General features: G+C 45.4%; 3 long non-coding RNA genes across 3 annotated transcripts; 1 reads left to right on the forward strand and 2 right to left on the reverse strand.

Annotated features, from left to right (window-relative positions):
- Positions 1 to 35,064: 35,064 nt before the first annotated feature.
- On the reverse strand, positions 35,065 to 39,576 carry Gm30649. Its single transcript, XR_386998.3, has 3 exons — positions 39,371 to 39,576; positions 39,164 to 39,241; positions 35,065 to 36,618 (listed from the first exon to the last, which is right to left on the reverse strand). It is a non-coding gene; the product is annotated as a predicted gene, 30649 (long non-coding RNA).
- On the forward strand, positions 36,195 to 68,819 carry Gm39528. The gene is made up of 3 exons (XR_878181.2): positions 36,195 to 36,544; positions 42,059 to 42,283; positions 68,683 to 68,819. It is a non-coding gene; the product is annotated as a predicted gene, 39528 (long non-coding RNA).
- A 9,302-nt stretch (positions 68,820 to 78,121) lies between these two features.
- Positions 78,122 to 82,686, reverse strand: Gm30704. Its single transcript, XR_386999.2, has 3 exons — positions 82,644 to 82,686; positions 81,910 to 82,045; positions 78,122 to 78,259 (listed from the first exon to the last, which is right to left on the reverse strand). It is a non-coding gene; the product is annotated as a predicted gene, 30704 (long non-coding RNA).
- Positions 82,687 to 144,179: the final 61,493 nt, after the last annotated feature.

A 144,179-nucleotide genomic window follows, 5' to 3' on the forward strand; every position in this document is an offset into this window, starting at 1 on the left:
AGCTATGCACCTGCTCCGTGTTTCAGCCACAGTAAGGTTGATAATGACCACATTGGTCATCTTACCTCCCCAGGGTTGCTAGGAAGGCAAATTTGGAACAGTGAAGGTTGCTTAGGAATGTGAGAAGAATAGTTGTAATTCTCGTACTATCAATCACTGGCTGGGATTCCTTGGGCCAGTCTCTTCCCCTCCTGAACCTTCAATTTCTATAACGGCACACTCTGAGTTTCCATTCTCCCTCACCGGAGTGAGGACATTGGCCCCTCACTGATTTTCCTGCCTCTGTCCCTACCTCCTAAAATGTACTCCTGACACAGAAGCAGCTAGGACCCTGTTAAAACATACAGTACCCTACCTCACGACTCTTCTCAAAACCATCTCTTTCTTGCTTCGCATAGACCACAGTAAGTGCCAGTGGCATGGCAATGATCTACAGTACACGATATCGTGGGTTTCTAAACAGGGCTGCTTCTAAAGAGTTTAAAGTGCTGATGTCTGACTCTCAAGCCCATGGTCTGTTTGATTGGATTTAGATGTAGCCTGGGTGTGCCAATTTTAAAAAGCATCCCAGGTGTATGTAGTGGTTTAATCTCCATTCTCAGCTGACTGGATTTAGAATCACCTAGGAGACACACCTTTGGATGTGTTTGTGTGTTTTCAAAGAGGTTTAACTGAGGAGGAAAGAGCTACCCTTAATGTGGATGACATCACCCCATTGACTGGGGATCCCAAACTGAATAAAAAGGATAAAAGAAGGAAGCCAATTGAGCACTAATCTCTCTCTCTCTCTCTCTCTCTCTCTCTCTCTCTCTCTCTCTCTCTCTGTCTCTGTCTCCTAGTCCTTCTCCTTCTCTGCTTTCCTGTCTGTGCACACAATGTGATCAGAAATTCATGCTATCAATTCTATGCTTCCAGTGCCACGACAGACTATATCCTCCCAAACCATGATTCAAAGCAAACCTTTCCTCAAGTCATGTTTGTCACGTGTTTGTTCATGGCAGTGAGAAAAGTTACTAATACAGAAACTTGATACTAAGAAGATGTATCAAATGCCACCTTTGATTTGTGGTTGTTAGGCCTTTGGAAGTAAGTTTGTAAGAAGACTGTTGGAGGAGTTTGGAGCTGTGGACTAGAGAATCTCCAAAGTGCAGTAAGAAGAGCGCTAGGAGCCATTCATTCCTTGGAGATCAGAACACCAAGGGAAACGGAGACAGTACAGACCATGCTCCTGAAGTTTCAGAAGGGTGCAAGGATTCTATCAGGAAGTGAGGTATTATAATCTAGAAAAGACTCTGACTATGTTCTGTGTGTGTTCTATGAACTTGAATGAGTCTGAATGGAAAACTAATAAAGCAATTTTCTTTGTGGAGGAAATTTCAAATAAAGTATCGATGTTGGGACATGGTTAGGGCTCACCTCATTTACTCAGATTTACAATAAAAGAGAGCAGAAAGGCATGCAAGATGTGCAGTTTGATGAGAAAAAGAAATTGGGCCCGATGAAAGTTGAAAAAGCAAGTACAGAGAAATTAGCTGTAATTGATAAAGGCATTAGCACCATTAAAAAGAAACCCCTCAACCTATACTGGGAGAATAAGAAAGGACACAATCGTGCCCATCAAAGACACTAGCTTGTAAAAATGACTATTTCTTTGAGTGGGGAGCCTGAACAGAGAATTCCACACAAGGGTTCCCTGATCAAAAATTGTTGTCTAGGGAAGTGTTTTCCCAGTTTTGGTGGCAAAGACACCCAGACACCATTGTAGCTATATCCCAGGTGTGTGTGGGGGGGGAAGGGGCAGGCTACATCTCAAGCTGGTAGCAGAACTTGGCATCATCCATATGGTTGATTCAGGGGTGGAAAGTTCTGGTTAAAAGTGATAGGTTTGGAGACTTGTGATGGTTAGTTTTCATTGGAAACTTGACCGGACTTGGAATCACCTAAGAGATACAACTATGGGCATGCTGCCTGTGAGGATATTTCAAGCGAAGTTTGATTGAGGGGAAAGACCCTGATGAAGTTCCCACACTAAAACAGCAAAGGGGAAGGAGCCAAATGAACACTAGCATTCATCTCTATGTTTCCTGGAGGTAGACAGTGTAGCAGGATTTCCCACAGCAGATAGAATGCAACTAGTTGCTTCATATGCCTGCCACCATGCTTCTGTGCCATGAGGGGTGGCTTATGTTCTATCAAAGTGTAAGCCAAAATAAAGCTGTCCCTCAGTAAGTTGATACTTGTGAGGTACTTGGTCAGAGCAATAAGAAAAGTGACACAGCAGTTGACACTCAGTGTAGCCCAACCTGAAAATAACTGTCCATAGGAGCTGTCTCCACTACTGCCCATAGCTCTTTGACTTCTACCACCCCTCCTCTTCTGACTTTGTGGCTCTCTCTCTCTCTCTCTCTCTCTCTCTCTCTCTTCCTCCATCCTCTCCCATTATTTGGTTTCCCCTACTTCTCTTGCTGCTCCTGAAACAAGGGACACCACCATTGCCTGAGTGCCTTTGGGTTTACTGTCCCCAGTGCGTGGGATGCTTTTACTCTTGCCATTAATATGTCTGCCACCTTCACTTCATTCAGTGACTGTTCAGATGTGACCTTCTCAAAGAACTGTTCCTAATAATCCAAGCTAAAGTAGTTCTGCCCGCCAAGTCCATTGCTCTCTGAGAATTACTCATTCATTTTCCTTAGAGTGCTTTAATTGCCAGGCACATTATTTATTCATGTATGTGATTATTTGCAACTCTCCACTAGGAGTTGAGCTTCATGAGGGAAGCTGGGTTTTTTCCCATTCTTTATCCCTAACATATATAATAGTGCCTGGCATATAATAGACAACTAATAAAGCTAAGTTAAATAAACAGACAGACAGGTGGACAGACAAATTCAATGGAAAAGGAGCTTGCGAATTAGTCCCATACAGATTGGAATTATGTTTTTAGATGTGTTTAATTTTCAGCAAAATGTAAATGTGCAAAGTACCCCCAAGGAAGCTCAGATGTTAGACTTACCAGATAAATAGGTTTGTAATATGATCGAATAAATAACAAAATAACTAAATAGCTATGGGAAAATTCCAACATATCACTAAATAGGGAATATAAGATGACAGATTACATAAAAGAACCAAATAGAGAATCCTGAAGTATAAAGCACAAAAGTGAAATGAAAAACGTACTACAGGAGGCTGAGAATGGGGATCAGTTGCTACTCTGTTTGCCTAGAATGCCTGAAGCATTAAGCTTAATGCTCAGCACCACTGGACGTGGTGGTGCATGAATGTAATCCTAGCACTTCAAAAGCAGAAGCAGAAAGATCTCTTTAGTTCAAGCTAAGTAGTCAGTTCAAGGTGATTCTGGGCTACACGACAGTCCGTGTCAAGAAACAAGAAAACTCTTTCAGGAAGTTAATGGCATATTGGAATTGGTTATGATAAAAGAAATAAAGAAATTTGAAGAGGATCCAGTAATATTATCTATCCAGAAGAACAGAAAGAGAAAACAATGAAGCAAAAAGTAAGTAGCCTCAGAGACTCATGGGAAACCAACAGCACACAAATTTACTCATGTTGAGAGTCCTGGATGATAGATGACACAGATAGGATCATAAAGGATATTTGAAGAAATAATGGCTGAAAACACCCTACATTTAATTAACAATAATCTACATATCTCAAAAGCTCAATGAATTGAAAGTTGGATAAATGTAAAGATCTGTTTATCTAGACATATTATAGTGAAGTAGTTATAGCAAACCCGAAGACAGAATCATGAGGGCAGCAGGAGAGAAATGATTCACCATATTAAAAGAATCCTGAATAAGATTGATAGTTGATGTGTAATTAGAAACAATAGAGGCCAGAGGAAAGCACAGTTACGTACTCAAAGCATTGCAAGAACTAAGGCTTTCAACTAAGAATTCTATATCCAGCCAAATGATATCCCTCAAAATTAAGGAAAAGACAGAATACTCCAATATAAACAAAAAATTAGAAAGGCTTCATGATCATCTGTCTAGCCTTATAGGAAATGTTAAAGGCAATAGTTGAGATGTGAATGAAAAGAGACTAGATAGTAACTTGGACCCATGTGGATAAAGAACTCCAATATTTTCCCAGTGCTTTTCTCTCATTATATTTTAAAGACAACTTAAAAGTGGAAATAAAAAACCCATGTTTATGAGCATCGAGTACATACAAATATTTTATCGTGGGAAAAGTAACTGAATGTGTAGTTCGGCACGAGACCATGGCTTATCATTCGTGAGGCCCTGAGCTCTACCCCCACCACCACCACCACCACCACCACAGCAAGAGCACAGAGAAATAGGGAACAAAGGGAGGTATATATAGTGCATACTATTGAAACTGTATTGGATCTCTAGGCAACCAATAAAGTAACGAATTTTAAAGGATAGTAAAAGGAACAACAAGAGGTAAAAATGGTATTTTAGAAAATATACATTTAAGAAAAATAGTGATGGAGAAACAGAGCAGAGTAGCAGATGGAAGTTCTATCATAGCAGGAACTATATGAAAGGATACACACTCTGTCATGTAGTTATTCTGTGTGCACAGCACACTTTTATTTGTGTAGTGGTGGGGGTCCTATGCACGGTGTTGTTCATTCATGCTAGATAAGTGCTTTTCCTCTGAATTAATATTCCCACTTAAACTTTTTTTTTTTTTAATTTTAAGACCAAGTCTTACTAAGTCACTGAAGTTGCCCTCAAACTTGTACAGACTTCTGAGTAGCTGGGATGGTAGCCATGCACAACAATACCCAGCAAGACTCATCTTAGATTCCAGCATCACTATGTTGAAAGTGAGAGCTAAGAGAAAGATAGCGTGCAAACAGAACCAAGAGAGGGCTGAAGAGGCTTGGCAAGTGTAACACAAATAGACTTTAAAAGCGAAACTTCTTCTAATAAAAAGGAGAGATACTGTATAATGCTGAAAGGGTCAATATTTCAAGACGACATAGCAATTATAAACATAGATGTGTCAAACAACAGAGCCCCCTGACCATGAATCCTTTTTGACAGATAAAATGGAAAATATAATAACAATGGAATAATTTAAAACATTACTCTCTGTAACAGATAAAATCCAATGAAAATGAACATACTTGTACTTGAACTGGTTGAGAACAATGGCGAGCACTTCTCATCTAAGCACTTAAGAGATCAAGGGAAGAAGGTCACAAAATTGAAGCTAGCTTGGCTTACATGCTCAGATCCTGTTCCCCCAAATATACTAGACTTGACAGACATCTATAGAGCACTGCCCATGGAGAGCTAGCACTCATTCTTCTCATGAGCAGATAAAATATTATCTAGATTGTATTCTAGGCCATAAAACACATATTAATAATGAATTTTAAATGACTGAAACAATGGAAAGTGTTTACTACAAACACAATAGAATGAAATTAGATATCCGTAACAGAAATCTGTTAATTTCACAGGTGTGGGCAAATCTAACAAGACAAGCCTAAGACGTAAAGGGTCAATGAGCTCCCAAGGGTGCTGAGAAAGTTGTTTGTGAGGAGTGAAAACAAGTGTCCAGGAACTTCAGGCAATGAAGTGCTTCAGCGTCTGCAGCTGCAAAGGCCAGTGGTCAGAACTGTAAGGGCTCCAATCAGGAATGTAGCTCTCCAGCATAAGGAAACTGGATAAAGTACAGGAGAACAGAAGGCACAGAATTCTAAACGATGGGCGGCAGTAAATAAAATAAGGAAATTTTAAAAAAACACACAAAAAAAAACCAATGATATTACAGAAGTTAAAACTTGGTACTTATGGAAAAGATCAGAAACATGTCCTAACCTTTATTTCGACTGAACAATCCAGGATGAAGTGCCTCAAATGAGCGACATTAAGAATGATAAAGAATACATTACTACTCACCTGATGAAAATGAAAACAAGCCCACAGTAATAGTATCAACAATTATATGCCAAGAAAGGAATGATCCTACATGACAAATTGGACAGATTTCTGTAAAGACACTAAGTTCTGAAACTGACTCTGGAAACTCAAGAAGGCCACAAAAAAAAAAGGAGAGCAATTAGACTTAGTAACTTACCTAACAGGATGGAAGATTACAGAGTGAATATAGTCTATATTTATGCCCTTCGCAGTGAAAAGCTAAAACTAGATCTAAGAAAACAGTTCCCCTAGCTGGCTGTGGCAGCGCAGTTTTAGACTTGCTGACAGAGGAGGCAGGCGGAGGCAGAAAGGTCACTGTGCCTGGAAGGTTGAGTCCAACCTGAGAACCATAGAGAGCCTACCCCTTCAACATCAAAACAACACTTAGTGGGGTTGGGGACACAAATGAGGAAAGAAAACAATTCTCTGTACAATAGTGTTTAAAAGAACGCAATGCTTAGAATATATGTGCAGTGTGCAGGACACAGCACAATAAAGCCTTGAATCAAATTAAATAAGACCTAACTAGAAAGCCAGGAACACAATACTGGTAAGACAGCAATACTCACAAAACTGGTTCACAGATTAAACTCAATCCCTATCAAAACCCAAGCGCCATTTTCTCCCTAGAAAGTGGCTAGGTGATTTTTCACATTCATATGGAAATGCAATAAAGAGGGATATTCAAAGCAATAAAAAAATTATAAAACAATTTGGTTCTTTGAAACTTTCTGATTTCAAAACTTGCACAAAGCTATGGAACTAGGCCTATGTGGTATTGGTGCAAAGGTAGAGGGAAGGACTAAAGAGTCCTGAATCTAGGAAGAAACTCATACTTGTATCAAATCTGTGGTAAGAGTGATCAGACTACCCAATGGGAAGCAAGTCTTTTTTTTTTTAAGACAGGGTTTCTCTGTGTAGCCCTGGCTGTCCTGGAACTCACTCTGTAGACCAGGCTGGCCTCCAAGTCAGAAATCTGCCTGCTTCTGCCTCCCAAGTGCTGGGACTAAAGGTGTGCGCCACCACGCCCAGCGGGAAACAAGTCTTTAATCGCATAGTACTGACTAATGGAAACACCAATAGGAATGGGGAGGGGATTTGGGTCTCTACCTCACACGATGAAGCAAAACCAGGCATATCTTAAGTTTAAGGCTATACAGTCAGATGCAGTCTCAAAGATAATTAACTCAAAATCATCAAAGACCAAAGATTTGAAAGACAAAATGAAAATTTTTATTCTTAGAAGAAATTATATTATATTATATTATATTATATTATATTATATTATATTATATTACTGTTTTGACCTTAGATTAGACAATGGTTTCTTAGGGATGACACCAAACAACAAGAAAAAAAAAGGTAAGTTGAACTTTCAAATAAAGATGCCTGTGCCTCCCAAGTGATGGAGTTACAGGCACATGCCCCTATATATCACTCATTGGCTTAATTTTTAAATGAGTAAATGACTCAACAGACATTTACCTAAGGAAGATGCAGGAATGGCCAGTAAGTACGTAAACAGTGCTCAGTATCGTTAATTGTCAAGTAGAAGTCAAATGATGACCTACCACTTACACCCACACCTTCCTTCAAAAAGTAAGATAATAACATATGTTGAAAAGACTATTGAACCATCATATTTTCTTGATGGGAGTGTAAAATGGCCCTGCTATTTCTCCAAATGCTAAACATAAATTACCATAGAATCAAACAACTTGATTCCTTGTGAGTATACCCAAGGGACCTAGAAATGTGTTTGTTCAAGCAAAGGCTTGTACATGCATGTTTGCAGGAGGATTATTCATAACGTCCCCAAATGGAAACAACCTTTGTGCCCATCAACTGACGAATGGATAAAGGTTCAATGTACGAGCACAATGAAATACCATTTAATCAAAAGTAATCAATTTAGCCAGACCTTGAAAACGTTATACTGAGTGAAAGACGTTAGTCAAGAGACCACAGATTGTATCGCTCCATTTATGTGAAAATGTTCAAAATGGAAAAAGCTACAGAGATGAAAAGCAGATTAGTGCTTTCCAGGTATTTGGGGAGAAATAGAGTGGAACTGCTAAGTGATAGAGTGAGTCTCTTTCTGGAATAGGGGAACTGTTCTTAGAATCGGATAGTGACCATATTTGTGCAGCACTGAATACACTAAATGTTGTATATTTGCAGGCTGAGTTTCTTGGGTAAGTGCCATTTCTCAACAAACAACAAACAAGAAATGAAAAGCACACAGGGAGCTTATACCTATCCTTTATTCAGGGTTCTCTGATCTTACAAACCATAGTAACATAGCAACTCCAGGAAACTGATATTGTTCCAGCGTGCAAACCATAGTTGGATGTCATTTTTATCACACATGGATTTGTATAAACACAACCACAATCAAGACAGGAAACTTTCCTCTACCAGAAAAATCCTCCTCATGGCACTCCCTGAGAGTCACAGCCCCCTTCACCCACTGTCCACAATCCATGGCAACCATTAATCTACTCCCCAGCGCTGCAATTGTGTCATTTAAAGAATGTATATAAATGAAATAATATGGCATGTGACCTTTGAAATTGGCTTTTATTGGGGGAGCAGAGTTCCCTGGAGATGCACTCATGTATGCATCAAGAGTTTGTTTCTTTTCATTGATAAGCAGCATCTCATAATATGACTGGACCAGTTTCTTCCACCACTTACCTGTTTAGGGTCATTTTGATGGTTTTCAGTCTTGAGCTATCACAAATAATTCTGTTATGAATAAGAAATCATGGACAGGTTTTCTGTGTGGATAATTTTTCATTTCTCTGGGATAAATGCCCAGGAGTGTAATTGATGGGTTGCGTGGTAAGTACATGTTTAGTTTCTAAAGAAACCACCATATTATTTCCCAGAGTAGCTGTAACATTATATATTTTCATACCAGCAATGTATGAGATTTAGCTTACCTTCATCCTTGCCAGCATTGTGTCTTTCGGAGGGGTTGGTTCATTTTGGCTATTAAGTGTGTGAGCATATGGCTGTGTTTGTATTATTCCTTTATTAGCATGCCCATGTCCATGTGATGTTTTAGTGACTCTCTCCATTTTCAGTTTTGATAATGCTTTATGTCTTCTCTTATCTAATGAGCCTGGATAGAGGCGTATCAATTTTGCTGACCTTGTTAAAAAAAAAAAAAAAAGAAAAGAACTTTTGGGTTTGTTGATTTGCTCTATTGATTTCACAATCATCTTCACTCACTTCATAAATCAATTCAATTGATTTTTGCTTTAATTTTATTTCTATTATTTTGTTTTCTTTTGAGTAAGGTATGGATGGTTGTGTTTTGATTTTCCCATCTAATATAGACATTCAGTGTTTATAAAATGCCTTATGAGCACCACTTTGGCTATATCTTACATTTTGATAAGCTTTCTTTCATCTTTATTTGTCTTAAAATATTTTGTAATGCTTCTGAGAGGTCTCTCTTTGCCTTATATGTTAAGAACACCATTTGACTTCCAAGTATTTTGGTGTTGAGCTCATTATCCTCATTATCCTCTTGCTTCTGCCTCTCAAAAACTAGGCTTCCAGGCATGTGCCATAATGCCAAGCCCTCTGCTATTTGTTCCCAGTTTAATTCTATTCTGGTTTGAGAACGGACACTGTGTCATTGCTATTATTTTTAAGAGAGTGATCTGATTTGTCATTGTCCATGTGAACTGGAGAAGAATAGATATTCCACTGTGGCTAAAGCAGTCTATCAAAGTCTATTATAATAGTTGGCTGATGTTGTTAAGTGCAACTATTCATAATGATTTGCTTCCTGGTAAATGCATCCAATTATGATGAGGGAGTATTGAAATCGCAAGCATAATAGTGAGTACATGCATTTATCCCTGAATTTCTATCAGATTTCACCTTCCATAGTTGACACTGTGTTCTCTGGTATAGACACATTAAGAATTGTTATGTCTTCTTGGAGAATTGTCCCTCCATTGTGATTTACATCTGGTTTGCCCCAACCAAAATCTGGGTTGAAATGTAATTGTCAATGGTATGGTATTGAGAAGTGAGGAGTTCTTTGAAAGGTAATTCCATCACAGAGGCTTCATTTAGCATGTAGAGATGAATATGATCGTCACAGAGGGGGCTAGTTATTTTGAGAACAGATTATTTTAAAATGAGCTTGACACCTCCCCTTACTCTCTCCTACAGATGCACTTCTACTGCGACTCGTTCGTGAGAGGGTGAGTATCTCATGTACTTCTAGACCCATGAGCTAACTAAATGGGGTTTCTTTATGAATTCCTCACTCGTAGATATTCTGCGAGATGCAGTCTTGTTATCTAATGCTCCTCATTACTCTCTGTGCCTCCTGGACATCAAGTGTGCACTTGTGCTGATGGCTCACAGGCATGTGCACTCAAACTGTTCAACTCTGTAGGGTAGGGAGAAGACACACACACTGGACCATTGAAGAGCAAGTATGTGGGTGGTTCTTGGGATCCAGCTCAGCTCTGAGAGCTCAAATCTGGATCACTTGCATAGCATGAACCATGAACCTGTTCCTAGGTTTGATTTTCAGCACAGCAAACATTCTTTGGAAGAATAGACACATATGAGTTTCCTGACCAAAATTTTAATCATTATTTTAAGGAAGCTCAGCTAGTTGCAGAAGGACAGAGGAAGACAATTCAATGGAATATAAGTCAAAAATGAAGAAACTAAAGAATTAAAATTTCTCTGGAGCTGACTCATACAACAGGTGGAATAAGAACTGCAGTATTCTCAGAATGGCAAGAGTGAACTTGATTGGATAGAAGAAGATCTTGGAACTTGAAATCTAGTCCATTGCAGTTAGCAGGTCTGAAGAAAAATTAGATCCAAGTGTGGCCAGTAAAATGGCTCAGATGGTATAAGTGCTGGCCTCACATCCCTGAAAATCCGAGTTTAACTCCGAAGAGCCTCCATTGAAGAGCTGCATGCTGGAACTACAGAGTGATGGGAGAGGCAGGAGAATAGGCCAAAAGTCCACATAGGCAGCGCTCAGGACAGAGATTGCAGTGGAGAACTTGTCTCAGAAACAGCATGGAAGGTGACACGCTACTCTGCGCAGCACTGCTGTGACCTCCTCAGAGGTAGAGTGGCGTTCTGAAGCCTGCATTTATACACATACACAAAATAGGTGAGTAGAAGTCTAAAATTAAATCAAAATCAAATGTCATGATTTGTGGGATGCCATGAAGAGACCTAAACATATTGTGACGAGAATCTAAGAAGAGAAGTAGAAGAGGGCATGAAGTTTAATGAACAGAATAATGACAGAAAACTTCCCAGATCTGGAAACAGATCTAGACATCCAGGTACATGAAGCTCAAAAGTCTCTGTCTCTAAATAAGTTCAATTTAAAGATCTCACCCAAACACTTTATAATAAAGCTGCCATAAACCAAAGGTAAGATAGTTGGGAGCAGCAAACAAGGTTTGTCACACACAAAGGAGCCATCATTAAGTTACCTCAGCAGGAACTTTGAAAGCTAAGAAAGAAACACATGATATACTCAAAGTACAAGAGAAACACACACACACACACACACACACACACACACACACACACACACACAAACCTACAAGCCAAGAATATTTTACCTGTCAAAGCGTTCCTGCAGGGATGAAGGGAAGTTAAAGACTTTCCCAGACAAACAAAAAGCTGAGTTCGTTGGTCATTACACCAGCCTGACAAGAAAAGCTTAAGGTAGTTTTTCAAGCTGAAACAAAAGGATCCTAATTAGTATGATAAAAATATAAGACTTACCAGAGAAAGGTGAAGACATAGACAACTTCAGAAGACTCTGATGCTGTTCTGGTAGCATATAAATCACTTTTAATTGTAGCGTAAAAGAAAAAGTGAGCGTTCAAAATAAGTTTTAGATTGGAAGAGTTGGTAAAGTGCCACACAATTGAGGAGTGAGTTTGGATCTCCAGCAACCAAAGAGAAAGCTGAGCACCCTGGTGCTCCCTTGCAATAGCAGCACTGGAAACAGAGAGACAGAGAGAGCATCCCCATGGTTTGCTGGCCAGGTTCGGTGGGAAACTGTCTCAGGAAATAAACTGGGGGAGTGATTGAGGAAGCATCAATTTCTGGCCTCCACACATACACAAACACAGAGTGCATATCCACATACATGGGCACATGTCCACAAACAAGTACCACATCTATGTACATGTACACACAAATACTATGATAATTTGTTAGCGTATCCCAAGTATGATAAGGAATTATGTTTATAGATGTGCCAAGTGGAGTGGCACACACCGGCAAGTCTAAAACTGAGAAGGCAGAGACATTCTCTTGATTGTGAGCTCAAGGTCAGTCTGAGCTACCTGGAGAGTTTCAAGTAAGACTAGGATCAATAGCAAGACTGTCTCAAACAAATACATCCACGAAGTAGCTAGATAACTAACAAAGGAAGTTAAAATGTATGTGGGAAGCTATGTTGCTATCAGCTTAAAAATAGACTCTTAGGTGTTATGGGCATCCCAGGATAATCATAGAGCAAAAATCTGTAGTGTATACACAAAAGATAAAGGAGAACGGAATGAAAACAAATTACTGCATAAAATACAAAGACCATTTCCAGGAAATGATAAAATGGCAGTAGTAAATCCTTACCTATCGATTTAATTTTATTTAATGGATTTAATAAGATTTAATTACTTTTAAAATCTCTAATGAAAAGACAACTAGTGGCTGAATTAATAAAAGTCAGGATACAACTATAGCTTACTTACAAAAATCCCATTTGGGTTTGAAGGGTACAGATATGCTGAAGATGAAAGGAGAGAAAAAGGTATTCCATTGAAATGCAAACAAAACAGAGCAGACAAAACAGGCTACACATTTAAAAAGCACGATAAGATAGGAAAAAGATATTTTATAATGCTAAAGAGGTCAGTTCAACAGGAGTATCTGATAATTATAAATTTGTGTGCAATCAATGTAAAAACACCTAAATAAGTAAATCAAATATGCAGAAATCAGAAGGGAGAAGTAGACAATACAATAGAGGCAGGACTTTGAAATGCTCTGCTTTCAATAGTGGATAAATCATCCATACAGAAAATGAGTGTGGAAGCATTGGGCTTGAACTCTACTTTGGAGCAAATGGATATAACAGACATACGCAGAACATTCCTCCCAACAGCAGCAGAATACATATTTTCTGAAGCTCACATAGGGCATTCTCCAGGGTAGATCATATGTTAGGCCACAAAACAAGCTTTAACAAATTTAAGAAGATTGAAATAATATCAAGTATCTTTTCCAACCACAGTGGTATGAAACTAGAAATCAATAACAGGGGGGGGGATGGAAAATGCACAAATATGTGAAAATTAAACACACTTTTGAACAACCAATGGGTCAAAGAAGAAATCAGAGGGGAAATAAGAAATATCTTGAGACAAACAAAGATGGGAACAGAATATACCAAACCTTACAGGATGCAGCAGCAGGGCCCTAAGATAGGATAAACACCAAGGAAAACTAATCTCAAATAAACTATCTAAATTTATACCTCAAGAAAATGGGATAAAAAAAGCTAAGCCAAAATTTAGCAGAACAAAGACCAGAGCAGAAGCAAATAAAATAGTTGAGGGACACAATAAAGCACAACTAAGGTTTAATTTACACAAGATAAACAGAAATGACAAATTTTTAACAACTAGAGATCCTAAATGAAAAGTGAAAATTCAAAATCAGTAGTGAAAGAGGAGACATTGAAACTGAGGACAAAGAAAAAACCTAAAGATCATATGCCACCACAATGGACAAGTACACACAAATAAGCTGGAGAGCACTGAACAAATGGCTGAGTTTCTGGGAACATATGACCTGCCAAGACTAAGGCAGAAAGAAATAGAAAGTCTGAACTAAGTAGTGATGAATAATGAGGCTCATCGATAATCAAAACTCCCAACAAAGCAAGTCCCACAAAGATGGCTTCACTGTTGAATTGCAACTGACATTTAAAGAAGAATTAATTCCAAGTCTCAAACTCTTACCAGAAATTGAATGCAGGAACATTTCTGAATTCATTATATGATGCTAGCATTGCCCTGATATGAAAGGCAGGGAAGGACACTGCACAAAAACACAATTCCCGACTTGTATACCTGATGAACACAGAAACAGACCTTCTCCTCAAGGCGCTGCCAAACCACAATCGTCAGCACATTGTAAGTCCACACAGTGATCAGGCTGGCTTTCTCCCTGAGATGTAGGGATGCCCAACATATAGAAATCAATAAACCTCCCACATTAATAAAGTGAAGGAGAAACATAATTGAATCATCTCAATAGATGGAGAGAAATTATTTGAAAAAAATCCAACATCTTGTCTTCATAAAACTCTCAACAACTCAGGTATAGACAGAATGTAGCACAAACTATTAAAGGGCATCTTTGAAAGTCCATGACAAACATCAAAGTCAATGGTAAAAATCTGAAAGGTTTTCATCTAATATAAGAGTAAGATAACAGATGCCCACTCTTGTCAGTTCTATTCAATATAGTACTGGAAGTTCTGTCCAGAGGAAATAGGCGAAAACCAGGAAGTAAATGGCGTCCAAACTGGGAAGGAAGAGGTTAACTTGACTCTGTTTTCAGGTAATATGGCTTTATAAAGAGAAAACCATAGAAGTCTCTACAAAATCAATTAAGTTTTTACACACTAACAACACCAAAATGATCCAAAACCCGAAGGCAATCTCACAGTAGCATCAAGAAGAATAGAGACTTAGAAATAAATGTAACCAAGGAAGTGAAAGAGCTATACAAGAAAAGTGTTAAACATCTCTTAACATTACTGCATGGAGAGATTAGATGCAAACATATACATTTGGAAGATTGGGATGGGGGCAAATATGCATGCTACAACAACGGGCCAAAGACCTACACGGACATTTTTTCTCTGGCAGAAAGGTATATGGGAATGTTCTCATTCAGTAGCATTGATTATGAGGAAACTACAAATTTAAAGCCACACTAATATCTTGCCTCTCACTTGCTAGGATAACTGCTATCAAAGCTTATTTTCTTTTCCTTTTGTTTTTTCTTTTATTGGATATTTTCTTTATTTCAAATGTTATCTCCTTTCCAGGTCTTTCCTCTGGAACCCCCTATCCCATTCCCCCTCCCCCTGCCTCTATGAGGGTGCTCTCCACTCCCACCTTCCTATCCTGGCATTCCCCCCTAGGGCATTGAACCCCCTCAGGCCAAAAGGGCCACTCCTCCCACTAATGTTTAACAAAGCCACCCTCTGCCACTTAAGCACCAGAGCCATGGATCCCTTCATGTGTACTCTTTGGTTGGTGGTCCAGTCCCTAGGGGCTCCAGAGGATCTGGCTGGTTGAAACTGTTGCTCCCCACATGGGGCTGCAAACCCCCTCAGCTCCTTCTAGACCCTTCTCCAACTCCTCCATTGGGAACCCAGAGCTCAGTCCAATGGTAGGCTGTGAGCATCTGCTTCTTTATTTGTCAGGCACTGGCAGAGCCTCTCAGGAGACAGCTATAACAGGCTCCTGTCAGCAAGCACTTCCCAGCATCCACAATAGTATCCAGGTTTGGTGGTTGTTTATGGGATAGATCCCCAGGTGGGGCAGTCTCTGGATGGCCTTTCCTTCAGTCTCTGTTCCACACTTTGTCTCCATATTTCCTCCTGTGAGTATTTTGTTCCCCCTTCTAAGAAGGATTGAAGCACCCACACTTTGGTCTTCCTTCTTCTTGAGCTTCATGTGGTCTGTAAATTGTATCTTGGTTATTCTGAGGTTTGGGGCTAATATCCACTTATCAGTGAGTGCATACCATATGTGTTCTTTTGTGATTGGGTTATCACATTCAGGACAATATTTTCTAGTTCCATCCATTTGCCTAAGAATTTCATGAGGTCACTGTTCTTCTTCTTCTTCTTCTTCTTCTTCTTCTTCTTCTTCTTCTTCTTCTTCTTCTTCTTCTTCTTCTTCTTCTTCTTCTTCTTCTTCTTCCTTCTCCTCCTTCTCCTTCTCCTTCTCCTTCTCCTTCTCCTTCTCCTTCTCCTTCTCCTTCTCCTTCTCCTTCTCCTTCTCCTTCTCCTTCTCCTTCTCCTTCTCCTTCTCCTTCTCCTTCTCCTTCTTCTTCTTCTTCTTCTTCTTCTTCTTCTTCTTCTTCTTCTTCTTCTTCTTCTTCTTCTTCTATGTTTTCTTTATTTACATTTCAAATGCTATCCCCTTTCCTAGCTTCCTCTCTGAAAATCCCCTTTACCGTCCCCCCTCTCCCTGCTCACCAACCCACCCACTCCTGCTTCCTGGCCCTGGCATTCCCCTACACTGGGGCATAGAGCCTGCACAGGACCAAGGGCCTCTCCTCCTATTGATGGCCAACTAGGCCATCCTCTGCTACATATGTAGCTAGAGACAGGAGCTCTGGGGATACTGGTTAGTTTATATTGTTGTTCCTCTTATAGGGCTGCAGCTGAGTAGTACTCCATTGTGTAAATGTACCACATTTTCTGTATCCATTCCTCTGTTGAGGGACATCTGGGTTCTTTCCAGCTTCTGGCTATTATAAATATGGCTGCTATGAACATAGTGGAGCAAGTTAGTAAGAAAACAGGAACCCTTGTGTACTGATCAATATGTGAATTGGAGTAGCTGTTACTGTGGAAAATCTTAGGAAGTTCTTCAGAAAATGAAAAATAGATCTGGTAGTTTCACTTCCAGCTTTCCATCATATATTACCTTGTATGGTGTCTACAGTCTTGGTTTATCACAGCACTGTTTATAATAGGCACAACATGGAAATCACCTAAGTGTCCCTGATGGATGAGTGAATATAAAAGGTGGTATGTATATGGTTATACAATGGACTACTATTTAGCCTTTAAAAAGAAGTTTTTCCATTGTAAATTCAATTAATCCAGAGGACATTATGCTAAGTGAAATGAGCCAAGCACAGAAAGAAAAAGAGCTGCATGATACTCCATAAACAGATGCCAAGCTGGTATAAACAAACAGTAGAATGGTGGTTACCAGGGGCTGGACGGTAGGGAAGTAGGGAGATGTTGATCATAAGTTATAAGAAAATGTAAGGACAGAGATTTATGGTGTTATACTTTGCAATGTATTCTTAGATATAACATCAAACCTACAGACAACAGAAAGCACTTAATCAAATTCTCATTTTTTGTGTTATTTTGGATGGTGGTTTGTAGTTTCCCTCTCTCTACTCCTCACAGTTCCTCCCAACTCCCCTCCCATCCAGATCCACTCTCATTCTGTCTCTCACTTGAAAATGACAGACCTCTGAGGGATAACAACCGAACGTGACAAAATAAACTATAATGCGATGCATTTTTCAACACTCTGTCAACTACAAGTCTGCATTCTCTACCTGAGTGTTGGTTCTCGTCATGTTTCTCCTTGTTCCTTTCTGCTCCAATAAAATGTGCTGCCTGTCTCTAATTTGGAACAGTAGCTTGTCCTGTGACATTCTCCTCCCCAGCCACTGCCAAGTATGGGATGGTGACTTATCTCCTTTTTTTCTGTTCACCTTTGAATTCATCTTGCTCTTTTTCTTCTAATGTATTACGATGTGGACTGTTTTGATATGCTTCCTCTTTTCTAATATAAGCATTCAGTGCTATAAATTTCCCTCTCAACACCGCTTTGACTGCACTACATGGATCGTTATTTGTTATATTTCATTCTCCTTCACTTCGTGTCCCTGTGTGCCAGAGTCAACATTTCCCCACTTCATGAGACACGTGAAAACCATATTTCTTTCAGGTCTCACTATACACCCCCTTTCTAAGACACATTCCCTCTACTTACATTGAGAGCTGTATTAGACGTTGTTATAATTTTGCATTGACTGTCGAATGTAATTCAAAATTTCAAGAAAAGGGAAGGAAAGTAGTTTTATCCAATTTTAAAACGTTTTTCCCAGCATACTTTCTTATTTCCTGATCTCTTGATATGCTTCCTCTTTTAATTTTATGACACTCCTGATCCTTTAGACACTCCTTTATCTGTAGGCCTATTGCTATCAAATACTCTTGGTATGTCTTCATCTGAAAATGCCATCGTTCCTGCATGACGTTTCCTCTCGACACAGTTCTTTCAGCCCTGAAAATATTATACCTGTTGCTTCTGGCATTCGTATTTCCAGATGAAACATATGCTGTAATTTGCATTGATTCCCCCATAAGTTTTATTTCTCTATTATTACTTTCATTAATTTTCTTTGGTTTAGATTGTAGAAATTTGACCAAATAGGTCTTGTTTTGTATTTGCTCAGCTTGTTGAGTCTGCAATGTTGTGTCTCTTGTTAAACTGCAGAATTTAGACGGACTTGTCTTCTAGTGTAGTTTATCTTTGAGGTTCACATTGGGTATCAATCCCGTGTCTTCAACTTCACTGACTCTTTCCGTGGTTTCCATCAATTTTTAAAAAAAATTTGTTTATCAGATTTTCATTTTATTCAGTGCATTTTCTCACTTTCCTTTTTAATTTTTGCTTTCTTTTATATATCTTCTATTTCTTTACCAACTTTCTGGGTCTCCGGTTTTTGTTTCATACATTTGTATTTCTGTTGTCATCTAATTTCCATATGTGTCAACTCAGTTTGGACATGCGTTGACTTGCTTTCTTTATTCAACTTAAAGTTGTCTTGGGGTTCTTGGTATGACATGTGATATTTTTAAACGTGAAATCTGGACATTTGGTATACTAACTTATGGGATTCTTGTTCTATATTAGAAGGATTCCCCTCTCACCGTGTTGGCATGGGAAGGAGGGTAACACTTCCTTACTGCCAGGTTGGGGTAAAAGTCCAGATTCCTGACTCTGCTTTTTATACATCATTGCTGTAGACATCATAGATAAATGTAGCATTTTAGACTTCCTACAGGACTTCTACAGACATAGGAATAGTGACTGCCTTGTTTCCACTAAGTGTGGAGGGTTCCTTGACCTTACGCCATTCAGTGGTGGGAATGTGACAAAATGAAATGGGCTGGGGAACCATATTGCAGTCTGATGAGGGTGAAAGGCCAAGTTCCCAACTCAGCGTGTATGCTCACGGGGTAGGTGGCCTTTTCTAAGTTCAACTGGAATGATGTGATAGTGTTTAATAGCTTTCTGTCTAGTCCTTTGGAAACAGGGAGCAGACTCTTGTAGGGACTAGAGGTTTTGTTTGTTTGGTTGGTTGGTTGGTTTGGGTTTGCAGGGTGGTCAGTCTGTTCTATTGGTGTTTCTGTTTGTAATGTTCTCCAACCCCAAGAAACTCACCACCATGTTGTTCCTTGAGTTCTGTGTTCCTTAGTTTTCGATCCACTTTTCAGTGACATGTACATATAGGTCAACATGTAGCTATATAGATGGATGTAGATGCAGATACAGATGGTGCAAAGTGTTTTGCAGTACTTAGCAGGATGAATTGAGAGAAGTACATTTTCTCCTTTCCATCTGGGACTATGAATTCTGTTATCCATTTTCCCATTAAAAAAAATCTCACTGAAAGAGGGAAAGACTGAAAATAATTCACAGTCCTCAAGTGTTTCCTTATAATTAGTGGGTGAAAAGTAGCTTGTAACACTCAACGTATCTGACTTGAAAAGGAGTCTTAAGAAAGGTTGGATGCTGGTACTCACCAAGGTGGAGGCTGTGGTAGATGAAGCAGAGATCAGTTCCTCTCTGCTTTCTAATGTTGATTCCAGCCTTTCCCACTGTGTTTCTGATTGATGAGTCTTAGAGCTCTATCTAAACCAGCTGCTACTTGTTTTTCTATGTCCCATTAATGGGACAGGCTATGAGATCTAGACCCAGTGGTTCCTTACCAGGCTTCTCTCCAGGGTTACTGCCAGAGGGCTTTTACCCTTATCAGGCTGAACCCTCGGAATCACAACCTTCTTCCCTCTACAACCTATCACTTTATGCTCAGCCCCTTCCCTGAGGATGCTCCTCAAACTCTAGGCCCTGTAATGGTTCAGAGAAACACATTCCCCACTTCTCCGGGCCGAGTCCAGTGTGGTGGCAGCTATTCAAGAATGCAGGTTGTGTTTGTGTGCATGTGGAGGGAGGATTGCCTGTTTGGTTGGCCTTGAGCCAGGGGTGGGGGTGATCCCCCAAAGGGCCACAGTCTTAAGGGCTGTCATGAGAGCTGGAAGCTGAGGCCAAAGACAGGGCAGCAGCATGCAAAGCCCTATCCCAAGAGGCATCAGTCTGGAGTGCGTACAATGAAGTCCTAGGATTGCTGAGACAACAGAGGTCCCCTTGGGAGAAGCTTACCAAATGCTTTGGAAGCCAATGCTGCCCTTGGTCTTTGGTTAACTAGGCATCTTGGGCTACCTGTTCACCTACACTGTGGCCTTGGTTTTCTATTTGAAATGGGACAACATTCTAGAAGCTTTCATGTCTTAGTTTTGGGACCATCTTTCAAGACTGTCTATTCTGTCCTGGCACATTCCCAAATCCAAAATTATCTAGTGACCTTTTCACTGGATAAATAACCATTATTGTGACTGCCGAAACACTGGCCATAGCTGAGTTTTTAAATTCACATTTGAATCTGCTGTGGGAATTAGAGTTCTAAAGACCCTAACACCCCACCACACATTCCTGTATGTCATAAATTTTGGACTTGCCCCCAAGTGACTGGAAGGCCCCAGAAGTCATTGCAATTCCTTGGACCACCCCTGGAGAGCCACTGTTCCAAATGGGCCAGTGAGACTAAGGTGGGACCTTAGTCTGAATGGGCCTTAGAGACTAAGGGGGGACCTCAGAGGTGGTTTTAGAGTCTTCCTGAGACAAGGAAGTTTTTCAGGATGGGATGAAACAGAATTCCAAAGGGGATGGGTAGACAAATGCTGTATAACTCTACTGGGAGACAAGGTGGCTAGTTCTGCACGGAGGCAGACCCTAGCTCAAAAAAGGCAGCAGTAGCAGGGCTAAGAATACTAGACTACCCTTTAAAGAAAGGATACTTGTAGAATTGGGCCTCATCCCACTGTCAGTCACTTGTCCAAATAGACACTCACCAGGTGGAGCTTCGAGAAGACCATAAAAAAAACCTGAGATGACTGTATCCTCTTACAGGGAAACTCACACCAGCTAGAGGGAACAGGTCATTCATTTACCAAAAGTTTCTCCATCACTGATCACATACTAGACAGTCCCATCTTTGGAGTATTCCCAATCTAACAGGGAAGACAAATCTGACCATGACAATCAATTTCATCAACATCTCAAATAGGCAGCCCAACCAAATGGCACATCAAGAAGACTTGCTGTAAGCATCAATGACTGAAGTAAAAACTGGAAGGTGAGAAGGTCTTATCTGGGGAAAGAGGTGCAGGAAGGAACAGGTGTCTGAGGAGGAACAAGCATGCACAAGGCCTTTAGCTTACAGCAAGCATGACCTACTCTGACATTACTGATGTGGTCCCTAGACTTAGGCCTGTCAAGCACTATAATAGCTTAGCCCCAGGCTTTGGGTCACCTTGTGCCAAGGATAGCATGGACCATACTCATCCATGACTGAAACCAACTCCTCAGAAGGGTGAAGCAGAGCCGGTCCCAGGAGCTTCTTGGAGGAAGCTTGGAAAGACAGTTTCAGAGAAATCAGGGCTAGATTATCTGAGAACTAGCCACAGTGCCTCTTGGCTGAGGAAGGTTGTGGCCAGAGCAATTGACAATCCCTGCCCTGACTCAGTACTGCCTGTGCCTGCTATGGTGTTTTACTCTGTCCAGGGGATGGACACATTGCCACTGTCTGTGAGCCTCACAGTGATCCAGTGGATATACCTAAAGCAAGACTTTCCACAACCAGACACAGAGAGCAGCATCCTCAATCGACAATGTCCAGATTACAGAGCCTCCAAGAGAAGGAGATGGCCAAGTCTTACCTACCCCAGCTTTCTCCAGCCTTTCACCGGACCATAGATTTGTGGAGTCAAGAAGTTTTTTTTTTTAAAGATTTATTTATTATTATATTTAAGTACACTGTAACTGTCTTCAGATGCACCAGAAGAGGGCGTCAGATCTCATTACAGATGGTTGTGAGCCACCATATGGTTGCTGGGATTTTGAACTCAGGACCTTCAGAAGAGCAGTCGGTGCTCTTACCCACTGAGCCATCTCTCCAGTCCAAGTCAAGAAATTTAAGGTAGCAGTTAGACATGGTGTGATCCCGAAGGAATGAGGAAAGACATTAGTTGCTTTCAGAAGTTGCAGAGAAGCATCTCTAAGCCTCACTTATGTGACAGTGGCCCAGTGGGCAGTAAGAGCTTAATCACAGATAACACCGAGGTAGTGACCAGTGCTCTCGAGCATCTTGGGTGAGAGGAGAACTGTGTGCTACAGAGGCAAGGTGGAGGTGGATACTGGGTAGGTTGAAGCAGAGTGCTTCCTTTCAGTTCTTGAGATGGTCTTCTCTTTGCTAGGTGACCTTGAGCCTCCATTTCCTATTTTGATGAATGGAGATAACAAATACAGCCCATATCCTATGGTAACGAAATCCAAGTCAATGGATGGGAACTAAGTAAGGAGTGAAAAAGGTGAGAGAAAGGTGGGAGGGCTAGCCTGGTGGGTATGAGAGCTACCACACTAGCTCCTCACTGGTCACCATCTCTACCTTTGGATCCCACCAAACAGGACACTTATAGAGTTTCAGTGGAGCAAAGATCATTCCTCTATCAAGCCTTTTTGGAGGAGCAATCATCAGGCTGAGCTCTGTAGCGTTGTGGCCATATTTGCACCTAGCACGATTACTAGGAAGAGATTCTAGAGAGGGACTCCGGGACACAGGATCATATCATCAGATTTCAGCCTCAGTTGCTTCCCAGCTACATGCCTTCTCAGCCTCAGCATCACTAAAACCTGAAATCAGGCTGGACTGACGTACGAGGGTGTGAATTGATGAGAAAGACAGAGCCCTGATGCATTACTAGGTGGCTTTTTCTTTATGTGAACATCACAGGGTATTCTTACACAAACTGAAATGATGTCGTATGAGACAATCACTTCAGTGCAGTCCAGAGATGAGCAAAAGTGCCGTGCATCTTTCCCAGTAGAGTGTAGCACACTGCCTCGTGGCCAACTTGTTTTATAAGTAGAATGATAGTCTAGAAACACAAAACAAATACACAGAATAGCAACATATAAACCAGCAGTACTGTTCCTTATGGGTATCAGGGATTGTGCATATCGTTGCATACATACACTGGCATGCAATTGGCATGTAACTGGCCAAGCAGTGGTTTGTTTACATCAGCATACCACAAACATGGGAGTGATGTGTTGTTCCATGCCTAACACCATGATGGCTCAAGGTATCAAGAGGTGATAGGAATTTTTCAACACTGGAATTTTTCAATCCTGGAGCACTTCCAATCTTTGGGGAGCGTCATTGTGTACGTGGGCTGCCATGGACCAGAACATTACACAGCACGTGACTGCAGTGATGGCCTCTGAGGATTACATAGAACTAGATCCTACAAACAGCTTGGTAAGTACTCTAGGTGGGGAAGCTCAGGGTGGAACTGGCTAGAACAGAATGGGAACTGGGTGTTGGTCCAGGGGATGCTGGGGCTCTGTACTCAAGTGCGGTGAGATTTGTGTTGTCTTATTCTCCTGCATGGACACACGTAGGAAGTCAGTTTCCTGGGCTATTGTTAGTGGTGCCACCCCTGAACGCTTCCTCTTGTCCTCTTCTCCCTCCACTCCATCACAGATTTATTTTCTCAGGAGCAGCCCTTGGGATGGGTGCCAGAGCTCTGACATGAAATATTACTTTGGCTTCAAAACCTCCACTCATCGTACTAGCCTCTGCCCACATTCCTCTCACTGCCTTGGACACTGGACTGTATTTTACACCTTAGCCTCCTCGGGAGGTGTCCTTTAGCCACCTGCTGTTTCAGTCATCTCTCTCTCCCACAGGCACAGTGTGCTTTGGGGCCAGGCCCACTAGAGAGGCATACTATCTAGTATAGTATAGAACATCTTCCTTCCATAGAACTAGTTCCCACCCTGTACTGATGGTTTCTTCCCATGGAGCCCAGAGCCCCTTAGCAGTGAAAGAATCTACGCTGATTTCAAAGGTAACCCCATTGTTTGGAAGAGACCTGGCTCCACAGTAAAACTACTACTATACTACTACTACTACTGCTGCTGCTGATAACCCCGCCAAGGACCTTATTGGCAACTGGCCCCCGTCACTGTTTCAAGGGTGGTTATTTTAGAATGTTAGTTCCCTGAAGACTGGGCATCAGCTGTCCCCACAAGACAACACTACCTTTGTAGCTGCAAACTGGCAGCCTGGTCCAAGTTGAAAAGAATGACTTGGCCTGATCTCTAGGACCTAATGTGACATAGGTAAGTGCCAGCTAGTTGGGCACATGTACTACTCAACACTTCAAAGCTGTCAGCTACAGTCAGCAGAACATGCATCATATAGAAAAAGCATCAATGTAGCAAATTCTAGTCATGCTCCACTCCCCAGCTTACTTGGCTGTACTAAATAGTACAGCCCCTAGAAGACTTGGCATGAGATCCTGTGTACAAAGTGCTTAGTGTTGACCCTGGTACATAATAGATGCCTCCATTTCCTCATATCCTCAGAGCAGAGGAACTGGAGGAAAGCTCTGCTCAGAGAGGAGATGCTCTAGGATTACAGGGGTCCATGACAGTTCCATGGTCCCCTGGTGGGTCAGGGGTCCAGTATATGGAAGTGCAGGCTGACTGGGCACTGGAATCAGGACATCAGCACAGGGAGTAGTGGATTATGGAAACAGAAAGGTCATAGCCAGGGGTAGAGAGGCCTGACTACCACCTTCAGGTTTCTGCGACTCCATCGATCCTTATCTAAAGTCCTTGGTTTGTTTCTGCTATGAAGATAGTACTAGAGTACCAACAGTCTCCAAGGTACCTCTCAGCCTGAACACTTAGCATGTATATGGAGTAGAAGCATTCAGCTTTGATGCTCTAGGAGGGGGCAATGCATGGGGCCTGGCCGTCTGAGGAACAGAGCAGTCACAGGGAACTTGCAGGTAAAAGGGTTATCAGAGCCGTATGGTGGTATCATGTCAACTTGACACAAGCTAGGCTTCATCTTGCAAGAGGGAACATCAATTGAGAGACTGTCTCATCTACATGAGAATCTGAATGACATTTCTTGACTAGTGATTGATGTGAGAGGGCCCAGCCCTATGGGAGGTACCACCCCAGACAGGTGGTCCTGGGTGATACAAGGAAGGAAGCTGAACAAGCCACGTGAAATAAGTCAGTAAGCAGTGTTCCTCCAGGGCCTCTGCTTCAGTTCCTGTCTCCAGATTTGTACTCTGAGCGCCCTGGCTTGTCTCTGCGAAAGACTATAAACTATAAGCTGAAATAAACCCTACCCTCAAGTTACTTGTGCTCTATCACATCAATAGAAAACAAACTAGGTAAGAAATGGGTTCATGGAGTATTGCTATGAGAGACCGCACCATGTTATTTACAGGAAGGATTGTGAAGCATTTGGAACTTTGGGCTGGAAAAGCTGTCCAGTGTTTAAAGAGTAATTGACTGTTCTGTAGGAGCTTTGAAGATAAGGACGCTGAAAGAAATGCAGGCAATGGTTTGTGAAGTTTCAGAGAGAAGCAAAGACTTTATTGAGACTATTCATATGATATCTTGTATTAAGAAATTGTGGTTTCTGGTCAACTAGGGCTGAAAATTAATGTGCAATTAACAAGAGGCCAGGATCGTTGAGTTGAAATTACCTGAGAAGTATTTCCTCCAGGTCAGCACACAGAGCTATCATCCAGAAGGTACAATACTGTTTCTCAAGCTGGGAGCTGAACTTGATGCAGGTGCTCCCCCATAGTTTACTTGTTTTGGGGCAGCATGAGAACCACAAGCTGAAGGGGTCACAGGGAGAAGCTGAGGTCTGGTATTGTAAGGGGCCAGAAGAAGCTACTGAAGAACGCATAGCCTCAGTTGCAATGGAAGTCCCAATATTGACAGGCTCATTCCGAGAAGCTTGGCACCATGAAACCGCGTCAGAGTTTCTCAAGAGCCTAGAAGAAGCTATTGAAGATGTTGCCTCAGTTGCAGGGGAGATCCCAGAGTATTGAAGATGCGAGGACTGTGGGATGGCCACGAAGAACTCCAGCATCTATGGAATGGAACTGATCTAGGGGACAAGCTGCAGGTGCTGCATATGGCTGAGATGAATAGGTGAAGCTGTCTGTCTAAGTTCCCTGAAGTCCAAAAGATCATGAAGGAGTCCCAGATATTGACATTGAGCTATTTATATTATTGAATTTTGGTTTTGCCTTGATCTAAACGTGACTGTGCTTTAGTTCTTCACCCTTGGAATAAGAAGTATGTAACTTTTTTTTTTAAACAGGGGCCCACAGTTAAGACTTTGGACTTTTACAGAGATGTTGAATATTTTAAAGAGACTGTAGTTTTAATGTGTTTAATTTTTAATAGACCGTGGGGCTTCTAAAGTTATATTACCTATGTTTAATAGTGTGATGTTGACATGAGGCCTAGGGAATAAACAGAAAAACAATGGTTATGATTTAGTAGTGATGTGTTTGTGTGTCAAGTTGACAACAGTGTAATTATTCTGGGTTTTTTGTTTGTTTGTTTGTTTTGCTTTGTTTTGTTTTTGTCAACTTGACACAAACTAGGGTCATCTGGGAAGAGGAAAATTCAACTGAAAGAGTATTTTACCAGAATGACCAATAGGCAAGTTTGTGTGGCATTATCTTGATTAATGATTGGTGCGAGAAGGTCCATGTCACTGTGGGTGGTGCCACCCCTGATAAGGTGACCTTGAGTTGTATAAAAATTCAAGGCAAACAGCTATGGAAAATAAGCCAATAAGCAGCATCTCTCCATGGCCTCTGCTTCAGTTCCTTTCTGCAGATTCCTGTGAGTTCCTGCCCCGACTTCCATCCTTGATGGATTGTATGCTTTAAGATGAAATAAAACCTTTCCTCTCCAAGTTGCTTTTCGTCATGGTGTTGATCACAGTGATAGAAAGCAAAATAGGACAAGCAAAAAAAAAAATCCCGTTGCCTGGAATATTGGAATGGTGGCCAAATGTGACCAATGTCAAATCCCTCTCTTACGTCTCCAACACCAAGAATTTTCCCACCCCTGGAAGTGGGGCTTAGAAAACATAAGCCAGAGCAGGTCCAGCCTTGTCCAGGCTGTCAGGTCCAGGCAGCACTCACAGGGACCCTGGCTGAGTCTAAGTATTTTGGATGAAAATGGGACTCCTCATTTTTACCTGTCCCCTTCTCTCTTCTCAGAACTGGATTTCATGGTCATGGGAAGTTAGTGGAGTTCACCCCCGAGTCCCTGGCTATGCCTGGGAGTGAAGCTTATCTCTTCCTAGTAGATGGGTCCCAGTCCTTGCCTTCTCTCCTTTCCATGGCCCTTCTAGCCAGGAAGTACTTGAAGATGTTTTCATGACATTTCTGGGGCTGGCTGACACTAACTTCAGGTTAATGTACCATCCCCTTCCCTAGTAACACATTAGAACCCCTTGCCTTGTCTCAGCATGTTTGAATATTGAGACTCTTGGAGAATCCAAAGACTCAGTCAGTTGTGGAATTCTTTGGGATAGAGATCATATGTTACATCCTGGATTCCTTTCCCTGGATTCAGGGAAATTATCAGTCTCAGTTTGCAGACTGAATTCTGCAGCCACCTCAGCTCTATGCCAGCAGACCACTGGTCCCTTCCCAATCGGGGCTTGCCTTTGCCTGCCTCCACCTTGGAAGTGGTCAAGTGGATTCACATGCTCAAACTTCCACGCATTACATCTGTGCAGAAAGGTTAAGTGCTTAAGGGGAAAAAAGAAAAAGCTTTAAGACAGGACCTCTTCATATATCCCAGACTGCCCTAGACTTCAGTATTTAGCCCAAGTTGGCCTTGAGTTTGAAACAATTCTCCTAATTCAGCCTTCCAAGCACTGGGATGACAGACATATGTCACTATGTCCAGCAGTGCTAAGACTTCATGCCTTCTCACTGTCTGTGCCATTTCCTGAAATGGCTGGGAATACATGCCTGAGACCCAAATACACAGGCACTGGGCACATTCTATCTGGGACTAAGACTCCCCTGCCTCTCTATCTGTAATCTCCCTTATTTTACAGAGGTTTCTGAAACCTCCTCCATTCTCTAAGCAAATAGAAATGGGCCATTTACTGGGGCCATGTACCAGTGTAAGTCTAAACCGAATCATGGTAATACATGTAAAGTCATGAGTCCTATGCTGGACTTGTGGCAAGAGCTCAGGCAATAAGAACTTTGTCTCCTTCCTTCATATAGGAACAGCCATTTGACCACCTACTATTCACTTTGTACTCTTAGAAACATTGAATCCTTATATTCCTCACAACCCTTTGAAGTGGGTACTATGGTTAGCATCCTCATTTTACAGAGGTGAAAACTGAGACACCGAATGGTGACATAAATGATCCTAGGCCACACAGCTAGCAAATAACTGCCTGGCCAATAGTCAGTTCTTGTGACCTCTTCAGCATCCCATCTGTCTTAACTAGAACTCACAGTCTCACCGCTCCAAGATACACACACACATCACACAGGCATACCATGCTGGAAACACCATTGCTCTTATTTGGTGTGCTATGCACGGTGGCCTTATGCTGTCTCTGGAATTGTGAAATGGGGCACCATCCATATATTTCCAGTGCTTCAATCAAGCAGAGCCTAGCTGCCCAGCCCCTACTCTGCATGGGCCTGCCCCGTAGCTGCTGGGTGCACAGCAGGTGTGTGCACTCTTGCTCTTCCAGTCACATTCCTGCTTCAGCTCCCATGGCCGTCAGAATGCCTGAAAGGGAAGGAATGCTATCTGTAGTTGGAGGTTGTGCTGTATGGTGGGCAAGGTCAGCCGGGAGGGGTGAGGGAAGGGCTAGCTGTGGCCAGAGACAAAGGGCCAGGGGAGGGTGAGAAGAGAGGCTGCAGCCGCCAGAGGAGGAGGAGGAGGAGATCTTGATAAACCATGCAAGGTTGGAGAGGGGAATCTGGGGACTGGACTTGCAAGAACTTTCTCAAGCCATAAATTTTCACTAGCTGCCTAAAGCCTGGAGCTTAGAGGCCAGAGGCCGGAAATTTGATCAAGTCCTGAGACAGCCAGTCTCAGGAACAACAGAATCAGGACTCAAGCCCAGATGGAAGGAGTAGACACTGGGTTGCCCATCCTTCTGGGTTCAAGGACCCTGAGCCATGCACCAGAGGTTACCGTGGAATATTAACTCCCTGGGCTGCTCTATACCTGTCTGGTGATGTGCTCATTTACGTGGTGCTGTGCCGGAGTATGCACAAGGTTTAAAAACAAGTGTCCACGACTGACCCCACAGATTATCAGCTGTGTGACCTTGGGGTTGTTATTTGCCCTTTGTCTCTTAGACTGCTAATGGAGATCATTGCCACCTCATCGGATTCTAGGCATGGGCTGATAGAATGTATGCGGCAGACTGAACACAGCACCTGACACAATAACTCAGCAGCTGGAACTGTTATTACACTGATGAACCCATGAGCCCAAATGCACCCCAAATTCAGGTGCAGGGAGCATGCTGAGTTGGTTGCCATTGCCTGTGCCTCCTCTGTGCTCCTGTCTTCATCTGTGAGCTCAGATGGAATTTCACTCTTCCTGAACACTCAGCCACCCACCAAGGTCTAGTTGGCAGTCCAACTGCCCAGCTAAGTTTCTAGTAGACCCACAGGATGCAAGCACACATTTGTACAAAGCACTCATACATATACTCACACACGTCTGCACATATCTGCATGCCTGTGTGCATTCACACACCTGTACCTGCACACTACATGGTCCCATGCATGAGTGCATGGGTGCAGGCACCTCTGCATGCATCCAAGAACACATGCCTATTTGTAATTGAGATCTTGAACAACCCTCTGCCCCTCTCTGGGATTCAGTTTTCTTGTAAGAGCAAGGAGAACAGGAATTCTTGTTTTAGCCATTGAACATGGGTCTTGAGCAGAGTGAATGTAAATATTGCCTGTAAAAGTCTGTAGTAACCTGAAAAGGCTCTGCACAGCCTGAACCATTGGTCCTGTCCACTCCGCCTCTAAATATCCCCAATCTATCTTCTATACCCCATGGCTCTAGCCCACGCCACTAAGCATGTTTCCTGTGGATGCTTGGAGCGGCTTCCTCACCGTATGCCCCGTTTCCACCGTTACCACGCTCCAGACCGCTGCCCACCCTGCCAGGATGTGCTTTTATAAACATGCCACCCACGAGCTGCCCTTCCTCCTTGGGGGCTTTCATTACTTTGCATTCCCTTATGTTCATAAGGTATTTCTGTACAGAGTTCAGGCTCTATAGCTGCGTTGCCTGGGTTCCATTTTACTTTTGCTATCTAACAAGATTAGCACTAGTGGCTGTGGACAAAATACCTTTGCTTCTCTGAGCCTCAGTGACCTCATCTGAGCAATGGGATTAATGTTTCCTTGCCCTTAGAGTGACTAAGTACACTAGATGAGCTGTTAGCTGCAACACGTGAGAATGGGATTTGGCACATCATGAATATGTTTATGTTAAACTCTGCTCTGTTTAGTTTCTGCAAACTGGAAGCTTTCAGTTTGAACAATACTTTCTCTAGGACCCCAGGTCAACTGTCTGTGGTGAGGATACTTGGCCATGGTCTATCAATCAGTGCTCACCCACCACTGCTTCTTCAGTGAACCCCGTGTTCTTCAGGAAGCTCCACGGGGCAGAGCAATGTGTCTGTCTGCTCAGAAGGTCCAGTGCCTGTCAGACAGCCCTAAGTTCTACAGAAAGACCAAAAGTTTTAACATGCCCTGCAGTTTGAAGAGACGAATGTGGCTTTTGGGAAAGCCCTGTCTTTAGCTTTCCCATGTGACAGGAAGCCAGGAGTTTGGCAGAGAAGCATCAGGTGGACCTTGGTGCCACACTTAGTTAAATATTGTGTGTGTGTGTGTGTGTGTGTGTGTGTGTGTGTGTGTGTGTGTGTGTGACAGGGACTCACTGTGTAGCTTGAACTGGCCGTACACCTGGTATGGAGCCCAGGCTGGCAATGAACTCACAATCTTCCTGCCTCAGCTTCTAGACCTCAGGGTTTTTGTTTTTTGTCTTTTCAACTTAAAGGGGAATCCTTGCTTTACCAAATTCAATTCTGACTCAGGTGCCAAAATCACAGAAAAGGCAAGGTTGTGAGGGAGACGGGCAGGAACATTTCTTGAGTGCCTAAGTGAGGCTAGAAGTTCAGTGTTTTCCTCTTGTTGTTCTTTGGAGTGTGTGGGTGGGCCATCCCAGATTGACTCCCTGCAGCAAGAGTAGCTACCGGTAGTTCCCCATGCCCTCCCTCCAAGGTAAGGCCAGGTACCAACCCAGGAACCCAAAGGGTGAAGGAAACCCAGACTGGAGTGGAGGCAGAGACTCTGGGAACAGATCCTGCAAAATGGAAAGGACCAAAGCTAAGGAGGCGGGAGGAGGGAGTGAGAAGGAGCAGGAAGAAGAGCAGTCAAGAGGTGACATAGAGCTATTTCTTTTGGTCCTTCCTCTGGCCATGCCTCCCTGGCTGGTGCTGGAATGGAGAGACTGGACAAATACATGAAAGCAGCCGCAGACAGTAGGTAAGGAGCTGGAGGCCTGGAGCTAGCCATACCCACAGCTCAGGCAGAGTAAGGCCAGGCTAGCTGCCACTTTGGTGTGTGTGTGTGTGTGTGTGCATGCCCACTATGGGTGGCACTGATATTCTGGACAGCATCAGGAAGTGGGCACCCCATTGCCACCAGCTCCTAGTGCTGTCCTCTCTCCTCGGAACAGGGGAAGCTGCCTGCTACTGTCCCCAGAATTCAGGTCTCCAAGTCATGCTGCACTCACCTTGGAGTGCCTTGTCCCGTCCCCCCCCCCCCCGGTCCTGTTCCCACATGCAGCTCCTGTGCACACTTATTTTCCCATCTGGCACGGGAGCCTCATGCTCTTCTCAGAAGCACAAGGGAGGTCACAGTGGCGTCATCTAAATCAGATTTAATTGCTTTTAAATTCTGCACAAGTCTAGATCTTATTTATCTGGAGCAATGCATTCCCCCCTGTGCCCCTTGCCCTCCAGTCTGTCTCCTTTGTCTCCCTAGATAATTTCACTTCTACTTTCATTTTATGCATGCATACAGAATCTTAGTTTTTAAAGGTCTGCCGTAATATTTGTTATTGCTTATTCTGTATGGTGTTATTTTTCTGTATTTCATTTCTTTCCGTATGTATTGTAACGATGTCGACGGAAACCATGGCTTAGCACAGGCCAAGCAAGTACTCCGCTGCTAAACTGTTGTCCCAGCTGGGGAACTTCCTTTCAGGATAGAGAAGGGATACTGTGAAAAGACAGGTGGCTTTTCCATAGGACCGGTTAGGATCAGCTGGGTCACAGGCTTGATAACTCTGATCCACTGTATCTTCTTGAGCACAGCTTCTCAACCTGTGGGTTGAGACCCCTCTGGGAGTTGAAAGACCCTTTTACAGGTCACCTAAGACCATCTGAGAACGTGGATATCTATATTATGGTTCATAATAGTAGCAAAATTACAGTAATGAAGGAGCAATGAAATAATTTTATGGTTAGGGTCACCACACCATGAAGAACTGTATTAAAGGGTCACAGCATCAGGAAGGTTGAGATCCACTGCTCTAGAGGAAGAGCTGAGGTGTCAGAGGACCTTATGGGACAAAAACACACAGCCATGCCTGGAAAACACTATGTGATGTCTATCAGGGCTTGTCACCACCAGCAATGACCTTAGGGGTTAGAATCAGATACTAATGTAGTTCTTCATTTGTTGTTTTGCTGTGTGGGACATTAGGACCCAGAGCCTCATGCCTGCCAAGCAAAAACTCTACCACTGGGTTGCTTCTCAGCCCACAGTCCAGGAAAGTGGAGCCCAAGGGAAAGAGCTTAAAATCACAACATCTAGTAGGTAACAAGAAATACCATAGAAATAACCCAGATGCTCATGCCTTGTGGGAGTTCTAAGGTATTTCAGAAAGGCCTTTGACATTCACATGCCAAAATGTCAGTTTGAACCTCAGTTTGATGTTTTGTTTGTTTGTTTTTGTGACGCTAGCAGATTTGGAGTGATACTAGCAAAACCATGCAGATAACTCACACCCAAGCCATGCCTGCTCTTAGGACTTGCAGGAGAAACAGCACCAGGCCCTGACATCCTGACTCAATGTAACTTCTTCAGAGCAGTGGCTCAGAGGGGGAACAGAACATTGAGCCACTGACAGAAAGGAAAAGGGCTGCCTGTGTGAAGCTTAATTCCTCTACCTCACCTGGAACTGGGACACATTGCCTTGGTCCCAGAGGGCTTAGGTCTATCTATACCCAAGGTGGCCAATCCTGGTTGGGGAGACCCTTGCCTATGTCTCTGGGCTTTTGAGAGCTGAGCCTCCTGAGAGCATTCCTTTGAACTCTATTAATAAGGCAAACTGAACTGTAGCCCCTGCAAATCTTTGCCAGATGTCCCCAGCCTAATTCCCACACCTAAAGAGACATCTGCCTAGCTGGCTCACAGGGAAAGAGGTGGGCTAAGAGGGCCAGCCAAAGACCTCAGGACTTGTTGCCCCAGTAGGCATTGCCCATCTTTCAGAGCCCACCAGGAGGGAAAACTGGCACTCAACAGCCACTCTGTCCCACAGCAGAGCCCAACCAGGAGATTGTCCCGGTTAGGCCAGTCCAGGCCAGCTCCATACAGGCCTGAGGAGGTGACAACCCTATCGACCAGCTCCTCCCGGCCCCCCATTTACATCTTGATTACATTCCTTGGGAAACCATCCAGGCCGCATTCCGCCTGGCAGGCTGCTGGGAAGACCCACAGAGCACTATGGCAACGCTGGAGGGGCCTGCCGGGCCTGCCCGGCAGCAAGGAACCGTTCCACCAGGCTGAGGAACCTCCCTTATAGGGCCAGCCTGGATTCCTCAACTCCACCAACTGCAGCCTGCCCTACACCATCCAGAATGTCCCTGCCTCAGCCTGATTCACCTCTGTATCTCCAGCCAGCCCTCTCTGCAGGGTGCATCACAGAGCAGAATCCAGTACAATGTGGCCTAAAGCCTTCAAGGCCTTCTCTTGGTTTCATCTTTCTCCAAAGCCACTTCCTCTCTGGCACAAGCAGCAAGCCTCGGGTGTGAGGTGAGCATTGGAGGATGTGGAACTGTCACTGTGGCCTTGGCATTGCCCTTCCTAGTTGTCTCGTCTTGTGGAAAACAGTCCTTTATTAGGATCCCACCGAGTCACAGAGAACCCAAAACCAAGCAGTAAGTCCCATACGCTGTTCCCATTTTCCTAATTTGGTAGGAAATACTTGACTACTTGTGGAACCCTAAAAGCGCATCCACAGATCCTTCAGCTCTCAAGACATCAGAAGCCCTCTCTAATGTCCCTCTCCAGGCAAAGGAATGAGCCTTGTGTTGCCCTTGCGTCTCTACATGCCCAGGGACCCCAAAGAAAAGACAGAGTTCTGAGAGAAGCAGCTGACTAAGTCCCCACCCCTTCTAGCTCTGACACCAGGCTGGGGCTACAGTAAATGGGACCACAATGCTTATGCCCCAGTACACCCCTCCAGTCATTTCCCCGCTTCCTGTCTCCTTCTTTCTCCTCTCTTCCTCCCTTCCTCCTTCCTCTCCTCTTTCTTCAGTCCTTCCTGTGCCATTTTAGCAGCAGAAACCTTGCAGTGAGCCTTTCACTGAAAGCAGAGCCCTGAAGTAGATAACAAATCTGCTCTTCTGGAGGCATCTAGGAGCACTTCAAAGCATCTCATTGGAGAAACAGTTAGTCGGCTAGAGCTACCTATGAAGAGCTGCCAGAGCGTCCATTTAGCATGCACTCCTTCCACCCTCTCTTCTCTATTCCCCTCTGCTCTCTTTGACCTTCCCCTCTCTTCCTTCCTCCCTCCTTGCCTTGCACAGTGCCCAACGGACCTTCCTTACAGAGCCCTCAATTCAATGCAGTTCATCTCAGCCTGCCTTCAGGAGTGGGCAAGGGCTTCATGCCAGTGCTGGGCTGTAATTTTAGGTCCCTGGCTTGGCCAGACAGTGCTTGCCAGTCACATGAGCAAAGGCCCTGGAGCCAGGCATTCCTACCCAGCCTTTTAAACTATAATCAAGGCAGGGGTGGTGGCACCAACTCCAAAGGGGTGCCAGAGACATTTTGTTGTCTGCGGGGACTAGAGAGGGTCAACAATATTAGGTGTAAACACATCCCTGTGTTCAAACCCCTCCTGATATAAGGCAGGGATGAGACTGTGGAGGGAGCTGTGGATTGGACTTCTGCTTTGAGGCCAGCATCTTCAAATATACCATGCTTCAATGGGAGTCTCCAGAAAGGACCCACAATAAGATCCTGTTCGGCTACAGACAAGGAAAACAAGGCCAACGAGGGGCCGAGTGCCAAGATCTGAGCAGGGCTCCCGAATCACCTGGACTGCTCCTTTGGGTGGCTGACAGATGCCAGGCATGACAGGAGGCACTGGGCACTGAGGAGACAGTTGGAAATAAGCACAAAGTGTCTCCTCACTGAGCTGTCAGCCAAGTCAGGGGTAACAGATAAGAAACAAAGTGGTTACACAGAATGGAGGGCAGAAAGTGAAGAATTAAAGTAAGGAAAGGGCGTGGAGAAGGCAGGGTGGAGGGAAGGGAGTGTTTCGCTGGGAAGGTGAAGCCAAGCCAAGGCTTCAAAGGGGTGAAGGGGTTGCTTGTGCGTCTCTCCAAGGGAAGAATATTGCAGGTAGAAGCCACAGGGAGTACAACGGCCCCGAGGTGAGAACACAATGATATATTAAAGAGAACAGGGAGGAGGAGGGCTGGCTTGCTGTCTGGCTGAAGGGATGCTGGTTCCGGATGAGAGGTAAGAACTAAAGAAGAATCCTGCAGGGCTATGAGTGGCCATTGAAGAACTCCTACGTCTGCTGTGTATGACAAGCACCATGGTAGGGTTTGGCACAAAAGATGGCTGTGATCTCTGACTGGGTGCCGGTAAGACACTCTTGGCTGCAAGGTTGAAAAGAAAGTGTCTGGAGGCTTCTGCACTGACCCAAGAGAAGGCTAATGTGGGCTTTGAGCGGTGGGTGGTGGCTAGAAGTATTTTGAGCACAGAGCTCAAGGGATAAAAAGTGTGTGGGAAGAGAAAAAGACGCTTTGGTCTACATGGCATGCCCAGAAGCTGGGTGGAGGGCGGGGCTAGGGAGCTGGGGAGTCAGGCTCAGGCTTCTAGGAGCTCTCAGTGCAGTGGTGCCTATGGGTCCAGTCATGATATGCTGCTGCTGTGTGGGTGAATACAATGGTCCAGTAAGCTGGAGTGCTCTCAATTCAGATGTTGAAGATGAAGAATAAGAAACAGACTGTGACCAATATATAATCAAGAGTCCTGAAAAACACTGGCTAAAAACAGAAGTAGGAGTCTTAGGCTGGGGTATCCTTCTGTGGTAAAGTCATAGACTGCTCTTCTTTCAAGGCTGCAGGCTGTCCCATCCAGGCTAGTCTCTTGGAGGAATCCTGCATGCGGCTGTTTCTCAGTCACTGCCTAATTGGTGAGTCAATTGGCGACCATGGGAGGAACACCTTCTGAGAGTCTGAAGCCAGGCCAGCTGGGAGACAGTGCTTCCTGGGTAAAAACAGAAGGAGGATAAGTAACTATTACTCTGGGCACCTAGGGCCAGGGGCTGGGACCTGGGCTGCCATGAAAGGAGTGGCTAGGTTTTTCCATCCTCTTTTCTCTCCCAGGCAGGGCCTCACATCCCCCTGTCTTGGCCATCTCCAGGGGATCCCTGATGCTGTGGAAGGCAAGCCTGTGGAGTGTGGGACTACAGATCCTGCCCAAGCTTGCACATAGATGGGTGGAACAGGACCCCAAGGCTGCTGCCCCTGGAAGAGCAGTATTAGTCACTTAACGTGGAGATAGGAGCTCAAGGCCCTGGGCCAATGCCTACTTCAAGACAACTAGTTCTGATACTCAGGCCAGAAGGATCCAGAAACCTCATGGCCATCTATTGTTTAATCTACTAGTACAGTACAGTAAACCCATGGAGAAGGGTACAGTTGAGCCCATTCTGTAACCCCTCAACTCCACCTTTTTATGTCAGAAGGCAAATTGGTGCTGCCAGACCCCAAAGGCCTGGTGCCTACAGCAATAATAATAGCCTTTCTGAAGGCAGGCACTGTGCTAGACTCTGCACATATGAGTCCTTTGAAGTCAATGGCAAGCCTATGAGATATACACTATGTATGCAACTGTTGTAGAGATATGGAAATGCATCCTCAGAAGACTGAGTTCCGTCCCCAGGGCATACTGCTAAGAAGATACAGAGCAAGGATTTGAACTCACCAAGGAACATATATACCTATTTTAGTTAAAGGAGGTGTTTAACTGTGACCCCAGAGTCACACAGCCAAGGCTGCCTAGCTCCTCTGGCAGGGAAGAGGAGAGCAGAATAAAGCCCTCCTTTCTGGCACTTTCCATTTCTCTGTTCCTATCTACTCCACTCCTCCCCACCTTTTCTTCTTCCTGTTTACCTCTGCCCTCATTCCTGAGGCAAAGGGTCCTCCATCTGCTAGATCCAGAGAAGCAAAGCCCAAGGCTGGGGGTTCTAAAAGGGGAAATAATTTGGCTTAAAAATGAAGGACAGTGAGGACCATAGAGGGGTGTCATGGAAGATCATGCTACAGACTTGGGCAGAACCCCCTAATGCTGCAATGAGGGTCTGACCTGGCTCCAAACCACTGTGGTCTGGCTCCCTCTTGTTAGCAAGGAATGATGAATTTGAGAAATTACTGGAAGGATTGGGGGAGACAATGAATTTCCTCATCCACATTCAGGGAAGGTTTGGAGAGGCCCCAAGTCCCCTTCCTTAACTCTGGTGCCACACCTTCCTTAAGTCTAGCTACATGTCTTATCTTCTGCAGCCCTGTCATCTATGAGATGAGCTCACGGAAGCTCCCTCATGACATAGAGCTCAACTGGAGTTTTTCTTAGGAAGCAAGGAAAAAGTTACTTTCATTTCTTTTGCTCATACAGGGTCTCATTATGTAGCCCAGGCTAGCCTCAAACTTGTGATTCTCCGTTAGCTTCCCAAATATTGAGATTGCAGCCATATGCCACCACATCTGTCAGAAGGTACTTTTTTATGCAACCCACAATCCTGCTGGCCCATTTTATATATGAGGAGACAGAGGTTCAAGGAGAAGTAGCTTGCCCATGATCCCACACACAGTGTATGAGTGACAGGGCCTGGCTTCCAGGAGTTCTCTCCTGTCCACCTGTCTCCCAGAGCGTGAACTCTGGGTAAGTTCTTTGCTTAGTCTGACTCTTATAGTTGTATAACCCTCAATGGAGGGTTTTAAAAAAATCATTTGTAAAGTTAGCAGATACAGTAATAAGCGTCATCGTGGCATGTTCTTAAGTATATGCTATTGTACTTTATTTTTCCAAGTAGAGATTTAACCAAAACTGTAGAACAAAGCCTGTTGTGCTCAAGTCTGGACTCTTCTGTTTACTGTGAGGCTCTGTGCAGCCTCAACATTCTATGCACTTAATTTCTTCATTTTTAAAGCAATGGGGGTGATGGCACCTCCCACGGGCTGTAAAAGTCGTGCGGGGAGGGAATGAGCGCTACCATATAAACCCCCGAGAACAATACCTGGCCTGTAAGAAATGTTCACTCAGTTGGGGTTCTTTCCATGGCTCCTCCTTCAAGCCTCAAGCCTGCAACTCATTTTGACATGACCAACCTCGGGCCCACCCTGCTAGCTTCGACATCGGAGGCTCCTCTGACCCCATCCCCACAGTCTTTTTCTGCTTACTGTGCTCTGAACCTGATTCTCTGTCCTGATTCTAGGCACAGCTTGATAGCATACCCAGTATTCAACTTTGCCAATCCCTGCTCTTGTCACTGGGTGACCTTTCTAGTGCCTGGGTGACCTGTACAGCTCTCAGAATCTCTCTGTCTTGCCTTTGTTGGTCCCCTTTAGGCTTGGAGTCCACACCTCTATTCTAGCTCGCCTGCCACTTTCTGTTGTTGCTTGGAATCGTCTGCCCCTGGTATCATCTGCCCCTGGACTCTGCCTGTTGCTATGGCTTCAGGTGGGGCTACAGACTCCCAGAGCTCCTTGATTGCATCCTTCACCCACCCCAATGCTGACTGTCATCATACCTCTCCAGACAGCCCTGCTCTGCCAAGGAACAACTCGGTGTCCACTCTGTCCTGTCTGTGGAGAGTAGACGAGGCAACCTAGAAGGAGCAAAAAGAAGCCAAGGGGTTTCTTTGGCCAAGAGCAATGGCCCAGTGAGCATACAAGCAAGTTCTGTGTGCTCCTAACCCCCTGGCAGAGGCTCTGCACCAGCTACCATGCTCTCTCACCTCCACAGCCTCCAGTCCCTGGAGAGGAGGACTAGGCTCTAGTTTGTGCCTGGCTCCAGCAGGCAGGGTCAAGTCACATCCACACAAGCACACGAGGGGAGAGAAGAGGGAGGAGGAGGAAACACAAATGGAAGAGCCCAGCAGTGAGGCTCTGGCAGGGTGTGCCGGGAGGGAGGGAGGGAGAGAGGGAGGGAGAGAGGGAGGGAGAGAGAGAGGGAGGGAGAGAGGGAGGGAGGGAGGGGAAGCTGGACCCAGGGCTATTTCTGTACAATAATACAGGGGAAGAGGGCCAAGCTGACAGGACAGTGATTAGTCTTCAGGGAGCAAAGGCGAAGACTCTGCCGGCGAGCCCAGGGCTGGAGGAGCTGGCCCGGGGCCCAGTCCGGTGGGCTGGAGCAATGATTTCAGAGGCCGGGAATCTGAGGCGAGCTGAGCCCAGGGACTAGGGAGCAGAGAAGGTGGGAGCAGGGTGAGGGGAGCCAACCATCCTGCCTGCTCCACTTCCAGCATTGGAAGCTGGGAGGGGGTGGGGCTGGCTTGCCCCAACTGTCAGTCGGCCACTGTGGGGTTATCTGGCTGTGGGTAGGGGCAGATATTCTGAAATGCACACTTCCTGGGCTCTGGCCTGTGAGGGAGATGGCGTGAGAAAAGGCCAGAAACACAAGGCTCGGAAACCTCGGGGGAAGAGTCAAGACTTGGTTTTCTTTCCCACGGGATTTACAGTCATGGGGTCTGGGAGAGGGAGTGTGAAAGGGTCAGGTCATAGAGAGTGACAAAGAGATCACATTTACCAAGGGTCCTTGCTGCATGTTAGCACACTGAATGTCCCTGAAAAGCAGGTAGGGTAGGAGTGACCAAGCTTGATTTACAGTGAGGGAGGAAACAGATGCGAAGGGATTGTCCAAACATCATTCAGTTACAGAGAGGCAGTGCACCCAGGTCTGCCAGGCTCCAAAGGCCTGTGTCTGTCCAGAAGCACCCTTGCAATGGAGGGATTCTGCTGGGTTCTTGTCTGAGACTCCTTGGTCTTGAATCTGCCTATTTTCTGCCAGGTACATGACTCTGGAGAAGCTATTTCACCTTGTGGCCATAGGGGTTTTTTATCTGTCTGATAGATGGAACTACAAATATTTTTAGATTGCACACTGCTGAGTGAGTGTGGTGGTATCCAGGAGACTAAGGCAGGAGGATCACGAGTTCAAGGCCAACCTGGGCTTTGTAGTGAGACTTTGCCTCCCAATTTACAAGGGGAGCAAGATAGGGGTGTCGCTTATTGGTGAAGTTCTTGCCTATCATGGGTAAGACTGAGTCCCATCCCAACCACACAAAAGACTGCTATGTAAAGTAAATCGGCTAAAATGCAGAAGGCATCTAAAATAGCCCTTGGCACGCTCTGACCGCTGAGGAGGTTGAGTTGAATATTTCGCCACTCTCCTTCGTAGGGCATTCCAGAGGGAGGAGCGTGAGAGAGGCAAGAGAGCTGTCGGACGAAAACACAGTTCAGGGGGTCACTGCAACTCCTTAGAGCTGGCATCCTCCCACATTTGGACAATAGCATCTAGAGTCTTTAAAAGAGGGCCTGTGTGATGAAACAATTGCACTTCTGGGAATTCATCCTGCGGAAAGAATAGGTCAGCAGAGACGTACTTATCAGGATGTCCGTGGCCTGATTATTATAGCACAGAGAAAAAAAAAAGTGGCTTAGCTAAAGGAATTACGGTGTGTCCATGCACTGTGACTAGGGAAACCAAGCATGTCACTCTACAGCACTGATGCAGAAGGATATTGCTAGGACAGTAGGCACGGTAGTCAAGGCTGGATCGAGACACTGTTAGGGGCTCAATATTGGGAAAGAGAACCTATTCCTATTTATGGAACACTGAAAATTGCCTGGCAACGATTTTTTGAACATTTACTGCTTCTATTATGAGAAAGAAACAAGGAACAAAATGATTTCTCGTTTGAAAGCAAACTCTTGAAGCTTTAGAACCTATCTTTATCTGGGAAGGGGTCCTGGGTCTTAGGCCTCCAGGCAGGAGTGATCTCCCAACTTGCTCACGAGCTAGCCCAGCATTTCAGACTTCTCGCTGCTGCTTGCCAAGAAGCAGGGGTAGAGCAGAGAGTGGAAGCATTAATGGAGTCAGCCAGACAAATGTGGACTTCTCTGCTTCTAGAAGAAAGCCTCAAAACCACCAGTCCAGGTGACCTTGCTCAGCCGTTCATTCATCTGTTCACTCAAAAATGATTTACTGAGCAATTACTATGTACCCAGACCAAGTGGTGAGGACACAGAAATGAGCAAAAGTGACAGAATTCCTTGTTCTCATGGAGATTTCAATCCATAGCAGAGAGGGTATAATCTCTCTCTCTCTCTCTCTCTCTCTCTCTCTCTCTCTCTCTCTCTCTCTGTGTGTGTGTGTGTGTGTGTGTGTGTGTGTGTGTGTGTGTGTGTGTTGGGGGCAGAGAGGGGACAGTTCACATCATGGCAGCCAGGAAGGAGAGAAAGAGAAAGATGGAGGGGAGAAGGGGATGGCTGTGCTGTGGGTGCTCTTTTGCTTTATTCTTCTTGTGCATCTCAGCCAGTGGGAGAGTGCCACCTACATTCAGGTGGGCTCTTTCCTGTTGGCTAACCCTCTAGAGAAATACTCGCCCAGATAGAGTCTGATCTGTGCTTTATGAATCCCCCAGGAGCTTCTCAATCCACTCAAGTTGGCAAGATTACCCATCAGAGTGTGTCGCTGAAAACAGAGGAGATTGAAATCAACAGCTGATCTGGGTGAGGAAGCCAGGCATGCGCACAACCAGAAAGCGCGCATTCCAAGCAAGTGCAGCGCCCCTGAGGTGGCAAGGCTGCTGCTGAATGGGTTGAAGTATAGAAAAGAGGCCATGCAGGCTGCCAAAGGGACATTCCAGGTAAATCTGGGAGAGGAATGCACACTAAATCAGGGCTGGGTGGGCAAGCCATGGTGAAGGTTTGGCTCTTATTCAAAGTGAAATGAGGAGACAGGACAGGGGTCTCAGCAATGTGACAGTCACTTGCCTACATTTTAGCAGAATCGCTTTGGCTGCTGTCATACAAGTAGACTGATGTAGAAATAATTAAAAAAGGAGAGACAAGGAAGCAGTTTAGAAGCTATGACAGTAATCCCGGTGATGTATCTCAGACCTAAGTGGCAGTGGAAGTGAAAAGAACTGTCCTTTCTGCTTTGACTGCTTGCTGGGCTCAGATGTTGCACCAAATCCAGAATGATCTGTGGCAAGCATCCCACTTTGGTGAGAAGATGGCATGCAGTGTGTCCTGCTGTGGGGCTACCCTTCTTCCCTGTACGACCTTTGTGTGGGGTATTCACTATTGGATTCCTCCAGGGCTTAGAGCAGGGGTTGCTTGACTGGAGCTGAGCGCAGGAATGAATGTGGTGGAAGTACAGACAGGGGAGTAAGGAATTCAACCCAATCGTGGGAGGAAAAGGGCGGGGATGGGTGGACAGAAGTGATCTGCTCATTAAGCCAAGCCCAGAGGAGTAATTTCTGCCTCAGAACATATGCGCAGGCGCAGACCAGCCCTTATCTCAGCCTCGCTGATGGAATTTGGGTGTAACTATTCTTCCCATTGGTCACAGGAAAGAGATCCCGCTTGGGTAGGATTCCTCCCCTCTTAGAAAGGAAGCTAGTCCAAGAGAAGGCATAGAGCTAGTGTTCCTCAGCGGGAAACAGAACCCAAAGCATGGGCCCATCTTAGTCCACTCTACATCACCCTGTCTTCCTGGTACACTCCTGTGCCTCCTACACGTTTCATTCTCATTTGATAACTCAGCAACTTGTCTTCCCAAGTTCTTTGTTCCCTTTCCTCTGCTTTCCCCTAGAGCGATCCACCAGCCCCTGGGTTCCTTGAAAACCCTTGCTTCATTCAGTGCAAATGCCCTCTTAACCTTGAAATGTCTCGAACATTTTTCTTAGCAAGATTCCAATTCCCTGAAAAACATACCCCCTGATGGCTGCAGTCAGCATGGGAGCCTCACTTTCCCTTTAGCTAGAGGGTTGGGAGCTTGACTGACTCTGACCATGGATGCCCCATTTTCTCTGCCTTCCATGAGTAGTATATCCTGAACCACTAACACTAAGGTTTGGAAAAGGGCTCATAAAGACTTATCAAGCATACTGCCAATAAAATAGTAATGTTTTAGCGAGCATTTCGTGGATTCAGGTTTTAAATGGGGCAGATTAAGCCAGTACCTCCAGTACTGCCTGCCAGCCCCAAGTCTCATGGAAACCTTAGAAAAGGGATCTGAATATGTGCTGTTAAAGGATTACATGTAGGATAAGAGTCAACTACGACAAAATGGTGTGCGGTGAGGAGGAGAGAGATGAGAGCTAGAGCTGACTTGGCAGGGAACACAGGCACAGGCCTCACAGAAGAGGCATCCCAGACACTTCTGAAGATGATGGGGTATTCATGCCGACAATACATGGCATGACTGAAAGTCCCACGACACAGAATTGGCCTTCTTGCACCTTGCCAGAGCACTGGAAATTTGTTTCCTAGGGAGGCTGGACACAGAGGCAACACAACAGTCCTGCTTCCAGAATCTCTGGAGTAGAGTCATCTCTACACTGAAGCACAAAGCCTGTGCCCTCTTCCCCTACTCAGCCACAGGAGCCAAGCATCCATGTTTCTCCCACACCTCACCAGAGCGATATTTGACTGTTCCCTTAAAGGCCAGAAAACTCACTGCCCGTTGAAGACTGCTGGGATCTGCATGGAGATTTCTAATCCTCTTGTCACTTCCCAACCCTTAAAAATGAGTGGCTAGCCAAAGACCACCAGACATTTCAGAAAAGTCTTCAATGTCCAAGACAAAGGCCATACAAACAGAAAAGCCAACTCAAAGGAAACAACACAGAGTCAAGGCGTAAAAGAAAATTAAGCTAACAATCATACTTTGGTGACTTCAGCAACAAAGGTCACCTTGTACTCAAGCCACATGCTGTGTAGCCACTACAGTGATACTCTATGTCATCCATCGTCAGGACTCCAGCTGAAGGAGCAGCTTTCAGTCTGGGACACCATTAGACTCATAAAAGAAGGAAGCAAGGTAGCAGAATGGCAAATGACTTGCAGTGCTTGTGCTAAGAAATGGAATTTGTCACTTCAACTCCCATTTCCGCAGCCAAAACAAGGGACACATTGACATGTAGTGTCCAGAATGCACAGAATATTTTGTTGCATAGACAAGTCAAGAGACAGAATAGCATATGTTTCTACAAGTCCAGAATATATCAGAATCCACAAAATAGAAGCAGAAAGCAATCAAGGAGGGGAATAGAGTTAATGAATTGCTGATGTGGTAGCATAAATGCTAAATTAACTAAGTCAGCAAGAAGCCAGAGCTTTGAAAAGGAAGATAAAGTTGGCAACAATGGAGATGAACAAAGAACTGGGAAAAAAAAAAAAACAGAAAACTGCAAGAATACACTAAGAGCCCCAATATGTAACTCAAAAGATTACCAGAAAGAAAAGAGACAGCTAGGGGAGGGGAGGAAGCATCAATGAGCCACTTTCTCCAGGTGGAAAGACACCAACATCTCAAATTCCTCGGAAGTGGAAGGCAAGTCCCTATTACCGAAGACACTATACACTTCAGATGCAGGACCCAAAGGCCCCTGAGTTGAAACTGACCTAAAAGTGTCTTCTCTAAAGATTAGCTTTCATGGTACCAGAGGACATCACACAAACTTCTAAAGGAACGAAGAAATCAACAATCTTTTCTAGCCAGTATGGTTATGAACCACAAAACTGACCCATGTGGCATGATAACCCTAAAGGTGGAATAGTGGTACTGATACCTTTGTGGTAACCAGCAGCTTTCTGATTGGACTTCGGGCCTGCTCAACAAGCGGGAGATCATGCCTGTACTGAAATCCTAGCCAAGTACCCAGGGGTTATAAAAATCATGGATTTTAGAGAAACTACAACCACCACTGCAATAACTACATTTTAAAAATATTTGTCTATTTACCCAGAGAAATGTAGTCCTCACCTCTTATGGAGGAAACTCTTTCCTTGAAACTGACATTGGCCATTACAGAAAGGTACAACAAATCAAAATGCCAGTTCTGGAGCCAGGTTTCAGTGGATTCATTGACAACAAAACAACTTACACCTAAGGCTAAGGGAACATTCTAGGGAAGGGGGGCAGGGTATAGGCTAAGGGAACATTCTAGAGAAGGGGGGCAGGGTGTAAGAGCCAGAAGATCAGGGAGTTTTTGTGTCTCCTAATGTCAGAAGCTACAGCCATAAATACTACCAGCACAACTGCCTATGTGTGAGCTGAACACGGGTAACAATAGACTGGGTATCACGGACAAGGAAAGCCCACCAGGCCTGAACCCTGCACAGGCAAGGAAGAAAGGGTGAGAACAGGAGAGTCGTCTCCATGAAAGAGCATATCAATTGGTTATGTAATACCAGTCCTGAAGACATGCATACAAGTAACATATACAGACTATACAGCTTATAGTTACCAATAGATACACATAAACATATGCATATAATAAAAATTAATTTAACAAGATTTCATGGACATAAACAAGAGTAAAGAGGGGCACATGGGAGGAAAGGGAAGGGGAATTGATGTAATTATAGTATAATCTCAAAAAATAAATACATAAATAAAATACATAATAATAAAAACCATCTTTAAAAAATTGAGAGGGCACAGCAAGCAGCAACCGCTTGAGGTCAAGATGTCAAACAACATGGCACATCTTGGTGCCTTTTAATACACTTCTCAAAAGCATCCCAACAGGTTCCAAACTAGGTGCGTGCTAAGTCTCAGGAATCAGAGCAGTGCTGGTTGTGTGGCTACATGCCTTGTTCTCACAGCTCTCAGGAGGTAGAAGCAAGAAGATCCCAAATGCAAGACCAGCCTGGGCTATAGAGTGAGATTCTGTCCAAACAAAACAAAATCCAGGCATCAATTATGAAACAGAGATGCATCCATTCATTCCCTCGCTGATGTTGATTGAGCACTTGCTGGATGCCATGTCCTGTGCCCTGTGCCAGGGATGTGGTAGGCAGCAGAGGCGAGTCCTTACTCTCACTGAGTATGCCTTGTAATGGGACCCGAGACAGGCAGCAGAGAAGAAGCACAAACACAAACCTGCTTGCCCAGCAGCCTCTACTCTAAAGAGGGAGGAGTGGAAGAAGGTGGGCAGTGGGCACTTCAGCTTGATGAGTTCTGGAAGGCCTCACCGAGGCCTTGAAATGAAAGTCAGTTACAATCCAGGAAGATTTGGGGAGAGATGCAGTGTTTCAGACACTCTATGTGTGACGGCAAAATAAAGAAAAAGGGAAAAGAAGAAGGAAGAAAAAGAGAAACAGGAAAAGAAGGAAAAAAGAGGGGTGTCAGAGAAACAGAAAGAGAGTAGAAAAGTTGCCAATCATCTCTCCCAATCTGTCACTTGGGTTTTAACTTTGTTTATGGTGTCTATTGTCATACAGACATTTCAGAATTCTGATGCCATCAAATGGACCGGTCTTTTCATGAAGAGGTTTTGCTTTCTGTGGTGCTATTAAAAAGGCTTTGTCTACCATCAATAACATAGCTATACTTCTCAATATTTTCTGATTATAGCATTATGTTTTTTCTTTTACATCTTTGCTTTCAGTGTGTATGCCATTTCATTTTTAAATGGTGTGAAGAAAGGACCTAAATTTTTTCCCAAATGGGTAGCCAATTGCCTCAATACCATTTATTGAATAGACCATTCTTCTCTCCACTGATCTGAAAAGCCGCCTTCATTAAATAACAGATTACCACATACACATGGATGTGTTTCTGGGCTCTATTCATGTCCATTGTTCTCTACCTCTCCCTGTGCTAGGTCTGATGATTAGGCCAGTAATCCTGCCTCCGGCCAAATTGGCTCTTTAGGGCCCTTGTCCATCCTGATTGGCCTGAATTTATGCCCTGCCCATTGTTACCTCCTCTGAATAGCGCTCTAGCGCGCAGCTTTCCTTCCTGGAAATGTGTAAAATATTTTGATGTGTGGTAAAGCAAGTCTCCCTTCCCATTGTTCTTCCCTTTCAAAGTTGTCTCAGCTAGTCTCGTGCAGTTTCCCTCACACGTGAATTTTCTAATCAATTTGTCAAGTTCTGTGAAAACTCCTACTGGGAATTTGACTGTGATTGAATTAAGTTTATGGATTAGCCCTGGAAACACTGATACCTTTACTCTGTTGAGGTTTCCCATCCTGGAATGTGCACGAATTGCCCTTTATTTAGAGCTCTTTAAGTGTTTCTTAGTAAAATTTTATAGCTCCTCTTTATATGTCTGGCACACATCTTCCTTGATTTTTTTTTCCTTTAGACATCTTACATTTCTGCTTTGTTTGCGGAAGGGAGCCATTTATCTATTTAATTTTCTCATTGTCTGTGGCTGCTCTCTATTGATGTGTTTCAAAAGAAACTTTGTTTGGTAATAGTTTAGAATTTATAGGAAAATTCTGAAGGTAATACAGAGCTCTCATGTTCTTCAAACTTCTTTTTTTTCATCACAAACAATTCACATTACTGTGTTGCCTTTGCTACAATGAGAGGACCAATATTAGTATTAATTAACGCCCATCCCTTATTCATATTCTCTTACTCCCCCCCACCCCCTTTCTGGCCTTTTATTTGGTCTGGGATTCCTTCCAGGATATCACACTGCATTTAGTTGTGATGTCTCCATCTCCTTCTCTTAGCAGTGACAGTTTCTCAGAATTGCACTGTTTCTGATGGCCCTGACAGTCTGGAGGAGCAGTGCTCAGGTAGTATGGAGGATGTGCCCCAATGGGGATTTGTCTGGTGTTTTTCTATTGAATGGGCTGCAGTTATGAGTTGTGGGGGGGAAAGTCCACACAGGTAAGTGGCATCTCTGCCATGTCATATAAAGGGATCTCTGTCTTGTCATATGAAGGGAGTACGAGCAACAGGATTTGGAACTACTGATGATATTACTCTGGTAGCCTAGCATTTGCCACGTGTTTCCAATATAAAATCATAGCCTACTCTCACAAAGTGTATTCTTTGGGAAGATTAGTATGTGCAGCCCACACTTAAAAGAGTGCAGAACAACATCCCACCACATTGGGAGGAGAATCTCTATATAGGCTTTGGAATTCTTGTGCATGGGAGCTTGTCTCTTCTCCATTTATGAACTGATTGAGTTATTGCTTTGTATCAGTATCAACTCCTGTATATTTCCTACACCAGTGTTGTTTCCCAGATCTCTAACCTAGTCATTTCGGAGCTTTCTGTGGTCCTGTGATCTTTCTCAACAATGGGTTAGTTCTTTTGATTTGCTTTTGTGATTTAATTTTTAAATGCTCATTTACCTTATGACATAACAGATCATCCCGGTCATATTTTGCATATTTCCAAGTTCAGTTTTGAAACCAGCCATTTCTTCAAGGAGCTCTAGGTCCATTTATTGGGGAATGAGGTTAGAAGCCAAAATCTGAGTATGGGGTATTCACATTGCCGTTGGGGTGCCATTGCTTCTAGTTTACTCATCTGATGAAGAAAACAATATCTATGTGCATACCAACCTGTATACACACATCTAGTAATATGGATATATGTAACCATCCACACCTGCATATTAAACTATGTGAATTCATATTCATACCTTCAACTATACTCTGTCACCATTTGGATGATTTGAATCAGTTCCCTGTCATAATCTGAATCTAAAATGCCATCCAAAAGCTTATGTGTCTAATGCTTGATCCCCAGTCTGTAGTGTTATTTTGAATACCGTAGAGCCTCAGTGAGATGGAACATGGCTGGTGGAAGTAGGCTACTAGGGGAAGTCTTTTGAAAATTAGACCTATCTTGGGCTTCATTCTAGCTCTCTTTTCTTGGGCTGCCCCCATATGACAAACCTTCACAGCACACTCCCAGAACCATGGATTAAGCTGCTCTCACAACTTTGCCTTCCCCATCATGATGTACTAAAATTTCTCTGAAACCATGAACTAAAATAAGGTGTGTCAATTAGTTTGGTCACAGTAATTCAAAAGTGACTAATCCACTTCTTGTGCTCATCTATATACTTATATACTCTAACTCCAACAGTGGGATACCAGGTTCCCACTACCCAAAATGTGTTCACCTAATTCCTATATGTATATATGCACAGTCAGAAGTTATTAACCGGTACCCACAGGAAAACCATTTAACAAGCACACTACAATGCTTAACTTAGGTGTCGTTTCTTTTACCTTTAGTCTTAATTGTGCTGAGTTCTGGGGTTATTTAAATCAGTACATCCTTATCCTCCATCCTTTCATAAGATTGCTTCATAAACTTGCTGTGAATTAAATTGTTTGTGTCACATGGTGCATTCCGTTCTGGGACCCCTGCTCTCCTAAGTGTTTTAAAATGTTTGTATACATTAAGTTTCCGCCTTGTATCAGAAAATTCTGTGTTTTTTAATGCAGTGCAATGCAACTGCAACTGTGGCATTCTACAGGATAGTTTTCTCACCCTAAAACTCCTCCCTACTCATCTTCCCCTACTCCTCTTGAGACTTTTTCTGCTATGCTATCATCGATCGCTATAGCTTTGCTTTCTCAAGAATGTCATAAAAGTGGAATTAGGCAGTATCAGCGAGTATCCTTGTTAGACTGACTTCTTTCACCTGGCAGGATGTGTTTAAGCTTTGCTCATATCTCCCTATGACTTGATAGCACATTTCATTTAGCACTGAAAAAATTTCCATTGTACATGCTGTCTAATTTTATTTTTACATATAGAATACATATACTTGGTTTATATTGTATGGATATGGTATATATTCTTATGTCCACCTACTCAGTAAGTCAATCTGTTGTTACTTTCTGGTTCATAAAATTAAAAAGAGGAGCCGGGCAGTGGTGGCGAACGCCTTTAATCCCAGCACTCAGGAGGCAGAGGCAGGCAGATTTCTGAGTTCGAGGCCAGCCTGGTCTACAAAGTGAGTTCCAGGACAGCCAGGGCTACACAGAGAAACCCTCTCTTGAAAAACCAAAAAAGAAAAAAATTAAAAAGAGGTGAATTAGCTGAACACTGTGGTACACATCTGTAACTGCAGAACTCAGGAGGTGGAGGCAGGAGGCTAAGGATAGCATCAAGCTTTTCTGTGATGCATTGCACTTTGGTGCTACAGTTGAGAACTCACTATTAGCCCAAAGTTAACATGGCTTTCTCTTATATCTTTTCCTAGAAATTTTACAGTTTTTATCTTTTATTTTGGTTTATGATCCATTTTGAATTAGGTTTTGGGAAACTGTAAGGTCTGTGTTCAGGTTTTAGGCATTTGTTTTGACTTGGGAGTTTTTGTTTCTTCTGATTGTGGGCATCCCTTTGTCCTAGTACCCATTTTTAAGACACTGAATTGCATTTACACCTCAGTTAATGATCAACTGACTACATTTACATGGGTCTACTTCTGGTCTCCTTATTGTGTCTATTGACTTCTGTATTTATTCGCATAACTACTAGATTGCTTTGCTTGCTATTGGCTTCATATTCAGCCATGTGAACCCTTCAGTTTTGTTCTTCAGTAATATATTGGCCACTGTAGATTTTTGCCTCTCTATATATCTTAAGATAAATTTGGCTATATAAAATGGTTTGCCTGGATTTTAATAAAATCTTGGGACTAGAGATCTAAAGCCTAGGAATGTAGCTCTGGCGTAGAGTGCTTGCCTAGCATGGGAGAGGTTAGATTTCTAATAATAATAAAAAAATGACTGTGTTAAATATGTAGGCTGAGTTGAGAAGCACTAATATCTTAGTAATATTGAGTCATCTGATTAATGAATACAAACTGTCTATGTCGTCTAGATATTAGATACATCTTTGATGTATTCGGTTTCATGTTTTTTTCCTCACGTAGATGTATGCCTGTTTTGTTAAACCTATCTCATTTTGACACAATTGAAAACATATTTCCAATTCTAATTGCTTATTTCTGCTATATGAGAAAGCAATTAACATTCGCATATTAGCAATGCATCCTGCAACCTTACTGTAGTTAACTCTTTCGGGGAGGGTTACCAATTCTTGGGTGACTTTTTGCACAAAAAGATGGTTCTCTGTGAATGAAGGAAGTTGATTTCTTTGTTGTCAACCTCTGTACTCTTTATTTCCTTTGAATGATGTGGCAACATTACCTGACACTGGTAGTGCAATGATCAAATAAGAATGTTGGTAGAGGACATTTTTTACTCTTTCCAGTCTTAGAGGGAGAAAAACTTTAGTTTCTCATTCTTACATATGATATGAACGATATCAAATTTAGTAAGATATGTTCATGTTCTCTATTCATCCGAGAAAGTCCCCTTCTATTCCTGGCTAATTAAAGGTGTTTGAATGGTGCATTTGGGCACATGCTCTTGTGTGTGCATATGCATGAGGAAGCCAGAGGTTAATGGCAGGTGTCCTCTTCAGTCATTTCCACCATAGTTTTTGAGATGCTGTCTCCCTCTGAACCTGGAGCTCACTGATTCATCTAGACTGACTGGCCAGTGAGCCTCGAGGCTCCCTCTGTCTCCAGCTCCCCAGCACCTGAGTCACAGGCATAAAACACTGTGGCCACTTTGCTTTCTCATGGGTGCTGGGGATTAAACTTGGCTATTTGTTCTTGTGTGGCAAACCCTTTGCCAAGAGAGCCATCTTTTCAGCCCCTTGTGGAAAGATTGTATGATGGACGAGTACAGATTTTAGTCAAGCATCAATCTTGCATCAATTGATGTAATCAATCATCCAATTTTTCTTTAACTTTTGTCTGAGGCAGGATCTCACTATGTAGTCCAGGCTGGCTTCATACTCCTGGTCCCCCTGCCTCAGCATCCTAGTGCTGGGATTCCGGGTGTCTGTTGTTGTACCCCTTCTTGCTGTGGTGTTACTATATGATTTAAAAGTTGGAACCAGCAATAAATATATGAAATAAATGCCAGTTGCTCATGATGGACAATTCCTTTAAAACATTATTGGATTCTATTTGCTGACATTTGCCAAGAATTTTTGCCATAGTGTCCTAGGAGATGTTAGTCTCCCTTTCTCATTACTTCTGCGATCCTCTGCTTTGGTGTCAGTGTAATACTAGCCACTCCAAATAAGTTAGCAAGTTTATCCTTTTTTTCTGTCTTAGAGAAAAGATTGGAAAGCAGCAGTATCATTTCTTCCATAACTGTTTGTGATGAATTAAAAATTTTGGTTTTATTTGTAATAGATATATGTCTACTCTGATTATCTAAGTCTTACTGAATGAGTTTTGGTATTTTATAATTTTCAAGAAATTTGTCCTTTTCATCTATTTTATTAAAAGCAATCATTGTTCCTAGTATTTCTTTTCCTTTTGTCCTCTTTTTCTGTTTGTTTGTTTTAAGGTAGAGCTTCACTATGTAGCCCAGGCTGGCCTGAAACTCATCATGCCCCCACCCTCACCGTCCAAGTGCTGGGGCTACAGGACTGTATCACCACACACAGCTTGACATATCTTTATTATAATATCCAAGGGGTCAGTGGGGAGCGCCTCTTTCATTTCTTATATATGGAATTTATGTCTTCTTTCTTATTTCTTGTTAGCTTGGCTAGAGATTTATTAATTTTATTGATCTTCTCAAAGATCCAGGCTTTGGATTTGTTAATTTTCTCTATTATTTGTTTTCTGCTCTCATTGATTTCTACCTTGATTTCATTATCTTTTTATTCTTCTTTGTTTAGGCTTAAATAACTTTCCTATTTCCTAGTGTACTAAGGTAGAAACTTTGATGATAGATTACAGATTTTTTTCCCTTTTTAACAATAAGTGCTTAATCCTATAAATATCCCTCTATGGGTTTCACTGTATCTCACACTTTTTAAGTTATGATTTTCTTTTCATTCAGCTGAAAACACTTTTAAATTTCCCTTGAGACTTCTTTAATCTATAATTGTTGTTTGGAAATGTGTTGCTTAAGGTCCAAATATATAAGGATTGTCTGTGGATTGTTATCTTCGTAGATGCAGTCAAAGCTGACTTCCCACTAGTTCTAATGAAGTCTGTTTCTTTTCTATCTCTTATGTAGGAAACACCACCACCTACCAATAATGATTTAGATCTTACTCTTCAATATTTAGACATGAGGACTTCTATTTCACACTAAATTCCATTGAGTGGCATCTCCAGTACTCATCTTCATTCTCAAAAGAGAATGGCCCTGGTGAGCACTTTGGTCTTATTCTTGAGTTTGGGGAAGACTGCATCTAATAATTAGCTACCAAGTGTGGTGTTTGCTATGTTTCTGGTTTCTTCCAGTAATCCTAAGAGTTTCGTTTTAATGAGAAATAAGTATCCAATTTGTGTGTTTGAGTAATCTACTAAAATGATGGCTTAAGTAGGTTTTAGTGACAATACAGTGAACGACCTGATAGGTTTTTCTAATGTCGAGCCCAATGACATTTCTTAAGAACAAGGAGTAGGTAACGTCCATTCTCAATTTTCTCCATGATATAAGGTATCTCATGAGTAAGTTAATAGTATTTGCATGATAATATAGGATGAATCTAGAACACAAAGCCTAGAAGAGTGCAAGTAGAGAAGTATAAACTGGTTTTAGAAATTGTTACATTTTTTTTTCCATTTTTTATTAGGTATTTAACTCATTTACATTTCCAATGCTATACCAAAAGTCCCCCATATCCACCCACCCCCACTCCCCTGCCCACCCACTCCCCCTTTTTGGCCCTGGTATTCCCCTGTACTGGGGCATATAAAGTTTGCAAGTCCAATGGGCCTCTCTTTCCAGTGATGGCCGACTAGGCCATCTTTTGATATATATGCAGCTAGAGTCAAGAGCTCCGGGGTACTGGTTAGCTCATAATGTTGTTCCACCTATAGGGTTGCAGATCCTTACATTTTTACAGATTAGTTCCTTATGGTTGTGATTCTGCTAGCATGCTATCACATCCCATTGCTATTTATTTATGGTGTTTTCATTGACCTGATTAGCTTGTAATATTCCTTATGCAGCCTTCTGTTGTCTGCCATGAGGGCTTCTAACTGTGAGTTAGAAAACTGCCTCTCTTTTTCTATACTTACAAACAACCCCTGCCCATTGCTTATATTTGCATTGGTTTGATATTGTTGTATAGCAAATTATCCCAACTTCTAGTAGTTTAAAACAACAGAGAATTGCAATGTACCTCAGTAGAAGGTGTTTAACTAGCACATGTAAGGCCCTGGGTTCAGCTGGGCAGTGGTGGTGCACGCCTTTAATCCTCTTGGGAGGCAGAAGCAGGTGGATTTTTGAGTTGGAGGCCCGCCTGGTCTACAGAGTGAGTTCCAGGACAGCCAGGGGTACCCAGAGAAACCCTGTCTCAGACCCCCCCAAAAGGCCCTGGGTTCAATCCCCAGTATTGCAAGAAAACACAAAAATAACCAAAATAGCCAAGATCTCATAGGTTTGTTCGTTGTTTGATTTCTGGTTTTTAGTGACAGAGTATGACTATGTATCATAGGCTAGCCTTGAACTCACTATGGGGCCCAGACATAATGTCAATTTCTAGAGTGAAGAAAGTAGGCATGACTTGGCAGGCAGTTCTGACTCAGCGTCTCTCATAGGTGTAGTCTAGGTTTGGGTGGGGCTGCTGACATGAGTTCAAGTTGAGGTAGACCCACCTCTGTGTATACCCTGTGGCTGTTAGCATGGTGCGTTGCTCCCGTGCTTCCGCATTGAGGGTCTCCGCTTCTAACTGGATACTAGCCAGAGGACACTCAGTAACCCAACTCCATTTGGGCCATTCCGTAGGTCAACTCAGGATACAAAGCAGCTTGCTTAACCAGCACCAGCACAGGAAAACCATAGTGGCATTCTTTTTGCAGCATAATCTTGAAAGGGACATACCACCACTTTTGTTCTTTCTAGAAACAAGGCACACAGAAAAGTCCACACACAATAGTATAAGATGAACAGAAATAAGAGCTGGAGATAACTGTGAGCTATTTTAGAGGCTATATCTACAATTCTTTTTAAAATTAATGTACTTATTTATTCACTCTATATGTTGATCCCAGCTCCTCCCCCCTCCCCCGTCACACAGCCCCTCCATCCATATCCATCTTTCCTTCTCCTCTGAAAAGGGGAAAGCCTCCTTCCATGGTATCATCACTCCACCCTGGCACATCAAGTCACTGCAAAACTAGGTGCGTCCTCTCTCACTGAGGCCAGACAAGGTGGCCTAGGTAGGGAACCAGATTCCACAGACAGGCAACAGAGTCAGGGTAAGTCCTCCACTCCAGTTCTTGGAAAACCCACATGAAGAATAAGCTGCATCTCTGCTTCATATATGTGGGAGCCTTAGGTCCAGCCCATGTATGTTCTTTGGTTGGTGGGTTCAGTCTCTGGAAGCCCCCAAGTGTCCAGGCCAGTTAACTCTGTTGGTCTTCTAGTGGAGTTGGAGTTCCTATCCCCTCCTGGTCCCTCAATCTTTCCCCCAATTTTTCCACAAGATCCCAGAGCTCTATCCAATGTTTGGCTGTGGATGTCTGCATCTGTCTCAGTCAGCTGCTGGGTGGAGCCTCTCAGAAGACAGCCATGCTAGGCTCCTGTCTGCAAGCATAACAGAGTATCATTAATAGTGTCAGAGACTAGTACTTGTCCATGGAATGGGTCTCAAATTGGGCTAGTTATTGATTGTCCACTTCCTCAGTCTCTGCTCCATCACCCATCCCTGCATTTCTTGTAGACAGAATAAATTTTGGGTTGAAAGTTTTGTGGGTGGATTAGTGTACCTATCGCTCGGCTGGGGTTCCTGCCTGACTACAAGGAGATGGCCTCTTCAGGTTCTATATCCCCAATGTAGTAAGTCACAGCTAAGGTCACTCCCATTGATTCTTGTATGCCTCCCCTATCCCAGGCCTCCCTCCCCACCTGCCAGCCAATTTCCATTCACTCTCCTGGACCTCTCTTCTTGTCTCTTCCCATACTTGATCCTGGTCACCCTCTCCCCCTGTTCTTTTCCCCATCCCCTCTCCCTCTGAGTTCCCTCCCATCTTCTACCTCCAATGACTACTTTATTTCCACTTCTGTGTGAGATTTGAGCATCCTTGCTTAGCCCTTCCTTGTTATTTAACTTCCTGGGGTCTGTGGGTTGTATCATGGGTATTCTGTACTTTGTGGCTAATATCCACTTATAAGTAAGTACATACTATGCATGTCTTTTGAGTCTGGGTTACCTCACTCAGGATGATATTTTCTAGCTTCATCCATTTGCCTGCAAAATTCATGATATCCTTGTTTTTAATAGCTGGGTAGTATCACATTGTATAAATGAACTTCATTTTCTTTATCCATTCTTCAATTGAGGGACATCTGGGTTGTTTCCAGTTTCTGACTATTATGAATGGTGTTTCTATGAGTACTATATGTCCCTGTGATATAGTGGGGCATCTTTTGGTATATTCCCAGGAATGATGTTGCTGGATCTTGAGGTAGAACTATTGCCAATATTCCGAGGAACTGCCAGACTGATTTCCAGAGTGGTTGTACCAGTTTGAAATCCCACCAGCAATGGAGGAGTGTTCCCCTTTCTCTACATCTTCGCCAGCACCTGCTGTTGCTTGAGTTTTTGATCTTAGCCATTCTGATTGGTTTAAGGTGGAATCTCAGGGTCATTTTGATTTGCATTTCCCTGATGACTAAGGACTTTGAACATTTCTTTAAGTGCTTCTCGGCCATTTGAGATTTCTCTGTTGTGAATTCTCTGCTTAGCTCTGTACCCCAATTTTTAATTGGGTCATTTGGGTTGCTGGTGTCTAACTCTTTGAGTTCTTATATATTTTGGATATTAGCCATCTGTCAGATGTAGGATTGGTGAAGATCTTTTCCCATTCTGTAGGCTGCCATTTCCTTTGCCTTACAGAAGCTTTTCAGTTTCATGAGGTACCATTTATCTTACTGCTTGAGCCATTGGTGTTCTGTTTAGGAATTTGTCTCCTGTACAAATGAGTTCAAGGTTGTTCCCTACTTTCACTTCTATTAGGCTTAGCATATCTAGTTTTATGTTGAGTTTTTTTTTAATCTACTTGGCCTTGAGTTTTGTGCAGAGTGGTAAGTATGAATCTATTTGCATTCTTTACATACAGACATCCAGTTAGACCAACACCATTTGTTGAAGATACTCTCTTTTCTCCATTGTATGGTTTGGCTTCTTTGTTAAAAATTAGTTGTGCATACTTCTGTGGGTTTATTTCTAGGTCTTCAATCTGATTCCATTGATCCACCTGTCTTTTTCTATACCAGTACCATGCAGTTTTTATTGCTTCTGCTCTGTGGTACAGCTTGAAATAGGGAGTGGTGATACATCCAGAAGTCCTTTTATTGTATTGTTTTAACTATCTTGGGGTTTTTGTTTCCATATGAAGCTGAAAATTGTTCTTTCAAGGCCTATAAAGAATTGTGTTAGAATTTTGATGGGAATTGCATTGAATCTGTAGGTCGTTTTTTAGTAAGATGAACATATTTACTATGTTAATTCTACTGATCCATGAGCATGGGAGATCTTTCCATCTGATATCTTCTTCAATTTCTTTCTTCAGAGACTTAAAGTTCTTGTCATACATATCTTTCACATGCTTGGTTAGAGTTACAAAAAGATATTTTGTATTATTTGTGCCTATTTTGAAGGGTGTTGTTTCCTTGATTTCTTTCTCTTTTGTATAAAGGAGGGATACTGTTTTTGTTTTCTAATTAGTTTAGTATCCAGCCACTTTGCTGCAGGTGTTTATCACCTGTAGGAGTTCTTTGGTAGATTTTTTTTGGTGGGGGGAGTCACTTATATATACTATCATATCATCTGCAAATAGTGATATTTTGACTTCTTCCTTCACAATTTCTATCTCCTTTAGTTGTCTAATTTCTCTAGCTAGAAATTCAAGTACTGTATTGAATAGATAGGGAGAGAGTGGACAGCTTTACTTTGTCCCTGATTTTAGTGGAATTGCTTTAAGTTTCTCTCCATTTAATTTGATGTTGGCTATTGGCTTGATGAATATTGCCTTTATTGTGATTAGGTATGTGTCTTGTATCCCTGATTGCTCTGGACTTTTAACATGAAAGGGTGTTGGATTTTTGTCAAAGGCTCTTTTGGGATCTGGTGAGAAGGTCATGTGATTTTTTTTCTTTCAGTTTGTTTATATGATGGATTACATTGATGAGATTTTCGTATATTGAACCATCCCTGCATCCCTGGAATGAAGCCTAGTTGATCATGGTAGATGATGCTTTTGATGTGTTCTTGACTTTAGTTTGTGAGTATTTCATTGAAGATTTTTGCATCAATGTTCATAAGGGAAACTGGTCTGAAATTCTCTTTCTCTATTGAGTTTTTGTGTGGTTTAGGTATCAGGGTGACTAGCCTCATAAAATGAGTTTGGCAAAGGCCCTTCTGTTTCTATTTTGTGGAATAGTTTGAGGAGTATTAGGATTGGTTCTTCTTTTAAAATCTGGTAGAAATCTGTGCTAAACCCACCTGGCCCTGGGTTCTTTGCTTAGGAGACTTTTAATGACTGCTTTGATTTCCTTAGGGGTTGTACCACAATTCTTAATGGTAGATCTTTGACAAAGCTTCTAATTCCTCTTTTGGACTTCTTTAATTATTTTATTCTAAAATTATTTGTTACTACTACTACTACTACTACTACTACTACTACTACTACTATTGTTTGTGAATGATGCAGGGGAAGATATTCATATGCCACAGCTCAAATGTGGAGGCCAGAGGTGCTGGATAGCACTCAGGTGGCCGGATTTGTATGGCAAGCACTCTACCTGCTGAATTATCTCTTGACCCTGTTCTTATTTTTTAATGAGTACATTGAATGCTGTGCATTCTCTGAGAACATTAGCAAAATCCCATTTTTTTAATATGTGGAGAGATGATTGCTTTTGAACTTTTAGTAGTTCATAATTTTCTTTTTTTTCCCTCTTTTATCCAGATTAACATTGTATGTGTCTGTGTGTCTGTGTGTGTGTGTGTGTCTGTGTGTGTGTGTGTGTGTGTGTGTGTGTGTGTGTAAGGCAAGAATAATTAAAGAAGAGGTCATGGATTTGAAGGGCTGCACAGAGCAGTTGGATGAGTGAGTTGGATGAGTGGAAATGATATAAATATACTATTCATGTGTGAAATTCTCAAAAAAATTTAAAAGTGCAGTTTTTGCTTTATTTCTGGAGGCATCAATTTCAAACCACATTTTGTTAATATATTGTCATTTTATTTTGCCTATGGTTATCTTGTGGCTCTCTATATTTGTTATCTTGAAATCCTCTTTCCTTCAGGACTAAACTAAAAGCCTCCCTCTCATGTGTTAAGTAAGTGATTTATATATCCGGCCCTCATTTTAAATTATTTTTAGGTGTTTGTTTGTTTGTTTGTTTTTTAGACAGAACCTCTATTTGGCCTGAAGAGCTACTGTGCATACAGGCTGGCCTCATGGAGGCCTCCCTGTGTCAGCCTTCTAAGTGCTTGAGTTAAAGCTGTACATTATGGGGCAGGACAGATGAATGCTTATTCCTCTTACAGAGGTCCCAGGTTTGATTTTCAGAACTCACATGGTGGCGCACAACTTTCAGTAACACCAATTCCAAGAGTTCTGATCCTGTCTTCCAGTCTTTATGGGTACCAGGCACAGACATGGTACACATACAGGTAAAACATTCATACACATAAATAAATGAGTAAATCTGAAAAAAAAATGTGCCACCACAACTGACTCTTAGGCTCCTTTTTACCTTCCATTTTGAAACAAGGGCTCTCTCACTAAGTTGCCCCAACTGGCTTTGAACTTCCAAACCTCCTGCAATAGCTGGGATTATAGATTGTGTGCTACCAGGCCCAGTTAGGAATTTTTAAAAATTTCTATTGTGGATTGATGCATTATAAATTTTTCTAAGTATTTGGTGTGTATTTGAAAACTATGTGCCTTTTCTGTTCACAAAAACACACATATGTTCAATCTTACTAATTGTATCATTTCAATCCTGGTGTTCTTATTTAGTTAGGAAGTTATTATAGGAAACTGGCACATGATGTGCTAATTTCTGGGGCAGGCATGTTTTTACACCGCTGTTATAAATTTGCTGATCTCTATGTTAAACCTATGCTGTAAAGGCTTGTTGCAAGTAGATCTTTGGTGTGGCATATACATATATCAATTAAAGGTTCCTATCCTTCTTGGTGTTTTTGCTTTGAGTTTTGTTTTGTCTGGCATTAATATTGCTACATCTGCTTTCTCTTTGTTGGCACTTGAGTATATTTTCTCAATTCTTTTATTTTCAATCTTTCTGTGTTATTTTGTTTTACATATGTGTCTTGTAAATGGCACACAGCCATCTTGGCTTTTGACCTAATCTAAGAGTCTTTGTCTTTTAATGGGGCAATTAAACATTCACATTTATTGCGATTGCTTATGCGCTTGGACTAATTCTGGCCATCTCCTTTTGCATGTTTAAATTTAGACTGCTTTCTTATTGTTTTCCTTCCATTCCTGGTGCTTTCCTTTGTTATATGGACAAAATTTTCTTTGTTTCATTTAATTTCCAGTAATCTGTGAAAAGTATACTTCTTATTTTGGAGCCTTAAGGGGTTATTCATACAGCCTTTATGGATTCTCTACCAATATTTAGTATTAATCTGCATGTTTTTTCTCTCTCCAAATGAGACAAGAACTCTAGCATGCCTTTCCCTCTGCTCTGGCCAGTGCCAGCACCCTGGTCATGCTTAGAATTGATACATTGTCTTAGAGATGAACTCATTTTCTTTGCTTGTTCCTTCTGATCTCCTACATCCTGTTTTAAGTCACCTTGGTTCTCAGTGTCACATATCTATTATCTGTAGAGCAGAGGAAATTTGTAACTGATACATTGCTGAGTGTTTGAATGTCTGAAAAAATGTTTTTTCAAATTCACACTTTCCATTTTCTTTGCATTAGTGGCCAAGTATATTTCACAATGGTAAAAATTAAAGATATAGTATCTATAATTCTCAAAGGCTTGGGGTCTAGGGATGATACGTTTTATGTGTAGTTAGCCAACCATTTTACTTTCACACTATGGGCAAGGCTAGGGAGTCTCCGTGCTATTATCCCTTTCTTTGCTTCCAGCTCCCCATTGAAACATCGATGAAACTACCTACAATTAGTGGATCATCTCAGTATTCATCAGTTATCAGGGTGAAGTTCGAGATTGCTTCTCTAATTCTCTTTCATCCACGAAGCCATATGATTTGGGAGTGAGCTAGCATCTGGGAGGCAGATTTGGCCTTGTGGTAGGAAGACAGCCATCAAACTCATGGCTGGCTGCAAGTTCCCAGGACTCCGGGATATACTACAATACTAATTCCACTGTATTTCCAACAAGCGCTCCATGGTAATCTTGCTCCTGCTGTTCTAGTGATTTAAGGTAGAAAGAGTAAACTTGAAAACAACCGCAGCGATGACACAGTCTTCAGCAAACCACAGCCCAAGGGCTGCCAGCTAGGACTGCACAAAGGTCATGACTTTTACAGTTCCAAGGAACTTCCTTCTCATCATGCACCATGAATGCCCTTCAAGAGTCACAAATGTACACAGCCATAAGCCCATGCACTGTGTACTGCAGGCAAGACTGCAGACAATGTTCTCACTAAGGGCATGGCTACTGTAGGCACTCATTCAGTCATCACGTTCTTCCTAGGCCTCCACTGGACATCACCCTATCATCCCTACCAGATGTAACACTCAATGATAGGAAAGCTCTAATCCTTCTTACATGAGGAGAACTCTTTCAGTTGTAAATGGAAGCGGTTCGCTTCAAACTGTTCTAAAAAAAAAAAGGCTTGGATTAGATTAGTTCACCTAAGTGAAAAGTAGTCAGGTGCTACATAGTGATGTTTCAGCCAGCGACATATATGCCACGGTTGGCCATATGTCTTAGTGGCATCATAACCATCTTAGTTTGTGGGAGTAAGCGCTGATCAGGTTTATGTCTTCTACCTGTTCTCTTGCTAATGACTCTTTCCTTATATATCTATATTTTCTTTTTTCATGGGAGTCAGATTTACTGGAGAGTGAACCAAAGGCTTTACATGTATTGTTGTTGTTTTGGTTTTGGGTTTGGTTTGGTATTTTGTTCATTGGCCTATTGGTTTTCTTTTTCTTTTTTCCTCTTTCTTTCTTTCTTTCTTTCTTTCTTTCTTTCTTTCTTTCTTTCTTTCTTCCGCTCTCAGACAAGTTTGACCTGGAACTTACTATGTAGCTAAGAGTGACATTGAACCCCTGCTCTTTCCCCCTCCCAGGAGTTGAGGTTACAGGCAAGCACAACCATACCTGGTTCGTGTGGTACTGAGAATCAGCTCCATGGTTTCTGTTTCTTTCATGTTAGGTAAGCACTCTAACAAGTAAGCCACATCTCCAGGCCAATTACTTTTTTTTTTAACTTCTTAGTGTGACATAGGGTCTCACGAAGTCACCCAGGCTGGCTTAACTCATTCTGTAGCCCAGACTGGACTGGAACCTGTAATCCTTCAGCTTCAGTCTCCTGTGCAGATGAAATGACAGACCTGAATCACCTGCCCTTGCTATTATGATTTCATTAGATTTCCTAATGAGAGTTTCTATTGGTTCGGCCAGGGTCACATGACTACACAAATCAATCAGTTTTACAACTGAAACAGAATATCCTTCTGGCAAAGGTTGAGTCGTCTATCAGCCTGTGGCGCTGACTGACATGGACTCACAGGTAGGGAGAGGTGATTTTCTGAGAAATTTTCAGTGTCTGCTATAAAAAAAACCAAGTTGCATAGCATGCACAAAGCTCTGAGTTCAAATCCCTATGTTGTAAATGAACAAATAAATAGAATGGATGTAACTTTAATTTTTTTTCAAATCCTATTTTTAACGATGGTTCTTAAACACTTTAACCTCCCTTGGAGCCCACCACCCACCAGAGGTAGTGGAAAAGAAAGGATACGGGTGGGGGGGTAGGGGGGGAGAGGTTGCAAGGGGGGGGGAGTGGATGTGTTTGAAAAGGTTCTTTGGAGCAACTCCCATCTGCATTGTCTGGAAATCAGCAGTTCAGTTCACAGGTTGGCAGAGGCAGCTCAATCCACTCGCAAACACCTCATGGATATACCAGGAGTCCAGTTCAGTAAAGTCAGGATAGCAACAGAGGTGACACAATTTAGCAGAGACAGCCAGGCCTCAGCCTTGGCTCCAGTCAGCAAATGGATATTGAACAAATTAAAAAACACTGCTGTCAGGAAAAGGCTTTGGGTTTATGGCTTTTTTTTTAAAGATAGGGTCTTATTAAGTTTCTTGGGCTGCATCAAACTTATGGTAAGCCTCCTGCCTCAGCCTCCCAAGTGCTTAGACCATAGGTATCTGCCACCATCCTCAACTTTTTATATGCTGATCATGGTAAGCAATTCCACGTGACTGCGACAGGCTTGTTAGGGGAAGTGCTTTTCAGTTCTTGTCTCAGTATTGGAGCTGCTATAAGACACCTCTAATGGCAATTTGCTATTTTTAGGGTCAAGAGGGGCCCCAGGTCCGACAGGGCTACTGAAGAGTGCTGTGGGGAAAGAAAAGGAAGAAACAAAAACAGCCAGGTGTCCCTGTGGAGCAGACACCAGGACACAAGGGTCATCCTAGCTCTGCCACTTACTTGCTGAGAGACCATTCTTCTCTGGGCCTCAGTTTTCCCGTGTGTAAGCTGAGATGATTGCACTCACCGAATGGTCTAACAACCTACTTAAAGTGGAAGCTTTTGTTCCATTCTTTGGGAAGGAGGGAGGGAAGGGAGAGAGGGAGGCAGAATCAGGAGGCTGAGCTGGAGTCACCCCCCTCCATCTGGAACCATGTGGAATTTCTGCAGTAGAGCCATTTAACCTGACTTTAATTTGAGTTGAAACGTCTGATATTTCTGATAGTAATAACATGCCCTAGATGGGGCAGGGGACACAAGGCCTCCTGAAAAGCACACCAGAAGGCCCTCTCTGTTCATGCTCTGAAGCACGGCCTCTGGCAGGCAGGGATCCCAGCACTGAGGTCCAGAGAACGGGTGTTCCTGAGAAGCTAGGTCAGAGGGATCCACCTCAGCCTGGCAGGCGGCCATACTAGCGGCATGGTGGCTTTCTGTGCTTCCTCCTGTCAGCCTGCCCCATCCTGCTTTGCTAGGCCTGTTGGCTAGCTTTGGCCTGGGCCAAAAGCCCAGAATGACATGAAGTGTCACCTGAGATGGCAGGCACCAGTCCTGGCAGGGAAGAGAGGCTTGTGGTGGGACAACTGCTAAGGTGGCCACTGCTGGGTGTGAAGGATCCTCCTTTCACATCATCCTCCCTGAACTGAGTCCCTCCTTCTACACAGGCTCCTCCTCCTCAGTGGGAGGTCCCATCAGCTGCCACCCAGCCTCTCCTGGTCTGACACAGATGTTTCATCTTAACCCTCCCTGTGTCACAAAGTAAGCCCTAGCCCAGATAAGTGTGGGGGAGTAGGGTCACTCATTCATTGGAGGACACAGCAAAGACTTCTCTTCCTAATAGTTCAAACACTGTGTATTAGGCAATGAATGTGGAAGTCCTGCCTAGAGTCTAATTTTGTCCCTTTATACTGTATTTATTCTGAGCTTGAGATAGCAAACTACTGGCCCCCATTTACTATATAAATAGTACTTGGAGTCACTATTGATGCCTTTCTCCAGTTTCCCACCTCCAGTCTCCTTTCTTGCCTTAATGATTTTTTTGGTGACAAGGCGATGAATGGGCACCTGAGAGCCCATGCTAACCTCTGAGCCCAGAACAGGCAGCCCTCCAATTACCCATAGCACTCATGTAAGGAGAGGCAGGACTGGGGAGAGTGCTTTCTTTCCCTTTTTAAACACACACACACACACACACACACACACACACACACACATGTATATTTAAGCAAGGAAACAGATTTCACTTTCAATCTTCTTTCTAAGAGATTGTTATAAACAAAAGCAGGTCTGGAGCAGGAGGAGGAGGGGAAGAGAGGAAAATGATTTGGGAGATTAAGGAGGCGGCCACGACAGCGTCCCCCTTTTAAACCTCAATAAGGTTGTTTTTCTTGGTCGTTTTTTTCCTCCTTCCCTCTCCAGCCAGCGTTACTTAAAAGGAACATTATGTTATCACAAATCAGATTTCCAAACATCATCTCCAGGTCACTGTGAACAGTTCAGCAATTTGACTGCAGATTCCTGGAGGAGTCCCCTTTAACCTCCAACTCACCAGAGAGCTGCCCCCTGCACAGTGTTGTGCTATGGACCAGTATCATGCCACTGGCTACCCCTGTGTCCCAAGGGGTAGCCGGGGCTCCCACTGCCTGATGCGGGGTATCCCTGGCTCTGTGGAGTGGGGGCTGGACCCTGGTGGGGTAATAATGTGGGTTTCATTTTTCCTCTGCCATAAACTTGGGGCTTATCGGTGCCACGGAGCTGCCAGGGGAGATTAAAGTCACGGCTGGCGCCCTAGTTCCAATGCACCGTGAGAGACCACAAGTATTCCAGCTGGTGCGGTGGGGCCTGGTGAATGAGGGTGAGACTGGGGGTGTGGGCCAGCCAAGGCCCTTCTGGAACGGAGATCCTCCCCATAGTGTGTTGTATCTGGTCAACCCTAAAGCCATCCTTCGCCTTCTTCTTATCTACTCTGTCTTCTGAGGACAGGTTGGGAGGGAATGGATAGAGGAAAAAGACGCCAGTCAAGCTGTGAGGTGTTGAAGCTGTAGAGACCTGAGTAGGAACTGCAGTAAGGAGGATTTGGGATAGAAACAAAGGAATTCCAAAGTGAAGATTCAGGATCTGTGGAGTAAGTCTCTTCCCCGAGAATGGAGGCGAAGCATTGAACCGTAAGGAGTCGGTGAGCTTGGCAGCAAACCAAAGGGAAACAGCTGAGTGACAGCAATTGGGATTGGGGTTTCTGCATGTTCCATGTGTCCTCGGCTGCCATGGAATGGAACCAAGCAGAAAGGTTACATTCCAGGTCCTTGAGCCAAAACATTCTCTCTAGGATCCTATTGCCATTAACATTCTCCAACTTCCCGATAGCCCTGGGACGCAAGAATTGGGACATCCATTTTATATCACAGATGGAAAACCAGAAGCACAAAGAGGTACTATCTGGTCAGACAACTCGAGAAATGAGTTGAGGAGTCAGAGCTAGACCTCAGTTCTCCTTCCTTTCTTTGACTCTTGTCGCTGTGGTGTGGTCCTTTGCAGGGCATCCCTTGCTCTGGTGACTTTTTTAAAAAAGCAAGTGACAAAACAGACCCAGGAGTGGACTCTTGGCGCTGAATGGGGTGGACATGTAGAGTAGTGCAGAAGGCGAAAGAATTGCCTGAGCAATATGGAATGCAAGGCAGGGCTCGCAGGCAAGGCTGAGAGAAGCCAGGGCTTTGCACAGGGTGAGAAAACACTGGTCCTGAAGCCGGACTGGAACTCACATCTGTTGTCCTTCACAACCTGGCCTCTTTCTGCCAACCTATGAGGCTGCAGGCACGGTCTGAGCACCCTCTAGGGTTAGGGTTTAAGGTACCCAGCCAAAGTCTCCAGAGGACCGTCTGCTTTGGCCTTAGAACCTATAGACTCCATACCTAGAGGACCTTCTGACGCTCCAGCTTCAGAATGTGGACCCAGAGCTCTCGGTAGTTCATAGATGGAAAGGTAGTGAGCTGGGTCTATAGGTCTGAGTCACCGGCCCTCCCCATCCCCAGGCTCCCCCTTCCTCTTAGATTCCCTATCTCCCCTCCAGATCACTCCCAAGAAAAAGAAGGCTTTACTCCTCCTGCTATATTATCCCACACTCCTCCAGAAGTGTTGCAAAGTGACCACAGTGGCCTTGAGTAGACTCGTACTCAGCCCACCCCCATGAGAGGGCTGCCTAGCCACCCTCATCTCTCAGCCATTTGCGCTGAGTATGCAGAGGCCGCTCCCTTGCTTGCTTTATTTATCTTGGCCCAAGGACCACGAAGCCGGATCTGAGGGGAGGATGGAGAGGCCATTTTCAATATTTCCTCCCGGCCTCTCCATGCCCTTGAGTTGCCCCTTAGTACCCAGGAGGAGAGGGCAGAGGTCTATGGTCTGAAAACAATGGTTTGAAGCTGGGAGTGGGGGAGGAAGGAAGGAGACGATGGAGGGAAAGGGGGTGGGGGTGGGTGGGTTCTGAACCTACAAGCCCTGACAGGGACTTGCAGGTGATGCACTTTCTCTCTCCAGGTGGGGCTGCAACCCCCCCCAACTATTCCCACCATGGCTCAGCTTCAAACACGCAGGGGTACTCAGCACCCCAGCCCCCACAGGGCCACACAGAACTGCCTGCCTTGGAAAGCCACTGGAGTCTTCTCTTTGAGCCAGTAGGAAGGGGAGCCTTGTGGAGAGGCCAGGGGATCTGGGAATCTCCAGGCCCCTCTTGCCTGAGTAGCGCTGTCCCACCACAGGACTCCCTGGCCACCCCCTATTCATCTTGTTTGCTCTGCTGGAATCCTTGTCTCCAGTTATGTCCCTCACCACGCCCTGTGCTGTTTTACAGCCAAGCCACACGCGTGGAACCGCTTTCTTCTGCATCTTCAGCTGGGCTTGCCTGTCCCAAGGGCTCAGGGACGTCACTATGCTGACTCCCCTCTAATCGGTCTCTAGCACTCCTATGCTCAGGTGCATCCAGCTGCACAGAGACCTGGAGGTGGCAGTGGGGTGGCCATCTCTCTAGGCCTTGTGTACATGAAGCAGGGGAGAAGGCATTTTCTTCTGGCAGAGATCTGCAGTGACCCAAGTGGCTGAGGATAGGCAGCCTTGGTTCTAAGTATGCGTGGGTGACAAAAGGAGTCTGGCTCTATTCCTGCTTGGAGGGGTGGGGGTGGGGGTGGGGGATTTGTCAAATCAATTGTGGTAGCTTGAATGTATCCCATTCCCCTCAATCCACAGAATCCATGCATGGGTCCCAATGCGGCAGTATGAGGAGACAAAGCCTAAAGGGTGGTGTTTCGGCCATGAGCACAGAATTATCATGAGTAGCTTAATAGTGTCTCCTCAGAGTGAGAGTAAGTTTTTGAGTAAGTTACAAGAGTGGGCACATACAAAGCAAGGTGTCTCCTTTTCTCAATGTTGGACATGTGCCCACCTGTTCTACTTCCAAAACAGCACAAAGATCTTCCCCAGTACAACGCTCTTAGACTTCCCAGATGCTAGAACCATGAACCGAAAGAAACTTCTTTTCTTTATAAAAAGATTCAGTCTTGGGTGATCTATTACAGCAACAGAAAGCGGAATAAGACATCTACAAAAGAGGTCATACCACTGATGCCAGCATCAATAAGACCATTACATGGGCTGGAGAGATGGCTCAGCGGTTAAGAGTGCCAACTGCTCTTCTGAAGGTCGTGAGTTCAAATCCCAGCAACCACATGATGGCTCACAATCATCCGTAATGAGATCTGACGCCCTCTTCTGGGGTGTCTGAAGACAGCTACAGCGAGAGAGCGGAGCCAGAGTGAGAAGAAAAAGTCTGAAGACAGCTACTGTGTACTTACATATAATAAATAAATAAATCTTAAAAAAAAGACCATTACACTTTCTTATAGCAAGTATTACCCTAATCACCACACACAAACTCACTATTTTTATCATTACTGAGGCTATGAGAGGCTGTTACTATACGTAAGCATCTTTACAGGTGACGAAACTATCTCCAAAAGTTATTTGAACCACTGTAAGAACCAAGTGTTAGGACAGGGACCCAGTGGCTGAGGATGTCCTCAGGCAGAACAATTATGGGAGGGAACTGGGTCCTCTAGTGATCAGCTGCAATAAAAGCTGAGCTGATCAGGTCTCAGTGAGGTATGGGAGAAGCAATTGTCAGTCAGGAGACTAATCTACTCCGTTCTGGGCTGGAGATGATGGAGACCGTAGAGAGCTATCGGGACACAGTAGAGACAGCAAGCTGACACTTGGACCAAAATAGCAGACATAAGGAAAAATGTAGCGCTTACCGAGAAAATGGTGGTGCCATTTCTGATGCCAGAAGGGTGGAGAGGGGCACCTGGCAGCAGTCTAAAGGACCTGGAGGGCAGTCAGCGAACCTCTGGCTTTAGAGACCACAGAGAGCTCACAGGCCTCTGGGCAGTGTGTCCCATGCACTGAGATGACAAAAGAGGATGCTGGAAAGAATGTCAAGCCTTCAGTAACAGATTGATGGGTAGCACATGACACCATAGGCACAGGGAGCCCCGTTCAGGGCTGTTGAGCAGGACAGGGTGGTTGGTATTGTGCTTTGTGTTTGAGGAAAGTCGCTATGCTTGTATAGGAGGGGACAGGAGGCCAGAGAAGAGATAGTGGGGTAAGCAGGAGGTGACATTCGAGAGATAAGTTGTAGCCTTGAAGCAGGCTGATTCAGACCTCGCTGCCACTGAGTATGAGACCACCTGGGGTGGAGCCTTCCGTCTTAGATGGCTCTATTGTTCTGTCACCAGCCTCTGCTCTTCTCCAAGACACTGCTACCTGCTGAAAGGCCCTTGAGATATTCCAGAGACAGCATCCAGCAGATCACCTACAGGCTGGCAACAGGCACCAAGAATGGATTGGTGGGGGATGGGCCTCCCCCCCTTTATAAGCACAGACTCTTAGTAAACTTGGGGGCCTTGAACAGAAACATGTCTTGGCCTCCATTATTTCTCTTGCTATTTCCTTCCATACAGCTCCGACCTCTCACTCAGGAACTCAGTTAGTGTGGCCGCAGGCGGCTTACAATAAGTAATGGCAGAGATGGCAGCCACTGAGGAGCGGGAGTGGGCTAACCAGGCCTGGTAGCCCAAGCCTGCAATCTCAGATGCCCCAGAGGCTGATGGACAAAGAGTGCCCTGGGTTCCTGACCAGCTAGAATGCATAGTGAATTCCAGCTGAGCCTGCGCTATAAATGGGACCCTTCCTCTAAACCAGACACAAATAAGGTCTGCGGATGTAGTTTAGTAAATGCAGAGATTTGGGTATGATCCCCCCAATACTACAACAGAAATAAGTAAATACATACCAGAGTGAGATTAGGCAAGCCAGAGTCACAGTTATAGGAATGAGCCAGTCATGAGGAAGGGTAGGATGGCCTGTGGCTTCCTCCCTGCTTGTTTGCTTCCCTTGGGGGTCCTGGTCATAGGCCTTTTGTTTCAGGATAGAAAAAAAAAAAAAACACTTCCAAAGGCAGCCCCTCCTTCTTACCACAGGTTATAAATCTCCAAAGCCAGACACCAACACACACCTGTCACAGACCTGGGCTCCACAGCTGGGCCACTAGGGTAAGGGACTGGCGCTTCCCAATGGCGGGAGGGTTTCCAGGCTGTTTCCAAAGAAATTCCCAGCTGGTGAAACACCAGGAAGGAGGAGGAGAAGCACACGCATCCCTGAGCAGGGCCCAGAATTTCAGGGATGCAGACCCCAAAGAAGAGAGCTGGGGCCAGATGGAGGGAGGGGGCTCGCGAAAGGAGTGTGGGCTGCCTGGGGAGTCAGACAGGGAAGGAATGTATGGGGAGACAGGGGGATGGCTGAGCCAGGAAGAAGGAGTGGAAGCCTCCGGGAGCCAACTGTTTCAGGCCTGAAGCCTGTGCTAAGGAATATCCATCTGCAGGGACAAAGCTCACCCGAGTCACGGAAGATGTACAGGTGCCATTGGCTTTTAGACATTGGGTGGTAATGCGCAGCAGGCCCTTGTACACAAAGAGATGGCATCAAGCTGAAAAGACCCACCTGTGTCCAAACACATCCCAAGACTGTTGAGAAAGCAGGAAGCTCAGAGAGGGATAGCAACTGCTCGCAGGTGCACAGCAGTAGCAGAGTCTTTAACACCTGCGGTAGGCAGGGCTTTCTGGTTCAAAGCTCTTCGTCCTGAAGAGAAGACATGCCAGGAAAGACAAAGAAAGACCTTGAGAGTCATCTCTCCCTACTTGGAGAGGTCTTTTCTTCTCAGATTTGTAGGGGGCAGAGACTACTAAGGACTGGCTGCAACGGCAGTCATTTCCAGGCCAATTAGATTTGGGTGATTGTTGGTGGTACTGAACTAGAACTTGGCAGGAGATAGAAAGCCAAGGGATAATTCTTGGTAGGAAGAATGAAAATGGTTGGGGCCAGTGTAGAAGCTGTGGAAAGTGGCTAGGTGCCTGGCTGAAGTCTGCCTTGCAGCTAAAAATGCCGGTGACCTAGAGAATAAGAGGGAAGATGGTAGGGTGGTGTGGGGAGGGGAGGGCAAGATGTCTATTAGCCCCGGGAAGCAAGGCGATACGTTCAGAGGGCAGCCATGAGAAACCTTGGGAGACCCGGTCTCCAGGAAGCATGGTCTGGTTTGAAGTCCAGATTTCTGCCTGCAGATCCCCCTCCAGATTGGCCCACCACACTTGGGAAATCCCCCTTAGAGCACAAGTGTGCAAGAAGAGGTAAGCTTTGAGTTGGGTTGGATTGGCACTTGTGAAGGGTTCTGTCCTCTATGTCATTGACAGGGCCACAGACAAGGCTCAGTTCCCCCAGCCTCGCTCAGACTGTCAGCACATAGATAAGACCCTGGCACATACCGGGCATGTGTTCTCCCTCTTGTATACATGGAGGCTTCTCATAGTCCAGAAAACAAGCAATGGTCCTAGCTGCAGCTGTATGGCACCAGTGAGCCTCTGGAGCACTCTCATGTAGAAACCCAAGGGCTGGTCCTATGCCACGTTTCATCGGCCTCTTAACTGACCTGCTACCTGGGATGCCATATCTGCGATCCATGCCACACTGGCAGGGAGCAAAAGGCACTTGTGAATGGTCTCAAAAGCAGCTCCAGCTAGAGTCTCCCCTCCTGCCAATGGCTCCTGCCCACAGGTTGTGTTCTTGACTCCTGCACTAAGCTCTGTGATTTAGCCCATAATCACTGTCATGGCTACCCAGACCTTCATGAGACCCTCTCTATTTAGTCATGGATTGGACTCCAGGCCCAAGTCTTGAATTTTGTCACTGGCTGGAGAGGTGTCCCTTGCACATTCTCCCTTCTCTGCTTAAGTCCCCACTCTGGAATACCCCAATGCATCCAACAGGCCCGTGGCAGCTTGTTGACAGGGAAGAGAGCTGGTAAAGTTGGTATGTCCTCTTCTTTGGACCTGGTATACTCAGAGAAAGTAGTCCTGGGAGCTAAGAGCTGTTTCCTGCCATTGGCTCATGTGCAGAGTAGCAAAGCTTAGGCGAGATTTTTTGGGGGGGAGGAGGGGCTGGTCAGTAAGGGAGCAGAGAGGGAGGGAACAAGCCACAGAACCTCCTGCCAAGCAAAGAAAGGGCCTCTTCTAGCCCTGACACTGTATTTCCAAGCTGTCAACCCTAGCCCAAGGTTATACTCCTAGTTAGAAGCAACCACAAGGCTGGCCAGGCATCCTGCTTTGAAGACGTGGCTGGATTTTTTTTGGAAGAGATAACAATGTGGCCTTTGTCCTCCCTTCCTCCTCTCATTCTCTTCTCTTTGCTCACTTATTCTTTATGTGGTCATTTTCTGGCCCGCCTCCAAAGCAGAGCAGGGGTTGGAGGCCACCAAGCTAGACCAAAGAGATCGTTGGGACAAACCTGTCCCCTCTTATGAGCTGGTTCCCCAACTAGGGCTCGGGAGTAAGGCCTGGGCTTTAGATAGGGTGCCCCGTCTGCTCCTCCCTAGAGGAAGGGGAAATGCTGAACTACTTGCACATCCTGGGGAGCTGTGAGAGAAATGAAGTGGAGCTAGATGCCACCCTGTGCCCTTGGAGGGGCATATGCTCATAGGCAGGCAAGCAGCACACTGACTTCCAGGAGCCAGAAGTCAGTGGTGCTCTAGGTCACTAGGCAGACACAAGTTGAGCCAAGGGAATTTCAGTGGCAGCATCAACAAGTTGGGTTCTTCCCAGGGATTCTGAGCCTTAGAAAGTCTTCCAGAACCTGGGAACCCCATTCCATACTTTACCTAAGCTTCTAGCCAAATATTTCTGGGCTTACAAAGTCCTCTGAAGGTCATCTTAACCACCACTGCCACCTCCACCCCAGCCTCCAGGCTTGAGGACTTTCCCACGTGAGTGCCTGGGCTCCAGCGCCTTCTTGCTCCCGTGTTTGTTGCCCACCACAGAAGGAAGGGCGTTTCACAATGAGTGAGACAGCATGGCCTCTGGGGTCCAGGGCCCCTCTCCTGGCAAGGATTACTTGAGGCGCAGGCCTTTCAGGCTCTCTGGACTGGCCCTGCCTTTCTGGCAGCAAGCCTGCATCTCCATTTCTAAGAGAAGCCTTGCTGGCTGGCCTCAGGAGCAATCTGAGTCCTTGCCCAGGGCCTCTGAGAGCAGCGGAGTAAAGCACTCCCAATCAGCCTTTGGCCGCCTCGCTTCCTGCAGGTGGGAAAATCATCCTATTTATCCCCAAATGGATTTGTCTACTCAAACAACAAACAGACGCAGAGACACACATGGAGTCATGGACATATGTGGAAAAGACAAGCTGGAGATAGATACACATGCGGTCGCTCTCTTTCCCCTTCCCTTTCTGCCTTTCTCCATCCCCATGACTGTCTCCCTGTCTCTGTCCTCTCTCTCTCTCTCTCTCTCTCTCTCTCTCTCTCTCCACCACCCCCTCCCTTTTTCGGCTCATTCTCTTACCCTTTCCCAAGGCCCCCTCTTGCTTCCATTACAGCATTTATCAAAGTGGCCTGACCTCATGTTGTAAAAATATACAGCATGGAACAAAATCCACCTTAAACTCTCTTCTAAATATATTAAAATAATAGGAATTCTCATCTGCCTGATTGAATTTGCTGCTCAATATTAGAAGCATGCCAGGCCCTTCTGGATCCAGTCTAGAGCTGGGAGGGGCTGGGATTCCCTGCCTGACTCCTCTCTCGGAGCCAACACTGCCGCTTCCTTGATGGGCGGGGCCGGGGGAGGGAGTGGGAGCTGCGCTCCAGCCAAAAGACCTTGGGCAGCCACCTCCACCAGCAGCCAGCACAGCCCACTGAGCAAGTGCAGACAAGCTCCAGGCTCCTCTGGCCTGCAGCTGGGAGCCTCTGCCCTGGTCCTAGGGCCAGCAGAACTCACAACGGCCCTGTGCCTATTCCTAGGCGCTCTCTCCACACTCACTGTTCTGTCCCCAGGGATGAGAAGAAGCTGGTCTCTGTGGACTTGAGATTTGCAGTCAAAGTTTGAGGAAACCTTCGACAAATTTACTCCTTTGTTCATTCGTTCATTTAACCTGTATTATTAAACACCTTACTATGAGCCAGCACTAACCTAAGGACAGGGAATACAGAAAAAAGAAAGAAAAAAAAACCCTTCAAAACCTGCCTTCATGCAGTTGTTATTGTAGTGGAATAAGCAAAGCCCACTGCCAGCCAGCGACAGAAGGTGAGCACGGCCCTACGTCCTCTTTGCCCTCTAAACTTTCCACTCCTTATGAACAGCAATGGGGAGTCTTTACTCTACCATAGACTCTGCTTTTCAGAACTACCACCAAGGCCTTGAGCACGACTTGCTCAGGACACACATATAAAGCTACTGGCTCACTGGGGGCCATGGTATGTGAGCAGAGCAGGGCGGGGTGTCTACTGGGAGATTTCTACTCATTTAGGACCACAACTTGGAGGCTGGCTTTGTGAGCAGCAAGTTGTTTCCCAGTAGACATCATGTAGTATCAAAGGGCACTGGCTCGGTTAATAGCGGCCCCTGAGGTTACAAAAGGGAACCATTACTGGTTATAAGTGGGACAAGCCGGAGATGGTGGTACACTTCTAACGTCACCGTTTAGGACTAGAGAGTCCCTTCCTCAAAACAAACAACAAAACTTGCCATTGTGGTAAATGACTATCATTGCCCATTTTACAGATAAGGGAAACAAGGCACAGTCAGATTAGCTAATTGTCCCATCCTTCACTGAAGTCTGGCTGCAGTCAGTTGTCAGCCACAAAGCTGTTCTACCTCCGGATGGACTTCCCTGTTAGAGTTTTCTTAACTGCTTGCCTGGGCCCACAGCACTCGGCTGAGAGTACCAACTCAGCCTACTGCTCCTAAAATACTTCTCATCATTGTTCTAGAACTTACCTGGAATAGGTAAGAATAGTTAGTTGAAGAACAGAATAGTAGAATAGTTAGTTGCTCCTGGACTCTCTGGGTCTCTGGCCATACATATAACTGTAACTTTATTTTTTCAAAATCTATTTTTAATGATGGTTCTTAAACACTTTAACCTCCTTTATAGCCCACCACCCACCAGATGTCGTAGAAAAGAAAGGATACAGGGGAAGTGGACCTGTTTAGAAAGGTCCTTTGGTACAAGTCCTGTCTGTGTTGTCTGGAAATCGGCTGTTCAGTTCATAGGTCAGCAGCAGCAGCAGCAGCAGCTCGATCCACTCGCAAACCCTTCATGGACACACCAGCAGTCCAGTTTGGTAGAGCCACGATAGCAAACAGGAATCAGCAGTGGTGGCACCACCCAGCAGAGTCAGCCAGGCTTCAGCCAGCTAGACAGGAGTCAGCAGGAGGGGGCCACAGGAATGCAAGAAGTTCTTGGCTGTGTCTTTCTCAGGTAAGCAAAGACCAGCAAAGACGCAAGACCTATAAGCATTGCACAGCTAGCTCTATTAAGCAAGCCCAGCTCAGCCTCCATCACTGTCTGTCCAGTCCTAGTCATACTCCCTGCAAACATCACCTGTCCTCTGTGGGTCTTGCCTCAGCACACATGTCTGTCTCAGCTGACATCACTCAGCGAATCAGCCTAAGTCTGTGGAAGTGGCAGAAAACTGCAGCACACCACCAGAAGTTTTGTGTGTGTGTGTGTGTGTGTGTGTGTGTGTGTGTGTGTGTGTGTGTGCCTTTCTCTCTATAGAGTCCTGACAAATGGAGCTCAACCACACAATGTAAGGCAGACCAATCCTTGTGTGTCATTCGTGAAGAGTCCTTGTTCACGTGTCCTTTCCCGTGCTTGCTTTAGCACAACATCCTTTCTCCTGTGTCAGTCAGCTTCAGTGAAACGTTCCTTCACATGTCTGCCTCAGCAAAACACCATCCACCACTTTCCAAAGAACCCTTACGCTTCCACTTCACATAACATCCCACTCAGTTCTTGGCTTTATTTCTTGTGGAACAGGAGTGGCATATAAGGGGCAGGAGGTATTAGGGATGGCTGAGAAGGGTACTCTTTCAGAAAAGGAGGCCAACTGTGTCTGAGAGGGAGAAAGGAGTAAAGGACACCGGGCTTGCCCTTGTCCCTGTACTACTCACCAGCAGCACTGTGACCCTTGCACACATTCAAGATCGTATAAGGTGTGACTCTGTGGCATGTAAACAGCCTCTCAAGAGGATATGAGCTCCTGTGAGTGGCTGATGAAGTTAGCTGATCACTTAACAGAGTATGCTTCTTTATGCGCATGCCCAGACCTGCTTATCTACCCTGGCTCCAAAGAGGGCTTGGAGCTGAATGTGATCAAGCAGCAGACGTAGAGGATGCTGGAGTGAAGTGGGAGAGAAATGCTGTATCCTCACCCTTTGGAATTTCCCCCAGACCTCTGGAAACCCCCAGCAGAAGAGGCTTGGCAAGGGCTCCAGAGGAGCTGTGTGAGGGGGCCCGGGGAACAGCCTGTCTCTAAGAGGGGCTTTTCTTGGAGCAGAGGTCACTGCCCTCTTCTGCCTCCCTGACTTGTTTGGAAGTGTGGAGGAGTTCCTGCTGAACCTCACTCTGTGAAAGGAAGAGGCATGAACATCGCTAAGGAGCTGTGAGGAAGCACCTGGTAGGCACCTGGTCCAGCCTGACCTTGGCTGTCCCTGTTGTTGTTGTTGGCTTTACAAGCAATCCTGGCATCTCAGCCTCCTCACACATGCTGTGGTGTAGAGGAAGGAACAAGGCCTTCTCACAGAGTCCTGAGAGCATCATTGCAGTCCCTGCTCCATGGAGGACCAGCTCTGGGACCCTGGGCTAGCTCCTTTGGAGTCACACGTGTGGTGGTTTGAATATGCTTGGCTCAGGGAGTGACTCTATTAGGAGGTGTGGCCTTGTTGGAGTAGGTGTGACACTGTGGGAGTGGGCTTTGAGAGATCTTCCTCCTAGCTGCCTGGAAGCCAATCTTCTCCTGTTTGCCTTCAGATGAAGATGTAGAACTCTCAGCTCTGCCTGCACCATGCCTGTCTAGAAGCTGCCATGCTCCTGCTTTGATGCTAATGGACTGACCCTCTGAACCTGTAAGCCAGCCCCAATTAAATGTTGTCCTTTATAAGACTTGCCTTGGTCATGCTATCTCTTCACAACAATGGAAACACTAAGACGACGAGCTTCAGTGCCCTCATCTGTAGAACAGGAATGAACTCTATCCTTGCCCTTTGAGTGGATGCAAGGAATAAATTAGATCACCTATGGAAATGCCTCGGCATGGTCCTTGGCATCCTTCTTCCTCCATTACTGCTTCTCTCTTGCGACACAGTGAAAACAGTTTCATGTAGACCAAGAAGAGGGAATTCAGCAGGAATTCCTTTCCCAAGGCCAAGAGGATGGAGAAGTACCCCCATTCTACCACATGGACCCTCCATCTATTTTCCCAGATCAACAGATGACTGGGAACCCTAAGCCCAGTATTTGAACAACAACAGCCTTCTTCAAATGCACAGGCTCATGATAACTCTACATCTCTATGGATGCAGGCAACTCCTCTTTTGACACTTTGACCATCCAAGGACTTACAGGAATGTAGCCAGATATGTGGTGCAACCTTTCATCCCATGTGTCCAGAAGGTGTAGTCATTGAAGAAGGACAGAGGAAGGCTTTGTTTGAGGGCACTGGTTCCTGCTCCAAGCATCAGATACTGCAACTCGTGTGGGATTAGATGAGTTCTAAAAAACAAAACAAACAAACAAAGAACACAAAAAACAAAGCTAGGCATGGGTCAGAAGAAATAGAGAATGGCTGGGCAGAAGTACCAGGAATACCTTGGCATGGCTATGGCTGTATCTAAAGAGAAAATGATGGGACTGTGCGGGGAGGTGGGGGGTGGAGTGGGTGGGTATTAGAGGACCTAGGTAGAAGGAGGCCCCATGAGCTCTGAGCCCTGGAGCCTGATTGCCACTGCCACTCCCCCATCTGCCTCACTGTGGGGGAGGGGAGGCATTTAAGGGATCCGGGCCTCCATTTCCCCATCTGCAGTATGCAGAGTCTAGACTAGTATGTCACATTTCCCGTGCTGGTGTGAGCGTGGCGTGACATGATGCGTGAAGAGTGATCCACAGACTGTGAACATTGCATACGTGTAGGGCAAAGCTAGGAGCCACATACAGCTGAGACCTTGCTCAGGGTCCTGGCTTGTACACGGTATGTAGTAGTAGTTCTTTCTCTACAGGAACAGGTCTACATGGATCAGTGAACCAGAAACCCCTTGAGGCCAGGGTTTAGGTCTTCTGTTCATCTATTTCCCCAGGTGTTTAGCACCAGGCTTCGCCTCATTATTGGCCAAATAAGTTACCCAATATATCAAGTAGAATTCTAGTCTTCCATTGTATAGCCATAAAGCAAGGTTCAGAAGGTAACTATAGCTACCCAGCATCACAAAAGCGCTAGTAGCATAGTGGGATGTTGTGATGTGGGATGTGACACAAGTCCATTTTTCTTTCTGCCAAACCCTGCACTCCAGCCTAACGATTTATTTATTTATTTATTTATTTATTTATTTATTTATTATTTTGTGATGCTGCTCTAATCCACTCTGGCCCAGTGAGGAAGGCCATCATGTACAGTGGTTAGCCCATCAGGCAGAACTGGAGAAAGATGTAGAAGACAAGCATTCCTGTTCTTCCCGGCTTCACCTAGATCCCAATTATTCTGGGTAACCTAGAACTTCAGAGCCTTCTGCTGCTGGGCAGCCCTGCCTCTGGCGAGCAAGCACAGAAAGACTTTGGGAGTGACAGGATATGGAGACAGGAAGGGGACTGGATAGAACAACTACTCAGAATATCAAGGAAAGGCATAGTGTTCTTCCTTGGCTGCTCATCAAAGTTACTCAAAGTGGAGAGGTCTCCCCTAAGTTCTCTTGTTGCTATCTAAACTAATGGTGGCCGTTTTCTTGTCTCTGGATTTTCTTATAGACAATTGCTCACTATCCTTTAGGTTATGTCCTTTTAGGGGCCTCAAGCCAAGAAAGTCCCCATACTCCAATGAAGGGAACTTGCCACCAAGGGGGATGTATGAGAGGGACCCAAATACAGGAGCTCTGGAGTCAGCTTCTAGCAACAGTTACTAGGTACCACTGAGCACACCATTTACCTAACCTGTGCTCCAGTTTTCCCATAAAACGAGAGCTATCCATGTCCATCTTGCAGCCTAATAAACACTTTGTACTCAGTAACGGAACTGTGCAACGCCATTAATCTGCATGTGAGGGCATCATGCCCATTCTCCCTCATTCACAAGCCTCCCAGGCTAGCTTCTTAGCCTTTGAGTTTCCATACGGAGAATTTACACCCCAAAGTGGAGCCCTCATCCCCTCGCCTCTCCCCTCACCCCAGTCCCTGGAGATCTTCATGTGGTTCCTGCCCTAGTGGGGAGCCATGATGCCCCGGAGCAGTGACTCCTTCCAATTCTCCCTTGCCACATTCTTTCCCAGTGGCCCTTCTGTGGCTTGGCTGGCCCAGCTGCTCTCCAGCAGTATGGATGCCACATCCTCTCTCTCTCTCTCTCTCTCTCTCTCTCTCTCTCTCTCTCTCTCTCTCTCTCTCTCTCTCTCTCTCTCTCCCTCTCTCTCTCTCTCTCTCTCTCCAAGCTCCTGGGATTCCTTTTCAGACAGGTTCCCCGGAGAGCCATCCACCCAGGCCTCCAGTGTTCAGAAGCCATGTCAATCCAGCCAGCCGGCAATTTACATTTGCATTTCCAAAGCCCGATTTACATCAGAATTATTCCTGTCTGGCCAGGCTGGGGGACTCCACACATATTTGGGGGAGGCTTTTTGGACAACTACAGGGATTGGCAATCACATTCCCCTGGGCCCCATTCCCGTAGCCAGGGCTTTTTTTTTTTTTTTTTTTTTTTTTTTTGTCTCTGTTTCTTACAGCGGCCACATGACCTCATCGTTGCCCTTTGTTCTTGTTCCTTTAGCAGGTAGGTTTAGCTGCTAAACCTAAAGCTGTCTACCCTTTAACCTGGCAGACTCAACTCACTCAGCCACAGCTTACAGGCTAGTATTCCAAAGTCCCACTCCTAGTTACAGCCAAGTGGAATATAACGAATGTAAATTTATGTGTCAATTTAGGAAACATTAAAAATAACAGCCTAGGTTGCAAGGCCATAAGCAACCTCACATGCTGCTGGCGGAAGTATAACTTGGCAATCTGGAAATGCCAAAGCCTTTTAAAGCAGATACATACTTTGACCCATTAATTACCTTTACAGGACTCTACGCTAGAAAATTATGTGCAGCTAGGTCTGGGGTACATGCCTATAATCTCGGTTACTCAGAGACTGTGGCAGGAGGTTTGCAAGTTCAAGGCCTGCCTGCACTACTGAGTGAGTTCCAGGGTAACCTGGGCAACGTAGTGCGAGGCAGTCTTAAGATGAAAGAAGAGAGTGAAAAGACTGGGGACGTCCTTCAGTATGTAAAGGAAAGCACTTGACCCTTGGGTTAAATCTTCCCTTGTAGCAAAGGAGGCACAAGTTTGAATTAAAATATATATAAAGATATTCATTTAAAAGTCATAAGCTAAAATTTCAACATTAGTAAAGTGAGTAGCTAAAATCACCTCGCCATTTGTGGCAGTACAAAGCAGCAGAAGACTAAGGAGCTCAGGCAAGCTGGGAGTAGTGGGAGGCTGAGGCAGGAGGATCTTGAATTCAAGAGCAGCCTGGGACACCCTGCCTCACACAAAAACTGGAAATCACTCATGGTATAATGTTAAAATATGAAGATGGGATCATATATGTGGCATGAGCCTGATTACTTTCTTACAAACTATAAGTATTCAACTAGAAAAACTAGAAGGAAAGAAAGTAGTTATTAAAGCTTCCAATTCTCCGTTGGATGATAATGAATTATAATAGTAAAAACTAATGCTTGCGTAGCACTTAGGGTGGGATACTTATTTTCCTCATCATTTTGTGTGTCCATATGCTCATGCATATGTGTGTGTGTGTGTGTGTGTTTAATCCTTAAAACTATGCTACAAGGTACCTTCCTCTTTGTACTGAGGCACAGCTCCATGACAGGACTTCTGCCTTTGTACTTACTATCTGCCAGTTTCTCCTTGACCCGTAACCTCTATAAACAGAACAAAAACTACACAGAGAAAACCCTTGGTCAAGAAAACCAAAGCCCGAAGTGGCTGGCAGCACATCCCTCTAACCCCCAAATCTGCAATCAGGAAGCTGAGGAAGGAGGATCTCACCCGGCCTAGCTATGGACCACCACTCAGGACCTGCTCTGGCCCTGCTACTGGCTTGCCATAGGTGTGCCACCCTTCATGCTCCCTTTTGGACATACCTCTCCACTGTCCATACTCACAGTCGCAAAGGGTGCTAGTGTGTTGGCTTTGTTCCTCACCCATCTCAGGGAGATGGCAGCAGGGATGGGATAGGAGAACACAGTCCCCACAAATCCATTCTAATGCCACCACAAAGATTCAGCTCCTTTTCTTGATCTACAAGTTCCATCCACAGAGAGGTTGAAAATATTCATAGGAAAAAAAAAAACTTGCATCTGTACTGAACATGTGCCAACACTGTTCCTGGCAATACAGTCTAAACAATAGTCTTGCGACTGCTTCCTAGGGTTCACTGTGATTATGAGTAACATCAGGATGTTTTTAAGTACTCGGGTCTTATATGTCGATACTACACCATTTTACAGGAGAGGATGGAATATGCCCAGGCTTTAGAAACCACAGGGGGCGGGGGTTCCTAAAGGATAACTGTGCCCCACTCTACCCCACAGGCAGCAACCTACTGCGGAGAGAGAGCTGAACTCCTGCCATTGGCCCAAGGCTGGAGGGGCTACTACTGGATCTTTTCTTGATCCAGCCTAGCTCAGCCTCCTGCTGCTTCACTGCATCCAGTGCTGATCACCTACAGGCCTGTGTGATCAGCCGCCAGTGTCCATGGGTCTCAGAGCTAAGGATCGGTGCAGCCTTTAAGTAGTCATGCACAGCTGCTGCCCCACCCCTTTTCTCCCACACCCTGTCCATGCCACACCCTCCCCATGTTGGGTCACTGTTTCCAAATCTTGTTCTAAAGACTGACCTGTGAGGAGAAGATGGTCAGATTAAACACAGAAGGGACAAGGTATCAACGATGTGATGCTAGGAGATGTCCCGGAGGCCAGAACATGAACATCATATGACACTTGAGGCAACTGTGCTTGCCAGCCCTTTAAGGAACAAGAGCAACCGGAAGAGTAAGGAAGCAAGGAAGAGGCCTGGGGTCTGGTCCTGATGATCTAGCTGGGTGTGTGACCTAGGTAGGTTCTTCCTTTCTCTGGGCACCAGAATCTTTCTCTGCAAACTGAGAAATATTGGGACCAATCTCCCGGCCATCCTAAAGCTGCTCCCCCAGTAGCTTTTTGTGTTGGAAGCTATTGAGCCAGTTAGGATGCTGGGACTCCATGTGTTCCAGGTCCTGTGCAAACTTAAGGCTTGCATTGCCCACCAACAACTCAGCCGAACCCCATGACAAGCCTACTTTCATCAAAGGGCCTGATGGACCAAGGGACCTGCCAGTTCAGAAAGATGATAACTTCGTAGATCCCTTTCTTGTTAGTTGCAGCCTGGGAGCCTCTATTGGATGAGGAAGGTCAAACCTCTCTCCCAAGCTTTCCTTCAGGGTGTGAGGCACCAATTACATACATATCTCCTCAGACGTGGAGCTGAGTCCCCTTCCAAGCAACCAGTTCTACTTCTACAGAGCCCTGCCTTTTCCCAGGCTCCACAGCATCCACACCCCCAAGTGCTTCCCTGAGGCTCCTTAGTCATGAACTTGAGAACATTCTGTGGCCAGAGGCGCTAAGGCTCTAGAATTCCTGGACAACAGTGATGGACTTGCCTCCCCTCAAGGCCACCTCAGCCACTTTTCTACTGCTGCTCCCAGGGCTGGTTGCTGGATTTTTCTGCCTCATAAAGTTGTCCTGCAAGCTATTCTGGAGCCAGTGTGTGGCCAGGCCCTGACCACCAGCTAGTCTGTTTGGTTTCCCTGTGGGTTGAGATCTCTGACCCTTCGAGTCACAGAGCAGATATCCTACATAACAGACATTATGATTCATAACAATAGCAAAATGACGGTTGTGAAGTGGTGATGGAGTCCTTTTATGGCTAGGGGTCACCACAACATGAGGAACTGTATCAAAGGATCGCAGCATTAGGAAGGTTGGGAACCTCTGCTCTAGATTGTCACATTTTTCAAAACATTCGCCCTCCCATCCTCCAGCCTTAACATCTGCCCAGCATGGAAGAACGTCTCAACATGAGCTCTGGAGTCAGAGGGAGAGCAAGTCTCAGTGGCGGTAATTGTGATGGGAACCACCTCATCAGGCACAAGATGATGTAAGGGAAAGTCGGTGCTGCTCTGCAGCAGCTCCCTTGTTCTTCCTCTGACTCTCTTCCTAGGGCTGTGGCACTCACTGCTGACTTACTAGGGAACATGCTCTGGGCGGGTTCAACTTCTTTTAGAAGACACTCCTCAATAGATTACATTTAAATGCCAAAGGTCACACTGGTGACAAACAGTGAATTTCACCCCAGGCCAGCTGCTTCCCAGGTGAAGGTTTCCGATGCATAATACTGCCTCTGGTCCTAGGAGGGAAGGTGCTACCTTGTCACACAGAAAGCAACTTGTCTTAAGGTTCCCTAAGTCCACTTAGGGAACCTTAAGTGTCATTGTTCTAAGAGACAAAAGGAGCAAAAAAAAAAAAAAATCAGACACTTACCGAGCCGTGTTGTGGGTAACCACCCCTTCCCTACCAACACCCAGCCTTCCTGTGCATTTGACACCCTGGCTGCAGAAAGCAGCTGGGCCTGCCTTCTGGGGCCTGCTGAGAAACAACTGGACATGCGAGTTTGGAATAAACAAGAGGGCTCCTCTGGCTCCTCTGAGTGGAGCAAATGGTTTGAGGATTCAAGGTAGGTACGGGAGACCCATGAAAGGAAAAAATTGTTCAGTTCCTATCAGGAGAAACAGATACTTCTTGGGTGGCCCAAGGAGGCATTTGATGGCCTGGGCTAAGGGTAGGAACAGGGTGGAATAGAAGAGAAAGAGAGCCACACCAAGCTGAAGCAGGGCTTGCCTGAGGTCTCTGGGTCATTGGGCTCTGTGGGATTTGGGCGTCAGTGCCTGTCTAGGCTGCCCTGGGAAGCAACCCCTAGCCAGCCTCAGCCTCCCTCAGAGCCTACTCAGAGCCAGGCCAGAGCCTAATACAGCTGTGGGGGAGGCATTCCCATGTCTTCTTATGTTGCCATGGTAGCTAGGGGCTGAGGAGAGGCGCCAGGGAGAAGTGGCCTGAAGATGTTCCTGAAGAAAGGCACTTCCAGGGTCCTTAGGTGAATAATCCAAATGGAAGATGCCCACAGCTGGCAACTAGTTCCTCAGCCCACCCAGGGCCAAGCTAAAGGGTGCATTTGTGTTGGAGGAAGGGCATATAAGTGTATCTGTTAGTCTGTGGGTACACAAAACCCTGGGGTCACCCATGTGTATAGAGTATAGAGAGAAGTGTCTATGTCTACATTCAAGGGTACACAGAGGCCCAGTAAGAAAGGAGGGGTGTGTGTGTGTGTATCCTTGTATATGTTTCTTAAACAGTAGGGAAAAATGAATAAAGACAAAAGCACCCCACGTCTCTGGCTTATGGAAGAGCTAGCCCAGTGTGGCGGGTGTAAGGGAGCTGGCCGACCAGGGGCCTGATTGGAACCAGACTCGGCAAGGAGGGGCTGTAAATGTTTTTTTGCTGCCTGTCCTGAGAAATTTATGTCACACCCACTCCATCATCCTGGCGGGGGCAGCCTCTCCCAGCTGCAGCCAGCAGCCTCTGTGGGGGTTCCTGGTCCTCTCTGGACCAGGCCTGCATAACTGCCATGCCATGAGACCCTGAAACCCTCGGAGATGATCCATGCATGGGTTTAAGAAAAGCAGGGAGAGATAACTGGGGCCCCAGATAACAGGCTTCCTTCCAGAAGAAGCTGGAAGTTCTATCACGATATGTTGGAGATGTATAAGAGACAGGGAAGACAGAATAAGGGCTGGGGTCGAGCTTCAGCCAACCAGAAAAGGCCACGATGACCCTAAATAAACTCCAAAGTGAAGCCCATAATGTGAAGTGACTTGTCCAATACAGCTGGCAGCAAGTCCAAGACCGAAACCTAGATGTTACCCACCCTCTCTGATGTGTCTGCCCCCCCCCCCCACTTCTGAGTCTAAGACCTAAGTTAGAGGTAGCCCTGATTTTTTTTTTAAATCAGGGTCTGTGTGCTTGCTAGGCAAATACTCTACTACTGAAGTATATACACCACCAGCCTTGCTTTTAATCCTCTTTTGAGATATGGTCTCAATTAGTTGCCCCTGCTGACCTTGAACTCAGCGTGTGACCAGGATGGTCTTGAATTTGTGACCCTCTTGCCTCAGCCTTCCACATAGGTGCGATTGTAGCCATGTGCCGCCAGGCTTCGTTCACAGCCTTTTTCTAGTCATACAACAGTGTCCTGAAAATTCTTCCTTTTCCTTTTTGTTCTTGGCTTGTGGTTGCTTCTTCCCTGCCCCCCCCCCCATATTTTGTGTGAAGTTCCCTGGTCCTTGTTACAGCTAGGCCTTTGCACACACTGTGCCCTAAGATGATATCTATCCGCCCCCCTTTCCTGACATTTGACTCCTTCCTGTGTCTTCTGGGTGAAGACCCGTTTCTCAGTGCTGAGTGTTCATGGCACTGTGAACCTCTCTCAGGGGCATGAAGCGCTCTCTCCTCATGGCTGCATTCCTTTGTGGCTAATGCTCTCCTCCCCTGGCTCCTCAAAGCTTTAACAGGAAAGACAGGCGCCATAGCTGCTTTTGCTCATTGGTTCTTAGTGCTCAGCGAGTAACCACAATAGGGAGAGGGGACAGCAGGAGCTAATATTTGAGACTTGCCATGTGCCAGGTGCCCTGCTAGCTGCTTTCCTTAGAATAGCTGACATAACCCTGCCAAACTGTACGAGATATTTACTATCAGAATCCCCGTTATATAGATGAGGAACCTAGGGCACAGCGGAAATAATGAACTGTGTCAAGGCCACACAGTCAGTGGTGATGGTCTGCTTTGAACCTAGGCAGTCTGGCCGCAGAACCTGTATTTGTAATCTCTATCACTGTAAGCTGGGTAACACATCTTAATTGACTACATGCACTTGTCTGAGCCAGGTGACATATTGAGAGCCGGCCAACAGTGTCTGCATCCTCAGGACCAGCCTCTTCCCACACCAACTTTTCTCTCAAAGCTTCAGTATCCTCTTCTGTAAAAGAATTCATCTCAGCACCCACGGTAGGGTGCCGAGGGTGCAGTGGATTTGTGGGAGAGTGGAGGAGGTTTGGTCACTGCAAAGAGCAAGACAAATATTAGTTTTCGCTGTATCATCTATCAGCGACAATAAATTTACAGTGTGAACAGAACTTCTGCGTAGTTTTTGGCTCCAGAACCCAGTGGATAAAGAAAGGAACGCTGCCCATTAACACGCACTCCATAAGCCCCTCCCTAGGCCTGCTGCCTGCCTCTCACCCCAGCCACACCCAGGGCAGCCTTGGGCAGTTTAGGAATCTCAGGCCCAGTGTGTGTGTGTGTGTGTGTGTGTGTGTGTGTGTGTGTGTGTGTGTGTGTGTGTTGAGGGGAGGGGCAGGGTAGAGGCCTGCCTCAGGCTTCCCACCCTCAGGACTCCACCAGCCTTAATGTATTTGTGCCAGGCCAAGGACAGGGAACACCCCCTAGCCCTCGCAGCCCCCCTCAGGCCTCAAGAGCCGTCCCCCCTCCCCTGCTATGGCATCTTGAACAGAGCAGAGTCTATGGCTCTTAGTGGGGGGTGGCTGGGGGTTGGGGGGGCACAGAGAGAGAGGAGGGTTACAAAAGCTGTGCCTTGCTTTCCCAGTGGCCTCCAGGGGGCCAATGAATGCGCAGAGCCGCAGCGGGGGTTGAGGGGGGACACAGCCAGCGTGTTTTCATTTTGCTCTGTTTGTTTTCTGTTTAGATCGACTGCTCAGTTCTGGTTTGGGCCTCTGAGGGCTGATGGGGTTTGGCAGGTAAGGATTTCTGAGGCCACCCATCTCTGCCTTCCACAGGGCTGTGGGCTTGGCTCCTGCAAGCCCTACAGGAGCAGGGGGCCAGCCCCTACTATTTGCTTGCTGTCTCTTTCTTCCCCTTTTTTCTCTCCCTTTGTTTTTCTTTCCTTCTCTGTCTCTCCCCACCCCCAGTCCTGCTTGCTGTCTCTCCCTGTCTTTTTGCCTCTCTTTCCCTGTCTGGATCTCTTTTTTCCAGATTTGTCTGTGTTTCGGGATGCCTCCACACCCTCTTCCATGTAGTAATGCCTCAAATCTCTCTTGCCATCAACCTTCAAGGTCTCTCCATGACTCTCCTTTTTTTTTTTTTTCTTACTCAAAAGCAGCAAAGGGAATCAAGGCATGGGCATCAGGAGCTCCGAGTTCTTGCCCAGCCTTTGCTGGCTTCTGCTATAAATTCTTTTCATCTGAAGGCCCCAGTTTCCCAGTCTCCACGTGGAAGGTTCTACTCCTCTGTTGAAATGTATGCTAGGAAATCTCACTTTCAGTCCTTGCAGGGAGTAAGAGGGGAGATGGATCTCATTCTTTGAAGAAGTAAGGTCCCCACTGTGCAGTGTAGACAGGGAAGGAGGGTGAGGGTGCCATTAGGCAGTGGTAACTTCGGGGGGGGGGCGGCGTGGAGGAAGGTCAGAGATGGAGGACTGCCCAGTCTTGTGCTAGGTGTGGTAGCACATGCCTGTAATTCCAGCACTTAGAAGGCTTCAAGGCAGGAGGAGTACTATGAGTTTCGAAACAGCCTGCGCTCCATGAGACCTTGTGTCAAGAACAAACAAAACCAACCAACCAAAAATGTCTAGAGATGCCAGAACTGAGGCTGTGGGTCAGAAGGCAGAGGTAGACTCCAGGATTACAGATTCGAGAACCCAGCCTTGACCTTGGTGGCTCCTGAGCTCCAATACCTCACCAGTATCCCCCTGCCTTCCTGGGTGCTTCTCTGCTCACCATGGCAGTTGCCCATTAACACCTCTCCATGCAGTGACTGTAAGGTAAATGGGTCAGGGTAGAAAATAGGAGCGACATCTTCTTGGCCTGGTCCCACCACACCTCTTACTGCAGAGCTAAATAGACTCTTTCCCACCCACCCCACCCTCACCCCCCTACCCCCACCTCCATCTCTAGTTCCTGAAAGAGTAGTCTTCTCGTGAGCTCTGGCTTAGGATCTGGCTTCCCTGTCACCTCCCAAATGCAATGCAGCTCAGAGTCATGTGAGCTCTGCCTCCTCCTCCTCCTCCTCCCCCTCCTCCTCCTTGTCCCTTCCTCAGTTGGCCTCCACCGTGCTCTTGCTGCCCTTAGTCCTGCCACCATCCGTTTCCCCGAGTGCTTGCTCTCCCGTTTCACCATCTCCAGTTCTACATCCACACAGTTGACCAGGCAACCACCATTTGGGGACTTCAGGGTTTGGGCTATTACATATAAGACCACTAGACGGAACTGAATTGCTGGGCCATGGATAAGCATATATAGTTGTTTCTCAGTATCCTTGAGGGACTGGTTCCAGGACCCCACCGATGCCAAAATGTTCTGGTGATGAAGTCTCTCGTGGTAAAGTGGCCTAGTATTTGTTTGCATAGTACCTTTTTCACACATCCTTCCTTTTACACACATATCAATACAATACCTGCTGCAATGTGAATGCTGTATGATAGTTATACTGGATGATTTAGGGGATAACAAGTAAAAAAAAAAACTAAAAAACAAAAAACTCTGTTCAGAACAGCTGCAACACACCACCACCACTACCACCACCACCACCACCAAATACTTTCCATCCCCAGTTGGTTGAATGAAGAATTGTGGAGACAGATATTGTAGCAAGGTTTTTCCCAACGAGCTGGCTCAGGGTATTGTCCAGTGACCGGCAATGTTTGAGCGCTGCCGGCTGCTCTCCTCCACCACGCACACATGCTCGTTCCATTCTTTAATTGTACACATTGTAGTTAGCATCTCACTATGGTTTTGACTTGTGTTTTCCTATTTGTTGTTATTTGTTTGGGATAAGGAAGGTCTAACATTATGGATCCCCATCTGGCCTGGACTTTACTGTTTAGACCGGGCTGGATTCAAAGATCGGCCTGTCTCTGCCTCCTGGGTGTTGGGATTATTATACGGTAAGTGCCACCATGACAGGCCCTGCCTTTTTCTTTTGATTACTTTGGTGGAGCAGTATTTTCATCTGTTTATTGGTCATGTCAATATTCACTTTTTTGTGAAGTGTCAAAATCCTTTGGGCATTTTCCTGTTGGATCCCTGAGAATATTCTGAATTACATTTTGTCAGCTGTATCGACTACAAATATTTGCCTCTCCTCTCCTCTCCTCTCCTCTCCTCTCCTCTCCTCTCCTCTCCTCTCCTCTCCTCTCCTCTCCTCTCCTCTCCCCTCCCCTCCCCTCCCCTCCCCTCCCCTCCCCTCCCCTCCCCTCCCCTCCCCTCCCCTCCTCTTTTGTGACACAGGATCTCACTGTGTACATCAGGCTGGTTTTGAACTCATGATCTTTCTGCCTCTGCCAACCGAGTGCTCCATTGATAAGCATCTGTCACCATGCCCAGCTCAAAAACAAACATCAAAACCCCTCTTTGAACACAGCCTTTTGAGGAACAGAAGTTCTTGTTTTTTCTTTCTTTTTTTTTTAATATTTTACTAATTCTCTGAGAATGCCATGCAATGTATTTGATCATATTTAACCCAAGTCCTCTCAAATTCACCACTACCTGCTTACTCCCCCAAACGTCATGTCCTCATTTTTAAAGAAGCCATACACTGCAGTTGTACTGCCCACTTACTCCTGAGTATAGGGCCACACACTACCAGCAGCAGGACCCTTAAGGAAAACGGATGCTCCCTCCCCTAGAAGTCACACATTGTGTATACTTACCAGCTAAGGACAGAGGTTCATGAGCCCCTTTCAGTCATCCAAGTTTTCGTTTTTTGAATGGATCACTTTTTCCTACTTTGTTTATGAAGTCTGCGTTTCCTCCGAAGGTACTAATTCCACATTTCCCTCTTTCTATTACTCTTAACTTTATTTGTAATTAACATATAATTATCATACAAATGTGTGTGATATAATGCCCAGTGTCCATATGTACAATACTCAAATTAGGGTAGTTAGTGTATCCACTAGCTCAAACATTTATCTTCACTTGGTGGGGAAGCAAAACAAATACTCTTGTTTAGCTAGATCAATGTACAGGATGCTTTCTTATTGGCTATAGTCATCCCACTGTACCAAACCATTCTAGAACTTTCTCCCATCAAACTGTAACTTTCTCCTGAAAGCTTTTGCTATTGCCTTTTACGTTTATCTCTGTACTTTATTAGTAAATTAGTATGATCTAAGATAAGGGTCAACATGAAGACTTTCCCTTCACATGGCTGTCTAATTAATCCAGCAACATTATTATTTAAAAGTCCCCAACACAATATCATTTTTGCCAGAAATCAAGAGCCATTAGACTTTCTATGTACATAGTCATCAAATTCCAATAAAAAGCAATTTTATTTATTCTTTTTTCAACCCTTTATTTCTTTGGATTACAAGGAAATAAAATTGTGAAATAAAAAGTCTCATCATATAGAGGCTTTCAAATTTTCCTCATTAGCTATGTTGTTTGTTGGGAGTTTTAAAAATCATGAGTGACTTGAATTTTGTAGAATGTTTGCATACATTTTATATAATTTATATGAGTATATGATTCTCCCTGTTTGGTTTTGTTTCTCTCTCTCTCTCTCTCTCTCTCTCTCTCTCTCTCTCTCTCTCTCTCTCTCACACACACACACACACACACACACACACACACACACACACACACACACATACACACACACACACACACACACACACACACGGTGGGGAGAGAGGAAGGTGTGTTAAATGGATATCATTGTTTGCAGTGTTGGGAATGGAACTCTGGACCTTGTGTATGGTAGACAAAACGTTCTACCCCTGAACTACATCCCCAGTCTAAATGATGCTCTTTATTGTTTGACTACCCTGAATTTCTAGGTTAAAATCCACTTGGTCGTTGCCCTAGTTAGGCTTTCTCTTGCTGCGAAGAGACACCATGACCACTGCAACTCTCATAAAGGAAAACATTTAACTGGGGCTGGCTACAGGTTCAGAGGTTTAGTCCATTATCATCATGATAGGAAGCATGGGGGCACGCAAGCAGTTACGGTGCTGGAGAACGAGCTGAGAGTTCTACATGTGGATCAGCAGGCATGAGAGAGAGAGAGAGAGAGAGAGAGAGAGAGAGAGAGAGAGAGAGAGAGATAGAGAGAGAGAGAGAATGTGAATGGCTTTAGCATTTGAAACCTCACACCCCCAGGGATCCATTTCCTCCAACAAGGTCACACCTACAACAACAAGGCTACACCTCCTAACAGTGCCACTAAACAAGCATTCAAATCTATGAGGCATTCTTATCCAAACCACCACAGTTATGATGGACAAATTTTCCTTTTTCATATATTGACAAGATGTAATTGCTAATATGTTCAATCATGTTTTATTCTGTTGTAATTGGAGAATTATATGTAATTAACTGCAAGAAGTTAAGCAGAGACATTCTCTGTGCCTTTTGCCCAGTTTCTTTCAATCACATTCTGAAAAAATAGAAGAGTGTGTGTTATAGCAATGATACTGACATCGACACAATTAAGTTACTAACAGATCAGCACCACAAAAATCCTCCTCCTAGCCACCCCGTAACCCCTGGGAACCACTAATCTGCTCCCCACTTCTATCACTTCTTCAAAAATGGGGCCTAACCCTGCCATGTTGTATTCAACCATGTGAGACCAGCTTCTTCATTCAGTCAACTTCCCTGGGCCTTGCTTAAAGCTAGGCTACATTGTAGCTGTCCCTTTTTATTGCTGAGTAGTTTTCTTTGGTATGGATGTACCGAAGTTTGTTTACTCAGTCACATCTGAATCATTTTCAATTTGGGGCTCTAATAAAGGAAGGAAGTTGCTGAAGACTCGTACAATTTGTGTGTGTGTGTGTGTGTGTGTGTGTGTGTGTGTGTGTGTGTGTGTGAAAATTAGTATTAAATGCCTTGGGATAAGTATCTCAGAATGCAGTTGCTGGGTCATGTGGTGCTCACATGTTTCATTGTATAAGAAACAACCCAACCTTTTCCAGAGTGGCATTTCTGTCTCCAGCAGAAGAGTTCGAAAGCATCGGGTCCTCTGCATTTTGTCTTGTCACTCATTTTTAAATTTTAGTCATTGGCTAGCTAGGCAGTGATATCTCATTGTGGTTTTAATTTGCATTAATTTGCATTAATGATGTTGACTAACTTTTCATGTGCTTATTTGCCATCTGTATGTCCTCTTTGGTGAAATGTGCCTTCGTGTTCTTTTGCCCGGTCTCTAATTGGGTTGTTTGTTTTGTTTTCTCTTGTCTTGTCTTGTTTTACTGTTGAGTCTTGAGCTCTTTATATATTCTAGATATGAGTCCTAGTCAGATACATGGTTTGCAAATACTTTTCCAATCTGGACTTTGTCTTTTCATCTGTTTTCTTTGCAGAGTGAGTGTTTAATTTGATGGCGTCTAATTTATCCATTGTCTTCTCTTTCATACTTAATGTTTTTGATACCATGGCTAAGAATTCTTTACCAGTGCCTAGGTTTGGAAGATTTTTTTTTTTTTGCTCACATTTCCTTCTATATTATCTAGTTTTTGTTTTTAATACTTAAATTTTCTGATTCTTTTTCAGTTAAATTTTGTGTGAGGTTTGGGTTGAGATTTAACTGTTGCGCCAGTCACTGCCCAACTGCTTCAGCCTCGTTTGTTTAAAATTCTTTCCTCCAGCAAGCTGCTGGTGTACCTTTGTCAGTAAGCTGTGGGGCACAGGTGTATGGATTTCTTTCTGGGTTCACTATTCTTCCTCTGGCTCTCCCTCCCCCAAGTACCACAGTCTTAATTACAGTAGCTATGTAATAAGTCTTAAAAGCAGGTGCAGCGATTCCTCCCACTGTGTTCTTTTCAAAATTGTCTTGTCTAATTTCTTTGACTTTTCATACACATTTTAGAATATCTTGCCTTTATCTATAAAAGCCATGTTGAAGTTTGGGCAATCACAGCACTAAGCCTGTGTATCGTTTTGAGAGGACTGACATTCTCCGTATTTGGTTGACTCTCTTCACTCATGTGCACCTGAGTATGTCTTTTCACTCACTCAGTTCTTTGCATTCTTTATCTGTACTTTGTGATTTATTTTTCAGCATAAAAGCTCTGCATGTTTTATTATATTGGTTCTTTCATATATTTTTGTTTGTGGAAAATAGACACAGTGTTGCATCTTAAACTTTGATGTTCACATACTCATTGCTATTATATAGAAATATGATGGCTTTTTAAATATTGATTTTGTATCCCAGGACTTTGCTGAACTTAATCGTTCTAAGAAACTCCTTTTTTGCAGATTCCTTGAGATTTTCTGCATATACAGTTGTGCCTCTGCATGTAAGAAACAATGTGCTTTGTCCTCTCCAGTCTGTGGGTCTTGTCTATTCTTCTCTAGTCTTTGTTTTCTCTATTACATTGATTAGAATTTCTAGGATTCTTTTGAAGAAGAATGTTGGATGCTTTTTCTGTATCTATTGATGAATCTGTGTGACTTTTTTTTCTTAGCCCACCCATTTGGAGAATCATGTGGGTTGGTTTCTAAGTATTAAACCAGCCTTGCATTCCTGGAACGAACTCCTTTTCATTGTGATGTGTAATGTTAGTGATTTTTTTCCATCTCTTCACATTGCTCTGTGGTTTCTGCTTGTATATTGGTTTCATTCAGTGTTGGTGTCATGTTGGGCTCATAAAATGAGTCTCTTCCCCCACTTCCACTTTCTGAAAAAGATTATGTGGGACTTTGTGGCAACTGTCCTTTAAACTCTTAGTAACACTGTCTAGTGAAACCAATGAGGTTTAGCGATTCATTTGGGGATAGGCTTTTATTTCAAATTCAATCTCTTTGTTACTTATTAGACTATGTAAACTACTTGCTCTAGATGATGTTTTTATTTTTATTTTTCCTTAGATATCCACAGGGTCTGTATCAATGTCCCCTGCTACACTTCTGACATCGGTAATTTGTAACTTCTCTCTTTTTTTCCTCTCAGTCTTACTAGAGAGTTGCCAATTTTGTTGATCTGTCCAAAGAACAAACCCCTTTTGTTGTATTGATTTCTCATTCTTGGCATCCTGGAATATGCCTCACTTGTTCATGGTGAGTTATTCTTCAACATGTTTTCCAATTCTGTCTCCTAATATTTTGGCTTTGGGTTTTATGTCTATGTATACAAGACAAAATTATCTGAAATTTTCCTTTCTTATAATGTTCTTGACTAGTTTGGGTGTCAAGAATTGTCTAGTTATCTGGTTTGCCTCAGGAAAAAAAAGAATGGTTGAAGAATGTTCCTTCTCTTTCTCTCTCTGGACACATCTGTGTAATATCAATGTTATAAACACATAGTTTTGTGCACTTAGATATGTTTGGGGGCAAATAGTTTCATCTCTCTGTATAGAGTTAGGTGGAGCAGGAAAACATATTTTTTTATTTCCTGCCATCTGCCAGACACCATGCATGGAATTTTACATTCATTATCTCATTGTTTCCTTGTAAAAATATCATTGCAAGAGTATTTGCACAACTTGCCTCTTAGCTCAGAAATTGAGATTCATTGACTTGCCTAAGATCACACAGATGTGGGAAGCAAAGCTACTTTCTACAAGTGTTATAGCTTGGAGCAGCGCAGTTCATTGCTTGTTCCGCATGCACAAAGCCCTGGGTTCCAGCCTTAGTGCTGCAGCAGGGTGGGGGTGGGGTGGGGGTACATGGGGGAAGTTAAGTTCTTTTGAATGCATCTCCTTCTGTTCCACACATTGCTCTCTGAGATGCTCATCTACTCTCATAACTGATTTCCTCCTAGTTGTTCATGGGCATAGCAACGTATATTTGCTTGATTACTTGGTTCGTTGATTTTGTTTTGTTCCCACTATAGAGATGAGGGAGCTGAAGTTCAGTGAGGTTGAGGAATTTCTCCAGAGCTAAAACATCAAAGATGAGGCCAAGTTGTCTCCAGGGTAGGGTTTACCATTCTTCAGCTGGAAAGCGTGGTCTTTGGGGTGAGACCAAAATGGTCTCTGCTACGCACACTCCAGTAAAGTCTGCTTGGCAGGCCGAGAGGCCTGGAAGCACTCACGAGGCAGGGAGTTTCAAGGAAACTCAACCTCCTGGAACCTTGGCATTCTCATAACCCATATACTCATACCCTATCCCCGCGTTAGTCTGGTGTATGGATCCACGTGCTCTCTTTTAGTATTATTTTATTATAAGTGCCTTTAAAGATTGAATTCTGACATAGGTAAGCCTCCACCAGTGTTCCAACATCCTAGAAAATGCTTGAAGCCAATGAGCTTGGAATTCAGTAGGAATTCAGTAAGAATGTTATACCTATTCAGTAACATTCGAATTTACTTCTAGTAGAGATGGTGAAACTAATTAGGCATTACGAAGAACGGAGCTAGAATAGCTCAGGGCTAGTCTGCAGAGTGATTACTTAGGACAGTAGCCAGTCTCACCCAAACAAGGGGATACACAATGGCCTAGCTAATAGGTGGGTTTACCATGAAAGAGTTAGGGAATTCTTCTGAGACAGGGATCTTCACTACAGCCAGGTATAGCAGGCTATATTGCATATTAGAAACAAGTTGGTGAATTCTTCTGACAAATGGAGATTCACCACAGATACTTAAAAGAACAGCTAAGTTACACTCATACAAGAATTTATCAAGGCCTAGGAAATAGGGGGTTTGTGGTATTGTATTATTCGTGAGAAAGTCTGCTAGAGCAGAAACCCCTGGTCCTAGCTTTCACAAGGCTCAAAGGAGTAGCACAAATTGTGACTAGGGTATGAAATCCTTACCTGTCATTAGCTGACCCTAAGCAGAGCTGTTTTATCTTTACTGTAAATATTACCTGGTTCCTGTACATCTTTTTGAAGTCATTCCTTTGTTTTGTGTCAGGTAACTTCCTCATTTTTGTTGTGGCTGTTAAAGTAGGCTTTCACTGTGGCCCAAGCAGGCCTCAGACTTGCATTCTTCCTGCTTCTGTGTCCAAGTGTTGTGATCTCAGACACACACCACAAGCAGTGCAGTCTTAGTCTTAGGATTGGAGGCTCTGGGTGGGATGAGAAGGTCAGACACTTAAGAATCCTCTGCCTAGTTTCCAATCTAGTTCTTTAGGCACTGGCTGTATGACTTTGGGTAGGTCCCTTTATGTCTGAGCCTCAATAGCTCCATCTGTGATACATGTTATATCAAAACTGAACCTCTCTGGCTTTCAGGGCTCTTGGTGGAATTTGGCACTGTCACTCAGACATATCACAGATCACAGACTCCTTGGAGAAAGGGTGGCTATTATTCTTACCATCACTGTTGAATCTAACATGGAACAGAGAAGCATCCTCCCTGGCTTGGGACTCACAGATCTACTCCTCTATACTTCTAAACCTAGCTTCATCCTGTATCCCATCAAAGCTAGGCAGCCCCACACCTTCTTTGCTCCTGCCCCAGGCTGGCTTGCTGACTTGACAACTTGAACTGTCCACACAGCACTAAAGGCTGAGAAAGCAACTCTGAAGGATGCTGAAGCAGGGGAAAGATGGCCACCTGCTGTAATAGTGCCACCGGTGGCTGTCTAGAATGAAAAGATGAAGCCTGCATGCAGATTTCCCTCCACCCAACCAGAGCTACTTGTTCCCAAAGTCTTCCCTCCACTGGACTCCAATCTGTATCTTCATGAGCATGTGATGTTAACTATATTCCTCTGCTCTCCAGCCCCTCACAGTATAATTTAGGGGAAGGGGAATTCAGACCTAGGAAGAGCCAGGAAGGATGCTCAGATCATATAGGATGATGTGCATGCTACAGAGCAGGAAGCTGCAAAGTTGAATGCAGAGTTAGAATCATTATAGCCCAGCTCTCCCAAATGCTGGCTTCTCTATGAGCAGCATACATTGGAATTGGTACAGGTCTTAGAGTGGTGGACATTTGAATCTCATTCCACTCTGTTAATGAATAACACTTAGTCCCAAAGAGGAAAAGGTCCCAAAGGTGTCTGTGGAAGGTGAAGGGCCCAAGACCAAGGCTTTCTTGTGACAGGTTCTTCTCACAACTCCAGATGCAGGAGAAGCTGTGGGTGAGGGATGCATGCTAGGCAGCCTCCCAGCACAGTAATGGATGCTTTTAGCTTTTACTCAACCAGAGCCCTCATCTCTTGAATGCTTTGTAACCCTGGAGACCCTCTCTTGCTTCGGGTAATGGTACCTCTTATGCAGCTGAGCCCTGTGGGGTGGGGAGCACGGTAGGAGCACTAGTCTGTGTGCCTTTGATCAGCCTCTACCTCTTCAACTGTAAAGTGCCTCTGTGGAGGCTTCTGACAAAGAGAAGACATTGAATCAACATTAGACTTAAGTAGAGAGCTGGGAAAACTCCCAAAGGCAGATGCTGCCTCAAACCCACAGCCTCAGGACCTCTGGAAGCAGGTCCCAGGCTTAGAGTGGGGAATAGGCTCTGATTAATCCACAAGGAGGTTTTAAGGAGCAGTAGGGTCGGGAAGCTCTCTAAGGGCTTTTCTGCCATCCTGAGACTCCAGTTGTGTCAGACAATCAGGGTGTCTTGGATTGCAGGGAGGAGGGAGGCCCTGACGACTCCCCTCCTGCAGCTGCCACACTGAGCATGCCAGCTAAGCTATAGGTCATTTTCCCAGGGTTAGAAAATTACTTTGGGGTTTCCGGCATTGTCTGAATTCCTACTGGGACACTGCTCCTGTGGTAGGAGTCTGCCTGTCCACACCCCTCTGCCTTCCCCTCCCCTCTCTCTGACACCCCCCAAACTAGCTGCCCTCTGGGATGGCTGACTCCTTTTGCCAGAGTAACAATGCTGGGTGTAGGATGAGCACAAACCACAAACCGTTCCACTGTGCTAAGCCTTAGTTTTCTCAGTGATGAGCGGATAGCAATAGTTCACAGCTCACAGAACTATAGTGAAGATGGCTGAGCTAAGGACATGTACTCAGGGTTGGGTCTTCCTTCCTCAGTTAAACCTATGGAAATACACCCACGGAAGGCCCAAAGGGACACCCAACAAATGCAGGGTAACACCATGTCCCCAAGGCCTTTAACTGAGCCCCAGAGTCAGCCTGGTACCCACCTCCCTCTGGGTAAGTATGGATCAACTGACTTGTTCTCAACTGAAACAACATGGCTGGTCAGCCCCATTTGACTACCAAGCACTGAAAAACTCTGCCATCTCTACCTAGAGCTTCCTAGTCTGTAGGATAGGTTCATTCCCACATACATACAAACCCCAAGAGTAGGATTCTATCCCAGTGTCCCCAAATTGACCAGGCTAGAGCACAGAAAGCTCCCCAGATCAACTCACTGAGAGGGTGGTGCTGGGGTTCAGACCCAGCACTGTCTCTGTGGTGAAGGTGTTGCTCCATGTATCAGGGCTCGAACCTTCTCATTGTACATGCAATTGGTACATCCAATCATCCACCCACCTCAAATGCCCACTGGAGCTGCTTGCAGGACTAGGAGAGCCAAGTGCCAGTTAGACACACATGCACCCATGCACACACTGGGAGAGCAGGCAGTGACAAATACCAGAGTAATGCTTGGCAAAGCTGGCAAGTCTAAAGCAGTTATACACACACACACACACACACACACACACACACACACACACACACACACTCACACACCATAATTACACATACACACCGCACATATATACAAATGATACATACTCTATATATACCATTTTCTGAAGACAGACATATATATATACATATATATATTCATATATATCTATACTTTGTGTATATACACACATCACACATACACATACTATACACACTATGTAAACTATACTCTGTATACATACCACACACACACATACACACGTGATAGTGAAATGGTGTGCAGCTTGCATAGGATGGGGGAAGCTCATTTATCACTTCTTTTAACATCTTGCTCAGCAAATATCAACTTGTCACCCACTTTCCATGGCAGCTGGTGTCATGGGTCTGCTTTAAACAGGCCAAATTTGTCAAAGAATTGTATCCATTTTCCCAACACTGGGAGGACTTTCTCTTCCCTTTTATTTCCCAAGATTGTGTCTTTTTTTCCAACAAACCTACTATATGGAAACGCGGCTGAAGGTGCTTCAAAAACATCAGAAAGCAAATAGACCCTCTCCTGTGAATCTCACACTGCAGTGAATGGAGGCAGCAGCAAAAAAAGACCTAGGATGGCTGCTGCTAAGTGCTGTGAGGGAGCAGAGGGAAGCAGGAAGAAAGAGGCTCAGGGGAGGCTCTCCATTTAAGGTCACATTGAGATGGTGACACTTGAATTAGCTCTGGAAGGACAGGCAGAACTGGCCCATGCAGCTCACTGAGAGACTGCTCAAGGCAGAAAACAGTCGCTGTTAAAAAAAAAATGTCTAGTTGTTTGCATGGTGACAACCTTGGAGGAAGTGCAGAGGTTGTGCCTGGGCAGTGGCACAGAGAATGAGATATGAGGGCAAAAAGAATGAGATATGAGGGCAAAAGTAGCAGACAGACCTGATCATAGGGGGCCAAAGAGGCATGGGAACCAATGGGAGGGACCCTTTGAGCTTGGATCCCTCAGGTATCACAGATGGGCTGTGGCCAGAAGGACTAGTGTGGGGACGAGGTCTGAAGACAGAGGTGAGAGATTTGTTGGCAGATGGGATATGGAGTGCAGTATGAAGCCCACACTGCACTCCTGTTGCTGACCCTTTGATCTGCATCCTGTGCTGAGACCTTAACAACAGGATACTCACAGGGACCTTTGCTTTTGCACCGTTCCTCACAATGGACCCTCTTGTGAAATATGTGAATTGGGTCATGGCGCATTCATGCTTCAGACTCTCCATTGGCTTCCTGTGCTACTAAGAGAAAAGGAACCTCATGGGCTGGCTTTTATCGTGCCTGTGGATTTTCCCTACATCCCCACCTCTGCTCTGCTCTAAGCTCTGGACTAAGCTGTCCAAGGGACTCCGTATGCCTACCCACCTCAGGATCTTTGTATTTTCTGTGCTCGTATCCTGGAGTGTTCTTTCTTAATTCTGTCTGCTTGGCAGCTCCTTGTTCCTTAGGTCACAGCTGAGCCGTGCCGCCTTAGAGTATGCCCTGCGCTGTCATCCCACCTAAGTTAGATTAGCCATTCAGAGTTGTCTGTCTTGTTTTGTTTTTCTTCCCCTCCTAACACAGTCCGGAGACTCGCTGTTGATTTCTGTGACTTTTGTCTCCTTCACTCAGTTCCCGGAGGGGAAAGGCTGAGACCACACAGAATTGGCCACCCCTACACTACTGTGCCCAAATCCCAGACTGATGGCATTCAGCAGCAGTGTGTGTGGCAGTGTGCTAAATCATTTTGAGGTCTGTATGATGTGTGCAGAAGACCTGAGAAACCCATATTGCTATTGTACAGATGGAGAAACTGAGGCACTGAGAAGTCATGAGGTTTGCAAAAAGAAGAGGCAAGATTTAAACCCACATTCATGTGCCACCACCTGGGGGGTGGGGAGAGGAGACAGACAGAGACAGACGGAGACAGAGAGACTGATTTAGTTATTTCCTTCATTGTTGGAACAAAATACCTAACAAAGGCAGCTTAAGAAAAGAAGAGCTTATTTTGGCTCAGAATTTGAATATCCAGTCTATGATGGTTGGGAAGGCACAGCAACGCATGAGCAGCTGGCCATGTTGCATCTACGGTCAGGTATCAGAGAGGAATGGGTGTCGGTGCTCCACTCACTTCCTCTTTTTATTCAGTCTGCGACCCCAGCCCAGGGGATAAGGGCCAAAGCCTAAAGGTTGGGCTTTTACTCTTCAGTTAAACGGCTATGGAAATCTGCTCACAAACATGTCCAGGAGGTGTGTCGCCTAGGTGAATGCAAATCAAGTCAAGTTGACAAGGAAGATTAACCATCAGAGGCACCCTGGGTGCCTCTGACTTGCAGTCAGAGGTTGCCGTGATGGAACATCTCACATTGGTTTTAGTGTGCAGTTGTGAAAAGAACATGAACTCTGGAGCCCCGCTTGCTAACCCTCAAAGTTGGGACACCATCACTTCGTACCGCTGAGCTATTCCTTGTTCATCTGTAAAATAGGATGTTCAAGGTGGCCGTGATAAGGAACTTATTTCTCCTCCGATATTATTGTTATTTCATAATTGATCATAATCTACGCTTCCATGACTTATTATACCCATTCAGCCTGCGTGACTATACATCTACCCCTCAGTCCACCTACTCATACCATTTATACACCTGCCTACTCATGTATTCTCCTTTCCCTGCACATGTGCACTCTCTCTCTCTCTCTCTCTCTCTCTCTCTCTCTCTCTCTCTCTCTCTCCATCCAACCACTGATATGCTCTCCATGTATTTATACAGTTGTTGGTACTATTGAAGTTCTATTGTACTCTTTGGCCTGAGATATACACCATGCCATTCAGGAGCACAGAAAGCTGTCTTGGTTGTCTTCATCTATTTTCTGATGCTATAACTGAGTACCCTAAACTAAGTGGTTTTAATTTCTTTAAAAGGTTTAATCCACTCATCATTATAAAGGTGGAGAACATCAAGACTGAGCAGCCACATCTGGCAGGGGCCACATGCCGCTGCATATATGATGCAAAAGTGGAAGGGGAGACATATAGGGGCAGAAACTGTAGAAGCCTGCTCTGTACCTCCATGAAAAATAATCCAGCTTCACGCAGGAAAAAAAAAATGTCATTAAGCCCGTTTAAGTGGCCTCACTTCCCAATACACTGCAGTGGCAATCAGATTTAAAGGTGAATTTTGGCAGGGCAAACTACCCCCCTATATCCTGCCCAGACCAGATGATAATAAAGTTTACACTCCGAGTGTTCTGAGAGTGGAAGAAGCAGATGATGCATACTGTGTGGGAGCAGGCTGGCTGCAGTGTACACTCAGTTCCGACATCCAGGCCACTGAGGCAGGTTGGGCCGCAAGTGCATGTTATGTGCTGCCTTGCTTCTGAGCCAGGAACACTGCCTTGAGGATGCTAGTCTCCGAGCCACAGAGCACACAAGCAGGGTTACAACAAGATCATAGTTACTGCATAGAGTGACCTTTCTGATCCCTGATGCCTTCTGGGCTGAAAGAAACAGAAAAGGGTGCTACTAGAGATGTTAATGAGAAAGCTTTTGCACTAGTGAGAGGCCACTGGCAGCTGAGCTGGGGCAGCAGCAGTAGCAGGGCTGCAGACGGGAGCAACTGATTCATTTTGTTATGGTGTCATCCAATAGCTGTTGAGGTAAGGGACAGAAAGACAGAGAAAATGGCTCCCAGGCTTCTGCTTTGGACAAGTGAGGAGCTGGCTGAAACGTGCCAAACTATATTTACTCTGGGCCCTCGGACAGGAGACAGGGAAGTGGGTGTAAGCCCAGTGGTTTTGACTGTCACATAGTACGTTATAGGTGCTTGCCTCAAACATCAACAAATGGTTCTTCCTTCAGAGATGCAGTCTAGACTCTTTAGCAGCCAAAAACGGATCCCATGGCAAAGGGCTATCTGGGGCCAATGGGAAACTCACCCATTCACTTATCATACACTGGCAGAACTTCCTCTGTGTCTAAGTTTGATTAGGCTGGCCGATTGTACATCCACAGACAAGAAAGTGTGAGAGAGAACCATTGCTCCCAAATTCAAGTCTGTGTCCCAAGAGGCCAAACTGAGAATACTTTAGAAGGAGTCACCAATTCCCTGTCTGAAGACGTCATACAAGATGCTCTTTGAGGTGGGCTTTGAAGTATAAAAAAATAGAAGTTCGTTATGCTGCTAAGAGATTAAGTACACCTCAGATACAGAGAATACTGTAATCAGAGACGTGGAAGAATGCGAGAGAATGGCAAGTAGTTTACTGGGATGGGGTAAGAGATCATCTACAGATGGCTGAGAGCAATGGAAGCTAGGCAAGCACAGACTCTGATGGCCCAACCAGTGAACTTCATCGACGGTGAGCTATTGCAACCACCTTAGCGAGCACAGGGGCAGCTACCATGAGCATGCGAGATGCTCAGAACTTTTGGTTTAGCAGCTTCATATATTGGTATTTTTGCCCTGGAGAACCAGTAGCCCATGGTTGAGCATAGGGAGTAGATCATTTTTATAACATGAAGGAGACGCATAATGCTATGAATGGCTACTGATAGGGGAACGATGTAAGACTGTATTCCAAGCCTGCAACAGAACATCATGAGGCATTTCCAGTAAACGAAGTCTCTCTCTTGAAGGATGAACATGAGCAAATGATATTAGACGCTGCAGCAACGAGGGCTGGCTCACACACACATTCTAGTTGGTTTCCCATTGCTCTTCCCCACTAAAAGGAGTCAGGGCTTCTGGAGAAATGGCTGCATTGGGGGTGGGTGGAATAAAGCTGAGATGAGCCTGGAGCAGCTTGTGGTGCCAGAGAACAGGACTCAGTCACAGAGGATGGAGCCAAGCTGAAGGAGGTCCTGCTAGCTAAGGCAGGGACAACTGGAGCAGAAAATAAATAATGATAGTACTGGATTGTTAGGGATTTATTTTTATTTCAGCCCTATTATATATATATATATATATATATATATATATATATATATATATATATATATATATGCGTGTGTGTGTGTGTGTGTGTATGTGTGTGTGTGTGTGTGCAAAGATACAGAAAGTCTTCATGTACCCGCACCTACTTTTTTCCTATTGCTAACAAGTCACATTAGTATGGTATACTTGCTCTAATTAATGAATCAGTACTAAGACAGTTTTGATACACTGTTAATGAAATCGATACTTCAGATTTTCTTAAGAGTTGCCATATTTTTTTCTGTCTGTCCGTTTGTTTTGCATTTCTGGAGGTGCAGCCCAGAGTTAGGCAAGTGCCCTGGGCTCAGTTTCACCATCGGCTCTTAGTTATTTAATGAGTGACATTTACCTGCTCCAGCCTACTCGCAGGACACCACATTACATCCAGTGGGCATGTCTCCTTAGGCTTCCTATGGTTGAGAGGGTCTGCTTGTTGTGACTTTGACAGCTTTGAATAGTTCACTTGAATGCTTGGTTTAGATCTGAAAGCCCACCGTGTTCTCATTATTTAAAGTGGGGAGTGGGCTTGGGGAGGAGTAGCATGCATGGATAGAGTGGAGCTCAGTGGGAGGTATGCTCAGCTGGTGCTGTAGGCCTTGATGCCCTGGCTGAGCTAGCCTTTGATGTGCTTCTCCAAACTGCTTGTCCCCAGTTTACACACTGTACTCTTCAGAAGGAAGATCAGGGGAGAGCAATGATGTCCCACATCCTCAGAGGTGCTAGAGGGTTTTAAGGCAGACTATAGTAAAGGCCTGCTGGTCCATATTGTTAGAAATGATTGTATAACTAGACAAATGGGGAAGAAGACAAACATCCCCTCACAGGTCATAGAAACATAAAGAAAGAAAGAGATGCACACATCTGAATCCCAGCAACACTCAAGAGACTGAGACAGAAAGATCGAGAGTTCCGTGCTAGCAAAGACAACACAGAGCCAGGAAGGGGGTGCTAAGAAATCACAGTAGTGTGTAGTAATCATCACATGAGTGTGACAATTAGTGTGTGAACATTATGAAGAGAAACAGGGCTTGTACAATCTAACATTGTCTCAAAGACGACTGTGTGGTGGACACAGCTTTTAGATATCAATTGGACCAAGAGATGAAGGTAAATAGCAGGCATAAGGCATGTTGATATCTGAGCCTCTCCATCCGCTGAGCTGAGAAGGGCACTATTCTTGGCCTCAAAGCACCTGCTCTTCAGAAGAGTCAATATCACAAAGAGGAAGGAAGCAATATCAGCGCAATGGTGGGATCTTGGGTAGGGAGCTGTGGCAATCTGGGGAAGGGTAGCGGGCTCTGCAGTTCAGATGGTAGTACTGGAGCAAGGTGAAGTTGGAGTATGCGTACTACGGTTATGTAAGATGTTACTATTAGGAGAAGCCAGGTGAGGGGTGTATGGCGGTGAACTGTTCTATTTTTTACACCTTTTCTGTAAGTCTAAAATTAGCTCAAAAAAATAAAAGGTTGAAAAAGTTGCCACATAAAAGATTTAGGGCAAATCTATGGAAGGCCTCTGGTGGCAAAGCCAGGAGGTTCTTTGGTGGAGTTCTGAAGGGCACCTATCTCCAGCATTTGAGGAAGAACCTGGTAGACCTGGGCCGTTAGCTACAAGGACTCAAACCCAAGAACACTCTGAGTCCCTTTAGGACTGGCAGATTCCTCCAGCAGAGATCTGTTCAACATGCTAACCTACAGTTGTCCAGATGGCCCGTGTCTCCAGGCCAGCCTCCAGTCTCGTGTCATTGGCTGACACTGGGTTGCCCTCTTTTTCCCTTGTAGTATGCTGCTGCTGGCAGGGGCAGTCCTGAGTCCCCATGCAGGCAGGGAGTGTCCATCCTGGATGACAGAGGGGGCAAGGTGAGACTGAAGCTGGGGAAGGCTTGGCAGGCAGGCAGGCGAGCATGTGGGTACTCTGGAGGGAGGGGCTCAGACAGTGGTTAGCTGCAGAGTGGGGCTTAGCAGCGGGAAGGGGGAAAGGAGGGGGCTCTCCTTCTCAAGAGGCCCTTTCATGTTGAAATCAGCCAGCGTGAATGCTGGCGGCCCAAGAGCCCAGCCGGGGGAAATGTGAGAGCCTCCTTATCTCCGCTCATGTCACAGCGCCGTCTGCGGTTCCCAGCCGGCCATCGAGGATGCATTAGAAGAGTGTGTATGGGGGTGTGTATGGGAGGGTGTTCATCAAGACCTTTGGGCTGGGCTCACTCAGCTAAGGGAGTTTGGAAGAGGCCATAGTAAAGGGCTGGAAGTGGACATACTGCACTCTGCACACTGCATTGGGCACATTGCATCTTGAAGCAAGGACAATTACAGACAGGGCTTCAGGTCTACAGTTGGGGGCTTGGCAAGAAAGCCTCTGGTGCTACTCTTTCTTATCAAATGCCTGAATGAACTGTACAGCATGCTTTGCCTGGCTCTGGGTGTGTTGACCAGTTTACACACCCACAGGGCCAGAGCACTCACCTCATCTTGGGAGAGGCATGAGGCACCACTCTAGCTCCATTTTATCCTAGGCTGGAAATATAGGCTGGGGAGGCTGTGGTCCCATATTCCCTAAGACACTGTCTGCCCAGGAGTGACCCCTGCTGTCCAGACAATCTTGGAGGCAGAAGGCTGAGCCTGTTGACTTCCTGTAGCTTACATTGGGTGTTCCTGTTGTTGGGCCCCTGTCACCCTCTGGCCTCGTGTTGCTCTTCTATGGGCTGTGAGGTGCTTTTCAGATCAGCCCCTGCAGAATAGAGGTGGGTGAAGCCAACATCTGGCCTGTGGGGCACTACTGGGTCCCACAGCTGGAGCTGTCAACAGCTGATGTTTTTACAGACACCATTTGCCTGTGCAAGTTCCTGGCCTCCAACACATTCCCACCATGGAGAGGTCCCTGGCCTCCTCCCCCACTGCACAGAGATCTGAAAGATGCTGGTGAGCTAGAGCCAGGTCTTCAAAGTAGGCTCTGTTGAGTAATGTTGGAAGGCTAGAGGATACCACAGTGGTATGGTCTGAAACTGGACAAGATGGAGGGAAGAGCTCCAGGAGCCCCAGGGCAACCAAATCTAACTGAGGGTCAGTCTGTCCCTCTGTCTCATCAACTTAAAACAGCCTGCTCTCTGGGCCCTTTCTTCTCCCCATCACGTTCACAAGGCTGTTTAAAGGTATTAGTCTCCTCTTGAGCACACAGTCCACCAGAGGAACATGGGCCTCACCTTTCACTGACAGCCAGAACCGGGAACAAGTGAGTAGCATAGTCATCTAACTGCTCCCAAGTAAGATTCCAAGGAGAGACAGGGAAGGGGATCTCAGAGGGGCAGGAGCCTGACAAAGGACGGTTTTTTCTCCTGGTGTCACAAGCTCCTAGGGACCTAGCCCTCTGCAATGCCTGCTGTTTTAAACACACACACACACACACACACACACACACACACACACACACACACACACACACACACACACACACATTATTCTGTGACTCCCTTTGAACTCCAGGGAGAAGGCAGAGAATGCTCAGGCTGTCCTGGGACAAGAAAAGAAGGTTAGCTTTGGAATCCTATGTGGTCCATACGAAGCTCTATGGCCAAAGGTGTCTGTGTCTAGATTTTTGTTCAAAGTCAAGCATCAACTCCATGAATATATTCTGAGCGCACACAATGTGTCTGGCATTCCATGAAGCACTTTTACAAAGAGGCAACTGCCATTACTCAAGTGCTTGCTATGCAGCATGCAGTCATGTGCACAATTCTTTTGGATCTTCATGAAATCCTGCACGAGGAACTAGGAGCGTGTCCTCCATGGGGAAGATGGGGGAAAGTGGGGGCCAGAGAACCAAACCATGTAATCTGGGTCTCCCAGGAAGAAAGTGGCAGAGCTAGGAGTCCACCCTATTTCATAGGCCCGCACCATCTGTCTAGGAAGAAAGCAAGGATAAAAGCCATCTGCACTAAGAAGAGAGACGGGCAGCAAGAAAGAAGCTCTGGCAAGGAGCCAGTTTCCTCTCTGGGACTCAGGGCTTTGGAGAGATGGGGGTGGATCCCTCTGAAATCCCACCCCAGACTTATCAAGCCTGAGTTCCCCAAAGGTGGAGGGAATGTTGTTGGGCAAACGAGGGCTTGTGAGTGTGCCTGCACAGAACTGAGAGTCAAGAGCAACAGAAGCCAAAGCCAAGGGACCCAAAAAAGCAAAGGGCAGAGCGAGCTAGATTTCCAGGAGTTCTCAGTGGACAGACACGCAGATGCTTTCAGAGCAAAGGATGACGCTTCCTGCTTTGTGAATCTGAAGGCTCTGGAGGTGCCAGCGGCTCCCTCAGTAGGGAATGGAGGTGTCAGCAGGTATTTCAGCAGGATGCTGGCAGACAGAGGAAGCCAGCCATTACTGTCCAGCAACTTCTACATAGACACTGTCCCACATTTCTCAGAGCTGAAAATCAGGACTCATCGCACACATTTTACAGAGGAGCAGGGTCGGGGGTAACTGGGGCTCTAAAAATGGGACCATAGGAACTCAGAACAGATGATTAAGAGGAGCACATATGCAGATTGGCGACCAAGAGCCCATTTTTATTTGGGCAGCCATAACAACATGGCTGAGGCCAAGTCTTCTATTAGGACCACAAACTTATTTCTCATGGTTCTAGAATTTTAAAAGTCCAACGGCAAGGTGTCAGCAGGTTCAGTGTGCCGTGCAGAGTATCCAGAAGGGGATCTTCTAGTTCTGTTCTCACACAGAAGGGACAGCAAAGCTCCCTCCTGCCTCCTGGTTTTTTGTTTGTTTGTTTTGGGTTTTGTTTGTTTGGGTTTTTTGGTTTTTGTTTTGCTTTGTTTTGTTCGGTTTGGTAGCCTAAGTTTTTCCTTGCACCAGCCTCGTAGGCAGCTTGGGTGTTAGTTACGCAGGAGCTACCACACACAGTTTCTTTTAGTAAGGACAGTAATCCATTCCTGACGATAAACCCTTACAACCAAAATGACACTCCCCCAAAGTCCCTGCTGCCCCTCTATAGCATTTTATTGAAGATTAGTTTTCATCCTTGTGAACTGGAAGGATGGGCACATGTTCAGTTCAACTTGGCGTGAGTTAGAGTCATGTAGGAAGAGGGAAAATCGCTTGGAAAAAAAATGTCTCCATCAGATTGATGTGGAAGGGCCCAGCCCTGTGGGAGGTACCACTCAGATAGGTGGTCCTAGGTGGTAGAAGAAACTAAGCTGAAAAAGCAGTGCTCCTCCATGGCCTCTGCTTCAGTCCTTGCCTCCAGCTTCCTGCTGTGGGTGAGTTCCGGCCTTGGATGTGCTCAGTGATGGGCCGTGCGCTGGAAGAGAACTTTCTCTCCCCAAGTTTCTTTTGGTCATGGAGCTTATCACAACAACAGAAAATAAGCTAGGACAAGATCGAGAGCTAAGGAGTGGCAGCAGAAAGATTCTCAGAGCCCACAGCTGTGCTCTGTGCTCGTGATCCCAGAATCTCTTGGACAGCAATAGCTCTTTGGTACAGTCCTGGGGTGGGGAAACCAGTCCACTTTGGGCTAGAGGGAAGTAAGAGTATATAGTCTAACATGCCCCCTCCCCCTTTTTTAGTTTTAAATCCTCTGTAGCATCCATGATTACTGGGTTTCTGCTTGAATTGAAAAGAGGTTGGTACTCCAAACAAAAGCATGGTTCCTGGAGTGGCTACAGTGGGTTCAGTGTGTCCAGAAACTTGAGTGTCCAGAGCAAGAGATAGGAACAAAGTGGGACACAGCTGACTCTGACTCCAATTGAAAAGATCCCCAAGGTGCTCTAGGTCAGCTCCCTACACTGGACCTCACCAGAACCTGCCCCACCTTGGCCATTCTATAGGCTCTTAGGAGCTAAAGGAATCCTTTATACCTTGGCTAACCTGGTTTCTTTACTTGCATGTGGGACAACTGAGGTCTGGAGAGGCAATGTGACTCAGACAAAGAGCAACTCTCAATCAGTCATAATCCCAGCAGCCTTTGGTTGACGTTCTGTGAATATCCTTCACTTGAAGCTCTGGAAAGGCCTGGAGCCTCTTCTCCTGAGCCAGGCTCCTCAGCTTCTGTGCCCTCCCCAGTGACCAGGGAGACACTTCTACACAGCGTATAGGAACTCAGAAACACATTTGCAGCATCAGTGTAAGGTTGGGGCTAACTAAGGATGGTGAGGACTTCAAGAGAGCAATGGGGGTCCAGCCTGGCGCCAGCGAGCTAAACTTGAATCCATACTGTACCCTTGAGGGCATATGCCCAGAGCAAGCTTGCATACAAACCTGATGTTTCTTGCCAATGTTCACTATGACACTTGGTGAGTGGGTGACATGCCAGAGACTTCAGAAGACCAGGAAATCCATCTCCTGTTTTCTCTTGTCTAAGTAGGTACCCCATCACCCTGCCTCCAGAGGATCCTTAGTGAGCGAAGAGCCGTGTCCTTCTATTGGCCCCTCGTCAGTTAATTAGTTAATATGGGAGCTCTCTGGGCTACCATCTCTTACTGTTAATGTGCACAGAGTTGCTCATCAGCTAACCCAACCCCAATCCTCTTGATGCGTATGTCCCCTCTTTACCCCCACTACACACGAGTGTCTCTGTGTGTATTCCTTCTTCAAGTATTTTCACCAAGAAAGTGCACTTAACAGGTACTGACCTCCAGAACCTAAAATGGTGAAAGTCTAGGGCTTTAGAGATGAGGAGACATGGCTTCACAAAGTAACTTGGCCAAGGTCACTCCACAAGGACATCTGAGGTTGTAACTGAGCTCTGTCTACTGTGAGGGTGATGCTTTGCCAAGAATTCTCCCTCCACATGCCAAGGCAGGAGAGTTCCACTGGACACGTGCCTCATAGCAGGCCTTTGCTCTGTCCGCTCTAGGACAACGCATCCACGTCTACAACAGAGTGTTTGGCCATGGACTAAATATGCCAGCTGCATTACTCTAGGCAAGAGTTCCCACCTGGCTCCTTCGAAGGGGACAGATGGACTTTTGTCCCACCTACACCAGTCCTACAATGGAGAGATGTGGCAGAATTGAGATCGGGGTCTTTTCAGATACAGGGCAGAGCTATGCAGCCAGGCTCTGAACAGGCGAATAAGCATCTCTATCCTGGGCAGGATGGCACTGGAGAGGAATATTGGCAAGTTCCACCTCTATACCCAAATTTCAATTTGATGCCAGCTTTATTCTAAGTTTTGCTCAGTTTGGGTCACTAACGTCCTATGTCAGGAACACTTTAGAGCTGGATAAGGCTGGACCTACCTTCTTGGTGGCCCAATCTGTCATGTGTAACACCTGGCTGAACAAGGGGAAGGCTACCCATAGAAAGTAGGTCTTCAAGTGCACGTCCTAGTTGACCACTGTTAATCTAGACGTGTGTGTCAGAAGGCACTAGAAGTTCCTATTTGTTGAGCATCTCAAACACTCAGTTTCTTGTTGTAGTGTGAAGACTGCATTTGATAGTGAAGATGGGAGAGAGCAAGACAGATGGTCTGGCCAGGCTGAGGGTTGAGAGAACAGAGAGAGTGAGCAGGCAAACATCTGTCATGCAAGATGGAAGAGGCCAGGGGCCTGAGCCAGCTCTGTCACCAATTTGCAGTGGCCCCTGTGACCAGTCATTCCATTTCTTCAAACCTCTATCTAGGTCATATTTATCAGGCTACAGAGGACTGGGGAAGGACAGGCTTGAGTGCCCTCTGATGCCCCACCAGGGCCAACCTCAAATGCTAGAAGAAAGAAATTGACCTTTCTAGGCTATCTCTGGAGGTGGATATTTCTGAAACTCCCAGCTATGCAAAAGCAAAAACCAAACTTTGGAAATTCCAAGTGTGTCTGTGGCTGGGAGCTGAGGGAGGAGGCATCGTTGCAGAACTGTTTGCCTATGACTCAAAGCCTCGTGGGGGGTACAGCACACATTCTCCCAGATGGGGCTACCCAGCACCACCGCATCCCTAGCTGCCCACCCAGCTTGGCCTCATTGCCACTCCTCCCCTGCATCTCCACCCCAATCAGTTTCTCCTGCTCGAGCCTCTCTGGAAGGAGCCAAATCCCCAAAGAGGCTCTCTAACTTGTGCTCAGACACCCCGTAGTCTTTAGGCCAGCTTTAATACTATCAGTCTAAGTGAGGAGGAAGGTTTGGGGGATGGGGAGAAAGAATGTTCTACCTGCCCAGTCCCTTCTTGAGCCAAGTGCAATGCTTAGACCCTTTCAGTCTCTTTCTCTTCCTCTATCTCCTTCTTTTAGGTTTCTTTGAAATAGGTGGTAGTAGGGTTTTCTTTATCTAGCCCAGGCTAGCCTCAAACCCTCCTGTCTCTGCCTTCTAAGTGCTGGGATTGCCAGTATATGCTGCCATACTTGCCTCTCTTTGACCTTCAGAAACCTTCTGAGTTGGGCATAGCAGACAGGTTACTCAGGAGGCTGAGGCCAGAGAATCAGAAGTTCAAGGTCTGCCTGAGCTACATGAAAAGTTCAAGGGCAGCCTTGGCAACTTACTAAGATGATGTCTCAAAGATAAAGCCAGGTGATGGGTACCTCTTTAATCTTACCACTCAGCAGGAAGAGATCTATGTGAGTTTGAATCTAATCTGGTATATATAGCGATTTATAAGTCAGCCAGGGATACATAGTGAGCCCTTGCCTTAAAGAAAACAGTGGAAAATGACAGATGAAGACACATGGCACTGACCTCTGGGTGGCTTTGCACATGCATTCCTCTATGCACATGCATGTGCAGACACCCCCACATACAGACACACGCAGACACACTGAACACACACCACAAACAAATAGAAAAAAAATACTGAAAAGGGGCTGAGGAGAGCTTGGTGACAGACCATTTGCCTAGCACATGGGAGGCTGCAGGCCCAACAAGAGAATCCAAGCTTCACTAAGAGCACCTCCATTCCTACCTTATGTTTGCCCAGGACGTATCGAGCTAAAATTTCAAACCTAGACGCCTAGCTCCTGCCAGTGTCCAAGGGCATGGCATGGCTGTAGCATGAAACTCTCTGACAATTGTGTCTTGTCACCCTGACTGGAAGTTGACATGAAGCTTGGTCTTGAGGTCAGGTTCCAGGCACAACCTGAGCTTGTGGGAGTGATCTAGTGTTCAGGAGGCCTGTGGGAACATTGTGGGGGTAATATGCTCTGTGGGGGTATTGTGCCCTTCCTGGGAGGGCACTGTTGAACTTTTTACCCAGACTCCAGCTTCTAGAAGCTGCCATCCAAGTCCAGGGGACAGAACTGAGCAGGTCTCCCAGGCACAGAGAGGCTGTGAGTGGCAGGGAGACAGGTACACTGAATGGCAGAGAATTATAGAGATAGACTGGAGACTGGAAGCTAGCAGACGCAGTGAGAGAGACAAAGACTGGGAAAGAAAGACAGACAGATCCAGAGCAGGAAAGACAGTAAAAGAGAGCATGGGCTGGAACTTGCAAAAGGCCTAGAAGCAGATAGGCAGAGAAATGGTGGCAGCAAGATTATGATGGAGGAAGCCATGAAAGAGACGTGGCAGAACATATAGATGGGAGAGGGAGCAGGGCAAGGGGAAGCGGCAGAGTAGAGCCAGTGGGAGAGAGCTGGGACTGAGGCTGTCCTGCTATGGCCAGCTCCACCTTCCACTTCATTGGCTCTCTTCTTTGTCGTTGTTGTTCCCTCTTTTCCAGCCCTTCCCATTCAGGACACACAGGAAAAACAATACCAATTGTGTAGCAATCAGAGGTCTGAAGGTCTGGAGGCCTGAGCCACCATAAGCCGACCTTTGCCTCTCTAGACCTCCCTGAGGGTGACAGGATGAGCAGCCCAGAGCTGCAGCTCTTTTGGCAGGACAGTTGGGAAGGTTTGGCCCCAAACACTGCTGCCCAGGAGATGCCAGGATGGTGCCAGAATTACTCCACAGTGGAGAGTGCATACTCCTTAGCCCTGGTTTGGTTCTCCTTTTCCCTTGGCTTGTCAGGACCCCTAGTATCTTGCTGGTGATGCAGGGTACTTTTCTCTAGGCTGAGAGCCACAGTGTGTCTAAGCTAGGGTTTTTACTGCTGTGAGCAAACGCCATGACAAAAGCGAGTTGGAGAGGAAAGGGTTTATTTGACTTAACCGTCCACATCAATATTCATCAGCAAAGGACAGGAACTTGGGGGCAGGAGTTCATGCTGAGGCCATGGAGGGGTGCTGCTTACTGGCTTGCTCTCCATGGCTTTCTCCGCCTGCTTTCTTATAGAACCCAGGACCACCAGCCCAGGGATGCCACCACCCACAATGGACTGGGCTCTCCTCCATCAATCACTAATTAAGAAAATGCCTTACAGGTTTGCCTGCAGCCTGATCTTAAGGAGGCGTTCACTATCTCAATGATGTTCCTTCCTCTCAGATGACTCTATCTTGGGTCAAGTTGACATAAAACTAAACAGAACAGAGGGGAGGGGCTGAGGACACTGTAGGAATCCCATAATGCTTCAGGTGCAGCTGCCTTCCCTTCTTGGACCATTCACACACCAGCTTCCCTCACCTGTGCTATTGCCCCTCTCACTGAGGCACGGATTATCTGGATGCACTTCTTAGTCCTGTCACCAATTGACCATTGGCCCCAAGCTCCAACTCTCTATTTCTAGCCCTTGGGCCCCAGGAGACCAGGATGCTGAGTAAGTATTCGGAAGCATCACGTTCGCCACTTGTTGGAGCCCTGGTAGAGGCCTCTACTGTTCCAGGAAGCCTCTTCCTACTGTCTGAGCCCTTTCTGCCTCAGTCTCCCCTTTTCTGCTGTCCACTGGAGGCCTGCATCTGGGAGTAACCAGTGTAAGTGTCTCTCTGTTAAATGGCATGGCTCCCACATGCCCTGGGCAATCTCATTTTTTGTTTGTTTACAACAAAAAATTGCTATATAGCCTCAGCTGCTCTCTACCTCTAAAGTAATTGGGTTTTAAGTGTGTGCCATCCTTCTTGACTGCATCCTTTCTGTAAGACCTTTCAAAGCACAGTGGCTGCCCATTCAGCCTCTGTCCAGTACCAGATGCTCAGATAGAACTCCAAAGCTTCTTAGCACTTAGGAGATGAGCTTTCAAGGTCCAGGCTGAAGGGAGACTGTGTGTTTGTGTGTGTGCACGTGTGTGTGTGTGTGTGTTCCTTCTTAACAGTAGTATGCCCCAGAGCACCAGGCATTTTCCAAGGAGAAGCAGTGGAGAAGGTGACAGGCACTGCTCTCAGAGGGCCTGCGGACTACATTTGACCTGGTTAGCTGGAACAGCTGCTTCAGACTCAAAAAGAAAGAAAATATCTCAGTGTGGAGGTTGTGGGATGTTCTGCATGGTCCAAAGCCCATTTACTCATTGCCCGGGAGGGCAGTCAGTGCAGAACATCCTTTATAGAATAGGAAAATGGGCCTGTGCCCCTGTTCCTCCCTAGCCCTTCTGTCCTGAAGAGTCTGGCGTGATCACTCTCTCAGGAGGTTGGAACATTCAGTAGTGACATGGTGGGAGGGGTACACAAGCCCACGGCTGTGCAGGAGCCTAGTGTGGACTATCCTAGCCTCCCTCCAGAAACGGATGCCTTCTCCCTACCTTCTGCCTCCTGCCATATCACAGTTAGGTCCTTGGGTGGCATCCTTTCCCCCATTTGAGCCGTGATCCAATCACCAAGGGATGCCCCCTATGCCATGTAGTGTGGCCATCCAGCCTGAGATGAAGCAATGTCCCCAGACCTTTCTGCTCATTTCATACCTTAAAGACTGGCTGAGTTCCCACCAGTAAAAATGTGTCAGGCAGATCTCCCACAACAGAGTTAGGACTTTTGGAGGCCCCAAGTAACCAAAAACAGTGAACACTCTCTCCCTAAATACCTGTTCCCAGTGGTGGAGAGGAGAGTCCCGATCCCATACCCAGGTTCTCTCAAGGCCATTTCTTTTTATAGTACAAGTGCCCACAGAGGTGTCCATGTGGCACCCACCAGAGATAGCCACCCCCTTTCACATAATTACTAGAGATACATGAAAAAGAAAATAAAACACTTGAGTAGCATCCCTGGGTTAAAAGCTAAGACGTTCCATTTCTAACTGTGTGATATGGAGTATATCCTTTAACCTCTCTGAACCTCTGCTTTCCCATCTACCAAAATGATGATAATTACTAGTGCCTTCCTGCACTGTGGACCCTGCCATCCCCAGGTCGGGCAGGGATGTGTGTCATCCACTTATGCAGTCAAAGATTTGTGAGACTGAGAATGTAGCTCAGTTGTTAGAGTGCTCAGTTATTCTTGCACAAGAAAGGCCCTGAGCTTGATCCCCAGCTCCACATAGAGCAGGGCTGGTACACACTTGTAATCCCAGCAGTCTGGGGGTGAAGGCAGGGAAATCAGGAATTCAAGGTTATCCCCAGCTACATGGTGACAATGAAGTCATGTTATGCTACAAGACATTTTATTTCAAAAAAAAAAAAAAAAAAAAAAAGCCAGGTGGTGGTAGCAGCACACAATTTTATAGAAGGCAGAGACAGGTGGATCTCTGAGTTCAAGGCCAGCCTGGTCTATAGAGTAAGTTCTAGGACATCCATGGCTATATAGTGAGACCCTATCTTGAAAAAAAAACCCACAAAGGAGGAGGGGGGAGGAGGAAAAGGAGAAGGAGGAGGAAGAGGAGGAGGAGGAGGACAAGAACGAAGATGAGAAAGATGAGGAAGAGGATGAGAAGAACAAGGACGAGGAGGACATTGATTAAACACCTGCTCTATGGCAGAGCCTGCTCTGAGGCCGTGAGGTACCCGAGGCAATGAAGGAAAGTGGCAAAGCCCTGTCTACGAGGAGTGCTCTTTGTAAAGGAAGTAGATGTTCAATAAATCCCTAACATAGCAGCAAGTGGTAACAGTCCAATGAAGACAAGGCAGGGGGAGGGGACAGAAGGCACCAGCATTGGGGCCTTCCACTGTTCCATCTTCCTGCCCAGCAAGGAGTTGAGCACTGCCTTCTCCAGTGTCCATTTGGCTCCTTGTGTGTGAGTGACTGAGCCAGACAGACAGAACAAGGCTGATCTGAAAACCTAGTGGCCTGGCCTATTTCTGTCCCAGGGCCCTGGAGCTGATCCAGCCCAGATCCAAGCCTCCAGTGCTTTCTCGGCTCCAATTTACAAGTTGGCCATGTCTTCCTTTTCCTCTGGCCAGCCTTCCCTGTTGCCTCCCAGCAGCCTGCCTTAGTACTCCGTTGAGCCTGGGCCCCCCTCCCTGTAGATGTTCCCTACCAGCAAACCATCTCCTCCTTAAAGTCTACTTTAAGGCCTCTATCCTCTTCTACCCTGGGGTGAGAAGGCAACAGCTTGGAGCAGCTGGGGCTTCACTGAGCTGGTACTAATGCCATCTCCTAAGACTTGACAGGAGAGCAGGCTTTTCAGAGACCCAGCGCTCAGCCCCTCCTCCTCCAGCCTCAGTGCCGGGGTACTGAAGACACTGTGGCCTGCAAGAAATAGGGTGAATCAAGGAGAGGCGTACCCCCAGGGTGTTCTCAGTCTTCGGGGAAAGGCTCAGAGCAAGGGGGATGCTATGTAAGGCCCTGGACCCCTCAGAATGTCTCCACAGTGGACATTTCTTGACGCTTGAGGCAATTCTCAATGTCTTTTCAAATGCATCTGCAGTTGGGTTCTGGTCATTTTTCACAGTGACGAGTCAGCTATGTACAAACAATGACTTTCTGTGTGCGATTTTATTTTCAACGCTGAAAACAGAACCAAGGGCCTCAAGTATAGCAGGGAAACACTCTACTACTAAGCCATACCCGCAGCCCCAAAGACACATTTTAATATCCTTGAGAGCACATATACTAATGATAGCTAACAGTTATTCTATGCTTACTATATGCCAGACCCTGTTCTTTGCATATCACACACATTAACAAAATTGTTCTTCGCAACAAACCTTGAAGGCAGGGCCAATTATTAACCCCATTTACTTCTGAGGAAATTAGGGGAGAGAGAGGTTTAATATCCAACCCAAGGTCAGGCATCTAGCAAATGACAGAGCTGGAAAATTAGCCCAGACAGTCTTGACTTCTGGAATCCATGTGTTTAATGGTAGTACTAGACGGCTAGAACGTTCTTAAATTATAAAATATATTTCTGCACAAAAGACTCTGTATAATGTCTGTGCCCAGCTTAAAGGACACTGAGGCAATGAACATCTGTAATTTTAGCACCCGGCTTAGGAAACAGAGCATCACATTCATGTGCTGTCTCTTTCTGCTTCAGGAGACATCAGGCATATGTCCCTGTATCACTCCAAACTCTTGGAGGATGTGGCTCATTACTGTCTAATAATGAGCTCTCTTCCTTCTGAGCCTCCTAGACCCCTTGAGACTTTGTCTGCCAGGGCCCCTGGTAAGGTGCTCGTATGTGCTTCTCTGCCCCAGCCAGGATAGGCCCTAGGACACAAGAAGAAAGACTAGGACTGGTGAATAGGCAAGAGACCCTGCCCACTGCCTGCCGGTCTCTCCTGGCGTCAGGTGCTATTTCAGCCAGGCATGAATGCCTTTTCTCCTGTTGGTGCCCATTGGCTGGTGCTCCTGGCAGATGGGTGAGGACAGGAAGGAGGAATGATCAGGAGAGGAAAGGAGGAGGGGAGACTTCACTGTGCCTGGGCCCTGCAGTGGGAACAGCAAGGCACTGAGCCAACACAAACCAACTGCCCCGACCCCTCCAACTAAGCTGTAGGGTCTAGAGCAAGAGACCGTGCTCTCAGACCCTTACAGCAAGGAACTAAGTACCTCATTCCAAAGGGTTGGAGGGCATTCATGCATCTGATCCTCCAGCACATTTTCCTGTACTCCCAATCCACATCTAAATGGCACAGTATGCTAGGAAGCTGTAGTAGGAACAAACAAACAAACCAAAAAAACAAACCAACCTCATTCTTGCTCATGGGAAGAGGAGGAGTGGGCCTGCAGGGGATACCACTTGGAGCTGTGACTTCATGGCAGACTGGATTGAGTACTCAGAAGGGAGACCCAGGCTGCTAAGAAGACAAAGGACAAGATTTTCACTTAGCCTGAAGGTCAAGTCTAGTTTGGGAGAGAACAGAGAACTAGGTCTGCTTCTTTCTCTGAAGGAAATGGGGACATGAGATTGGAAGGGTAAGTCTGAAGTCTACTCACTTCAAGTCCCCTCCATCCTATTCTAGTCCATTTTATTTAAGACTGGGTCTTATTCCATAGTATAGCCTGGCTTCATGCTCCTGGCCTTCCTGGTCCGCCTCCTTAGTGCTATGCTCACAGGGTGCATTAACATAAGTTCTCCTGTCACTTTAATTATTGTTGTTTTTCTCTTCCTTTTTCTTGAATTTTCTTCCTCTTCTCCTCCCTCCTCCCTTCTCCTCCTCCTCTTCTTCTTCTTCTTCCTTGTCCTCCTCCTCCTCCTCCTCTTCCTCCTCTTTCTTCCTCTTCTTCTTCTTTTGAGTCAGGGTTGTTCTGTGTAGCCCTGGCTATCCTGGAACTCACTCTGTAGACCAGGTTAGCCTCAAACTCACAGAGATCCACCTCTTTCTGCCTCCTAAGTGTTGGGATTAAAGGCATGAGCCACTACCATCCAGCTTTGTTTTTTAAGTTATTGTTGTCTTTGTTGTTGTTTAGATGAGGTCTCATGTAGCCCATGTTGATCTTAATATGTAGCTAGAATGACCTTAAACTCCAGACCCTCTTTTCTCATCCTCCAGAGGGCTTGGATTCAGGTTATGTACCACAACACCCAGTTTATGTGGTACTGGAGATCAAAACCTGGACTTTGTTCATGCTAAGCAGAAACTTTACCACCTAAGCCATATTACAAGCCTCCAAGTCACACAAAAGAGGCAAAAATCTGTTGTCTGCTGTCTCTCAGTACTGTCCCAGTCCAGTTAGTGTCTTTTTCTCTTCTTTCTTACACAGTGAGTTCTGGGAGGAAGACTCCCCCCCCCCCCCATTTATTCCCTGTGCCCTGCATCTAGTGGCAGAAATAAAATGAGCCTAACCAGCCAACAGGGCTCAACTTGCCTCTATTATCTGTTTCCAGGGTAACTGGGCTGCTCATACTCCAGCTCTCCCATCAGCTTCGCTCATGTGGCCTTGAGGCTCGCAGGCGGTTTCTGGCCTGATTAGAGGCCACTCTTCTCTCCATCTTGCACCCGTATAAGGGCCAGACCTCCAAGAAAGGAAACTGTTTCAGGAGACACTGGGGAAAGAGATTGAAAGCCACTGTCATGTCCTCAGGACTCCAAGAGGCAGAATAAGACCTGTCTCGTCTTGTCCATCCCTCCACCCTTCATGGAAATTTCTGAGCACGGTGCCTGGCACATAGCTACAAGGCTTTGTAGAGTCGTGGGCTCTTGGGCCAAGTGACCATGGTCTAAACTGTGGTTCTGCCACTTGCTAGTTGTGTGGCTTTGGGCATGGGCATGTTACCTAATCAGCCTCGTCCTTGTTGTATGATTTGTAGATGTAGGTGATGCTGTCTCTGCTGTACCTTAAGGTGCTGTACATGCTAACTGGGTTGTTTACAAAGTGCCTCAAACCCAAGTAGGCACTACATGTGAAGATTTTTTTCCCTTGTAGCTTTTCTGTTTCCAGGAGCCAAAAGTCAGGGGCAAGTGTTGCTCCAAGCCCTGCCCTGGACTTCTCCAGGCAAGCCTATTGCCCTTAGGTGTGGAACCTAAGCAGATCTGGGTTTTGTTTTGTTTTGTTTTTTTGTTTTTGTTTTGTTTTGCCTTGACTGACTTATTGAGCTGCAGACAGGGACACCCTTAACCACCATCCAGATCAGCTACAAACCCCTACCCAACCTAGTGAGTGGAAAGCTCAGACCCAAGTGGCAGGCGGGACTGGGCCAGTGCTCCTCCTGAGTAGATCAAACTCGATCTGGTGAGGCCCTGGATGGCAGAGACACACTCAGACTGAAGGGCTAGAAATGGCATGCAGTAGTAATGTGTGGGGAGTCCTATACTCCCTGCTCTGTAGGGAAGGGAGGCTGTCTTTGCATTCTCCCCTGCGATGGCTCAGGATACCCAGTACCTGGATACTCCTTCTGGGATTCCTTTACATCAAGTTTGTTCCTCGGAGGGGCCAATACACAGGCTAGGAGGCGTCAGAGCCATTGGCTAAGAATGGTATGCTGGCTTCCAGTTACATGGTAGCACTCCTGCATGGGAAGGCATCAGAGAGCCATCTCGGTTCCATCTTAGGCTCTGCTTTTATTGATTTGGTCTGGGTCTGGGATGTGGACATCTTGATGTTTTCCCATGAGCCCTGAAGAGTACTGCCAGGGAACAGAGCACATTTGTAGACAGAGCAGGGGACGGGAGGTGACTTGGAAATGCTAGGTATCATTATGACTTCTGGCCCCTCAAGGTGCCTGGGCTAGTGAGCAGATGAAGTAAGTAAGGCAGCCAGCCACTCCTAGGCACTAGGACATGCTCCCTGGCAGGGATGGAAAGTGATGCCAGTGCCAGTGTACTTTGCCCAGACTGCTTCAGAAGAGCAGACATTTGAACTTAACTCCCATTTAATGAGCTCTCATTACTTTTGGGAGCTGGAACCGTTCTACGTGCTGTGGATGCAGCAGTAACCTAAAGGAAGGCGGCGCCATCCTAGAACTCCCTGCCAGTGAGGATGTCCTATGGCAGCCCATGGGAATGTGTGAAGCAGGGCAGTGGAGGGAAGGTGTTCCACGTATCCAGAGCTTCATGAGAAAATGGGTGGGAAAGCGGAGGCCTCGTTTTCACATCAGTGTTTGATGTGGCTGAAGCCTTGGCATCAACAGTGAAAGTGGTAAAAGATGAGAAGAGGTGTGGGTGTGGCACAAGTCAGCCCATTCGGGAAGGAGGATTTATCCTGGGGACATCAGGGAGCCAGAGGAAGGCTGAGAGCAGAAGAGCGGATGCATTTAGTCTCAGAACTCTGGGCTGTGTAGAGGAGCTGTCACTGGCCCATCATAGGTGATCTTCTCCTGGCCCTTCCACAGTCAAGACCCCATATGAGGCAAAAGTTGGAGATAAAAAACAAGGCGCAGAAGGAACATCTGTGGAGCACTTTTGGCCTGGTTTTGTTTTACATACTATTTGTATTAACTGCATTAGAAGCATTGCATAATGAGGGGGGGAGTTAACTATATTGTTCCAATAACAGCTTTTCTGCTCGGCACCTCACATACACAGAATATGAAGTTATTTCTTCCTGTATATTTTCAAAGTAGGCAGCAAGAGTTAGGTTACCTTGCTGGAGCAGAAGTTGAAGCCACGGCAATGAATGATTAAGCCTTCTTATGGGGGACTTCTTGTTCTCAGATAATTCACTCTTTTTGAAAGGAGGATTAGTGTTCGCCTAGATAATCTACCGTGTAAATCAAGGCAGATGCTGACTCGTTAGAGGAGGGAAACTTTGTTTGCAATGTGTTTCAATATATTTTAGTACCGTTTCTTTCGGAGATGGTTGTAACTCAAATGACATGCTGGTTGGTTGAATTCTTGGAGACCATGGCTCTATCCTCACGTTTTCTTCATTTTTATTTTTGTCTTCAGTACATCACTGTGTTTTAATATCTTTACGGGAAAAAAAATGTTCATTTTTATTTGAGGATTTCACACATGAAAACACTATATTTATACCATTTTACCCCCTCCCCCTCCAATTCCTTTCAGGCCCCCTAAACCATTCCCTCTCAAATCACGACCTCCTCTAGATTTACTGAGTCCAATTACTCTTGTCCTTATTTGCATATGGGTAGGGCTGACCACTTAGGATTGGAGCCTTGTCCCTGGAAACAAACAAACTGGGTCTCCCTCCTTCAGCAGCTTTCCTCTAGGGGTGGGCCTTGGTGAGATGTTTCTCCATGCACGTTGGCATGTGAATTAGCGCAGCTTTTGTGGATTTTGTTCAGGCAACTGTATTGTAGAGGGTTCATGAAAGCTACATCTCTGTCTTGTTCAGAAGACATAATCATCATGCAACAGTCACCCTGGGTTTCTGGCTAGTATCATCTTTCTGCCCACCTTTTCTGCAATGTTTCCCAAGTCCTAGATGTAGATGCTGTGTTGTAGCTGTCACATTTGGGCCTGGGAACCCCACAGTTACTTATTCTCTGCCTTTTGGCCTGCCGTGGATCGCTCTACTAATCTCCATCTGCTGGAGGACTGCACTGATCCATTGGTAAAAGGAGGAGTATTTAGAAGCTGCTTGGAAATGATTTTGCTTTATTGATATGGCTATAATAGGTTCTGACTTGGGGCCTAAGACCTCTCTTTCCAGCCAGGCAGTGATGGCGCACACCTTTAATACCAGCACTTAAGGAGGCAGAGGCAGGCAGATTTCTGAGTTCGAGGCCAGCCTGGTCTACAGAGTGAGTTCCAGGACAGCCAGGGCTATACAGAGAAGCCCTGTCTTGAAAAAAAATAAAAACAAAACAAACAAACAAAAAACCTCTCTCTCTACCCAAAGGTTCCTGTCTAACTTTATAGTAGGAAACTCCGTGCAAGAGTTGCTTCCAACTGAGGGGCCTTTAGATCCAATCAGACAGCAGTAGGTTGACCCTAAGATATAAGCACCATTATTGCACCATTGGGAATATCTTAACAGTCCTGTTGTGATGGTGGCTTTCAGGGTTTACATCCAGGTATGCAAGCAGCTTGAATATCATCACCTTCCTACACTATGAGAGCTATCAGGGAGGAGGCTTCCAGGTTAGTTCCAGCGTGATTTCTCCAGGTTCTGTGCTGAAAGTCTATGCTGTCTTCAACAATAGGGGCTTGCCTTCGTATTCCAGCAGGCAACCAAGAGTAATGGCAATAGCTTATACTATTGGGGGTGAGGGGATCACGATCCCTGACCAACAACTCAAAGAGAAGTATCTTTAGGCTAGTACTGAGATTTTTGTTAGTCTATTGCTCCTGAGAAAAGTATTCTGTCACTATGTAACTGCATTCATATATGGGTGCATGTACATGTACATATGTGCATGTGTGCATGAGCGTGTTTTTAAGTTATCTTATAAAATAATAGGGAAGGTTCCCTCGTGGCTTTCCCAAATATCCTTATTGATTCTCTCTCTCTCTCTCTCTCTCTCTCTCTCTCTCTCTCTCCCTCCCTCCCTCCCTCCCTCCCTCCCTCCCTCCCTCCCTCCCTCCCTCCCTCCCTCCCTCCGTGTTATCATCTCTCCCCTGGTTAAGCAGCCCTATTTTACATTTTCCTTCCTCATGTTACATATATCTTCCTGTCTCTATAGAGCTCCTTCTCCGCAACTCATGGTCCCTCTTTACTTTTCTGGCTCCTATGATTACTCTAGAGTACACTAAAAACCTAAAGACTGGATCTAGATTCACAAGTAAGAGAATATGTATTTGTCTTTCTGGGTGTGGAGTACTTCACTGAAAGTAGTATTTTCCAGGTCCAGCCATCTACCTGCAAATTTCACGATTTAAATTTTCTTTATAGCCAAACAGAATTCCGTTGTGTAAACATCTCACATATTCACTATCTATTAATTACTGCAAAAACATCTAGGCTGTTTCCGTTTTGTAACGATTCTGATTAGAACAGCAATGAACATGGTTGTGCAAGTATCCATCCGTGGAATAGGATGTTGAGTCCTTTGAGTCTATGCCAAGTAGTGGTATAGCAAGGTACTAGGGCAGATCTATCTTCAGCATTTTAAAGATTCTCTACGCGGATTTTTATAGTGGCTGCACCAGTTCACAATCTCCAGCAGCAGATAAGGGTGGGTACCTCTTTGCCTATATCCACTCCCACTGTTGTCAATTATTCTCTGGACCTTAGCCATTCTGATTCGGATATCTCAAAGTTGTTTTAATTTGCATTCCCTAATTGCTAAGGATGTTGAACACTTTTTGAGATATTTCTTAGCTATTTGTATTTTTTTTTCCTTAGAACTCTCTGTTCAGATCCATAGCCCACTTTTAAATTGGGTCATTTGTTTTCTTGACTGTTTTCAGAGTTCTTTATATATTCTAGATATTAATCATCTGTGAAATATATAACTGGCAAAGATTCCCTCCCTCTATTTGAGCTTCTTCTTCACTCAGTTAATTGTTTCCTTTGCTATGCAGAGCTTTTTAGTTGTGTGAGGTCTCACTTGTCAATTCTTGGTCTTAATTCCTGGGCAAATGGAGTTCATTTAGAAAGTCCTTTCCTACAGTTGTATCTGCCTATGCTTTCAGATTGAAGCCTTTGGTCCATTTGGAGTGTGTGTGTGTGTGCGTGTGCGTGCACACACAAGGTGATAGTTAAGTTTATTCCTAGGGTGTTTGTTTGTTGAGGTTGCCATGTGCAGTGTTCCTAATACTTCCACGATCCCTTTCTTGGCCTGCTTGTTACTGGTGATTAGAAAGGCTACTGAGATTTGTAAGTTAGTTTTACATCCTGCCACTTTGGTGATTATTTCTAAAAGTTTTCTAGTAGAATGTTTAGGATCTCTCATTTAAAATATGTCATTTGTAAGTAGAAATACTTCTTTTTCAGTCTCTATTACTTTAATTTCCTTCTCTTGTCTTATTGCCTTAGCTAGAACTTCAAACACTATATTGAAAGGGAAGACATAGAGTGGACAGCCTTGTCACAGTCCTGACTTTAATGGGATTGCTTTGAATTTTATTCTATACAGGAAGATGTTGCTTGTGGGTTTTTTAATATACAGCCTTTATCTTGTTAAGGTATGTTCCCTCCAGTCCCATTCTGTCAAGGACTTTTATCATGAAGGCACTCTGAATTTTATCAAAGGCCTTTTCTGCATCTATTGAGATGATCATGTGATTTTTATCTTTAAGTTTACTTATGTGATTTATTAATTATTGTTTTCTATATGTTGAGCCAATTCTGCATCTGTGGAATAAAGCCAACTTGGTCATGGTGGATGATCTTTGTGATATATGACTGTATTCAGCTTGCACATATTTTATTAATGATTTTTGCTTATGTGTTTGCCAGGGATATTGGCTTAGAGTTCCTGCTGTGGTTGTGTCTTTACCTGGCTTTGGTATTCGAATAATACTGGTTTTGTAGGGGAGTTTGGAAGTGTTCCTTTTTGTTCTTTTTTCTTTTTAAATGATTTGGGAAGTATTGATTGTAGGTTTTCTTTGAAAGTCTGGTAGAATTCTGCTATGAATACATCCAGACCCGGGCTTTTTTAGTTGGAAGATGTTCGATTACTGTTTTAGTCTCCTTATTTGTTATATGTCTGCTTAAGTTGTTTATATCTTCTGGTTTTAATTTTGGTGATTCAGATGTGTCAAGAAATTAGTTCATTTCTGCTAGGCTTTCCAATTTAATGGAGTATATACAGGTTTTCTTTTTTTCAGGGATTGTCTGACAATTTTCTGTATGTTATTGTTGTTGTCCATTACAGTGTTTTCCTCTAACTCATCTCTAATTTTGCTCACTTAGGTTTCTTCTTTCTTTTGGTAAATTCAGCTGAGGATCTTTCCCTCTCTTTTTTAATACTCGTCCTTAGAGGCATTGATGGGTTTTGTTTGTTTTTATTTGCTTGTTTCCATTTTATTAATTTATACCTGGGTTTTATTGTTTGCTTCAATCTACAGAATTTTAGTTTTAGTTGTCCTTGTTTTTCCAAATTCTTGAACTGTATCATTAACCTATTTATCATGTTCTTTCTGATTTTTTAAAATGTAGCAACTTGGAGCTACAAACTTTCCTCTTCCGGATGGTTTTAATGTGTTCTGGAGGCTTTGATGTGTTGTATCTTCATTTCTTTCCATGATTCTTCTTTGATTTCTTCTTTGACCCATTCATTGTTCAATAGTGTGTTGTTTAATTTTAATGAGTGTGTGAAACATATAGAAGCTCTTTTGCTCTTGATTTGGAACTTTATTGCACTGCAGTCAATGATATTTTCAGTTTGTCTATCTTTTAATATTTATTTTATGGCCCAATATTTTAGAGAACAATCCGTGGGCTGCTGCATAGAATGTGTCTTCTTGGGTGTTTAAATAGAATACTTAATAGAGATTTGTTAGGTCTATTTGGTGAGTGAGATCAATTAATTCCAGTGTTTCTTGGTTTATTTATTTGGATGACCAGTCCATTGGAGAAAGCCGAGTACTGAAATTCCCTATTTTTACTAAATTGCGATCATAGAATTGGGTGTACTAGAGTTTGGTGTATATGTGTTTTAGATAGTAATGTCTTCCTGGTTAATCGTTCCCTTGATCAACATGAAATGTCCTGTTCTGTCTCTTGTAATTGATTTCGGTTTGAAATCTACTCTGTAGGTTATTAAGATAACAACACCTAATTATCTCCTGGTTCCAGTTGCTTCAAATATTTTTCCCACAGATACAGGATTGGCTCAACATATAGAAACCAATAATGTAATAAGTCATGTAAGTAAAGATAAAGATAAAAATCACATGGTCAATCTCAATAGATACAGAAACGGCCTTATACAAAATACAGCATGCCTTCATGATAAAAGTCCTTGACAGAATAGGACTAACTTTACACTCTAATGTAGGACCTGTTCTTGAAGATAAGTTGTGTCTCTAATAAATAGCAAAAAGTTGTATCTTCTTTCACAATTCAGTCAACTAACCTGTGTCTTTTGATTAATGGAGAGCTGAAACCATTAATATTTAAAGTCACTGTTTAAAAGTATATCTTGATTGCTGTCATTTTGTTGTGTTCTTGCTGTTTGAGTTCTTATTCCTATTTCGGTTTTGGTTATAGCTCCATTTGTTTTCTTTCCGTAGCCTCTTGGAGGTGTTCATTAATCTCTCAGTCCAAAGCATTACTTCCAGTATTCTTTAGAGGGTTCTGATTTGGTAGATGAATTGTTTTAGCCTGTTTGAATCATGGAAAGTTTTTTTTTTTTCATTCTACTTTAACAGTTGGTAGATACTTTTACTGTGTAGTAGTCTGGGTTGGCATCTGTGGTCTTTTAGAACTTGGAGCAGCTTCTTTTGGCTTCTAAAGTTTCCATTGAGAAGTCAGCTGTTATTCTGGTGGGTTTGCCCTTATATGTGATTTGTGGTTTTTCTTTTGCAAATTTCAATACCCTTTCTTTGTTCTGTATATTTAGTGTTTTTGCTATAAAAGGACATGGGGAGTTTCTTTTCTGGCCCTGTCTATTTGGTGGTCTGTGTGCTTCTTGTATCTTTATAGGTAAGTCTTTCCTCAGTTTAGGGAAGTTTTCTTCTGTGATCCTGTTGAAGATCTGGTCTATGGCTTTGACCTGGGATTCCTTCTCTTTGCTTTTAATTACATTTGTTCTTTCATGGTGTTCCAAAATTCCTGCATATTCCTTTCATTTTAAAGACATCATTTTCCTTCGCTGGCTGGTCCAGTTCTTCTACTTTATCTTCAAGTCCTGACATTCTGCCTTCTATTTAACCCACTTGCTGGTAAGGCTGAATTTCCAATGGTGAAAATTTCATTTCTATCTTCATTTCAGTTGGCACTTTCTTCAATATTTCTATCTTTAATGAATTCTGTTTCTAAACCCTGTGTTGTCTTAATAATTTCACTCAGCCAGTTGTGCTTTTTTGCGCTTCAACAGGAAGTTTATTTCTGTCCTCTTTAAGTGTATTCAGGTGTCAGCTTGTGTCCATTTTAAAATTCCTTGAATTCTTCTATTATAATTGTTGTTTTGAATTCTGTGTCTCGAGGTTCATCTAGGTAATTCCCACTGGAAAACATTACTATAGGACTGTTAGTCTTTGTCTGGGACATACTGTCTTGGTCTTTCATATTGTTTGTGATGGGAATCTGATCCTGTAGATTTATTTAGTTGGTAGTGTATGGTTTTTGAGATTCTAGAGCGCCTGTGTTGAGTTGATGTTTGGGTCTGGTTTTGGTACAGTTCTAACTTGACTGATTTCAGGTCAGGTAGGAGGAGTGAGCAGGTCAGTTGTTCAGATTCTCAGTGCTGATGATTTATTGGAGAGACTGATTATATATGAATATATATGATATAATCCATTGGTAAAGTGATGTGATGTAGGGACTTAAGGGTGTTGTGAGATTGCTTGAGTGGGCCCAGGCATGGAAAGGTTATTTAGGGCAAGGGACCAAGAAAACTTTCTCAAAAAGCCTGAAATACTCTTCTTGTCTGGGTCAGGGCCTGGGTGGGCAGCACAGATGGGATAGGGTGGAATGATATGGTTTGTGATGGTTATCCTAGATCAGACTTAGCAAGAGGAGAGGGTACACTGATGTAAATCCTGGATGGGCCTGGTCCCAGAGAGTGTTTTTAAATCTTTAAGGTCCTGTTTGAAGCATTTAGCATTCATAATCTTTACACCCAGTGGCTAAATATGTATGGCATTGCTTGCTGAGTATACTCTTTTGAGGATGATTCAGATCTTGGTTCATTTAATCATCAAAGTAGACTCCTTGGTGGACACAATGGTTATTTCCACCTGGCAGATAGGAAGCCTGAAGCTTTGATGAGGTCAATCAGCTTCCCCAGGTTGTGCAAGTCTGTCACGTAAGGAACAGAGCTGGGACTGGATCCCAGGTGGTTCACACTGGTGTGCATGCGCTATTCTGTGTGGCTTTATAAAACATCTAGTAATTTCAAGAACTCCCAGGCTACAAGGAGCACTCTGGAGTACTCTGTACCACATCAATTCCAGTGCAGCATCTATCTGCATCGAGCTCAGGGGTTTATCCTCCTGAATGGAAAGATCCTGGCTGTTAAGGCTTGGTCCAAAGGAGACACACATACCAGGCACCCATACTTATCCTCTGAATTAGTTACCTTTGTGTTGCTATGGCAAAAAAAGAGTAAGAGATAAAAACAAACAAAAGAAAACAAAAAACTAAGGGAGTTTTATTTGGGCTCATTCTTTCAGAAGGCCCATCATAGCTGAGAAGGAAAGGAAGCGTGTCAGGCATTTACAGTAGAAATACAGCCACAGTAGTGGCTATATACAAGAATGCAGGCCAGGAACATAGTGGGTGCTGGCCTATGCCTTTGGATAGCCCACTGCCAGTGTCCTACTTCTACCATCCAGGTTCCACTTCCTAAAGGTACTTTAGCCCCCAAATGCAGTGCCACCTGCCAGATATAAGCACTCACAGCCTATGGGGACCCTTTTTTTTTTTGAGTCAAACTCAAATAACTCCCAATAACCTTTTCTTAAACCAAGCTGAAATAATTTGGGGAAATGAAAGAGAGATATGGTTCCTTCCCTTCCATACCCCCTATCTCCTGCCTCGGCACTGGGGCTTAGTATGTATCTTGCAGCAGTTTGGTCTCAAATTCCTGTTTCAGCTTGTGCGGTGCGGGGAGTATGGGTGTGCACTACCACATTTAGCTAAAGGATTTATATTTCCGTACCCATGACACTTTGTAGTACAAGACTGAATTTCAGAGAGACTCTAGATAAATGAACAAGAGAGGAAATGGGGCATTAAACCAAGCCCTCTCCCTAGCTCATAGGAGGCAGCAGACAGAAGTGGCTAAGCATGGGTTCATATATCAGAAAGCTAGGCCTCAAAACCTGTCCTCACCCTGACCAGCTAGCTAGGTGACCTGTGTACAGGAGGCTCTCCCTCCCCTCCAGAGCTCTTGAAGTAAAAGACGTAATACTGAGTGTGCTTCTTGATCTGCAATGAGTTACTTAAAAACTGTACCTCCAATTGGCTTTCCAGAAACTTTTCTGAAAACCTAATAAGCATTCTAAATGGTCTTCCTAGAATAATACATCATGATGCCCACTTTGCCACATAGGATCTGTTTATGAAATCTGTAAGGCTGCATGTTACATTTAAGAATTTCACTCTATGTGCCCTCACAGGAAAGATGGCAAGGATCTGCAGATCATTTGTCTGCCCTCTACTTACCCATTTCGCCAAGACTTGCTGGTTGAGAGTAGGCACTTTGGGAAGGAGGACTGAGGACAAAAGAAGAGGTCCCTCTGCACACAGCTCTACAACCATGGTGACCTTGACCCAAGCCGGCCTCTTGGCTCTCTTTCCCTCCCTCTGAAGATCAGAGACCTGGTGACTAAGGGTGGGGAGGCTACATGGTGTGGGTCATCTTGGATGGTGGGGGAAATCAGGAGTCAGGAAATTGCAAGGGATGACGATTTTTGACCAGCCACTGAGCCAGGCACAGAGGCGGTCTCTATGGCAGTCAACGTGTACCTAAGACTGCACAGTACCAAGAGATCACAGCAACCCTGGCAGATGAGAAAACAGGCTGCGAGAGGGAAAGTGGTCAGCATCCAGCAGCCCATGTGGGGCAAAGTCAGTCTCACTCTAATAGCTGTGTTCTTGCCTCCCAACCAGGCTGTATCTGAATGACAAGGTGGCTCCCAGGCCAGATGAACTCAGCCTTTTCTTGGTGGTAGGCCTGGCACCTAAGCCTGAGAGCTCACCACCACCACCTTGTTCAAGTCACAAGCCTGCTGCCATGGAAACAGCAGCCACCTGTCCAGAGTGGGTGGTGAAGCCTCAGCTGAGTTTATGAAGAGCAAAAGATGAGTCCAGCTGCACAGGAAACTCAATAACCCTGATTATGTGTTTATTTTTTCCCTTCCCTGCCTCCCGCTTCCTCCCTCCCACCTCCTCTATTCTTCCTGCCTCTTCCCCGGCTATGCTTTTACCTTTTATCTTTTCTCCGACCTGCCTGCTGCTGGCTACCCAGGCCCTCCTCTGCTCCTGCCCTTGTCTCGGCTCTTCCCCACCCCAGCCCATCTGAATGATCCAGGGAGCCTCTTATCCTCCCCCTTTCAATGGCAGGGACTGCTCAAGAGCTCCACGGAGACAGAGGTATACAGCTTTCCTTCCTCTCAGAAAAAAACCACACAGCTAGAGAGAGCTTTGGGAACCAGCTGTTCCTACTCTGGTCTTCTTCTACAGGAAGGGAACTGAGGCTCATAGAGGGGACACAGTGTGGTCAACTGTTAGAACTAAGCTAAGCAGTTTAGATACCACCAGATAGTTTGCAGAGAAGGAAGGTTTGCGACTCTAAACCACACAGCCCAAGGGAGGCCCGGAAACCCATCTGTGTGCTACAGAATGGGAGAACAGGGAGAAGTCCCGTTTGGTATGGAAGTACTTCCTGGCAGCAGGACAAATGGAAATGGATGGACTAAAGTGGGTAGGATATCTCTACAACAACAACAACAACAACAAAATAATAATAAAGACTGTGTGGGCTTAGAGATAGGAGGTCAGGCAGAATAATCCTGAAGGAACCTATCAGGACCCTTGTTCCTTGAGTAGCATTATATATGGCTGGTGAATGGGATGCCATTATTGGTCAGGAGGCTGGGGATAAATGTGGGAAGAGAAGAGGCCTTTGCTTGGCTCTAGAAGATTTCTCCATTAATACAACCTGGCCCACTGGTATTGGCTTCTCCTACACTAAATCATACACATACATGCACATGCACATGCACACACACACACGCAAAGATAAATGAAGCTGAGAGAGAAACCACACTGAGAAGTGTCAGGCCCAGGTACTATGATCATGGGTAGGGTAAGATCAGATACAGACATTGGGAGGCAGTTTCTTAATTTGTTTTTTGTTGTTGTTGTTTTGGTTTTTTGGTTTTTTTTTGTTTTTGAGAGAGAGAGAGGGAGGAGGGACGGAGCGACACAGAGAGAAACATATAGAGAAACTGAGAAAGATAAACATACACAGAAACACACACACAGAGAAAGAGAGAAACACACAGAGAGAGAGAATCACACACACACACAGAGTGAGAGAGACAGAGAGAGAGACAGAGACAGAGAGACAGAGACAGAGACAGAGAGAGAGAGAGAGAGAGAGGCCCTCTGTAGTGTTGTAGTCCAGGCTGTCCCTGAACTAACTGTGTATCTGAGACTAGTCTCACATTATCCTCATTCCTAATCCTCCAAAAAGGCTTGGATTCTAGCTGTGTGTCTCTGTGCTCAGCATACTGTTGTTATTCTGTCTTTCCACAGAGGGCTGGAGGCAAACCAGACTGATTCTCCTCTGATTCCATATGAGTCTTCTTCAAACTTAAAGAGTGGTGGGAACAGGGGGCCTTCCTTGGGGCCCCAGGACCGAGGGCACTGGAATATATGAGATGAAAGAGTAAAATGAAATAGGGACTTCAAGAAAACTGCACAGGTCTGCCTTTATTGCTAGATGCCATTCACAGCCATCAGTCACTGTGCCCTGGGTTTCTGAGAGTCTGGGCACTGAAAGCAGTAGGACAGTGAGTGGGGAGAGCTGTGAGTACCATCTGCAGACTTGCTCTGTCAGGAAAGGAGACTAGTCCTTACCAGCAGTGCCCACAGGCCAGGGACTTGCTAGGCACTGAGCTCCACTTCTCTGGTAACAGCAGTATGAGTCCCATTTTGCAGGTGAGTAAACCATAGATCATGGAAGTCAGAGGACATATCAAAGGCTAACCTAAGAAATTTCTTGGCCATAGTCCCCAGATCTCCATCATACTTCCCACACATCTGACTGCTGTCTTTGGGAGGGAACTTGTAAGGAGCACGAATGAAGATGTCCCTTTGGCTTCATAGCTCGGGTCTGGAGGACCCCTGGCCTTGTCCAACCTGAACAGCTCAGTCCCTCCTTCCCATCACATCTCCTTATCCTTGGCTTTCCCCCATCTCTTCTCTTGGAAAGAAATGCCTCTTTCCCACTTACAGGAAGGGGCAAGAGATGGCATATTTCAGTCTAAGACCCCTGAGTCAGGCACATGAGTAAGCTAGAAATGGTTCAGCCAGCTTAGAGTTCAAATTTTCAGCTTAATTGTGATGCATCACATCAGTAGTAGGCCCTGGGCAAGCTCCTTAATTTCCCTGCCTTAGTTCCCCACCTTTACAAATCGAGGTGATCATAGCACCCACCCTGTGGGGTAGCTCTGAGCACCATTTGAGTTAATTTGAGGGCTTAGGACAGGGTCTGGTACAGATGATATGTTGCCTGAGTATCAGTTTTCAGTTTCACATTGAACTCCCGTGAGTTGCCTCAGGAAGCCTCGGGAGACCTACTGCAATGGCTTAACAAGAACTGATGATTCTGTCCAATGAGGGCACCCACACTAATAACACTGCATGCTAATACCTGGAGATGCTCTCCAAAGACTTACTCTACTGAGTGGCCTAGAGCATTTACCTTGGATCATAGGAAACTGTCAATATTTGACCATTGTTGGCTTACTGCATATGGTTTGACCGAATAGCACAGGGTATTGGAGCTGGGGTCCTAGCTGGTTTCAGGGTTCAGTCATTTCTTACTTCCTCCCATTAAGGAAGTGGCTAAGCACGTTTGATCAGTTTCTATAAAGACTTAAGTAGTTGGTTTCTGCTGGGTTCTAGGTGCATAAAGAATTTAGAAATTGTATGTCTTCTTAGAAACATTCCTCTTAGAGCCAATTTGACACTATTAAGACCCTTGATCTATAAAGTCAAGAGGGTTTGTTTACTTGTTTGTTTTTAACAATAGTGAGTCCTTAGTGTTTGTTATTTGGATGAGTATGAAGTAACCAACAACATAGACGAAGGAGCTAGAAGGCATCTTAGTCCCAAGCTGATTATTTGGACACAGGGACAGAACCCAGGAATGTGAAAGTTGTAGCCATCTCTGCTCCTTGATGGCCTCACACACTGGAAACAGTTCAAAGTCAAATCATATGTGTGTTGGGGACTCAGCTCTTTAATCTATAATTTATTCTTAATCCAATTTGAATTTTTTACTATTATTTTAGTTGTCCATTTTGTTTGTCTGGCTTGGTTTGGTTTTAGATTTTTCAAGACAGGTTTTCTCTGTATAGCCCTGGCTGTCCTGGAACTCATTCTGTAGATAATTCATTCTGGCCTCAAACTCAGAGCAGTCTGCCTCTGTTTCCCCAGTTCTGGGATTAAAGGTATATGCCACACCACTTGGCTATGATGTCCAAATTTATGGGGCACCATGTAATTGACAAATGTGTGATGATCAAATCATGGATATTAATATTTCCATGTCTTTTTCTTTTCCTTCCTTCCTTCCTTCCTTCCTTCCTCCCTCCCTCCCTCCCTCCCTCCCTCCCTCCCTCCCTCCCTCCCTCCCTTCCTTCCTTCCTTCCTTCCTTCCTTTTTTTTTTCTTTTTATGGGGCTGGGATGGGACCAAGGGTCTGTATACACTAGATGAGGCTTCTACCACTGAGCTACATCTTTAGCCCTTGGTTGTTGTTTGTTTGTTTGGGGGATTTGGTTTTGTTTTGAGATAGGATCTGATGTTGCTGCCCAGGTTGACTTCAGCTAGGATTGGAGATGTGCATCCGCATGTCCAGGTTTTACCTCCTTTCTGTTGTTGCTGCTGCTGCTGGCATGCTATGGCCACACTAGAGCACATGTACACGCCCCATGCAGTCAACGGTCACATCTGCTTTAGCATCACTGAATCCTCAACACTTAGTACATTACTGGGTAGAAAATCAGCCCTCAATAAGTGTGCTCTGAATAAAACCACCAAGGAAGACAACCAATCAAGCAGACTGTCTTGCCTGGCAGTCAGGATTTGCAGGTGGAAAGCCTTCTCATAACTTAAACGTGCCACCCAACTGCCAAAGATGACATAAGGATTGTGACCATGGCTGGGGTCAAGTCTTCCAATGGCATTGAGCTCCGAGCTTTCTGAATGACAAAAGGCCACGAATGAAGAAATGGCCAGGGCGGTAAAATGCAGCCACTTCAGAGGTCAGAAAAGGTTGGCACAGGTCAGCAGCTCTACTGAGGGACAAAAAAAAAATATGGGTGTGTATAGAGCAAAATGGAGTTAGGTCATACCTTTCCACCTCTATGGAGAGGTGAGGCAAAGTGGGGGACAGGTTTTTTTTTTTTTCAAACAGAAAACTCTGCCTCTTACCATTCCCAAGACACTCCCTTTCCAGGTAGCCTGTAAAGTGCTCTTCACCTTGCCTCTCTGGGCCTTAATTTCTCCATTAATAGCTGGAGATGAGAAACAATGATAGACTCTATGGTCTATGGCTTCTTGTATCTTTACTTATCATTTTAATTTTAGATCTATTCATTTTATTTTATGTATATGGGTGGTTTTGCTCACATGTATGTCTGTGTATCCTTTGTGTCTTGGAATTGGAGTCCTGAATGGTGGTAAGCCTCCGTGTGTGTGTGTGTGTGTGTGTGTGTGTGTGTGTGTGTGTGTGTGTGTGTGTGTTGGGAATCAAATCTGGGTCCTCTGCAAGAACAAGTGCTTTTAACTGATGAGCCGTCTCTTCGGCCTCCTTGTGTCTTTTAAAGTCTGGAATTTTCTTGAGGCTGGACTGAGCTGGCATAACTTCAGAGCTGGCCATGAAAGTAGTGAGATCCCTAGAGACGGGATCCTGCTGAGAGGCCCCTCCTCGCCCTCCACCTCCTGCCTTCTTAACTGCAGAACCACAGCCCTCCCTGCTCCTCCTGGCTTCTCCTCTCTTTGCCCCCACAGTTCTGTCTGGAGGCCCCATTCTCTGACCAGCTTTGTTTGCTTTTAATAAAGTTAATCACACTCCTAATTTGTATGTAATGAAAAGATAAAAGGGAGACATGAGGGCGAGCCTTCCATTGCAGAGCAAGCAGTCCCAGTCCTGCTGCCGGTCACCTTCCCATCTCTGCCTTCCCACTTTCTTGTCCCCTGCAGGAGTCTGAATAGGGCTGAGTGGGTGTCTTGGGTTCCACCCAGCCTCCTAGTCTCTGAAGCTCCCTCAGGGAAGTTTCCTGGGACCTATTTGCCATAGTTTTTGAGTAGCCCCTGATGAAGGTTCTAAGTTCTACTAGGACCCAGAGCTCACCTTTGAAGGGTTTCCCCACCCCCCAGTGCCTAGTTGCCCAGTTTCTTGGCTGGGCACATAGCAAGTGAATCCATTCTTGACATTGTTACAATCTAGTAGTCTCTGAGGATGCCTTGAGTCTCTGCATTAAGGCGAGGGGAACACGTATGAGTGGATAAAGTGACAGCTTGCTTTTCCTCATCTATGGGCCAACTCTTTGGTATAGCCCACTTACTCTGCCACCTTCCCCGTAGCATACCCTTCTTTCACAAGTCCCATTCAACCATTTGGTCTTTTCCAGTCCTGCCACAGGCATGTGACCTTTAGGCAAGCCCTCCTGCCTCTCTGGACTCCAGCTTCCCTGTACATCTCTGGTAGGTAAAGAGTTTGGGGTGGGTGATGAGGTAAGTCGTCAGGGATGCCTGAGTCTCAGTGTACTTCAGATTCTTGGGGTACCTGCTCCCTGGAGGTTGGGTTACCAGAACAGACTCCTCAACTATGTATTTCTCCACCCTAGAGATAGCTTCCATGAGAAAAATACTCTGGGAGAGGATACTGGTCAGGAGTGGATTAATGGGGCCCCTGAGCTCCTCCACTTTAAAATTGCTATATGGACACAATTCCCCAGGGACTATGGTTGGGGGCAGAGGTAGAAAGGGCCACTCCCATCTCCAACCCTTGTTTCAGAAGTCTTCTTCAGAGACCTTTAGCTGTCCCCAGTGGAAAGACAAAGATGAGGCTGATCTGGTGTGGAGGAAGTAGTCACACTCAGAGCACAGGGAGGAAGTTAAGGTTTAGGGACAAACAGGTCTTCCTCTGCCCTAGCAGGGCCAGGTCAGGCAGGGTACAAGCTGAGCCCCAGACACAGCTGGGTGTGTGGAGAGAACAGCCCTACTGGAGGGGGCTCCCAGCATGGCACGCCTGAGCAGCAATCTGGAAGCTATTGGGCTGGTGCGTTTCTGCGATCCACCGCGAATGCCATGCCCAGTTCATTTCCTCTAAGGAAACACAACCTCGGGGGATAATTAGAGCTTCTTTGCGTACACAATCCCATATTGTTTATCCAACACAAATTAAAAAACGTGGGCCCTGAGAACATGGAGCGAGAGATAAAGGAACCTCCTCCTCCCCCTCCTTCTCTCACTCCTCTCCCTCCTCCTTTCCCTCCTCCTCCTCCTCTCGTCCAGCTGGATCTCATTACCCTGCCTGGCCAGGCCAAGCCTCAGCTCCAGCCTCAGCCTCAGCCTCACCCTCACCCGACTGGCTTCCATCCTTCTACAAAACCTTTGTGTCACACCCCCTCAGACTGGATCCTCAGAGTCAGGGTCTGCAATCCCCCCATGCCTTCTTCGTCTGTTCTGTGGAAAGGTGGCTCTGGAATATGGGTCATTGGCTAGAGTGGCATTTGTTCCTATGTCCTCTCAAGGATCCTCTCATTGAGGCACATGGAAAGTACTTGAACCCAGGAGCAGAGGCAGGGCCTATCCCCTGGGGTGACTAGGAACGAAGGGCCAGCTCTCTTGGCCCCAGCCTTGGCCCAAGGCCCCAGCTCCCCTTCACTGCCCAGATGTGCTCCACCCAGACAACAGGGAGCCCAGTCAGCCTGGCCTGGGGGCCCCTTCCACAAAGCCCAGCCCCTCTCCCCCCAGGGCTCAGCCCAACAAAGGAGGATTCTCAGCTGGGCAACTCAGGGCGGGAGGAAGGAGGGCTGTGGGTGGAAAATAGCTTTGGAACCCAAGGTTGGCCATCTCCATGAAAGCCCTATTATTGCTTGAGTAGCTAAAGCTCTTGCTCAGCATGGTCAATTCAGCTCCCCTCACTTCCCTGTCTCCCCCTAGGAATAGCTCCACATTCCAGTACTGCACGGCCAGCCCTTTTAAGACACTGGGAGGCAGGATAAAGGAGGCTTCTGGGAAGAGCTGAGGAGGAGAGGCTGCAGACAGGGCCCACCTTTCCCAAGCCTGCAAGCTCTTCCAGGGAAAAATGGCCCCGTGGCAGTGAGTTTGTCATCGGGTTTGTCCACTGTACTTCTCTGGCGCCATGGCTTACTTCCTGGGGCCTTGACTGTAGGAAGCTCTGCTTGGGTTTTAGATGGGGGCCGGGACAGTGATCCTCCCCTCCCCCCCCTTCCCAAATCTACTGGATATGGTCGTTCTGCCTCCCAGGGCCCAAAGGTCGGCAGACCAGGCCTCTGTTCTGCACCCTTCTCCCTTCTCCCTAATCTCAGTCTGTCTTCACCAGAAAGGCTGAGCTGGACTCTCTCCTGGGGCCTAACCCTTCCACAGCCCAGGCTGGCTGGGAGTCGGGAGCTGGCCAGCTGAGGCTAAGTGGGCAGAATTGTCTCTGGTTGAAATGAAGAGGAAGTTGGGTGAACTGAGAACACATTCCCTGTCTGGTCTGGTCTTTCAGCTCTCCTGGTCCCCTCCCCTCTCTCTTTTGGTTTGTCTCTGTGCTGGAAAGAACATGTGCTTGGCAGATTTTTAGCTTTCTCTCTCTCTCTCTCTCTTCTCTCTCTCTCTCTCTCTCTCTCTCTCTCTCTCTCTCTCTCTGTTTTTTGCTCTATCTCTTTGTACATGTTGCTGTCTCTGTCTCTCTCCTTTTCGCTTGCTTGACAGAATTCAGATTAGACAAAACATGAGCTCATTTCTGCCTGAGGAAAAAAAGAAAGAAAGAAAACCACTCCTCCTGCCCTCCCCCACGTCACCTCTCCTCCCTGGCCTTCCCCTGCGCTGTTCTCCAAGCAGCCTGCTAGCCTGGAAGCTCATCCAGGCGGCACCTTGGAGACTGGACTTTGGCTACAATAGTCCTTGTACGAACCAGCTCCCTGCTCCGGAGTGCACACAGGCCCTCCTGTAGTCACAGGTTCTTGACTATTGGTAGGAGGTAGTAGTGGACAGTAAGATGTGACCAGGATATGATGTACCTTAGGGTCCTGAGGGTTAGTCATCAAGGTGGGCCCTGTCATTATTTCCAGTTACCTGTGGGAGTTGAACCCATCACCAAACCCTAGCTCTGAGCACTTGTAAGGAGTCTTTTCCACTAACTGCTGACTAAACCCCTGAAGTGGCTGAATGTCTCTTTATGGCTCAGGGTGTCTATTTGAGCTGGAATTTCAGCATTATCACTCACTTGTCAGGTCTTGGTCTAATCAACCCCTTCAATGAGCCTCAGTTTCTTGTCTGTTAAATTGGAGAATAAGATTTAAATTGTAAACTCATCATTCTGTTTCAATGACATCAGATTCCTTTGACCTCTTGGAAAGGGCAAAAATGGCTAGCAGGTCCCTTATACAATAAGTGGGGGGGGAGGGGGAGCCCTCTTATTCCTCCTTCATCCCCTTCTCCCCTTCCTGACAGACAACTGGGATGGAAAGGCAGCCAGAAAGAGTGTGCTTTTATATATATATATATCTTCTTCTGACTGTAGTGATCTGAATGCAGAAGAAATGGCCAGTGAGCTCTTTCAATAGGCCTCTTAGCGTGTGCTGGGGGAAAAAAAGCAATGGAATAGCCACGGGCTGGGCTTGGGCTAAACCCTGAGCTAGGGTCTCCTTTCCACCATTCTTCATGTGACCCAGACCAGGCCACTGTGCTTTCTGCGCTTCTTTCTGCACCCTCCCCCACACCAGGGGAGGAGAAACCTCCCCTGCGCTCAGCTACCGAAGCATCTTTATGAGTTTCTGCGGGCTGCTCCAAAGGCTCTTCCCATCTCCACATCGTGGAGGCAGGGGGGGGGTGGGGTAAGAGGGGATCCGTAAGGGGATTCTGGGGCTGCACTGGTTACTGTAGTTGCCAGGTCCTCAGGAACCTTTCAGGTCACCCTGACAGGCAGTTGAGACCAGTGGGCCCCTCTGAGTCACTGGGCTCCCTTCCCCTTCCCAGTCACCCTCCTAGCTGACGCCCACTGCCTGTGAGCTGTCCCCTTAGCCAGGCCCAGCAGCTCGGCTCTTCTAATCTCGTTTTATAAATTAATCCCTCTCTTCCCTTAATCATTTTCATTGCCTGCCTCTGAACCCATTCCAATCCATCTACTGCTCCTGCACACACACACACACACACACACACACACACACACACACACACACATACACACACACACACACACACACACACACACCCATCATCCCCTCCTCTGCCCTCTGGCAAGCTGTGGCTGCCTACATTTTTGGTCCCAGGTAAGGGGACAGTTCTCAGAGTCCAGTGCATCTGGCCATTTCCCCTCTAGTCCTCAGAGCCAACCAAGCAAAGCAGAGGCACCACATGGTGTTGAACTTTAACAGTGCTGTGTGGAAACCTTAGCATAACTATTTCTTTGCACAGGGGGCTCAGGGAAGTTTCCCTACCTCTACATCAATATCACAGGGTACCTAGAAGGTCAAAGTAATTGCTTGGCAAAGGGAACAGGATGGGGCTCCTGAGTCAGGCATCCCACCACTCTCTCTGCTTCTCCCCCGGATCCTTCTTCCACAACCTGGAAATCCACAAGAATATAAGACACAGGCCCCATAGCTAACACTGACCACAGACAAGAGCCTCCCCAAGCTTATGGTTAGCTTCCCTCAGGGGGCCTGGGAGTATCACCTGCCATCGGAAGAAGGTTAGACCTACAAAAGCAGCCAGCCATGAAGGTAGTTAGAGGGGCTCTGGGTGGGATAGGGTGAGGCCTTCCAGACTCAAGCTCAAAGACTAAGACTAGGTGGCCATCTATTTCACCTCCTCTATGTCCTCTGAGAAACAAGCCCTCTGGGCATCTGTATGTGCCTCAGGTGAGAGGCTCCGTAATGTATCTTTGCTGATTGGGTTTGGTTTGTGTGGTATCTATAGCTCAGGCTGGCCTCAGATGAGGTCATCCTGATTAGTACCCAGAATGCTGAGATTATACCACTGTGCCTACTCAGAGCCCCTACTGTAACTTTAAGTTTTTCAAATCCTATTTTTTATGGTTTAAGAGCTTTATTATAGAAATGCAGAGGAAAGAGAGAGAAGGGAGAGAGAGAGAGAGAGAGAGAGAGAGAGAGAGAGAGAGAGAGAGAGAAGAGAAGACAAAGAGAAAGGGAAGAGGAGAAAGAAGTGAGAGGTAAGAGGACCAAGAAGTAAGAGGATAAGAGCTCAAATTCTATTTTTAATGATGGTTCTTAAATGCCTTAACCTCCCTTGTAACCCCCCCGCCCAGAGGTAGTGGAAAAGAAAGGATACAGGGGAGTGGACCTGTTTAGAAAGGTTCTGTGTTATCTGGAGATGGCCAGTTCAGTTCACAGCAGGCGGCGGCAGCTCAATCCACTGGCAAACACCTCACAGATACACCAGCAGTCCAGTTCAGTAGTGTCCAGTTAGCAACAGCGGTGATGTGACCTAACAGGGACAACCAGGCCTCAGCCTCAGCTCCAGTCAGCAGGAGGGACCCAGAGGGACACCAGGAGAAGTTCTCAGCTGTGCCTCTCTCAGGAAAGTGAAGATTAGTGAAGACTAGTGACCCACGCACATTGCACAGCTAGCTGTACCAGCCAGCCAAGCTCTGTCACTCCGCGGAGTCCTATTTATACCCTCCAAACATCATGTGCCCTCCATGTGCCTTGCCTCAACATGGGTCTTGTCTCCGCATATACATCTAATCAGCCCGAGTCTTTGCAAGCCACAACAAACTGCAGTACACTATCAGGAGATTTTTGGTGCATTTCTTTCTATGGGGTCCCAATAAATGCAGCTCAACTACACAATGTAAGACAGACATCTGTGTCGTTAGCAAAGAATCGTTCATCACGTGTCCTTTCACATGCTTGCTTTAGCAGAACATCCTCTCTCCTGTGTCTGCTTCCTGTTCCACTAAAATGTTCCTTCATGTATCTGCCTTGGCCTTTTATACCTGTGTCCACTTTAACAAATGTTCCTTCACGTGTTTGCCCCAGCAAAACACCATCCCTTCTTTCCAAAGAACCCTTAAGTTTCCACTTCACCCTACTTTTAGATTATTCCAGCCTTTTAGGCCAAGGTGAAGGGGATTGTATTTCCAAGACCACTGCCTACCTCTGCCAGAGGACCTGGCTTCAGCGGCAATGAGCACAGAGCTTAATGTCTGCAGGGACCAAAGCCATTTTGGAATCCCGGACTGTCAGACACCAAGGGTGTGCTTATAACCAATTCTGTGCTTCAGACAGAGAAAGCTCATTATAGCTGTAGGACAAGAGAGGCTGATAACAGTGACCACACAGCTGTTAGGCCTCTGATTATTGCTAAGGAACTAAGGGAACAGAGAACTCATCTCCAAACACAGCAGGGACAGCAATAGAGTCCTGGGGACATTACAGAGCCAGCCACACCTGCAAGAGGCAACAGGAGTCAAAACTTTGAAGATGACCCTTAAAGGATTCAGAAGGGATAGCCAAGCCGAGAAGGGGGAAAGTGGTGTCCCAGTCAGAATGACCCAGCACTGTGTGAGTTCCAGAGATATTGCCAATGCCCCAAGTCTATGGAAACTAGATAGGACTTGCCTGTGGGAAGGGAGAGGTTTCAATAGCCTAGGTTCTCTGTTTTGCTCTTTACTGGATACTGATCTTCCTTAATACTTCATCTGTAGGAAACTCAGTTCCCCACTGGGTGGTACCTGGCACTGTGGGTTACAGATAGTGATTTTCATGGTCATCAGGATGAAAATTAGCATCTCAGAGTCCATTGCACTGCAGCAACCCGCCACACCCACTTTCTCTGCCCACTTTGTTCCTTCTCACTCCCACTCTTTCAGATCTGCTGGGATCGGAGGGGAGATCTAGAAAGGCCAACCCCTAGAAGGCTTCCGGCGAGCATCGGGGCACTGCCATCCCTCCTGCTGGCCCCTGGTGCTTTGAGGGAAAGCAAGGTAGACAGGGAAGTTCTGCTCTCATTTTGTAACTTGGATCGGTTTTGCAGCACAGAGTTCATGATCCACCAGCCTCAGGTTTGTCTCCTGCTTTGGCCCTCTCTGTGGTTGGGAAGAGTGGGGAGAGAGAGAGGTTGCAGGAATACCATCCACCTATAGCCTGCACCCCTCTCAACTCACCCTGGATCTCTACCACTAATACTCAAAGGCAACCCTGCCTGAATGGCCACACTACTGTGACCAGCCCCCTCTTGCCCTCATCCTAGCCTAGGGAGGGGG

This window comes from Mus musculus, chromosome X (genome assembly GCF_000001635.26).
Source record: "Mus musculus strain C57BL/6J chromosome X, GRCm38.p6 C57BL/6J".
In the NCBI taxonomy this organism is placed as follows: domain Eukaryota; kingdom Metazoa; phylum Chordata; class Mammalia; order Rodentia; family Muridae; genus Mus; species Mus musculus.